The 144,179-nt window shown below is 42.8% G+C and overlaps 3 long non-coding RNA genes, 1 other non-coding gene and 1 pseudogene across 7 annotated transcripts; 2 read left to right on the top strand and 3 right to left on the bottom strand.

Annotated features, from left to right (window-relative positions):
- The first annotated feature begins 76,206 nt into the window (after positions 1 to 76,206).
- Positions 76,207 to 85,109, top strand: LOC102549552 (uncharacterized). Its single transcript, XR_015634328.1, has 3 exons — positions 76,207 to 76,284; positions 83,813 to 83,949; positions 84,823 to 85,109. It is a non-coding gene; the product is annotated as an uncharacterized LOC102549552 (long non-coding RNA).
- LOC120095956 (uncharacterized) lies at positions 82,107 to 88,209 on the bottom strand. Of its 3 annotated transcripts, XR_015634329.1 has the most exons (4): positions 86,321 to 86,497; positions 85,402 to 85,521; positions 84,617 to 84,919; positions 82,107 to 82,852 (listed from the first exon to the last, which is right to left on the bottom strand). It is a non-coding gene; the product is annotated as an uncharacterized LOC120095956 (long non-coding RNA). The 3 variants fall into 3 exon arrangements; XR_015634331.1 differs by lacking the exons at positions 85,402 to 85,521; positions 86,321 to 86,497 and adding an exon at positions 87,515 to 88,209; XR_015634330.1 differs by lacking the exons at positions 82,107 to 82,852; positions 86,321 to 86,497 and adding an exon at positions 87,515 to 87,625 and having other exon boundaries at positions 84,755 to 84,919.
- LOC148002310 (uncharacterized) lies at positions 88,119 to 90,572 on the top strand. 2 transcript variants are annotated; one of them, XR_015634326.1, is made up of 2 exons: positions 88,119 to 88,299; positions 88,883 to 90,572. It is a non-coding gene; the product is annotated as an uncharacterized LOC148002310 (long non-coding RNA). The 2 variants fall into 2 exon arrangements; XR_015634327.1 differs by having other exon boundaries at positions 88,261 to 88,445.
- A 6,212-nt stretch (positions 90,573 to 96,784) lies between these two features.
- Positions 96,785 to 96,890, bottom strand: LOC148002309 (U6 spliceosomal RNA). The gene has a single exon (XR_015635007.1). It is a non-coding gene; the product is annotated as a U6 spliceosomal RNA (small nuclear RNA).
- A 14,855-nt stretch (positions 96,891 to 111,745) lies between these two features.
- Positions 111,746 to 112,178, bottom strand: Mrpl23-ps1 (mitochondrial ribosomal protein L23, pseudogene 1; annotated as a pseudogene).
- Positions 112,179 to 144,179: the final 32,001 nt, after the last annotated feature.

The following is a 144,179-nucleotide window of genomic DNA, read 5'->3' as shown; positions in this document are numbered from 1 at the left end:
GTTGAATCTTCCTGTGCCAAACCTTTCTCTGTTTCCTGCCCCTGTCGATCTCATTGAGAGCCTCAGGAACTCCTCCCAAGGAATCTTCATCTTCCTTCTTCCTCTTCAGCTGTACCAGTGGGAAGCACAACCTCATACAGGTAGAAAAAAAAAAGCCTAGAATCTTCTCTTTACCACTTCTCTGGGTTGGGGTTGAGTGTGAGGTGTTTGGAACTTTTGCAAAACTGCAACGTTCAGATTGTCCATTGCTCCTGACTCCACTTGTGCCTCCTTCAAGGTCTAGAAAGCATAAGAGCAACTCTGCTTCCAACCCCTGGAAGCATTTCCACCGCTAGTATCTTCCGCTAACTTTACTGCAGGTCTTTAAAGACCACTGCGGCATGTGAAATGTGTCCAGACAGGCCTGGGTGTTTGAACATTTGGTCCCCAGATGGTGGTACTGTTTGGGGGGGACTGTAGAATCTACTGCTTCTGGGTCTGCTAAGATGTAAACAAGCCACACATAGATTTCTTGCTACCACACGTGGTTGTGTCATCCACCAAGTCTTTCTTTTTTTTTTTTTCTTTTTTTTTCTTTTTTTCGGAGCTGGGGACCGAACCCAGGGCCTTGCGCTTGCTAGGCAAGCGCTCTACCACTGAGCTAAATCCCCAACCCTCACCAAGTCTTTCTTGCCATGGTGGTCAATATCCCCTTAAATCGTGAGGTAGAGTAAATGCTTCCTGCTTTAAATGGATTTAGTCAAATATTTTATCAGGGCAATAAGCAATATAACTAGTGGAATTCCTGTCTCTGAGACACTGTCAGTTAAACAATGGTGTGGGGGCGGTGGGAGAGAGGTATTTCTTCCTCATGGGATACCCTTAGAACAGTGGTTCACAACCTTCCTAATGCTGCGACCCTTTGATATAGTTTCTTATGTTGGGGTGACCCCCAAACACAGAATTACCTTGTTGATACTTCATAACTGTAATTTTGCTATTGTTGTGAATCATAATGTGAATATCTGCTATGTCAGATCTCTAACTGGAACCTCTGAAAGGGTCGTGATCCACAGGTTGAGAACCACTGCTTTAGATAGTCTACCAGACATGAGAGGTGTCCCTTTGCCTATCTTGATGCTAAGACCTCCAAGCAAAAGCTCCCTGGCTGTGAGCTGGGATTCCTCTTGAGTTAGAAGGAACAGCATTTCTGCTCTGTGTCCTGGGAACCAGCTAAACTTATTATTTATTTGTTTTTGCTTGGAGAGCAGCAGGAAGTCAGCACCAGCACTCAGTACTTAATAAGTCTTAGTAATGCCTGGCTTTTTAGAACTTCTGTCTTTTCTGTTGCAGATTATGAGAACTTGAATATGGAAATGCAGAGAATAAAGGAAGAGAATCTAATTACTTTATCTCCTGTGGAAACTTGATGCCCTTGGGAAGAGAGATGCTGGTGGGGTAAAGTGGGGGTGGGTGGTCAGGTGGAAGGGCACCCTTTCAGAGGTAGGGGGAGGGGATGGGGTGAATAATGCAGGAGAGAGGACCAGGAAAGGAAGCAACTTTTGGAATGTGAATAAATAAAATGATTTAATAAAAATAAAATAAAAAACTTAATCTCTGGATATGCATAGTGCTGGTTGTGTGTATGTGTTGTGTGTATGTGCTGGTTTGGGGTGTTTTGAGTACACACAAGGATAATAAGAATGGAAAATATGCTTAGATTTTAATAATGAGATAATAATTACATATTTTGTAATCTTGCTTTTAACTATTTAAAGCAATTAAAATTATTCTATGAGGATTTCACACGAGCATACACTGAAATACACGATCACATCTAACCACCTTTGACCCCCTACAACTTCCCCTAGGTCCCCTAGTTGAAATATATACTTCTCCAGACTTCATGCTCATTATCTTTAGAAATAATAGTAAACTACGGAGTCCAATTAGTGTTTTGCATGTGTCATTTGAAACAATTTAGTTCCCTAAATAGCTCAGACCTGAGTCTCATTAAGCTAGCCGGATCCACTCCGCTCATCCCAACTATTTCTTTAATTGTATTGTATTAGCCTCCACAGTATAAGGCTTCACTGTGGCATTTTGTTTTGGTTAATGCCGCATCCTCTACCCCTAGCACACTTCCCCAGTGTCCTTTCCACTTCAGTCTCATATGAAAAATTAGAGTTCTCCGTTGGAAGTCAACTAAACCACCTGACGAATCAGTGACACTGTTATGTAAAGTTTACCACTTGAGAAAATAACTTCAGAAAACACAGATTCTACCATTGGAGCAAACAGTTCAATCATATTGCCCTGATTTTTAAAAATCGAGGTGATTGTTTATATTTCAATTTACATAGTGATATTGGTTCTCCTCCCAAGAGTTAAGGGGTTACGCATGCTCACACCAGAGGTCCCTGGCTTCAACTCCATCACATCTGCCTGGGGAGCATTGTTGAAGCAAGTGAGCCAGCCTCAGCTCTGCAGGTTGTGGGAGGGCAGCTATGGTACATGTGGGTGTGGGGATGTGGAGGCCTCCTAAGAACTGATAATTCTACCATATTCCTTCTCAGGAGAGGCTGATACTGTCTGTCTGGGGTCCACACTTAGAGAGTTATACCTTTAGGGTGCCACTTGTGAGTCTTGTGGGAAGGAAATGCTGTGTGTGAATCTTGTTGGGGGGACGAAGGGAAGTGGGGGGAGCATAGAAAGAAATCACAGGTCTCCTTCTCCTGAGTACCCGCCCTCATAGAATCATGGAATTGTTACTCCAGCTTTTAGCATCATCCCTTCTGTTTCAGATGGCAGAATCAGAAATGGTCACAAGGGCGTCTTCCATACTCGGCCTCCTCTGCATGCTTATGAATATACAGATAATCTTTCAATGGCTTTGGGGTAAGCAAGGCCCTCAAACCGATCAGCGTCACACCTCTTATGCCTTTTGTTTTTCTCTTTTTAAAACTCACTTGTTCAATCCCATATTTGCCACTATAATAGGAAAGATAGAGAGGAAAGTCTTTGAGGATGAAAATAAATCCCCGGAGAGCTGGAGAGATGGCTCAGCCTTAAAGAGCCCTGCTGCCTTTTCAGAGGCCTTGGGTTTGATTCCCAGGATGCCCCATGGCAGCTCACAACAGTTTCTATAACTCACATTTTATAGGATCCAGCACCCTTTCCTGTCTCCTGCAGGTACGTGCATACACGCAGGCAAAACACCCATACATATAAAATAAAGTATAAAAAGAAAAAATTTTAAATTGGCCTCATTTCTGGGACACAGTTTCATGTGACCCATCCATAACTCCCTGAACACACACACACACACACACACACACACACACACACAGAGAGAGAGAGAGAGAGAGAGAGGCAGAGAGAGAGAGAAGCAGAGAGAGAAAGAGAGAGGCAGAGAGAGAGAAGCAGAGAGAGAGAGGCAGAGAGAGAGAGAAGCAGAGAGAGAGAGAGGCAGAGAGAGAAGCAGAGAGAGAGAGAGAGGCAGAGAGAGAGAAGCAGAGAGAGAGAGAAGCAGAGAGAGAGAGAGAGAGAGAGAGAGAGAGAGAAGCAGAGAGAGAGAGACCCAAATAGAAAATGATCAGCATTTACCCGAAAGAAATTCTGCTGAGCAGACTAAATCCCCCAGATGTTCAAGCTGCGTCTTTCCCCCTCTGCCTTTTCAAGATATTTTTCTTGTTCTTTCTTATGTGTGTTGAATGTGAAGCCACTGGTTAACTCTAAATTGGAAATTGGCTCCTTCAAGAAGTCCGTTCCACCCTTCCTTCCACCACCTCTCTCCATTTTAAGCAACAAATGACCCCACTATTTAGAGGGAAAACCAAGGACTCAGCACAGCCCATGGGTTCCCTGCTTAGGTGGATTTCCCTTGATGCTGAGTAAAACAGGGCAGAAACACCCAATTGAGGCCATTTCTAACTCTCAATGGCTGTCCCCAACAGCACCCATCATTGTGGCCTCACAGTGGGGAAGGTCATTAGAATAATTTTTCCTCTTCATCCCAGCCATGCCACAAGGGACTGTAAGGGAACAGGAATGGAATGGGCCGGTTTAAACATGAAGGGTGTGCTTGGCGGTCAAGTCGACAAGAAGTAGACCTGTGAGGGAGCATCATCATTGTCAAGGTGATTTGAGTATGAATCACGAGGGAGACACATCCCCGGGTGTACTTGTGAGGGTGCTTCCAAAGAGACTTAATTCCAGTCTTTTGTTTCCTCACTTATATACTAAGAACAAGAGAAAGAAAATACAGTTCTGGTATAGGCTATTTCAAGAAGGCCTAGATAGGATCTTTCATTCCCGTGTTTGTCTGAGTATGCAAAGCAAATAATCGTTGGTTAACTACTGTCACTATTCCCCTGCTTATGGAATGCCCAGAGCTGATAAGAGATATTGATACACACTGATATACAATAATACCTTTCTCTTCACTTACTCTCTCCAACCCCCGCCCCATGAAGAACTCCCCCAATAACACACCCCCTCCTTAAATTCACGCATTGCTTTTGAAAACCCACTAAGTCCCGTTCATGCTAACCCTGTGTGTAAGGTTGTGGGCCCATCGGCTGGAACATGGAAAACCTACCAGAAAACATACCCTCAAATAAAGAGTGTTTCTTCCTGCCCTGGCTAACACCTACCAATACTTCCTCAGTAAATGGTGGGTCCTGGCGAGCTCCTCCCCAGTTCCTGCTGTAGTGTTGTTTAGCTTGATCCCTTAGAGCCAACCTCAGCTGCCGTGGGTACATGAGTGCAATAGCAGTGTGATATCCAGAGGACAGCTTTTCAAAGCTCTCCTCCGCATCCTCTGGTTCCATTTTGAAGAGAAATACTAGACATAATTCTTCCGTCTGAGAAACCATTACCCTAAGACTCATTTTATGCCTCGAACGATAGCGGTCGAAGTTGAGTAGAACCACACATCCCCCCCACTGCGATCCTGTTAATATTCCTCCCTGTGTTGGCTTTAATAACATATGTTTTTGTAGTCTTCATATGGCATTTACTTTTATTGTAAGCTTTAGCTTGGTGGTTTGATTTTATTTAGGTGGAATTAAAAAAAAAAGCGGCAGATAGCAAGTCACTCTTCCGCCCCGCCCCGCCCCGCCCCGCCCCGCCCCGCTCCCAATTTTCTCACTCAGTAAAATGTTAAATTGCTCCTGTACTTTGCATCCACAACAGAAACAGGCAAAATGCGACAGATGATATTTAGGTTACACTGGTATTTATGGCCCATAAAATATGCAAGTTAACTAACTGAAAAAGCGTTCCAGGTGCTTATTATATATGCGAGAACCACATAACTTCGAGGCATTTGAGACCAAGCCCTTACCCATCTATTCGCCACTTCGAGGCAGCTGCAAATGCGTTCATTCGTGATTAATTTACCCTGCCCTCTGCACTGCCTACAGCTGGAAAAGTCAAATCTAATTTTGGAGGGGAAAAAAAAAACACTTAGAAAAGAAAAGCTTAATAACATAAATATAATTTGATAATTGAAGCCTAGGATCATTATAGGGAGAGGTGGTGAAGGGTGCCCCTTCCAAGTGAATAATCCCAAGATTGGAGAATCTATTAGTTCATCCTACGCATACATTTGATATTATTAGCTGGATGTGCTGTTTTGCTGTTCAGTGAGATGCTTTAGGCAAAAGTGCCAAGGAGCCATATCTATAAAAACATATAGTAAACATCTCGGAAAAGTGATAAATTCTTTATGTCTGAGTCTCTAGCTCGAACATTCTGGAAAGTGCTTTGCAAATGACGAATTTAATGCCCTTATTTTTTTTTTTTTGAAATCTGCTAATGATCCATTACCAGGGCAATGGAATTATTTCCCTAATCTGCATAAGATAAAAATGGAGGCTTGCTGTAATTCAGTTCATATGTCAAGATGCCAGAGTCGTTGCCCAAGTTAGAAATCACAGGATGGAATAGTTGGTTTCTCATAAGAAATTAACCCAGTGCATCTTTATGAATAATTCTGGGCCTGCCACTGAAATGGAGAGGGGACAGAGAAGAATGCTTCACATCCTGCATGCTGCCAGACAGCGTCTTCCTGACAGACAGGACAGGGAAGCTGGGCTCATGAAAACTTTGGACTATGGTTGCCTAAGCAAGACCTGCCCAATGACAGCACAAGTAGACATGAGGAGGTGGGTGGAGTAAATCGCTCAAGACCCACCCCTAGATGAAAAACTGCAGTCAATTTAGGTATGAGCTATATGTTATCTAGTCTCAAGTAGTCAGTCCTACACACACACACACACACACACACACACACACACACACACACACACACATACACTACAGACTCCATTTACCATTGCATATGTGTGTGTCTGTGTGTGTGTCTATAAGTCTCTCTCTCTCTCTCTTTCTCTCTCTCTCTCTCTCTCTCTCTCTGTGTGTGTGTGTGTGTGTCTCTCTGTCTCTCTCTCTCTCTCCGTGTGTGTGTGTGTGTGTGTGTGTGTGTGTGTGTGTGTGTAAGTAAAAACAATAATAAAGAAGTTATGAGTTTGGAGAGATGTGGAGTGGACACAGAAAGAGTTAGGGGTAGGGATACAGGACTGATGTAAATACAGTAGTCATGAATTAAATTCTCAAAAAAATTTTTAAAAAAGCCACACCACTAATATCTGATGTGTGTTTAAAATTAGAATATTTCCCAAGCAAGGGTCAGAGGGTCTGTATTTCAGAGCCAGGACACTCAAGGTCTTGCACACTTCAGAGCAAATATGGATAGTTCAAGGGGCCAGGGTGGCATTCATTCACTCTTTGCTCTATTTCAAACACGCACAGACATCTGATGTCAATACAGGCTGGAGGGGGATTTGGAGATGGCTGCGGATAATCAAATATTTCATTTTTGATGGCTTTGCCTGTTTCCAAATATGCATTTCTCTCACTGTATGGACAGACCCAAACTAAAAAATTTGTTACTTTTTCGTAAGTTCAAACACGTATAGGATGAATGTTGGCCATTTTCATACGCCCCTACCGTTATTTTCTCATTCCTCTCCTCCTTTTGCAACAAGTTTCTATTTTAATGTCTTCTTTCACACGTTTTTTGTTTATTTGTTTGGTTTTCTTCTTTCTTTCTTTTTCTTTCTTCCTTTCTTTCTTTCTCTCTCTCTCTTTCTTTCTTTCTTGTGACCCACTGAGTTCAATTAGTGTTGCTTACCTGAGCATGTATTGGAGTTACTGGCAATGTTCCATGGTTACCTCACTGAAGAAAATGACAGTCCTCCCCTCTATCTCCATTAACTTCCAATAGCTCCTCAGGGAAGGGCACAACACAGTCATTGCCTTTCCCTTCCATGATGGAATGTTTATGGGCCCTGTCTCATTCAAGTCTTAGTGTCTTAATAAGGGGCTAAAGAGGCCAAAATACTTCTTCTCCACCGAGCTTGAATGCAGAGAAGACTTCAATTATGAAGAAGATGATAGCCTTCACCAGACACAGAATCTGCTTTACAGAATCTCCACCTCAGACTTCTTCCTCTAGAGGACTGTGAGAAGCAACCTTTTGTTGGTTATAAACCACTCAGCACAAGATGCATTTGTTACATATCCGAACTAAGACTCCATGGAGGGGAATGGAATGTGTAGGATATTAGAAACTTTACATGTCAGTAGAGATTTAAAAACTGAATTGAGGGCTGGTGCGATGGCTCAAGACGAAAAGGAATTTGCTGCCAATCATTACAACCTGAGTTCAATCCCCAGAACCAACATGGCGGAAAGACAGAACTTCCTTTCAAGAATTCTCCTCTGACATCTCCACACACATACACACAAAATAAATAAATACAATTTAATAAAAAAATCTTTCAAAAAATAAGTGAAAGCATTTGAGTCAAAAATAATAAGTGAAATGAAGGGAAAAGTTATTTTTATAGATTTTGATCTTGATTTTCCCCAAACTCATTAAATCCCCGAAGTTCTCATGAGGCTCAATCATATCACACAGTGATTTCTTTGATAAACCGTATTTTATTTTTATTGTTTGGAAGAAAAGTTAAGAAGAATCAATCTACATTTCTGGAAAACATGACAAAGACATTTCTAAATGCTAATTTACTTAAAATTATGTGAAAATATTGAAAATCATTATTTTTTTCACTAGTAATTTGGTTCTGGGTTCTTTTCTATCTATATGCAAATGTTGGAGTCCTTTGCCTACTTACATTTCTTTTTACAGTCTTATAATTTTGATTATTTAATAAATGTAAAATTAATGAATTTTTGTAAAGACAGCAAAGTTTCAATAGCAACTTTGGAAGCCTCTCCCTTGCATATAAATTCTGTGATTATATATACTTTCTGTTGGTGTAAAACTACTATTTGCATGCTTTTATTTAAATATGATTTATAGCTGTAATAGTCCCACATTAATAATGTTTATTGATTCTTCAAATAATGAGACTCAATGGTTTAGATTTAAACACACACCTTTCAGAACCAAACTTAAAGTATTAAAACTTCAAATTTGTCTGTAATTGTCTGCAGCCTAATTTGGCCCGAGGACTTTTCTTCAAGTCTTTTTCCCCTCTCTACTCCTGGTTTTATCTGATTATCTGCACTTTAATTGTAATTTAAGTTCCTTCTGGGAGGGCAGTATATAATTAAAATTACGACTAATTGTGTGTTGTTGTTTCACTCCTCCTTAATGAGAGATTATAAAACAATTTGGGAGGGAGAGCTCCGACCAGAAAATGGTTGCTATTTTGGGATAGATTTCTGTATTTTTAGTGTCTATAATGTTGCTCTAAGCCCAAGCACAACACATTTACAGGACTTGGGAATATGGGTTTGAACCAGAGGGAAAAGGACTATTGGCCTTGGCTTAGATTTCTCATTAGCATTCTGGCTAGTACAAGAGCTGGAAAATTGGGGGCTGTTATGCAAACATCTTGGTCCCAGCTAGTACTATGGGAATACCTGCTGATCCACAGTTGGTTGATTCGGTTGGCCTCAAGGCTTGCAGATCGTCGCCCTTCACCTCCTGATCTTTACACCTCCCACATCCTTCTCCCTCGTTTCTTTCTACAGTAGCACAGAGAAAGAACCCTACCCTAAAGACTCCATACCAACTGATGTACGTGTGAAAACTGTGTTCAGACTGAAAACACATTCAATGCTCCTCTCATAAAATATAAAAAGATATTTTATGTTTACAGGTGTTTTGTCTGCATGTAGGCATGGGCAACATGTATTTGCAGTTCCCACTGAGAACAGAAGAGGTCCATGAATCCCTGGAGTTAGATTAGTGGCAGTTTTTTTTCTTTTTTCCATAATTTATTTATTTTTATTCCCATTACATCCCAACCTCAGCCACCCCTCCCTCTTCTCCTCCCAGTCCCACCCTTACAAGTCCCTCTACACATTACTCCTCCCTTTCTCCTCAGAGAAGAGGAAGCCCCTTTCCCTTGGGTATCACCCCAATGTGGGACATCTAGTCCCAGCAGGACTAAGCACATCCTCTCCCATTGAGGCCCAACTAGGCAGTTCAGGTAGGGGAGGAGGATTCAATGGCGGGCACCAGAGTCAGAGACAGACCCTGCTCCAATTGTTAGGGGATCCCCATAAAGATTAAGCTGCATATCTGCTACAAATATGTGGGAGGTCTAGGTCCAGTCCCTGCCTGCTCTTTGGTTGGTAGTTCAGTCTCTGTGAGCCCTCACAGGTCCAGTTAGTTGACTCTAGATCTTCTTGTGGTGACATTGACTCTTCCAGGTCTATCCCCCACTCTTCCAAAAGATTACCCAAGCTCTGCCTGATGTGTGAACTGAGTCAGAGTTCTCTGCAAGAAGAGCCAGTACCCTTAACCACTGAACCTTTCTCCAGCCCAAATAAACCCTTCATTGATACCTCTCATTTATATTTAGTCTAGTCAGCTCAAGATTACTGAGAACCTAAAGAGGGAGGGAGTAAAGGAAGGAGGGAGGGAGGATGGAGAAGGGGAGAGAGGGAAGTAGAGAGATTAAGTCTATTTAGCATTGGTATTGAGTATTAGAATACAAATCTCCAGAGAACCCTGTGGGTTTTATCAAGGTCAAAATCAAGGTTGCCATCTTGTTAGGATGTCTTTTGATGTCCTTCATTTTACTTCCTTTCTTAAGATACTATAACTGTTAATGAAGATCTGAAAACTCTGAGGGCATCCACTTGAAACGGTGGGAAATTAATTTGGGGGGTGGGGGTGGGGTGGGGTGGGCTCTACTGTTCTTGTGACAGGTTTTAGGTGTTCTACATGACCCAGGACTTTGGGTGGGACACATACAAAGAAGGAATTGAAAGGAAGGTACTGGGCTGGAGACAGGCCTCACCCAGGGTTAGTGCCTGCTTACAGGCCTAATATCCCGTGTTTGACCCTCAGGGTCCATATTACTGAAGGAGAAAGCTAACTCCCACAAGTTACCTTCAAGCTCCAACATGCACTTGGTGGCGCCTGTGATACAAGCTTGTGCACACAGACAGAATGAATGAAATGAGATCCAAATTATTTTAAATAAAAAGAAATTAGTGAGAGTTTGCTGGGTGATTCCGTGCTCACTGCTCAGAAAATTGTACCTGGTAACCAAGGTGAACAGAAGTTATGGGCCTCAGCGAAGGTAGCCACTGGAGGATGAGCGTCAGATCCTCATGGATAAGAAAGGGAGAACCCTTCTGTAGGTAGAGTTGGCAAACATTTTCTGTCTCAAGGGAACATGCAACAAACAACCATGTATTATGCATACAACTCCTCAACTCCTGATGGTATTACAGGAGAAGCCATGGTCAGTGTTATAAAGTAGGAGTTCGTAGAGCACAACTGAAAGTTTATGTAAAAAGCAGATGTGTTTCTGGGTTGGTTGAATGCAAGTATAAAGATTTATTGTGAGGAGAAAGCTCGAGGAAGTGAGACTCATTGAAGTCATTCATGTCATGGTCATGGTAGACCAAAAGCATCAGGAGATTGACTATTATTGCGTTCCAATCTATGGCGCTCCTCATTACCAAACCCCATGCCACACATCCCATCTTGTAGGGTTATGTGGGTCCTGTGTCTGCTCCTTGGCTGCTTGGGTAGGCAGGGTGTGGGAGTTTTGACTGAGCTTACCCCATGCTGTCTATGGGCAGGTGTTGGTCTGTAGGGAAGCCCCAGGACACCACTCTGGGGATGGGAAAGCACAGTATGAGGTGCGAACAGCCAGAGCTGCCTCAGGGGTCCCTGGGCCTGTTGCGAGGCTGGGAGCGTCTGGTTCTCGGTCCTTCAGGCATTCAGGTGCCACTGGATGATGTGGAAGAGCTGAGAACAGAGTGGGAGCCTGCCTGCTGGATCTAGCCTGTGGCCAAGAAGGAAAAGAGGGGAACTCTTGCTGGTCCTTCGGAGAGAGTTCTTGGCTCAGCAGATGGCAGTCTTGGGCTTGGCGGCTTGGTGGCTAAGCCTTCTATGGGAGTTTAGATGGCCATCTGTAGACAAAGGCTCCCCACAGTGGATCCTGATGAAAGGTGGCAGTTCACGAGTTTAAGGCATTTATTGTCATGGCGGAAAGTGGATGAGTAAAACCATACCTTACTTCTCAGGGTAGACCTGAGATTAAATACCTTTTGCAGGGAGGAGTGACTGGGAAGGAAAGCTTATTGGCTAAGCCTCCAGGCCTTCAGGTACCTCATTAAAATGGAGATCTGTCTTGAGCCCATGTGACCATATCATGTCCTCTCCCTGTGGAGGAGCTTGGGGCGTTGGCCTTACATGACTGATGGCCACAAATCTATGGAGGGCTGCGGCTAGTGACAGGGCCCTGGTGCCTGGGAATCAGGCAAAGTGCCTACAGTCCCTCCAAGGTCTCCGGGGTTTCTAGCCTTAGCTCAACCAGGAACCAGGCTGCCTTTCATGGTCCCACATGATCTCATCCCCTCTCATCCTATCTAACCCCTCCCAGCTCACCCAATTCTATCCCAGCTCTTGAGTCACACGTCAGTCATTTCATACCAGCACATCTACATAGTTTATTCCTTCTTCCACTCAATCTCATCCGTCTCTCCACATAATCCCTCCTCTAACAGCCTACGTATTCCAGCCCTCATCCCAACCCATCTAATCCCGTTCCCACCCCATCTCACCCTGTTTCACCCTACCTCCCTCTGCTCCACTGCGTGACGTCTCAACTCTCTTTCCATCTCTCCAATATCAGTGATTGGATTGCATTTTCTTGTCAAGGACAGTAGTGACAATTTGAATGCCTAGTAACAGGTACTGTCGACGCAGTAATCAACAAGTAGGGTCAAGGCTCGGACCCTCTGATATTTATCTTGGCATGACTTCAGGGAAAATAGGCAAGCCAGATTGGAAAATAATCAGGCATTTTCAATTCTTGTAAGTATTTCAGTATTTGTGGTGGTTTGGCCTAGGGGTGGCACTATCAGGAGGTGTGGCCTTGATGGAGGAAGTGTGTCACTGTGGGGGTGGGCTTTGAGACCTTCCTTCTAGCCACCTGGAGCACAGTCTGCTCCTGGTTTCCTTTGGTTGATGATGTAGAGTTCTCAGCTCCACCAGTGCCACGCCTGCCTGAGTGCTGCCATGCTTCCTACCTTGATGATAATGGGCTGAACCTCTGAACCTTAAGCCAGCTCCAATTAAATTCTGTTCTTTATAAGAGTTGCCTTACTCCTGGTGGCTGTTCACAACAGTAAAACCCTAACTAAGACAGTATTTTATCCAGGAAGCTTTTGTGATGCAAATACAGACTGTGACTGTGTGTATTTCACACACACACACACACACACACACACACACACACACACACACACTCACACACACACACTCACACACAGAGAGAGAGAGAGAGAGAGAGAGGAAGAGAGAGAGAGAGAGAGAGAGAGAGAGAGAGAGAGAGAGAGAGATGATTCACTAATACCAGGTTAATTCATATCATCTAAAAGGACTATTCAGAAAGAATTAGAGAGAATTGGATGAAGAAAATGTCTCCAGTGGTGCTGAAGAATTGACCCCATAGAGATCCTGCGAGACTACTGAGGGGCGGGGTGCTATGCCTTAGAGGACAGATAATTGGTAGAAGTCAGTGGCTGTTGCTAGAATTACTTCCACTGGTACCTAGGAAGGGGGGGGGGTGTTGCACATGTTGCCACAGGTCTCACTCTGCTAGAAAGAGCACACAGGGCTCCCTGGAGAAATACAACTAGAAGACAGATTTGCAGGTGATAATGGATAGAGATGGATTATAGATACAGAACAGACAGACAGACAGGCAGATGATACAAAACAGATGATGGTAGATGAGAGGAAGATAAATGATAGATGGACGGTAGGTGGGTAAGTAATGAATAGATGATAACTAGATAGACAGATGGTAGATTGGGGATATATTGGTAGAGAGATGTTTTAAAAAGTTAAACACATGTTAAAAATCAAATGGGCCCTCGGATCTTGTTGAAACGCAGCCATGGACGTCTACTCAGTTGCCTCACATGCAGTGAAAGGGTTGGTGTTGAGAAGAGTGAAGACCCACCTCCTGCACCTGACAGTGAATCCCTCAAGAGGGTGATGGGCCTGTCCCTCAGGTTCATTCATTCTAACACATGACAAAGGAGGCAGTACTCAAACCATTTACCATCCAAACACTGAGGGAGTCAAGCAAATGCTCCCTTAGTATGGCCATTAAGCACTGACTATAGCTACCTAAGCCCAGGGCAGGCTGTACCAAAACTCATAAGCAAAGGCACCTTTGAGTGAACCAGCGGGAAAAGTTAAGGGTCCTGAAGTGCTTCCTCCAAACTTTTGCTATAGAGCAAGCAAATCGTTTGAGCTCCTGTGGTTGCTTGCGTTTGATTGATTGTGTGTTTTCAGTGGTAAAACAAAACAAAAAAAATCACAAATGAATTCTAAACAAGAAACATCACTGGAGTTACTAGTTCATCACAAGTATCCCAGGAGAATAGATTATCCTTGAGCCCAGAGGTTCTCCATAGGCCACCATCTTCTCTAGAAGCAGAAACTCGGTGCTGCAAACTTTGCTCTGAATGTTCTTTGTTGGGACATGGTGGATATTTTGTATGGGTGTGGCCATTACTTATCCAGTTAAGGCTGGGCTAAACCCTATTGCGATCCTAGGTCCTAATGGTGTTTTTGTCTCTTCATTGTCAAAGGATGGTTTCAGAAAGTTGAAGCCCATGGCTGGCATGGACGGAACTCTAGCATTTGATTGCTGGCCAGGGTTTCTTTTCCTTTAGTTCCTAACAGATAGGCTCCCAAGGGTCATATCAAATACAGATAGTGTCCTTGGGGAAGTATGGGCAAGCTGCACACAGTGAGGCCTGGTGTAACAGAGAGACACAATCTGGAATCACCTGTGAGGAGAGTCTTCACCGGGAGTTGTCTAAATCATATTGGCCTGTGGCATGCCATGGGGCATGGGTTGCCTTGAATGACTTCATTGATGTAGGAAGATTCAGCCGGAAAGTGGGCAGCACCATTGTCGGGGTTGAGTTCTGAACTCTAAGAATGGAGAGATAGCTGATCACCAGGCGGGCGGGCAGGCAGGCATTTCTCTGTCCCTGGACCACGGGTGTGATTGATGCTCCAGCTGCTTCAAGTTCCTGCCCCTGTAACTTCCCCACACCGATGGCCTGTAACCTGGAATCATAAGGTAAAATGAACCTTTTCTCCCCTAAACTTCTTTAGGTCAGGGTCCTTTATCGGAGAAGCAGAACTGAAACGCGCGCAGACCATTTTGTGTTGGTTTTAGGAACTCGGGTAAGCATGCTCTGAGACAGAGTTACATCTCCATCCACCCACTTGATTTTTCCAAGTCACTGCAGAATGGTAGTGGACGAAAACCGTCAAGTAGAAATATAGAAGCAGCTCACACAGAGGCCGTGCTTTCTTGAAGTGCCCATGGATACAGGAAACTATGATAGAGTTGCAGCACTCGGGGGACAGAGGGAGGAGAAGCATGAGTCAGAGGTTTACTTTATTTTTTTTTCTTTTTTCTTTTTTTCGGAGCTGGGGACCAAACCCAGGGCCTTGCGCTTGCTAGGCAAGCGCTCTACCACTGAGCTAAATCCCCAACCCCGTTTATTTTTAACCATATGCACGGATGTGGGTCTGTATGGGTGTGTGTTTAAGTGCAGTGCCTGCAGAGGCCAGGAGGGGGAGACAGAGCCCGTGAAGCTGGAATTTACAGGAGTTTGAACTGCCTGGGAACTAAACCCCGGTCCTCTCTAAAAGCAACAGTGAGTGCTCTTAACTACTGAGCCCTAAGTGACTCATCTTTTCATGTCTTGAAGTCACCCTTACCACAGAAGGCAAAATAAAGGAACCTACTGTGCTCTTGGAAGATCTACAAAATTCTGTTTTATCTCCGCATGAACCCAGACACTCATGGCCAGCCACTCTTCCAATTAGTAAGGAAAGATGCTACTCCAGTTGATTAGATTGGATGACATGTTTTACACATGCATCCATTGAAACAAACAGGCCCAAACCAGTCGTGCCTGCTCCAGGGATTATGGCGAGAGTCTCATTTTCTCTCCCGTGTCTTTGAACCTACCTGCAGCCCCACTTGAGGGTAAAGTGACACATAGTTCTGCCTCTTACCTATTTATTTTTGTTTGTTTATAATTTTACAGGAGAATTAAGTAGAAGCAGAAAGAGCAAAGAAGATTATTTTTGATGAAAGATTCATTCTCACCGAGGAGATGGCTGATTAAGTTTTATCTCCAGCGAAGCCTTGGGAAATTAATTTGGCAGGGCTCTTACCTAACATATCCCACTCATGTTAGCCAAATAAAGTTTTACAGGCTGGCCTGATCAAGATGCTGTTACAAATCGATGATTAAATATAAAGACTCTGGGCGCCTTCCTGGTAGAGATTCCCATATGAGGTCCCAGCTAGGAGCCTTCCATAGCTGGTATAGACGCTTTGGGTCACAGAGGTATGCATGCTAAATACATTATGTGTGCTAAAAACATTTGAATTGTATTAAATATTGCTAACAATGGACAATGATGTTGACTCTTTATTATTTTATACACACGTTACAGTACATTCTTGAAGATTGCACTACAGTGCACCTTGGTGGTTTCTGTCTTAGGCATTTTCACTATTTTCATTTTTTTAATACAAGATTATTGTTTTTTAGTGTGAATATGTGTGTGCATGAAGGTGTACAAACACACTTGTGCTAGAAGTCACGGCTGCCATGTATTCGTAATCGTAACACCACATCATGCCCAGAAGACAGCCTTTGGGGGTCTCCTCTTCTGGGTGTCTTCTGGCACTTGGAGGAGAGACACTGGTCCATCCATATTTGTTGCTGCCTCCCTCACGGGTGCCAGACTCAGCACCTTTTAACCTTCCGTTTATACTGAATTCTCCTTGCTCTTTACCTTTCTCAGGAGACCCCAAACCCTCAATGAATACGCTGGCACAGTACCTTGTACCTGAATAGCCATCTCTCCTCCCTCTGATCAGCAATGTGTTGAAATGCTCATGAGGAGTCTGAAATGAAGCCTGGGCTAGTCAGTCATGTTACTTACAGCACATGAGAGAAGAGAGGCATCAACGAAAATAAACAAATCCTCCTTAAGCCACACACTGAATGGGAGAAGGGGAAGAAAGGGGCCAGCATCCAGGAGGTGACAGTCAGAGGTCCTGACAGACTCTGTTTATCAGAGTCGATTTGTTGATGTCTTTTCGAGCATCTGGCTAAAAGGGAGGTGGGCTGTATTCCGCTTCAAGGGTGGAGAGGCCATCTTGGACTCTAGGCTGGCTCAGAGTCTCACCCTCCCTACACCTGAATCGTTTCTCCTAACCCAATGTGTGCTCTCTGGAAAGCTGTCACACTGTAGCATTTGTGGATGCCATCCATCCACCTTAAAGAATGGGAGGGGACTCCGAAGGGCTCCCTCAGAGGGGAAGGACACTTCCATTTTTTCCTGGTTAATGACCTCTTCAATTTCTATCATCATATTTGAAACATACATTTGAATTGCTGCATTTGTTTAATGCCCAGTTTCTCTTTCTTCTCTATCACTTCTCTCTGTTTTTGTAAGGTCCAAAGGTAGCAAATAATGAATCCAGCTCGATATTCGTGTTTGTTGTTTGAATGAAGTCATTTAATTGCTACCAAGAGGACTGCAAGGCTGTTGCCCCCAGCCTGTGAATAAGCTTTGCAAAACCCCATGGCTGATCTCTAGGGCAAGGATGTAGTCTGAAGAGATTCTGCTCTCCAAGGAGAATAATATGCCACATTCTCACTGTGGCCTCTCAGCTGCCTGTCCTGACAGCTAAACCCTTTGTAGCAGCAGAGCTGGGGAGCTGTACTTTGTGAGAATGGAGCAGACTGGAATTGGGTAGCAGGTGTAAAATTCCCCACATGATCATCTCTTGGGAGCTTCCTGCCGCTTCCCTCATTTACCCTCTTGCAGGGTCAGGCAATGCTAGGTCCCCAGAGGCTCTGAGTTACTTAAACTTCCTGATTGGGTCAAGAATTGGACTTTCTTGACCATGCCCCTCTATGGACCACTGGAATCATCGGGGTTCTACTCCACTACACCCCCAAGCCTGTTTGATGAATGGAAAGATGTGAGGGAGTCAGGTTATCAGCTTTTGGTGGTGTTATCAGCTTGACCCTCTCCAAGTCCAGCCTCAGCCACCATTTATGCTTTCCTTCCTTGTGAGTGTGTAAGCACCGTCTTTCTTTATTAGCTAATACGGCCAGCTATCACGTGAAGCACAGAACAAAGACTGTACCATTCCTCAGTGCCTTAGAGGTACAGACGATTACCTCTTATTCACAAGAGTGCACCAGAGGCTCCGAACATCATATGGGAAGTCTTACCTAAGCCCATGTTCTCATGGACTTTGACAAATTCTCTTTATCCACTCATTCATTTCTCTCCTTCCTCCTTTCTTATCTTTCCTTCCTTCCTTTCTGGCTTCAGGAAAAGAAGACACATCTGTCAAGACAACTCATTCTAGCCTTTAGTTAGAGAAGTAGCAACCTAATACAGTAGCATTGCTCAGCCCTGCAAGTTGTCCACAGCCTAATCCAATAATCCAGTACAGCTAACCAGAGAGCCTCCATCCCCATGGGAAGTAGAGCTAAACTTCCATAAGCCAGCTATGGAAACTGAGCAAGCCAGAGTAAATGGACACCTCCATGACTTGGGTTATAAATGTTGGGATGAAGATGAAGATGGGCTACTCTCTTTTTCACATGACTGGAACTTCCGTGTCCTTTGTAGAAAGGCTTCTGCAGTGAGGGGCAATGATGTAGAGAGACTAGCAGCTCACAGAGAAACAAGGGTGTGGGGAGAACAGGATTTCTCAGGAGTGCTTCAGCTTCTGGATCCTACCCCACCTGAAACCCCACACCAGTCTCTGTGCAAAAGAAAAAACACGACAAGTGTCCCGCCACTTACAGTTGAGCGAATCCTGCTTGATTAATGCAAAGGAAGTTTGTTTGACAATGATAACAGAGTCGGGTGTTTTCGGTCAACCCTTGGATGTTATTCAGCGTCCAGCATTTAATTCTCATCACTACCAAATCCAGATGATGGACCGTTATCTTCAGTTTACAGATAAGAGGAATATAGCGTAGGGTTGTGACATCTCACTGGCTGAGCTGAAAGCTGTTTCACACCCTGCACCACAGGTGACCTCTATCCTTCCTCTTTTAAGCCTCATATACCCTCCAGGTTAATATTAATATCCTGAAATTGTAGATAAGGACATTTAAGCACACAACTAGACCCCACTAGTGTTACCCAAGTGTATTTATTTATTTATTTTTTACAAATAAAAGGGTGAACCACTGTCTTTTCCTAAGTTTTTAGTTTCCCTTTATGATCCACTGCCCATACTGCATTCACACATGTGGGAGGTTGTACTTGGCTGGGGCATTGGGATACTAAACAGATCAGATACTATCCTGAGTTTCAAAGAACTCATCAACATTGTATCAAAAATGCTTTAAGTCAAATTGGTGTGATGCACAGAAGAATATTGGTGCAACATTCTTGAAAAGATGGCAAGTCTCAAAGGCATGGGTATAGACCTAGGAAGAGAAGGGTGATTGACGGGAATGTCAGGCAGCATTGTTACAGTTGGAGAGAAGAAGCCTATGGGGTCCCAGTCCACTTATCCCTACAGAGGGAGGACTGTGCAATGGATACTTTTTAACTGTTAAAAGCACCGCCTAAGGTTTTGCTGGGAAAGGAGTCTCAATGAGGGACTGTCTAGATCAGGCTGACTTGTGAGTATGTCTCTGGGGAATTGCCATGATTGCCTTAATTGACATGGGGAGATCCAGTTCACTATGGGTGGCATGATTCCCTTCTGGCTTCTGGACTGTGTAAGAGTAGACTGCTTGCTAAGCACTAAGCACAGGAACATTCATTTCTCTCTGCTCTTTGTTGAGGTTGGATCTTCTGTTAGGTATTGTAATGCTATGTATGGTTGCCAAATCCTCGTTGCCTTAGAGACTGCACATAGACCCAAATGAACTGTGAGACATTGCCCCAAAGTTATTTTTGATTGGTGAATAACAATGCCAACAGCCAATAGCCGGGCAGAAGTGACATAGGTGAATTTTAGGGTTCCTAGGTCTGGGGGATCAATAGAGAACCAAGAGGGGAAGAAGGAAAGGAGGAGAAAGGAGAAGCTACCATGAGTTAGATGAGTTCATAAAAAGACATGGCTCTGAGGACTGGCCAATTGGGGTTAAGAGCAGCCCAGATGATGCATAGTAAGCAATAACTCAATAAGTCAGGGTTGTTGATAGGAAAATAGATTCTAATAGCACAAGTGGGTAGCTATCTGCCCAGCTCTTGTGTTGTGTAAGGCTATTTGTAAATAATTAAATTTGTGTGTCTTTTATAATGGAACTAGACGATCAAAGGCAGACAGGGTAGAAACCCAGAACGTGGATTGTGGATTGGAAATTTCTACAGCAGCTCTTGCTTGCGGATTTGATGAGCTGCCTCAGGTCGCTGCTGCTCTGACACCTTGACATTGTGACTGTGGTGTGGGCAAAACAAACCCTTGCTTCCCTAAGAAGTTATTTGAGCACAACAACAGTCATGAAGCCAGTATCGGAGCTCAGCGTTCTGTCACGAGAGGTAACACTGCAGGACCTCCCCGGGATAGGAGGACCTGTATGCTTAGCATCTGTGAGAGATAACGGAACACCTCTGCACATCATAAATGTTCATCTGAAGCAAGAGCTCCAGTGATGCCTGCCTCCTTCACAGCAGTACCAGCGAGTTAAGTAACAAATGCATGCCCACTTCCTTTCCTGACCATTCCCCTCCTCATCAAGAGCCGTTATCCTAAAGATAGAGTCACATTTCTGGTGGCCGTAGAAATACTGTGACAAAAAGCAACACAAGGGGAGAAGTTTACTTGGCTTCAGTTCCGTGTTAGAGCCCATCATTTTGGGGAAGTGGAGGCGGGAACTCAAGCGGCTAGTTACGACATATTCACAGTTAAGAACAAAGAGAAGGGAGCACGCCCATGCTTCCTGTTTGCTCACGTTCAGTAGCTTGCTTCAGTCTTCCTCAGTTCAGGGCCCAGCCTAGGGAGTGACGTTGCCTACAGTAAGCTGACTCTTCCTACATCAACTAGCAATGAAGACAATCCCCACATACATACTTGTGGGTGCAGGTAGCACCTTCTAAAGGTAATCTTCAATCGAGCCTCTCTTTCCAAGTGTTTTTAGATTATGTCAAGTGGACTATTAGAACCAATTAGCACACTATTCCTTCAGTATTGACTAGGGGACCATCTACATCTGGGCACATCCTCTCTCTCTCTAATAAAAACATATATTGATGGCAACCATATAATGAGTGCCATCTCCCTTTGCTGTTATCTTTCATATTTTTATCTATATTGGATAACTATGCATCATGTCTGGGATATAAGTTAGATGTCTTATGCTGGATACTCTACATAGACTGTAGATTATATTGATTCCTCCCACCCTTATGAAAATCATTTCCTTCTGCCTCTGCTTTGTCTATTATCTCTTTTTCCAGTCGCCTCACATTTCTTATGTAACACACATTTGAAACAAATGCCACCGACAGCCTTGACATGTTATTTCAGTAGTTTTGACAGGGAGAGTGTGAGCTCCCAAGTGCTTGAGTCATTAATGTACGCGTCCCTATAACTTTGATATAATAAAACCAGAAATAATTAGTTCATGGTTAACAAAGGGCAGGAAACTCAATAACAACTTCAATAATGGCTGGGTAATTGTTCGTGCTTTCCTCAAAGCGCTTCAAAGCAATCTTTATGCAAGTGTCAAGTCACTGTTAACACATAAACATGGTACTGGGTGTTTACTTGATTGAAGCAGTGAGGCCACTTCCTCTTCTAAACAAAGGGAAAACAAGGGAATATCAAGGGCCCAGCATCAAGGCTCAGCAAAGGACAGGATATCACTGTCTTTGTCACCGGTCACCCACTCGCTCAGGTCCAGCAACCTTATGTTGACTACACAAGCCTTCAGAGCTTAAGCTTCCTGCTCCAGGATCTCAGTCACTTCAGGTTGGGAACAGCCAGATGGGTGTTCAGGAAGGGATTGTGGGAAGACGGTCGGTGAAAGCTGACTCAGCCTGAGGTTGTGCCAAGTTGAGAGAGTTAAACCTAAACAAGTATAGGTTGAGCCTGGAGGTTGTAAATGTATATGTGTGGGGGTGGGGTGGGGGGTGGGGGGGGTAGGGCATGCACACAACACACACTTGAGTGTGTGTTGAAAGAATGCAGTACAATAAACAAAACCAAAGACTTCCCTCAATAAGTAGTAAATTTCAAGTGATTCTTTTTAAAGTTTGCTTCGTACAGTGAATATGTCTGTTTTAATTTTTTTTAAGATTTATTTTATTTATATGAATACACTGTAGGTGTCTTCAGACACACCAGAAGAGGGCATTGGATCTCTTTACAGATGGTTGTGAGCCACCATGTGGTTGCTGGGAATTGAATTCAGGACCTCTGGAAGAGCAGTCAGTGTTCTTAACCACTGAGCCATCTCTCCAGCCCTATGTCTGTTTTTATAATTAGAATGTTTTAACTAAATAAAAAAAAATCTGTCCCACACCAACTGAGTCACAATTCAAAGGGGAACAGATGAGAAATGGGTTCTCAAGTCACCACCTTTGGCTCTAAAGCTCTTTGGGTGTACGAACAAACTTGGCGGGGCATTAAAAGTAATTCCAAATGGTCCTGGCTCCAGGGCTGGGCTTTCAGGAGTCCAGAACTGTCACACAACATCTGTGTCCTTTATGATTGTCATGGAGTCCCCCTCAAGTCCCAAGACCTGACTGACGCCATTATTCCCCAGCTGTATAAGACCATGGGAAAAACTGTCCGAGCAGCAATGTGTTTCACATGGATCTTCTGGGTCGGGGGGATCCGAGGCCTCTCTTGGTCCTTCTGGTTTGCCAAAAAATGATAGTGCCCATATCCATTTCAGCTCTGGCTTGGAGGGGTGGTGAGACTGTTATGTGCCGGGATGAAGGGTGGGATGAGGGAAGAATGATGTCCCAACAGATGCACACTGGAGCAGGAAGCCTGAGGCTTCGAGAATTCAAACACCGAGATGTCTGCACTTGGACATCATACACCTTCCCTAGTTCTCTGAATACAATCTTGGCCTCAGAGGAAACACAGGGAATAGTCTTGGAGGACTCTATGACAATTGAGTCATAGAGTCAAGGGACAAGGATATTACTTGACAGTTGTGGACTTCTGAAAACCCAAACCTAGAGACAGGACCATGGGGAGTCTTTTGGAATTATTTTTATTGCCCCACAATTATGTTGGTACCCCTGAAAGCAAAGAAAATCCTGGCCTCCCCTGAAGGTATGACATTGCCCTTGGGGTATCTTCAACTGCATCACGTGCGGTAGTGTCCGTTCCCATTCATAAAGAAGCATCATCGTATCAGCATCAGCTGCAGCACCCTGTGAGAGCGTCAGCCTGTTCACCCACTGTTCGCCTTCCTCTGCAGGCAGGGAAAGCCATTTGTTCTGATTTCCTTCCATTTTGTTCTTGGTCTTGCTTTTTAGCCACCCAATATTTTTTCTGGGCTGCGTGCTGTCGTGTGTTTTTATAGTACCACAAATAAAGGGTAAGAATCCATTTACTAGTATTTTTCATGGCGTTTCTTTCTCTGTTTTATGCCAATATCCACTTAGGCTAATAAATCTCTTTTAGTTATGGCATTTTATATGCTTTTTAGAGCTAATAGGCTATAATTTTATATTTCTGCTACATTCTAATACAGATTGTGATGTACTTTCATAGGTAGAATAATATATTTTTCTCTTTAAAAATTCTCTTTAATATCACTTTCAATGAATCCACTCTAAAAATCAGTCGGGTCCTTCTACAAATATCCAATATTAAATAAGAATTTTTTTTTAGGCTCTGATGCACTGTACGTAAGATTTGTTCTTACAAGAACTGGAAAGAGTGAGACAGAATCAGCACAGGTGAACATGAAAGCTTTTGCAGATCAAATGTTTTATTTAACTTTCAAATATCAGGAGGAATTTACAAGCCTGATGTTAGGCATGATAACGGAGTGAAGTTTGAAGCAAATCTTGTTCTCAGCATGACTTGTAGCATCTGAGTAAAGCTCGTTCTCATTCTAAAGGGTTATTTTAAATTATATCTATTTGCGTGTGTCTCTGTGTGGGTAGGCGCACATGAGTGCATTTCCTGTGGATGCCAGAAGGGGGCGTCAGATGCTATGAAACTGGAGTTATAGATGATTGTATGCCTCTTGATGTTGGTGTTGTGAACTGAGCCCAAGTTCTTTGAAGGAGCAGCAAGTGCTCTTCACTGCTGAACCAAATCTCCAGCCTCTGAGAGGAGAGTCTTAAAATATTTTATTTTTATTTGTGTGTGTGCTGTAGCTGTGCATGTTCCTGAAGAGGCCAGGAGAGACAGTTGGACCCTCGGGAACGGGAGTTCCAGGTAACTATAAACCACAAAACATGGATGCTGTGAATGACCTAAATGAGGGTTCTTTGCAAGGACAATAAGCCTTCTTAACAAAGGGCCCATCTCTCACACCTCACTCATATTTCATTGTTTCTTAAAAATAGTAATGCATTGCATTTGGAACTGGACAATTATGTTGAATCTAATTAGGCTTCCATTGAGTCTTTCTTACCTTTGGAAACTATTCCAAAAGTTCTGAAACAAACAAACAAACAAACAAAAACAAACCCAGCTGTGTGCCCAGTTGCCATCCCACTATGACAGAGGTTAAGTCATTGCACTTCATCTTCTTGTGTTAAAAGAAAGGTCCCATCATCCCGGGATACTTTGAGTGGGCTCCACAGTCAGGAGTGCTGGGAGGGTCACACTATATAGTCTGAACTGGATGGGAAGGTTTGCATCTCCCGATCTCATTGTATTAATTACTTTTCTGTTGCTATCTTGTTATGCTTGGTTACTCCAACCAAAAAACAAGTTAGGATTTATTTTGGCTTACAGTTATAGAGGGGGAGAGTCCATCATGGTGGGGAAAGCACAGCTATAAGGCTGCATCCAGCTAGGGATTAGCCGACAAAATCACATGATCTGGTAAGAGGCAATTAAATTCTAGTGGCTCCTCACTGCCCATCCCTGTGGGTATGGGTGCTGCCTAGGGCTCCAAGGTTTCACTGGTTCACAGACTTTCAGACATTTTTTTCTGCTTTAGTTTAGACTTCTTGCTTTCATTCAGAAACCCTGGCTATTCAAGACCCCAGACCCACACAGCTTCCCACAGACTCGTAGAGACAAGATCATTTACAATACATTTTCATCACACCATCCACTAAGTGGCTGGACATCCCTAGTCCCAGGCTCCCCTGTGAGAACCCTCTTAGCTTATGCCAGCATTGCCGGTAGGCTGATTATAATTTTCTGTCCCTCCCTTTCTTTCCTTAATCGTCTGCTTCCTCTCTCCTGCTCCTGTCAAAGAACTCATCCTAAATATATATCGTATGACATCATACAAACAGAGCTGTTGCCACTTTGATTAAGCCTTGATTGATACAGGAGTGCTCATTCTTGTATGATAAAGACAGTAGCGAGCTAAATGGTTGATGTGTAGTCTAGTGAATCATACAGAGAAGCTTGAAAAAAAAAGTCATTTCTCTTTCCACACTGTTCCAGCTATAACAGCTGGATTCAGTTTCTTGGACTCTCCAGCTTAATAATTCATCTGTCTTCATCTTGGACCACAAAGATTGAAAGTCAGCTTCTCCAGATTCATTCCTCTGTATTCAGAGAGTTACCTGCCTAGACGTTTGCCTTGCCAAAAACAGACTCTAGGCTCTAGGCTCCTCTGTCCACTCCTGATGCTTTTGCCTCAGAGCACAATAGCACATTTCTGTCTACACTGGACAGACTGGTGTCTCAACTGACAGTGTCTGGTGATAGTTCTAATGTTTGGAATATGGATCCAAGCCAATGAACATTTGTCAAATGACAAGACCAACTGAAGGAAGAGATGAGTCCTTCATTACTTTCCCCAGCAGAATGGGCCAAGCTCTCTCCTGAGATCTAATTCCAAAGATACCTTCTGCCCTTTGTGCCCCCAATGTCCTAACTGCTTAGGAGCAAAGGTGATGTGTGGCATTGATTACACTCTTCTTAAGAAAAACTTGGGCACGGTGAATACTATCCTTCAAGTTATACTAAGAACACTCACAAAATCCAAGCTCCTAGGCAACACTTGGAGATCTACCTTGCCTGCAGATCTTCTAAGAATATCAGCCTTAAATTGGCCCTAGCATTCTTTTCTGAACATGTATGCATCCCTTGCTTGGTATCAGGTCCCAGGTTAAGTCAGAAGTTATGTAAATATGTTGATCATCTTAAACCAATAAGAAACATTCTGTTGATTATTTCACAAACCAATGGCTACTGTGGCATTGTTCAAAGAAAGTTGGGACACTGTTGGAGGGAAAGGCAGGGTAGTGCTGGATAGGATGATATCAGGACTGGAATGACCTACAAACACCTACTAATAAGGAAAGTACTCCAGAGATCCCAGCCTTGTCTCTAACACTACATTTTGAATCTACATAGAGCTCAGCTATAATTAAGCTCAATCGGTTGGTGAGAATACTTCTTACTTGTGTTTTGGACGCAGGCCTTGAGATTCATACTTAAAATTCTGCAGAGATGTTCACCTGCCCTCTCCTTTGACTGGTTAACAATAAAGGGGAGAGCAGAAACAGAGCACACGTGGTGGCACTCGTTGCCATGACAACCTGTGTGACAAATGTCATCTTAATGTTACTGAGTTAGGGTGGTTCAGGCACTAGGCTTCAGGGAGGGAGTGGCTGAAGAAAACTGAAGACATGGAGATTTATTTCCCTCTCTTGAGTGGTTAGGGGGAGCATGCAGTCCATGTGCTCTGTGGGTGTCCAGTCTTTTGCTATTGAGGATGGCTGAAGGAGGAGTGTGTTTGTCCTACCAGCTCATGGTTCATGCCTTGGAGGGAGAATGTTCTGCAGGCTTGCTCTTCAGCATCCTGGCACCAAGTAGCAGTTGACAGCCACGTAACCTTCTGTCAGAACTAAGTCTTGTTATAAGTGAAACTTTCTTGGCGTCATTTGGCCAGAAAGAAAAAGAGAGGGAAGAACGGTCTTTGGATGTGCTTTGGTAGGAAGCACATCAGTGTTTCCTATGGGGTTCTGGGGAGAGATTTCTTAAGGATGACATAGAAATGAGGGTGCATGGCAAGCTGCAGTCACCACACACCTCTGCGGAAAGATTTCCAGGCTGAGTGAGGTCAGAGAACGGTGTCTAGAAGGAGATGCCCTGAGAGGTGAGAAGTTGTCAGTCAACAGTGGCTGGAAGGGAGTCCGTGGGTGGAGGGTGTCTTGTGGTCCTTCCCTTTAACCTCTGAGCTGACTTAACTAAACAGTCTTAGTACGTGAGTGTACCTATGGAGCCTCCTCGAGCTCTTGATGATTGGCCCATAGCCTCCAGGTACATGGGTATCTGTGTTATCGGTGACTTCTAGAGGCAGGTATTTTAGGATCTTGGTCTTGATGTTTAGACATCTGGCCAGGAGGGTCCATCAACTGGAACACCCCTGAGTTTGGCTCTCTCTGCCTCAGTTATCAGTGAAATGAAATTCCCTGAAGAAACAACTTCCGTGTGGAAGACTCTGCAGGCTTAAAAGAATGTGGTGATTTCAGATGGTGGAATCATGCATTTTCAACACCGAGAGATAATGTTGTCCCCTGAATAGTCATTTGACACCAAGCATTAGATCAGGCCTATCACTCAGGAAGTGTTCACTATGAAACTAACTTCTTCCCACACCACGAAAAATGACCTAAGTATTCCATCAGGGCCCATATAAAACCTACAGCACAGACTCCCACAATTCCCTGGGATCTACCAACCTGGCGGCCCCACCAATGCATTTGGTAAATGCCCCGATTTATGGCTTACTTTTGTCTCCGGGTGATACATGCTTGTGTAGCCTCTTGCATGGTGTGTTGTGTCATGCACAGCCACCTCAGTCTGATCACCAGATCCAGGCAAATAGTCGCTTTGGTGACGGGGCTGATTGGCATTGATAGTTCATTCATTCATCAAAGAAAATAGCCAAATGGCAGGAATGCTCTGCTCCCATTGGCCATGTGATGGGTGGTTTGCATTTTAGAGATGCGGAATGTGGTGTTATCTCTGAGATTCTAGACTGTATCTGTGGCCCTGTCATGCTTTCTGTCTGTATATGCTTCCAGGTCATCCTTCACCCTGTCTGAGCGTGTTAAGAAACGATCTTTGTATTCCAAGCTCAGCTACAGGGGTTGGGGATTTAGCTCAGTGGTAGAGCACTTGCCTAGCAAGCTCAAGGCCCTGGGTTCGGTCCCCAGCTCCGGAAAAAAAAAAAAAAAACCAAGCTCAGCTACACACAGACCCTTGATCTATAGCAACACCGGGCCACAGTGACTAGCCCCACCCTCTTTCCAGTGAAGCAATTGTTTCCCTTGATCTATAACCACAGTGAATAGCCCCACCCTGCTCCAGTGAAACATTGTTTCCCTTCCTTGAAGCTGCAAACTTGACTCCATCTGTAGGTAGAACCTGAGCAGTCACGAGAGGCCTCAGAACTGGGGCTCATGAAGACAATTTTTTTCCTGTCTCTCCTCCCCAGATATATTTTGTTCAACTGGATGCTGAAATGCATCTTGGGAATTACAGAAGCGAGTAGGGTGTCATTTCTCATCCAGAATGTGGCTTGCAATGGTCTCTGCACTGCTGATGGGAAAATAATTGAACTCTCTCTTTTTTTTTCTTTTTGAGTTTTAGATAGAAGAGGGCTGTGAGCTTGTCAGGACATTATAGATTCCTCTGGACATATTCTTCTTGGATTCATAAAACGTGTCTGTATTCAAATATATGTTGTTGCAGTCTGGTCCATGGACACGAGGCTGATGTTTGTAGCCTTCCAAAGTAGCTATGGGAGGGATTTATACTGTGTTTTACTGCAGTTAGTTTACATAGGGCAGTGGATTTGCCCACAAAATAAATAAACAGAGATGACATAGCCTCCTCAAATTTCATAGAAACCAGTATTTGAAGTATAAAAATATCTACATAAAAGATAAAGGAGTGAGAAACAGAACCACAAAGAGAAGAAAGCCTATTTAAGTCTGTACTCTCTGAGTATAAGTTGCTTTTCCATGTCTGGAACACTTTCAGGACTTGAAATTTTCACAGCCTCCTATTGAATATTTGGGGAGGGGAGGCTGAATATTGTGTCTCAGATCTTGTGTGCACAAGAGTGAGTGAGTGAGTATATTTGTGTGTGTGTGTTTGTGTGTGGTGTGTGTGTGCACATGAGTGAGTGTGTGTGTGTGTGTTTGTGTGTGTGGTGTGTGTGTGCACATGAGTGAGTGTGTGTGTGTGTGTGTGTGTGTGTGTGTGTGTGGTGTGTGTTTTTAGGTGTGAGGCAGAGAATGAGGGAAACAGGGTGTGACAAGATGGGCGTCTGCCAGTCACTTTTATCACTGGTAGCCATTTCACCAGCAAGTTTGCTTGGAGCAGAACCCCCCCTGGGAAGGGAGGAAAGACCCTGGTTTTCCAAACTTTGTATCCCTGTTGCTTCTGTATCATTTTATGTCTTTATCACCAGGTATAGATTTTGTGAGAGTGGGATTCATTGTAAATCGGTGTGCTCTGTGTGTGTTTGTGTGTGTGTGTGTACAAGAGTGAGTATATGTGTGTGCACATGAGTGAGTGTGTGTGTGCACATGAGTGTGTGTGTGTGTACCTGAGTGTGTGTGTGATGTGTGCACATGAGTGTGTGTGTGTGTGTGTGTGTATGTGTGTATTCTCACCCATTTGGATACATGTGGAAGCCATCAGGTTTTGTCTCCTCAATCACTTCCCTGCCTTTATTTATTTATTTCTTTGAGACGAGGTTCCCTCGGTGAACCTGAAGCTCACTCCTTTTAAAAATAATTTATTCTTTTGAGATTATAGCTTAATTACATAATTTCCTCCTTTTCTTTCCCCAAACCCTACCACATAACCCCCCTTGATCTGTTTTGGATGTGTGGCCTCTTTTTATCATTATATACACATATATATTCCTAAATTCATAGATACAACCTGCTCAGTTTGTATAATGTTTTCATTTTGCAAATGATGTATTATGTTTTCAAGGATGATCACTGGGCACTAGACAATCAATTGATATGCTCTTCCCTGGCTAAAATCACCTCAGCCACTCCTAGCTGTCCTCAGTTGCCTATTCTTTTTGTAGAGTTGAGGCCTCATGGTCTTTTCCCTGTGCACTTTGAACATGCCCTTTGGTATTGTTTCTGTTCAGTTCATGTTTGGGCAGTCACATTGGTGAGGCTTTACAGGGGTAGCTTCTGACGTTCCTAGGAGACACAATCTCACCACAACCGCTGATCCTCTGGCTTTTATAACTCTCCTGCTCCATCTTTTGCAACAGTTGCTGTAAGGGCCCGAGTATTTCCTAAATGTATCCATTGGAACTGGGTTCCAGGACTCTGCATTTTGATTGGTTGTCGTTTTCTATAGTGGTTTCTGTCTGTTGCAGAGAGACATTTCCTTGGTGAGGGGTGATGGCTATACTTTTCTGGGGGTATAAGTACGAATATTTAGAATTTTGCTGGTTTAGTAAATTAGTGGTTGTAGGTTCTCTTCCAAGGTACATAATTTCTGTAGCCTGGGTGCTTGAATAGGTTTCCGGTGGCAGAACTTCCATGACCAATGAGCCCTGGGACTCGACTTCTCTCTATTTTCCCTGGGCTGGTACTGCAGAGACAGCTGTAATGCCTGGCTTTTATATAGGTGCCCATCAACTGAATTCAAATCCCCATCCTTGTACAGCAAGAATGATACAGACTGGCCCATTCTTCAGGCTGCAGGCTTTTTTAAATTTTTTGTTTGTTTGTTTCTGGCTTGTTGAAACAAACTATGTAGCTCATGTTGGACTTGAACTCACTGTGTTACTCAGACTTGTCTTGAACACATGGTTATTCTCTTCTCTCAGCCTCCTGAGTGCTGGGCTGACAACTGCATCCATCTGTGCTTGGCTTCATGGAGACATTTCCACGCCTTATAGAAGGTAACATTTTCCATTACACACACACAGACACACACCCATAGACACACACACACACATACACACACACAAACAAACACACACTCAAACACACACACACATACTCACACAAACACACACATAAAAACATATATTATATGTTATATGTAATACATGTTATATACATTATATGTCATATCATATGTTATATGCTATATACTATATACTACATAGCATGTATCATATACTGTATATTATGCATATACATATATATGTACACTATACATTTATAATATATAAAATACATACATGTTTTCTTTAGACAGGATCTTATACTGACCTAAACCTCCACAAGTTGGCACAGCTGGACTTTCGTCATCTCTGACTCCCTAAGGCTAGGACTACATATGTGTCACTTCTCAGACATCAGTGCTACTGACAGAATTTGTGTCTTCATGTTCCCAAGGCAAACCCTTTACTCACCAGTTCTTCTCTCTGCCCCAATTTTACATTTTACATACCAGCCACCGCAGATAATTATTGTAATAATTATCCCCCATGGCATGCCTTCTCCACTTTTAGCTTTCAGAAAATCCCTGCCTAATCTTGATGGCCACACTTCCAATAAACAATGTCACTGAATATGTCCCCAAAGAAAGCCAAATGTGTGTGATACACATACTTGATACGTACTCACATGCATCCATTTGTACTTGTTTAATGCAACAGAATTTTAATTCTTCGAGCTAGCATATGCAGTTTCTCGCGTGTCTTCTTTTCCATATAAGATTCTCAACATTTCTCATGAAGCTTCATTATCTTTAAGTTATGGTTTGAGAGTGGTTTAATATTCCACACACGCCTGTTGAAATCACATTTACTTAATCATCTTTAATGATGGCTATCTAGGTTGCTTTCAGAGCTTATTGCTGTCATAAATAACAATAACCACAAACATCTTTGCACACAGATCTCCCCACGTCTTTATTATTTCATTACAATAAATTCTTAGATGATGAATTAGCAGATATATTTACGGGTGTATAATTTATATCTCATGACATTCAAGTCCCCAAGGCCCTGCTTCTGTCACCCCCACTCTCTTAAGTCTGTTGGCATCTCCATGGCCAAGAGCCCATCTATGTTTGACTTTGTTCTCTGTTGCTCCCCTGGGGGTCCAGACACACAGGTGATCGAAGCATCAGTTCAACCAAGGAATTAAAGATTAACTGACCTCCACCCACAAGCTCAACGTTGTCCCACTCACCCACTGAGATCACTTAATAAAAACTCACTTCCTATGATTCTCCAAGGAAACACCCCGTCTCTCGTCACCTGTGGGTGGTGCACCTATCTCAATGTCCGAGTTACAGCTCTGGGAGCCTTAGGGAGAGGGATGCTCACCGTGGTTGGCCTCAGATGAAAGCAGAAGAAATATAAATCAGGAGAAAAATCACAACTCCCAGCCCCGTTAAAGTGTTGGAGAATAAATACAGCCAGGGTCAGAGAGGATGAGCTGAGATTTATGTTTCTTTTCATGTTCTAGTCCCATTCTATTATAGAAACCACCCTCGGATTTTACTACTTGAATCGGTGGGAGAATCTGGGGAGGGAGGACAGGGCCAAGATTGCTGGGATATTGGTGTATATCAGAGCAGGGGAGTGGAATAAATCCCTGTCTCTCTCTGGCTGTGTGTCACCTCCTGGCGTTTGATGGGCTGTCTGTAGTTTGAAAGAGATTTTCGAATCTTTGATATCCAGATTTTTTTCCATTATATTGAAATATATCTATGACCTCCCACCATCCACTGTCTCCTGAAGGCATTACATAGTAAATCTTTATAAAAAGTAACAAAAAGTAGAAGATTAGATAGCAAAAAATGAATGTCTTTCCCTCTGTCGAATGTATATCTATGAACAGACGAATGCATATATGTATGTATTTAAATGAATCCATCATAGGATAAATACTTTAACTCGATTTACTTTGTATCTATTAAGTTATTATGGACATGTCTTGAATCTATTATGAGTGATATCTCCCCCTCCCCCATTTGATTACTTGGCTGTATTCTACTCAACAAACTCTCACTATTCTCTACAACATGCATGCAAGGCGGGGAGGAGGTGGGGGTAGGAGGAGGGTGGAGGTGTGTGGATAGGACTTTCCTCTCTACTGGATGGTAAGACTTGGAGTTTACGTTTGCTCCTGCTACAGAGTGACTTCTCTATTGGATTTTTTTTTCAACTAACTAGCAGGTAGCATGCAGGTAAACGAGCATGGCTATCAATATAAATGATTCATAAACCGTGAACTGAATTTTACAATTTTTATATTTCCCATATATCACACTATTTCATCTTTTCCAACCATTTAAATATGTTTTAAAGATTTATCTATCCATCTGTCTGTCTGCCTGTCTATCTGTCCATCTGTTCATATATCCATTTATCCACCGATCCACCCATCCATCCATCCATCCATCCATCCATCCATTCATCCACCTATCTATCTATCTATCTATCTGTCTGTCTGTCTGTCTGTCTGTCTGTCTGACTGTCTGTCCATCCATCCATCTGTCTGTCCATCCATCTATCTATAATCTATCTATCTATTTTTCTATCCATCCATCCATCCACCTATTTATTACAGAACTGTGGCTTGAGCTAAAGTCTCACTCATTCTAAGCAACCATTTTACCACTGAACTCCACCTCAAGGCCTTTCCTTCCCTTCCTCCTCTTCTTCATCACCTGAGATAGGCCCTAGCTTTGCTTTCCAGGTTGAAGTTGAAATTGCTCTGGAGCCATATAGGCCTTTGATTTTCAAGCCTTCTGCCTCAGCATCTGGAGTAGTGGGAAGCCCACTGTTGTAGTCCTCACCTACCAGCCTATGAATCCTCACAGTTTGTAATGAACGAAAAGAAGATCTTCTGAGTCAGCATATGGGTATCGTTCAGAGCGTTGGTCAAAAAAGCACCTAGGCTACTCTTCACCCTAAGCTGATTGAAATCACAGGAGTAAATAACACCTGTTGCATAGGTCATCTCTAGGGTAGAGAAAGAGCTGTTCAGAGCCAGGGGCGACTTTTAGGATGACAGGCCTTATTTGGAGGTGTGGGTTTCACTGTCTGCAAAGCATGCTTTGGAGCCTTTGTTTATTTGGTTATTGTTTTTTTCCTCTTTGGGTGCGAAGCTCTTAATTGTCATAGCCGCTAGTCTCCATGGTAACATGGCTAACTCTGGAGCAAGCAAGAGTGAGAGTAGGAATTACCCTCCTGCAGTGTTTCAGTGAGTTCTTAACTTCCACTTCCTGCCTCCCCACACTCCTGCCCAGAGTTGCCCTGTTTTAGCAAGACCTTTGCCTTAGGTTTGTTAAGTTTTCCCTGAGGTGACAATGCCAGGGGATTTGAGGACACAACCAGGGAGCATTCTTCTGTTCTTGTTCTAAAGAATTGCTTTATTTTTTTATTTTCTCTCTCTCTCTCTCTCTCTCTCTCTCTCTCTCTCTCTCTCTCTCTCTCTCTCTCTCTCTGTGTGTGTGTGTGTGTGTGTTTATATGTATACACAACCAGAGCCAGAAGAGGATTAAACTGCTTAGAGCTAAAGATATCAGTGGTTGTGAACCGGGTTAATGAGGTGCTGGGGACTGAACCTGGGTCTTGTGCAAGAACAGGCAGAGATATGAGCCACTGAGCCATCTCTGTAGCTTCATCCCTCTCCTGTCTACTGTGGACAACTGCTCAGGAGCAGCTCACTGCTGGCTTTCATCGTAAGTCTCACTCTTGGCCCCGGCACCTCCTTTCTTTGTCCTCCATGCCAGGCATGTCTTCCAGATATCGTGAGCATCTCACAAGGGTTCCTAGTTATCCTTCATTTGCGGAGTTCTGAGAGTATGTTCTGATCTCCTGATCGGTGTTTAGACTGATGGAGAAGATAAGAGAATAGTGGGTAAAGACACAGAGAACAGATACCATGTGCTTGCAATATACTCATATACAAACAAGCCATCCATTGACTATCTGATCAAGAGCTGAGCCAAATGTGCCAGTACCTGAGACTCCACTGTAGGACCTAGATGTGAAGCTTCCTTGGATAAAATGAAAATCCTTGGGGTTTTCATTTCCCATTGACTAGAGTTTCAATAAAATATCCCTGGGTGGAGAATTTGTAGTGAGCCCCATAAGATAATGCACATCACTATGCTTTGAAAAGGGGAGTGTGAAGGCCCCTGCCCCCAGGTCTATTTGATGTTCTGAGTTTAGGCCCCAAAGCCCTCATGGTAGAAAGAGAAACGACTCCTAAAAACTGTCCTCTGACCTTCATGTGTGCCCTGGCAAACACACACACACACACACACACACACACACACACACACACACACACGCAACAAAATACCACACCACACATACATACCACATACTACACCACACATACACACAAACACACACATACACACAGTCCAAATACCATACCACACATACATACCACATACTACACCACACATACACACAAACACACACATACACACACACCAAATACCACACCACACACACATACCACATACATACACATACCACATACTACACCACACACACACACACACACACACTACATACCACATGACACACACTCCAAATACCACACACACACATACATACTACATACTACACTACATACACGTACCACATACTACACCACATACACATACCACATACTACACCACACATACACACAAACACACACATACATATACCTACTACACACCACATACCACACACACACACATACACACGCACCCCACATACCATATACACACACATATACACACACCACATACCACACCACACACACTCTACATACCATAAACACGTATACACACACCACATACCACATACACCACACATGCACATACATGCCACATACTACACCCCACACATACAAAATACCATACCACATATACCACACACACATACACACTACATACCACACTGCATATACCTACCACATACTACACCACACATTCACACAAACACACACATACACACATACACACACACCAAATACCACACCACACACACATACCACATACTACACCACATACACATACCACATACTACACTACACATTCATACAAACACACACATACATATACACACTACATACCACATACCACACACACACACTCATACACACGCACCCCACATACCATATACACACACATACACACACATATACACACACCACATACCACACCACACACACTCCACATACCATACACACGTATACACACATCACATACCACATACACCACACATGCACATACATGCCACATACCACACCCCACACATACAACATACCATACCACATATACCACACACACATACACACTACATACCACACTGCATATACCTACCACATACTACACCACACATACACACAAACACACACACACATACACAGACACCACACACACCACACACACCCCCTCCCACACCACACTGGAAATTTACAGAGAAGCACCAAGTGCTGACAGCACGCCAGTATGGCCATTAGTAGCAGCGATGGCAGATTTGGTTTTCTTCTGTCCATCTGGCAGCCCTTTATGCTGCGATTGTTTCTGTTGCACCTGTACCTGCCTGTTGAAGTGGGCATTAGTGGAGCAGAGATTCCAGGGTTGGCTCTAGTGTGTCAGCTGCCTTAACTCATTCCACAATATCCATAACTTAACAGCAGCCAAGCGCCTCAGGATGAACTGAGGTTACGCTGGTGGTAACCATAATATGATCCTTCCAACCTTCAGGAATGTCTTCAAGCCCCTCCCCCTCCAGATGGGTGCGTTGCATAAAAATAAGCACCACAATTAAACTCGCCGCGGCAAATCCACAATTCTTCCTGTAAGTTATCTCCTAGCTCTGCACGAGTCTCTCCTCTGATAATACTCAGAAAAGAGAACAAAGTTTGTTTGTTTTAAATCTTGTAATTAACGTCGGTTTTGCTTACACTAATGGTTTCTCAGGGGGAAGGGAGCATGCATTATTAAATGCTGCTTAAGGAAAGAGAAATGTTTTGCATCAGTTAAAATCTCTTTGATTGAAAATGATAGAAAAGTCAACACCAAATGTCTTTGGCAGGAAAGTCATTTAATACTTCCTATAAATAATAAGCCCAGGGGAAGCAGATGTGATTCATCCAGCAGTCACAACAGATGCATGCCTCAGGGCCACTGTACTGTGAGGAGGTTCATAAATACGTTTTACTCCAGGATAGGAGAGATGGCTCCATAGTTCAGAGTGCTGGCTGCTCTGATAGAGGACCTGGGTTCAATTCCTAACACCCACGTGACAGCTCACACTAACCTATAATTCCAGTTTCTGGCCTCTACACACAGGTAAAGCACCCATACACCTGAAATAAAATTTAATAATTGAATGTTTAAATTAAAAATAATTTTACTTTAAAATTAAAAGGGGGAAACAATCATATGTTTAGTCTTTCTCTTTTGTTTCTTTGTTTCTTTCATTGCTTCTTTTGGTTGCTTCTTTCTTTCTTTGTTTCTTTATTTCTTTCTTTGTTTCATCGTTTCTTTGTTTCTTTATTTCTTTCTTTGTTTCGTCGTTTCTTTGTTTGTTTCTTTCTTTAACCAAGAAAAGATACCCTAGACAAAAGTACCTGAAACATAAAAAGGTCCTAACATATCCCCAATGGGCAGAGCTGCCCCTGTAGCCTTAATTTCTTACCAAATACATCTTTCAATCTCCCTGCTATTTTACTCACTTCTATACTATTTACTTTGACGAGCTTCCTCTCCTCCTGTAATTTACTCTGTGGACTCTGCAGCGAGGACCCTATCCTCTTGAATCTCTCCCTCCTCCCAATATTTCAGCAGTGACTGCCTCAGGGACATTGCCTTTGATCCCCCTAGTCAAAATATTTAGTCATCAAAAGACGTCTCACTCTCTATGTGAGTGTCTCTTGTATAGCTATTTCATCTGTGTTGAAATATTCCTCCCTAGAGCAAGGACAAGGGCAAGGGTAAGATTCAGAAAGTCCACAAGACTTACAAGACTACACAATTTGAGCTAGCAGATGACTTACAAGTTTAGAAGAAGCATACTGAAGCACAATGCGAACTTTGGCTTTAGAGTCTAAAAAAGGACACCAGATGTGGGTCTATCATGTATGTATGATAGAGCCATAAGGTTGATGAGTGAAGATCCCAGGCCCTGGGATGGTAACTTCACTGTGAGCATGGGCCAGGCAAAGCAACGAGGCCTCATCAGCCACAAAGTTGATGTCCCTACCACTGCCAAAGTTGTATAAGCAGTGAGTGTTTGCTAGGAAGATAATCATTTGGAGGAGAAGGTTGCAGCTTTTGAGAACTGTTACCCATGCTGAGGTAAGATGTTCAATAGCGCAGGCGCCCCGGCCTCACCCATGCTCCTGTAAGCAACCCATCACTTACGCTTCTGCAAGTGTCTCCCATAAGTTCACTGGCTCACCAACTTACACCTCAATCTGCCAGCAGTGCCTTATGCAGAACAGGAGCAGGAGATCTGTCCACGAGTCCTCAGGAAACTCACATGTATATTAAACAAGCCTCCCAGACAGAATGAATGACAGGTGGATGCAGAAACTGAAATTTCATATCTACAATGCCAGAGCCCACACAAACTTGAAGCCCAGAGGGAAGCTGTCTCTTTGATTCTGATTGGCTCTGCCTGGATCACGTGCACACACCTGACTTGAATTAGAGGTTTGAGAAAGCAAGCCTTCATTTTAAGTTAAGACACAGTCATCCGAATTGAATTGCGGTGATTTTAGCTGTGGGGCTAAAATAATACATATTACTTTCATACTCTAGAATTTCCCTCTGATTAATCATACTCACTTCACTCTACGCACAGATTCTGTGTGGTGAGTTTTCACAGTTCATACTTCTAAACAACTTGATCATCAATTTTTTTCCTTATCATATTATTTTTTTCCTTAAAGTATTGTCTGTTCAAAAATGGTTTAGCATTGAAGAAAATGGTAAAAAATGATTTTACAATAAAAGAAAACAATATTGATGTGCATGGGAAAAGGCTATCGCTGTGACGTGGTTTGAAGAGGAGTCCTTCAAAAGAGGAGTCCCAGAAATCAGAGGGATCACGTGGTCACAACACTGTTTCCTAGAGATAACTTGGTGAAGCGTTTTCAGGTGGGAGGAGGTCTTCAGGAGATGCTTGTGGTGTCTAAATGTAACAAGATAGTGATAGGCGAACCACACTTTGTCTGAGGAGTCTTTGGTGTATCCGTAGGGAAAAGACAACTTTATCAGTGTGGAAGAGTGGAGATGACTCTTAAGTCCAGAAGCTGGGGAATTTTTGCACCAGTAAAAGCTGCATAGCCCCGTGAGGTAGATGAAGATGCAAAAATGTGAGGTTGGGAAGTCCTTAATATTGAACCAAGGTAAGAAAGAAGAGGTTTGAAAATGTTAACATGGAGGAGATTATGTTTTAAGTACTTACTGCCCTGGTTTTTAACTCTGCTGCTGTGGCAAGATGCCCTGACTAAAAGACACTTAGGGGAGAAAGGGCCTATTCTAATTCACAGTTCATGGTAGCTGGGAAGAGGGCAGGAGTCTGAAGTAGTCCCTCATCATTTCCACTCACACTTAGGAATGGAGAGAAATGGAAGGGCACGCGGTGCTCAGTTCTCAACTTACTTTGTCTACTCAGAGTCAATTTAGGGCCCTGCTTACAAAATGCTATTTAAGAGGCTGTCCCACAGAAGCTGAAGCAATTTGCCATTCCAGCCATCAATAACCCATCAACTTCCTATTTTATGGCAAAAGGCCATTTTCCCCTTACTTTTGCACCTGGATGCTTGGTGACCTAAACTTCATGGAAAAGTCACATATGTCTGACGACTTCCATCTGACTAGAACCCTGTGACAGAAAAGAGATGGGATCCGGCAAAATGAGAGCTAAAATGGCCGTGGGCTACCTTTAGTCCCTGACAATTGTCCTTGACGACCAACCTCTGTAGCAGACTTTTCAAATGCATTAGCTCATCCGACCATTGGTTTCTATCAACCCCACAGGTCAGAATGTTTTCAGGCAATATCTGAAGGCTGCAGCATAGAAGTCTCTGCTGGGCTCTACCCTGCCTGCCGAATGCTTCCTTCCGAAGATGAGTTTAAAACTTGACTCGTGCCTTTCTTTCATTTCGTGATTGTGCACAATCACATGTCTGCTTTCGTGTCAGAATATGTCAGTCAGACTGAGGAATCTGTTCCCCAATGGGGGTGCTTTGTCTGGCCTCAGTGGGAGAAGATGGGCCTAACCTTGCAGAGACTTGATGTACCAGGGTGGGGGAATACTGAGGGTGGCCCTCCCTTCTCAGAGGAGAAGGGAAGAAGGGATGGGGTGGGACTCTGAGTAAGGGAGGTGGAAGGGGGCAACATTTGGGATGTAAATAAATAAGAACATGTCAGTCAGAACTACCTGAGTCTGTGCCCCTGGGCCCTTCAAGATTTTAGGTTCTGTGAGCCAAATCCCTTCTATTTGGCTCACATCAGACTCATTCTTTTCAGAGCGAACACTACACTTCATGCTGGCAAACCACAGACCTGAAGAGTTGAAGAAAGAGCAAGGGAGGTCTGTTACTTTGTTGTCCCTTGGCTCTGTCCCTCTGTAGACTCAACTCAGCTCTATGACAAGTGCTCTGAGGCTTGGGGTGGGACAAAGGTGCTCAGCCTGTGAGACATTTGACATATATGTGGTCTAAGCAGGAATGACGACAGGACACAGAGGCTTAGAGGTAAGGACACTACAGTGAAGGCGCAGCTCTCAGCTCACCAAGCCTATGGCCGTGACTTCAGCCTGTTACTTTGCACTTGGACCTCAGCTCCTACAAAGAGTAGTTTGGAGTAAATGCAGGTCAGAGTAACCTCTGCCCTTCTTCAGTGGGCTGCAGAGCCTCCTATCTGAGCATTGTAGTCACGAAAAGGACTTTGCGGAGAAGCAAATGAAGGCTGTAGTTCGCAAGCCTCATCAACACTGGTCCAATCCAGCCTCCTTTACCACCGCCTAAGTCCCCATCCATCAGTCACTGGAGTGGGTGACAGCCTCCACATATGGTTCTTCATCTGTGAAATGGGATTCGCAGCAGTATTTATCTCATGCAGTTTCACCTGTCACTGGGGCTGTCACTCTGCAAACAACCAACATGGCACTTCTCTTCCAGTTCAAAGTTTTCTGTGGGAGACTGGGAATGTTTTACATAAGAGGGCTTTGGCTACTGAGAAGTTGACCTATATTGCTTAACATTCCATTTTCTATCTGTATAAGTGTCTCTTGGCATCCATTTCCATATTTCCTGAAACCACTAACCTTGGTCTTGCCTGTTCTTTAGTATACTGTGAAATGTGCGGGACAGTTTTACATATTGCCATTAAGAAGTGCTGTGTGGTCTCAGCTAGATGTGAGGTGGGTTTGTCCATTTCAATATGACAAGGTTTCCTGAAGTCTGATGATTTTAATTCATCCTCTCTTGGAATTTGCTGCTGTGGACAAATTCTTGATTTGGTCTTTGAGGATAAGAAACCTATAAAGAGAGATGCCTAGGCTGAACTCACCCCTCTTTTGGGCTTCCTGGTGGCACAGACATAGGAGGACACCCCATGACACAGGTAGAAGAACCATTCAGTTAAGCATAGCTACACTATCTGAGCCCAGATGTGGATTAAATACAATGCCTCATTTAACCATTATGGATTCTGGTATTGGGTCTGCAGGATTAGACAGCTGATCTGATACACATAAATTGTGTGACAGTTTCCTCTAAGATTTAAACATTACATTCTTCAGGGAAACTCCTTAAGTAGGAATGTAAACAACTCAAAATAACTCCAGAAGTCCCTGAAACTGAACAGATTCACTAGGCTCCTCCTTTCCAGAATATTCAAGCTAAGAACCCCTTTCAGACAATCAAAATTAAGCTACTAAGATTTTGACAAGCTACAAATAAGACTCTGAGACAAAACCAGCTACCTGGGAGAAGTAGGATCCAGCCAAGTTGCCTGGAAGAAACTTAACCCAGAGTCACTTGGAAAGGACACTTTCCAACATGTTTTTTGAGCTGCCTGCAGGCTATGTGGTATGCTTCAGGTGAGCTTTTGTGAGCTATAAACCATGTTGGAGTGAGCTTTAGTGACACAGCTGTCATTGAGTCATTCTGTTCCTGTAAGCAACCCCAATAGAGCACACAGTGGTTCACCAAGTTGGACATTGGTGGTACCTGTACTCGGTCTGTCATTAGATCTCTATCTGGGATGAGCATGTGTGGATGTGTGTATATGTGTGTGTGTGTGTGTGTGTGTGTGTGTGTTGTGACTCAGTATAAAAAATTACAACAACACACAAAAGCACATGCACATATACATATGCAGACACACATATATACACACATATGCACACATGTACTTGCACGCATACACATATAAATACATAAATACACACATATATACAACCATATACACATATACACAAGTACACATATGCACAAACATATACACAAAAACACACATACACAAACACATACACAAATAAACATATACATAGACGCATACACACACATACACATACACACATATGCACATGTGCCTTCTGAGCTAAAATATATATATATGTATATATATATAGGAGATAAACTTTAATCTCCACTTTATGAATCTATACATTGAGTTTCATAATTTTGTAGATATGAATATAGGCATGTAAAGGAAAATTCAGCAGCTGGCTCTGCTCCCGGGAAAAAGTCTTCAGACTGCCACCGGTTCCCTTGTTTCCACTTGACATTTCATAGCTGATTCTGTGTAAAAGGTTTTCTGCATTCTATAATCCGGTCACGTGTGTGTCAGGTGGTGGTGGAGAGTTTGTCCCAGAATCCTCTGCGGGAGTGCCACTCCTCTGGTCTCACAGCCATTCTCAGACCTAGAGTTACATTTCGGCTTTGCGCATGCACCATCTGTTGTGCTTTTGACTTTTTACACATCTATCTCCATGCTTTTAGTTTTTATTTTCTCAATCCTTCCTGAACTTTTTTTGCCCCATCTCTGTCTTATTGAAAACAGCCCCCTTTTCATTTTCTTTCTTCCATTTCCTGGCTTACGCTGAGCAGGTGCTTCGTAGATGCTATATATCCATATGAATTAATTTGTTCACTCGGTTGTTAATCATTCGAAAACACATCTGCTGGGCTTAGGTCTTGAACGGGAGACCGCGGCTCATCCAGCTTGTCTGCTTAGAAGCTGTGGAGGCTGTGGTGTGGGTAGGTGTCTGTTACTAAAGGACAAGCAGGAGCCCTGGCCACAGGAAACACAACTGGATAATTCACAGCACCCGATTGTATGCTCAGACGGGGTCCCATGCCCGTCTGCCTGTGCTGAGTCTGCTCGCTGTGTCTCTCTTTTCCAGGAGGCTTTGGTGACCTTGGTGACAACTGGCTCTCAGGTGTTTGCACCGACTGCTCTGTATCCCCACACTGCCCCTGCTCCTCAACCTCTCTGTCCACTCTCACCGTCTGAGCCTCTGTCTCTACACCTTCTGAGTCCACAGCATCTGATCTGAATCTTATGAGAAGTTGTCTCTAAGTTTTGTCTTCATTCCTACAAGGGTAAACAGGGCTCATGAGTCTATTTTCTCATAATCTCAGCCTATTTGAGATTGGATTATCAAACTCAGACTCAGGGGAGAATAATTCCAATTTGTAAACAACCCAATAAAAATACCTCCTTTTTGTTATATTTTTGTTCGTTTGTTTTGCTTTGTTTCTTTCTTTGATGACATTTTCTTTCCAAAGTCAGGAAATCGTTATCTCTCCTGACAGGAAAATTGTCTCTTGAGTGCTTTTCTGAGCAGTCACTGTCTTCAACGATTGGCTTTTCCTACTCTGAAATACTAATCTTCACTATTAGCTCCCACCATCTTGTCTGAAAGCTTGTGGGCATCTGGGAGTAAGGCGTGGTCACCTATAGTGCTCTGAGGCCATTCTGAGTGTCAGCAGTAGACTGTAGGGCCTGCTTTAAATACTGGTAAATAAGAGATTTCAGGACAGAAAGGACGGTGTGGAATCAGCTGTGGAAGATACTCCACTCTGTGGGAGATACTCCTCTCTGTGGGAGATCTACCATAACTGACAGGCATCTGTGGTAGAGAGCTATGCTCTGAGAAAAACAGCCTTTGTCTTCAGCAGGTTGGCTGTGTCTGCCTGAAGCAGGTGAACCATCCAAGTTCAGCAAGAGAAGAAGATGGACAGTGTCTTTGAACCCTGACCTAAGTAACCAGCCACCACCCATAGCCATTTGTATGCAGTTTGACCCTAAGTGCATGGGTAAGGGGATTCCTAGCATGTATGGGCTGGGAAAGATGAACTGAGGGACACTCCATGTATGTGGCCATGGGAAGCTAACCTGTCATCATCTATGCTGGGAGCAGATCTTTCAGCATGGCTGCTGGATGCTTTGAGGTCACCCACATTCCTTCTTGTGACCCCCACATCCATTTTCTATACAAATGCTTGATAAACTCATTGATTCGCCTTTGGTGGAGACGTTTACATCTCCCCAGGGGAAGGGTTTTCAGAATATTGTCATGCCACAATGCTGTTTCAAAGCTAGCTGTTTTCATCTGGAACCTTCCCAGCAGCCAAGACAGGAGCACAAGACAATAAGTATAGGTCGTATTATACAACCTTTTTCTAACCTGGCTCTGGCAGGCCTTTCCCTTCTCCCCAATTCCTTCTGCCTTGCTAAAACCACTTAGATTACACTCCTAAAGATGACTCCCAAGGTCTATTCCCTTATTTGGCCACTTCCTCCTCCAGAGGTTGACTACCAAGGTCCAGCCATCAAAGTACTGAAATCCAGCAATCAAAAGCTCCCTACACTCACCTAATTAACATTCCCAGTTAAAATCAAATCCCTCATTCTAACTCAGGATTTCCCCTTTTATTTTTACAAACTGTCATTTATCTATGGGGCCTTGTCTGTTTCCTCTCTGTTTACAGCCAGTCCTTTGTCCTCTGGGACAAATCTACCTCCCCTTTTCCCCCTCTCCCTTATTCTTTTCCTGTTCTCCCTCTCCCTCTTCCTATCTTTGTTCCTTATCCCTGCCCTCTGACCTTCTGAGACAAACAGATCTCCTTTGTGTTGAGAACTGGTTTGGGAGTGTATCTTGAGCCAACTTTGAGATCCCTACATTGTAACTCAAGTGTACATTGTTAATCCTTCGATCCACCAGAAAACCAACTCTACCATTTTGAGCCAAATTTAAAGCAAGCATTTATTAAATATTAAGTACCGACCAAGAGATTGACTATGGTGATGGTCATTCCCCCAGAATTCCCCAGATGAAATGGCCTCAAGCTATGTGTTGAAGGGGCTTATAAGGTCAAATCTATTGGCCACCATATTTTCCCATGAGGCTTTGTTATTTTCCCAGGATTATAACTCCCAGCAATTGAAGAAGTTACCTGGTTCCTGGGCAGGTAGGGCTTATGGGTTGGTTTTTAGGCATTAAAACATGTGGGTTTGTACACTTCTATCTTAGTTACGGTTTTACTCCTGTGAACGGACACCATGACCAAGGCAACTTCTATAAAAACAACATTTAGCTGGGGCTGGCTTACAGTTTCAGAGATTCAGTCCGTTATCATAATAGTGGGAACAAGACAGAGTTCAGGCAGACATGGTGCATGCAGGCTGAGCTGTGAGTTCTACATTTTCATCTGAAGGCTGCTAGCAGAATACTGGCTTCCAGGCAGCTAGGATGAGGGTCTTAAAACCCACACCCAGTGACACACCTACTCTAAAAAGGCAACACCAACTCCAACAAGGCCATAGTTCTAATAATGCCACTCCCTGGGTCGAACATATACAAACCATAACGCCATCCATTATTTACAAATATATACATTGCTCCCTAAAAGTTGTTTCCAACATTCTTTGTACTTCTGCAATAAGTTAAGGTGACAATTCTCAAATTTTGGTTTCTTTAAAGATACAGAAATATTATAAGGATATGTTTTTGTTTTAATCCTAGGTGTGGGATGTGGGACTGTTTCATAGCAACTGACCATGATTTGCTTCCTGCTCTGGCAGTGCCATGGTTTAGCAGATAGTTTCAGTGATTATGTGAGGTTTGGAATTCTGGGAACTTTTCAGAGGTTATATAAATGCTAGGGCCCTGAGAAGTAGGGTGGGTGGCAGTTCGGGCAGTTGATCATTGTGATGGCTATGGCTTTAGAGTGAACAATAGAAGGGACTGCTGGGACAATTGATGCTGGTCAGCTAGAGGTAAGAAATTAGCTGTAATTAAGAAGAGACCAACATCACTGAGGTGAAATCTTCTGGGAACCATTTTCTGAGAGCACAAAGAAGCTGTGTTCCAGAGATGTCCAAAGTTGTACCTCATGCTGCAGCTGGACTTGGTAATATTGTAAGAGTCACCCAGGTGGTACTGGTTTTGAAGGCATGGAGGGGTCATGAAGAGCAGCTGAGGCTTGACACTGTGAGAGGCCATGAAAGGCCATTGGTGAAGGTGCAGCCTCAGCTGCAGTTGATGGCTCAGGACAAAAGGAGTCAAGCAAAGGAGTTGAGGCCTGGCATCATGAAGACAGCCTATCAGAGGCTATTGTGAAGCCTCATAGTAGCAGAAGACTCCAGCATATTGGAGATGTCAGTACCATAGGATGATCACCAAGAACAGCAATGGCAGAAGAATGGATCGACCTTAGCTTAGAGTGCTTCAGAGGGCAGAGCTGGAGAAATGATACGTGTGGATCTCAGACATTGAAACAAGAAACTGTAACACTGAAGATGCCTTGGAGATCCCAAGATGTTTGAGATGCCAGAGCTGTGAGCTATCTGCTGAGGAAAGCTGCTAACAGGGAGTGGAACCAGCCCAGGAGAAAGAAGTTTATTGCAGTCAACCAGGATGAAAAGGGAGTTAGAGATCTGAAGACTACTATGATATCAGACATGGAGATGTAGAGTTTGAAGTTTGCCCAGTTTCCTGTCTTGGTTTGGGGATTCAAGGTAAAGTGATTGGATGAATCTCAGAAGAGACCTTGAACTTTAGGTTTTTAACATTGTTGAGATTGCTATAGACTATGGGGATTCTGGAAGTTGGATTAAATGTATTTTGCATTATGCTATGTTTAGGTGTGGCCCCCATAACTCATATGTTTGAACAAGTCTATGGGAGCCAGGGAGTACAATGTGATGGTTTATCTATGCTTGGCCCAGGGAGTGGTCCTATTAGGAAGTGTGGCCTTGTTGAAATAGGTGTGTCACTGTGGGCGTGGACTTAAGACCCTCACCCTAGCTGCCTGGAAGTCAGTCTTTCACTAGCAGCCTTCAGACCAAGATGTAGAACTCTCAGCTCCTCCTGCACCATGCCGGCCGGGAGGCTGCTGTGTTCCCGCCTTGATGATAATGGACTGAAGCTCTGTAAGCCGGCCCCAACTAAACGTTGTCTTTTATAAGACTTGCCTTGGTCATGGTGTCTGTTCACAGCAGGAAAACCCTGACTAAGACAGTCGTTCAGGGAGTATTGCTTATGGTTTGTTAGTAGTCATGCTCAAAGAAGAAGGGAATTGGATTCAGGTCTCTCTCCCCTCCCCCATCCTTCTTTCTCTCCTATCTACTGATAGGGGGTGAAACCAGGAGGGTATTAAAGGGTGGAAAAATGAAGAACCAACAAAATAGCAAAGACGAGTTACAATAAATGGCTCTAAATCAATGGCCAGGCTGGAATGTGAGCTGATGGGAAATGTTTTCTTTCCCCTTTTTAGGAATGGAGTCTGTTCTCTTTCTTTACAAAAAGTTCGGGGAAGGGCCACAGGAGACACGTCTGGAAAACGAAACAAATTCACACTAAAGAGACCCGAGTTTGTGTATGTTTCTAATTATCTGTGCTCATATCTACCATATCTGACTGACCTCAAATACTGGATTTCTCAGGGGACTGCATTGGTGAATGGTAAACACCAACAAGGAAATACGCTCCCCAAGCTCCTTTGTGTCTTTGCAGTGTGTTTTTGGCAAGACCTCTATCCTTCTTCATGACTGTAGCTCTTATGGGTCTCCAGAAATGATACTATGCTGGATAGATTTATATCAGCTTGACACAGGCTTTGGCCATCGGAGAAGAGGAAGCCTCAGTTGAGACTATACCTCCATTAAGATCAGACTATGGGCAAGCAGGTAGAGCATTTTCTTAGTGATAGATGTGGGAGGGCTCAGCCCACTGGGGCCAAGTGTCACCCCTGGGTTTTGGTCCTATAATATGAGAAAGTCATAAGGAGCAAGCCAGTAAGCAGCACCCCTCCATGGCCTCTGCATCAGCTCTTGCTTCCAGGTTTCTGCCCCGTTTGAGTTCCTGTCCTGCCCCTTCAATGGCGGGCTGCAATGTGGAAGTGTAAACAAAATTAACCCTTTCCTTCCCACGTTGCTTTTGATCCTGCTGTTTCATCACAGCAGTGGTAACGTTGACTAAAGACAGATACTTTCCTCTTACTGACCTAATTCTTCAGGCTCAAGGATTTTGGCAGCTGTGTCCAAAGTCAGGACCCTTCCACAGGCCTGGAAAACCAAGCACTGAGTATCTCAATTCTGCCCAGCTATAGGCTTTAGTTATTAGTGAGGAATGACTTGGAAAGCAAGGTCACATAGAGTCACTTGGCTCTATGTGCAGACTCTCTCATATCTGGGGCAACCAGATCTTTGGGGCCTGCACTTAGCATTATAATACACAGTAAAAGACCAAACCTCAACACCTCCTCCTCTTGATACAGCTACTGGTAGAAAGGACAATGTCTCCTCCACTTCCTGAAGCAAGTTAATCACGGGGGACTAGGAACTGGTCAGGCAGACAGATACAAGCTTCTTCCTCAGCCTCATGACTGGAACAAAGGCCTGCCAGACTCTCTCTCACCAGCAGGGTCTGCCCTCTTGGACAATTGGTCCAGGTTTGTCAGACATGTTCAAGGCTGCACATGGTTACCTGAAGCTGTGGGTCTTTCTTTGTTTAAGTTCACTAGACAAAAATTTGGGGAAGAGTTCAGCCTAGCTCATTCAAGACTCTCAACCTCCCAGGGAAAGCATATTTTAGTTTTCCACAGGGAGAGTCCCTCTCTGCTCTGCAGGGAATCAATGACCCCTGTATCTTTGTGTCTGTACCCTTCCACTTTCAATAAACTTGGTTACCTGTTGCTGTTGCTTCCTGGTGCCTCTGGGGTTTCTCCTGCCTTTTAATTCTTTAATTGGCAGAAAAAATGAACCCAATCAAGACACCTAGATGGTAACATTTACCTACGTGTTAAAGAGCATCAGGGCTGTTAAGACACTGAGTGTTCTTCAAATGGCAGTGTGCAAATAGGACCTTTTATTTTGTTTTAATATAAAAGCTTTCTATTCATTTGATATTTTATTATAGCAACTCACAGGAATTCAGACTGAGGTTCAACGTATGATATCGATGGAAGGTTAGGGAGATGAATTCATTGAGATTTATTTAAGCTTCAAGAGGACCTGATGCCCCTTATCATCCCGAATCACATTACCTGCAGTGCCACAAATATTTCACTTAGTTCAATGGCAGGGAATTGTCAATCCTTTAGCTCTGGGTTTTAAAACCTGGGTTGTTGGAAAGCAGAGTGTTGACTTAATTTAGCACGGGAAGCATAGAGCTAGACAGAAGAAACTGAGACTGGGTACCAATAATTAGGCATTTCAGAGAATCTTGACAAGGACCTGTCAATTTTTCTGAAAAGAGTAGATAGGCCAGAAAGGTAATATGGAAGCTGAAAGAGAAAATTAACTTACATCTTTTTTATCTGCCATTCCTCCCACCACCAAGGGCCAATGTACTAGACACTTTGTTTTCTCTATTCGAATGGTGAGAAAGTTTTGGGGATCAGAGAGGTTAAGATCACCAGGGTCCCCAAGTGTCAGAGGAGTGACTCCAGCCATGATTGTCCACAGTCTCTGCTTCACTGCTTTCCCCATGAGGACAAGGATCATGGGGTCCTGTCGCCTCTCCCTACCTTGACCTCCTCCAACATAATTCCATAATGCTGTTACATGCAGTGTCAGCTCCACAAAGGCCAACATATTTCATGAGGTGCAGAATCTAGAGTACCACAGTGAAAGGCTGATTGGCCAAGTATTACCCAGTTCAGAAATGGTGTTTTACAGGCCTTCTGATCACAAGGGACAGAAAACTCTACCCAGGGTATCTTGAAGGCTATGCCAAGTACATATCTGGCTGGATCCAGTGGCTCGCATGTTTTCAGCAATAACTGTCTCTTCTCTTGGCAGTCGAGGATGGGGAAGATGAGTTTGATTATGACTCAAGTGGCAGAAGTGACTTTCCTGATTGCCTGCAGATTGATGACATGAAGGTCAAGGTGGAGGTGAGATCAACGACAACCAAGATGGCAACCGAGAAGAGAAATTTAGTCAGACTTTGGCAACTTTGTGAGTTCTTCTTTCATCCATCCTTCTCCACCCTTTTACTTCTACCCTTTCAACCCCCAAATGCCTGATAGAAGAGGAAAACTAATGGAGGGAACGGGGTTATGTTATTTTTAGACTACTTCCTACTGATTAGGGTTGTCAAGTTCTTTGGGGCAAGCTTGATCTTCACTGTTAGGGTATTCAATTTCTTCTTGTTATTGTTTCTTCTTTGTGCATGACTACTTAACAACCCATGACAAACAACAACAAAAAACCAACCAACAACCAACAGAAACTACCACATACCTCTTGGGGCATATCTGTATCTGTATCTGTATCTGTATCTGTATCTGTATCTGTATCTGTATCTGTATCTGTATCTGTATCTGTATCTGTATCTGTATCATCTGTATCTGTGTCTGTGTCTGTGTCTGTGTCTGTGTCTGTGTCTGTGTCTGTGTCTGTGTCTGTATCTATCTATCTATCTATCTATCTATCTATCTATCTATCTATCTATTTCTTAAAAGTCTCCAGAATTCCAAACATTACACAATCCCAGAAAAATCTGCTGTTGGCAAAATTGCGCCCCTGCTAGAGTGCTAGAGCACAAGGCAAATCATGGTCAGCTTCTCTGGATAATCTGAAGCAGCCTCACATCCCATACCTGGGATTAAAACGAAAGCACATTATTATAATATTTCTATGTTTGAGTAAAGGTATGACAAGGAGGGAACATGTCCATACTATACTAGAAGATGTTACCACCGGTTCCAGGAGAAATCAGACTGTAGTTCTTAAGACCAAAGACTGTTCAACTGATGTGGAGGTGGAAGTTGACCCAAGATATAAAACATGTCCCAAATAAACCATTAGAGGTATGAAAAGTTAAAAGGTAATAGAGGAGGGGGGTGTAATCAAAGTATATAATAAGCATGCATAAAAATGTCACTGTGATACTCCTTGTCTTGTAGCTGTGACAAAATCACCTGACAAAGATTATTTATGGAAAGTAGAGTTTATTGTGACTCACAGTTGGAGTGTTCAATCCACCATGGTAGGGAAGGCATCGAGGCAGCGTCATGAGGCACCAGATCACATTGCATTTGCAGTCAGGAATTGTAGATTGGTAAATGCTGGTGCTTGGCTTGCTTTCTCCTTTATATTCCATCCAGGATCCCAGCCAAGGGAATGGTGACACCAATACTGGCAGCGCCATTCCCTTCTCAGTTAACTTAACTTATAAATGTTTTGACAGATGTGAAGTGCTCAGATGTTTGTCCCATCGAGTTGACAATCAAGATTCACCATCTGAGTCGTAATGACACCCTTACTCTGAACTGTTAATAAACACTTGTGAAAGTGGAAGGATCTGGGCCATGGTGTTAGGAGAACAAGGAGAAAATTATAAACTGGGACTTGATGTTCTCCTTTCAATATTGTTAGTCAGAAGGCAGCCTGCAACATGTGCAGTTCATTCCATGGGAGATACACTTGTAGACTCTGACTTGTTTGTATAATTAAAGCATCCTTCTAGTGAATGCTAAAGCATCCAATTTAGTGGGATTACAGTATACAGTTCTCCATGGTGGCTAATCCGTCTGTCAAACATAATAGCCATTTGGGACTGAAAGTACTTAATCCCAAGTGAATAGGCTTATCAGCTTGTCTCAGAAGGACAATATAGGAGTTCTCGGTAAAGAGATCATTGTAATTATGAAGTAATTGTGCAATATCTTGTTATTAAATTTAAGCACGCATATGTATACATGCAAGTACACACACACACACACACACACACACACACACACACACACAAACACAGGAGACAGACTCAGAAGGCATTCAAAGTATTTCAGAACAGGACAGTTCTGGATTGTTGATTCCAGTGTCTTGTTCCAGAGCATGAATCAATCCTTTAAGAGAAAGCATCAGGCTTTGGACTAAACTGTGTGGATGCTACATGGACTACACAGTTTGCGTGATGCCAGGTCCTCAGAACAGTGAGACTCCTAGCTTCAGGGTTCCTTAATTTAATCGTAATGTCTGAGGCTTGCACCCCTGTGAGCTGCCAGATTTTGGATTCAGTGAAAAAAGACAACTTTAGAGTCACTTATCCCTTCCCCTATTTATTAAAGAGAACATTTCCCTCCATAGGATCATAAGGTCTGGACCATATGACCTCTGAATATACATGAAATCAAAACTCTTTTAGTCATGAATTTGGGAAATAGCTGTTGCAATTACACTGTGGTCAGAAAAATCTCACTGTTCATGAAGGGCTTTGCTTTTATGAGTTCAAGTTTAATGGTCTGGGGCTGAGTAACTATTAAAGACAGGATACAGTGGGTCATATCAAGGTGATTTGAATTTGAAAGACATTCTTCAGAGGCTGAATTGTGGATTCCAGGGTGACTCTTGAATGAACAGGAAGGAAAGAGAGGTGGGGAGTGAGACAAAGAAAGGGAGGGATGAATAGAGGAAGAGAGTGGAAGGGCAATGTGAAAAAGGAAAAAAGAGGAAGGAAGGAAGAGATATAGACATACAGGGAGACAGACAGACAGACAGACAGATAGATATTCTTTCTGGCTTGGAGAGAAGGCTCAGAGGTTAAGAGAACTGGCTGGTCTTCCAGGAGATATGGTTTTGATTCTTAGCATCCACACGGCAGCTCACAATCTGTAAATCCAGTTCCAAGGGATCCAATACCCTCTTCTGGCCTCCCCATACACAAAGTACTGCACATGTTACAACAGACATGCTTGCACACAGAAACCCAAACACATAAAATAAAAGTAAATTAGAAAAACAAACTGCTAATTCCAGTTCACCCTCACAGAGAGGATGCCTACTGTAGCTATCACATTTTTATAGAACAGTTTGTGAAAAGACAGTTTCTGACTATATTCTGAATTCATCAAAACAACAACCAAACTCAGAACCTCAGTAACTGGGCTGGAGACACAGAGCATGTGTCTCTGAATGTAAGGTCCTGGGTCCAATTCTCAGAACTGAGAGGAAATTGCTTTGAAACAATGAGAATTAATTTCATACTTGTGCTGTGATTTGTGTGCCCTTTAAGGTATAGAGATTTTATTTATTCTAATCATTTGGATGCACAAAGTAAATGAAGCCTACCATCTCAAATATTACTGTAGAAAATTAAAAAGCCACAAAGAGCCTTCAGTCTGCATGTATCATAAGACCAGAATAAATCCCATCGACCCTTCTTGATAGATCCAGAAAAGGCACTTGATAGGATCCAGAACATCTTTAATATAAAATTAGTCAATGCAGGATGCTGGTGAAATGGCTTAGCACTTAAGAACACTCACTGCTCTTCTAGAGTACTCCAGTTTGGCTCCCAGCACCCACTTCCTGTGGCTCAAAGGTAGAGCACTGTTATGGTTTAAATGGGAATGGCCTTCATAGACTCACGTGTTTAAACGCTTGTTCCAAAGTTGATGGAGCTGTTTGGGAAGGATTAGAAGGTGTGGCCTTGTGAAAGGAAGTGTGCTTTGGGAGGTTGGCATTGACGATTTTCTGACGATTTTTATATTAAAGAGCTTATGGATCCTATCAAGTGTCTCTTCTGGATCTTTCTGGAAGGATATATGAGATTTATTCTGGTTTGATGATAGATACATGCAGGAGAAGGCTCTTCAAGGCTTTTTAATTCTTCCACAGTAGTATTCATTCACTTTGGGCATCCAAAGGATTAGAATAAATAAAATCTCTATACCTTAAAAGGTCCACAAATCGCAGCACAAGTAAAGGCTCCTGCCATTGTCAATTAGCTCTCTGTTTCCTGTTTGTCGATTGGGATGTGAGCTCTCAGCTGCTACCCCAGTTCCATGCCCATACGCCCGATGCCATGTTGCCTACCATGACGCTGAAGGACTCCTACCCCTCTGGAACCATAAACTCAGTTGAATGCTTTCTTTTATAAATTACCTTGGTCATGGTATTTTATTATAGCAATAGAAAAGTAACTTCAGAGCTTGCTGTTGACCCTCCCCATTTAGAGGTGGAAGGAAGGGGAGGAAGAATCATACCAGTGCATTAAGTCACCCTCTGAGTGGCACAGAACCCTCATGGGTGCAAGGCTGGGAGGTTAGATCAGACTCACCTTCATACCAGACACCAGCACTTGAATTTACTGTTTTAAGATCCTGACTTCCCTTTGGTCTGGACTAAAGGGACCTGTGGTGGTGATTAATCACACCCAGATATTATTCTTGTATTTTTTTTTATATCCCCTTATCTGAAAAGAGGGCATTCTAGCTTTGCCAGTGTGAACTCATAGTCTTTATTGTTGGCCTTGTCAGTCCTATAAACCTCGAGGGCAACAGCTACTTACGTGTCAGATGGCCGGCTCTCATCTTGTGTACTTTGAAAGCCTGTTCCTTGATAAAATTCTACAAGTCAAAAGATCAATGCTTAGTAGTTATTTCCCATTTCTTAACTGTGAACGTTGCTTAAATATCTTCAACTGGATTGAATGACTTTTAATATGGCTTTTGTTTGCCAGGCATGGTGTCATACATATATAATCCCAGCAGGCAAGGCACTGAGGTAGGAGGATTATTATTTTGAGTGCTATCCTGGTCTACGTAGCAAGTTCCAAGCCAATTCCATTGTCTCAAAAGGCCTGTGGTTGAGATTGAATCTTGCTTTGCATGCACAAGGCTCTGAGTTAGATCCTTTAGCAAGAGAAGATGAAAAAAAAAAGGCTGTTTTATTATTATGTGACTGATCGGAGAATGAACTAAATGGATCTAGAAAACGGAAGAAATCTTATGCACGCAATCCATTCTAACTGTGGCTCATTTAAGACCCTATTACTTAAGAATAATGAACTTACACAAAAGACTTTCTAGGTTGCTATAGTGACTACAGGGGTGTGAGCTGTAGGTGAGAAGAAATCTGTGGGTTTTAATTAATTGGCACAAGGGGATGTCATGCTTCTAGGAGGGAAGTCCCTTATTTAAACAGATTTATTCACGCTTGCTCTTCAAGAGCTCATAAACCTCTTCCCTTAAAATTTCCCCAGGGTCTGAATGGAAGGACACATCATGAGACCACTGATTTGATTTGTGACTATGTGCAATTTGTAACATTATTGTGTATGTGAGTCCCCTAAGCGTCTGTGCTAGTGTGCTTGGTCCTTGATGGGGGAGCCCTACTCAGACTCAGTTCTGATTCCCCACAAGTGCGATGCACACTGGGGAGTGTCTTCAGATTTGTGTGATCAGGCAAGGGAGTCTGATGTGTACACACTAAAGTTGTTTCTTTGGATTTTATTTCATGTGTCTGTATTTTGTTGTGGGAGGTACTTCTGAAGTTCCCATGAGCTCGAAGGCTCCTGGATGTAAGATTCATGACTTCCCTGCTTGGACAAAGCTGATGTTCACTGCTATTGGTGACAGTCTTTGGGGTGGGAAGTTTTTATTTTCCTTGCTCGTGTGCGGGTTATCAGTGGTAAGGCTATCTGCCATTAGCTGGTGGAGTTTTGATTCAAACCTCTCACATATATCTAAAATAAGACCTTTTCTCTTAGGATTTTTATCATTCAACTGTGTTGAACACTATTTTTCAAGTATTGATTGACTTAGAAAGGGGGGGGATGGTGGTAATGGGGGGAGGATTGGGAGGGGAACACCCATATAGAAGGGGAGGGGGAGGGGTTAGGGGGGTGTTGGTCCAGAAACCGGGAAGGGGGATAACAATCAAAATGTAAATAAGAAATACTCAAGTTAATAAAGATGGGGGGAAAAAGAAAAAAAGAAAGGACTGAAAGAGCTTGAAGGGGCTTGAGACCCCATATGAACAACAATGCCAACCAACCAGAGCTTCCAGGGACTAAGCCACTACCCAAAGACTATACATGGACTGACCCTGGGCTCCAACCTCACAGGTAGCAATGAATAGCCTAGTAAGAGCACCAGTGGAAGGGGAAGCCCTGGGTCCTGCCAAGACTGAACCCCCAGTGAATGGGATTGTTGGCGGGAGGGTGGTAATGGGGGGAGGATGGGGAGGGGAACACACATAGAGAAGGGGAGGGGTAGGGGCTAGGGGGATGTTGGCCCAGAAACCAGGAAGGGGAATAACAATTGAAACGTAAATAAGAAATACTCAAGTTAATAAAGATGAAAAAAAGAAAGAAAGAAAGAAACAAAGAAAGTGGCTGAGGGATAGAGCAGTTTCTATCTTACGTCATTACAGAGACTGCCTCTCCTCAACAGATCTCTCAGGTTTCCCTTCAGCCCAGAGGCTACAAAGTAATGTGACTCAGGTCCCAACGGTGGGATCTAGATCCCTTGTTGATATGATAGTGCCAGCTTCTTACAGCTCAAGAGAAGATCGCCTCACACATAGCATCCAATGCTAGTTAAAGACAAGGGCTAAATCTCACGCTTCATTTCCTGAGAACCCATAGAGCAGGGCTTTGCTATTTATCCTTCTAGTGAGAGGAAAACTGAGTCAGAAAGCCCTCCCATTTCCCCCAAACAGATGTCTCCTAGGCCATGAAAAATGGTGGAGGCAAATATGTAAGCAGATAAGCAAATTAGGAGTTGTTGGTGTCAATAGCAGAGTACATAAGATAAATTAGGAAGAACAAAGAAGCAAGCGTAAGACAGATCAGCTTCCAGGAGCCAACATTCCAAGCAAGGGGTTCAGGGGAGATGACTGTAGCTGGACAGGGCAGTTCAGAGATAAAGGACAGGTAAGGGAGGATCTTCAAAGGCACGAGATGGGTTTCTCTGAGAAAGAACAGAGATGCTGCACTCTGGCAACACTGAAGGATTGTGTCAATCCAGAGCCATTTGTTTATCCATTCATCCAAGACGTGTCCATTGTATCTACTACGTTCTGATGCTTCCCAAGTGATGGAGATATAAATTTTAATATGGCCGACAAGATCCTTGACTTCATGTTGATTCTGATTTACTAGAAGAAACAGATGAATAAAGATCCTTATTTATGAAGCAATTATAAATACTTAATTATAAAGTACAATAGAAAATCTAACAGGAGGTGTCAAGTGTCCCTGGGAAACCTGAGGCAGAGGAGGGAGAGAGGTGGTGCTCCAGTGAGTGACAGGTTCCTGTAAGACCACCAGGCAGAGTTCCAGCAAGCAGGTGACTTAGGAGGGACATCCTAAAGGAAAACCAGAGATGACAGTGTGGTTCTTTATTCTTGCAAAGCAAGCATTTTACCAAGGAACCCATCTACCTGGTCCCTCCATTACCAGAATTTAACTCAAGAGGAATATTCTAAATGCTTTATTAAAAGCAGTAATGTGGCTAATAAGAGAGAGCATGCACTCCAGAATACTCTCATGTGCAAGAAAAATGTACACACGCTGTCACAGTTAAAGGGAGTAAGAAGCATAATGGAATTTAAACCCATCATTTGCAAAAAAATAATAATGATAAAGCAAAAAAAATCAATGACCTTTATAATAGAAAAAGAGAGAAAATAAATGGGACCCAAAGCTCATTCTTTGGAAGGATCAATAATGTTGATGAATGAACTATAATAGGAGAAGACTCGAATTATCAATGCCGGGGAAGAGCTAGATAACTTCACTAACAAGCCGAAGATGCTAATGTGTTGATGTGAGATGTTGTAAATGACTCTATAATCGAACTCTGGACACTTGGCAGAGGCAGATGCATCCCCTGAATGACACGAATCACAGAGCCTATCCTGAAGGAATACATCAGCTGAGTATGAATTTAAATCATGGCATCCGATGCTGTAAACAGAGGCAAATCTGGACCCAGAAACCTTAACCCTGCACACTACTGCAGATTTTCTCAGCCAGTAGGATCGCTGTGTTCAATGTGATCATCCTCATACACACAGATTAAACATAGTTCTCACCCTTCATCAAAGAAGCTTCCTCTTGGATCACAGATCGAGGCTACTATGGAGATACAATTGGCCAAAGTGCAGAGATTATGTGAAGGCTTAAGGAAAACATGACATCCGCCCACAGTCACCCTTGTACATTACAGAAGATGGGGGAAGCAAATGCCCAACAGAGCAAAATGCTCTAATATTTACCCCAAAGGTAGACCTTCCAAGAAGAGAAACTTCATTCTGGGTGCTTTAGTATAAGTGAGAAAATGGTCTACAAAGCCATATCAAAGCCAGCACTGCAGAAAATGACAATACTTTATAATTACACCAGCTTTATTTCAGGAAGCCAAGACTGGCTCAATATTCATAAATCAATGGATATGATTCACCATCTCTATAGATTAAAGAAGAAAAACACACAGCGTGTCAATTAGATGTCCTAATAGCATCTGACAAAGTCTAATATCAATTTATGACCAAATAAAACTTACAAACTAGGAATAAAACAAATTACTTTATCTTGCAAAAAAATCCACAAAAATATCATGTTTAATATGATGATAGATGGTAAAAGGCTGAAAATTTTCTCAGAATGGGGGAAAATGCCAGGGTATCCATTATTACTCCTTATTTTCAAAACGGCATTAAAATTCCTACCCAAAGTATGAATAAATAAAAGGCACATAGATTTCAAAGAAAAAGAAAGTTCTTATTTTTAGATATCAAATCAACGAACAAAGGAGAAATTTTAACAAGCTTATAATGCCCATTATCATTATAAATAAATTAAATGTTATTTCCATATGGTGGTGATGAGCCAATAGTAAAATAAATGCAAAAGGAGTACTGTGACGATAGTACCCAAAACATGAAAATACACAGGCACAGACTTATCAGGATGTGTATGGAATCCATGTATACTTATGAGAGAAATTAAAGTTCTGTACTTGTGTGGTACACGGCTCCAACAAGAAATCACCATATCTACCCAGACACATTGCAGACCCAAGTCCATTCCCACTTAAACCCCCAGAGCTCATGTAGATATCAGCATGATAATCAAAACCACCTACAGAAGGGCTAGAGAGATGGCAGTGCAGTAACACTAGATGCTCTCACAGAAGGACCTGGGTTTGATTCTCAGCACCTACAAGGTGACTCACAACCATCTCTAACTCCAGTTCCAGGAGATCTCTCTCTCTCTCTCTCTCTCTCTCTCTCTCTCTCTCTCTCTCTCTCTCTCTCACACACACACACACACACACACACACACACACACACACACACACATTCTTTCTCTCCCATTCCCTCTCTCCCTCTCCCTCTCCCTCCCCCTCTCCCTCTCTCTTTCCCTGTCCCTGTCCCTCTCCCCTTCCCTCTTCCTCTCCCCTCTCCTCTCCTTTCCTCTCCACCTGCTTACACACACACACACACACACACACACACACACACACACACACACACACACACCCTCTAGACACTAGGCTCACACTCTGAAGTGAGACTGTCATGTTATAAAGAGCACTGCTTAGAATAGCAGATCCCCATCTTCTATTCATCCCAAGACCCAGACATTACACAGAAGTTTTGACCAAAAGTCCTAATTGTTAATTTGTTTCAACTCTACTGCTTTTTTTCCTCCCTTTAAAAATTTTCCTTTGCCTTGTTTCTTTCTCTTTTGGACTCTTACTGCTGTGGGTTTTCTGTAACTATGACTAACACCACAATCAAAAGCATTTTCAAGAGAAAGGTGTTTATTTATTACACATTTATGCCACAGGATATCAACAAAGAAACTTGAGGCAGGAACTGAAGTAGGAGCAGAGGCAGGGGCCATGGAGGAAAGATGTTTGCTGGCTTGATCTCTGGATTCCGCTCTCTAATAGCTCGCTCTCTCTCTCTCCCTCTCTCTCTCTCTCTCTCTCTCTCTCTCTCTCTCTCTCTCTCTCTCTCTCTGTGTGTGTGTGTGTGTGTGTGTGTGTGTGTTGGAGGGGGTGGTGAATGTGTGTAGGTGTTTTGCCTGCATGTACTTGTGTACCAAATTCACACAGTGCCAAAAGGAGTCAGAAGAAGGTGACATTTCACATAGGACAAGAGTTGTAGACCCTTGTGAGCTGTCATGTGGACATGGAAACTTGATACCAGGACTCTGGAAGAGGAACCGGTGCTTGTAACTGCCAAGCCATCCCTTCAGCTCCTCTATACAGCCCAGACCAACTAACTACCTAGGAATGGTGCTGGACAGAGTGATTTGGGACATCCTTCATCAATCACCAGTTGAGACAATTATTCACAGGAATGCCCACAAGACTCTCTCATTCATTCCTAGGTACCTCAAAGCTGAAGGTAACTAGAACAAATACCAAATGAAGTCACCAAATGAGGCAGAGCCAAATGAGAGGTGTCCTGAACTTAAGACCTGTTCTTATGTCACATTACCTCCTCGGTGTGCTCATGTTGTCCTTTGAGTGAGCTCTTTCCTTCTCACCCTCTTCTACATTAATAACAAGAGCGATGATATGTGGCAATCAGAGGTTTAGAATGCAAGGATGCCCCACTTCTCCAACTTCAGGGAGCATCCAGTATGGGCAAGACTTGTCTAGGTTATCCCAGTAGCCCTGTCCAACACCAAAGTCCTTGGGAAGAACCAAAGATATTATAAGTAGCTCTCTTAAGAGCACAGCAAGAATTCTCTCAGGTCCCAAAGAGAACAGCTTCATGTCTTTGCATAGACAAAGGTGGGAGAGGTGAAAGGAGACACAGAGTGGGAGTGAGGGGGGCACATGAGAGCATCTGTCCTTCTCTACTGGTCCTCTGTCCATCCTGTCATGTCAAATTAGCCATCCCAGTAGGGCTGTCAGCACTCAGTATGCTATTTACTGAAGCCATGCCTTTCCTGGAAGTGGCTTCTCTACACCCCTCCCCAAAGATTCTACTCTCTAGTTTGAACAGAGAAATAGGCATCCAAGCTGTTACTATTCCACCCCAAAATCTAGCTCTTAAAGTGCACATACGCACACACACACACACAAACTCCCACACATCCTCCTGTTTCATAGATGAAAAACCTAATAGCAGAAATAACGTTCTCAGTTCATCAAAGCGCACTGGTAATGCCTAAAGGGTGAGCGCTTTCTAAATCTAAAAGACTTATAAAAGATAGAGCAGGAACAGAAAATAATTAATATTTATAGACTCAATTACATAGAAACGGAATTTCAGTGAGCATGCCAGCTGCCAAATGTTATAAGGTCCTCCCCCTCGCCCCAGCTTCTAGAATGTAACTTTAAAAAAAAAAAACCCACACATAAAAGTAATTCCAACCTAATTCGATTGTCTTCCCACACTGGGTTTGGCAGACTCTTACAGCTGGTTTCGCCTAGAAAGCAGACGGATGGACGAGCCCACAGTATGGGCGTAGCAGGATTAAATGACCACTTTCCAAAAGTCGTGCTCCATTGCTTCTCTTGCTGGGTTTTTCACAGGTCTCGCGCCAAATGGCCTCTGACAACATCCCTCTCTCTTCATCATCAGGATCTGTCAAGGCAAATGCCAGCCTCCAGCTTTCAACTCACAGCGGTGATGAGCATTTTCCCCACAATAAGCATTTTGAGAATATCTTTAAGACTTTCAGTCATGTCCAGTCTTTTACCACCTTTCCCCAAGCATGCATTTTACCTCCTTTAGGAAGATTAGAGACTGAAGCAGTTTTGAGTAATTATTTTGCGCATGAAAGCCAGCCCCGTTTCAAGATAATGAAATGAAGGCAAATTGAAGAGCAGATGCTCCTGGGCCTGACTCACCTCAGCCTGGGGTCTGTGCACTGTGCTTCTCTTTCTTCTGCCTTCTGTTGTGCCTCAGAAAACCACCAAGGTCATTGCTGTCCCCTCAAATTCCAACTTCTGAGTCTTTGGAGCATCTATTACACCACACTGCTAATTAGAAACGACACTGCCAGGATATGTGTGTATGAGAAGAGGGATACTGGTGAGGTTGTGGGCAGTTGCATAACGGGAAGGTATCACATGCTCGTAGCCCTAACATGGCATCATGCCTGCAGGTGTGTCAGGGGCAAGGCAGACAGGGGTGCATTGTGGCTTCAGCAATGATGTATGAATGCCTCTTTAATATAGCAGGGTCTTGTCTTTCTTAAGACTTTGGGTTATTAGGTCATCCTAAGGGCACACCACAGATTATCCATTGCCTGCCTTGTTTATTGTCTTGCTGGAGTTGATTCTGCTCCTTCTTGTAGTGCTGGGACAATGTGAGATTATATTTAATTCCATTTAATCTTATGTTGTTAATTGTCTCTTTGACATTCACGTGTCTCTCTTCGGAACCAAGTATTATGCCCTAGGCTTGGGAGTGTGCACCTTAGAAAAATCTTGCTTTTTTTTTTTTTTGTAAGGTTGACCTCGGGCTGTGTTGACCTTGGGCTGTGTTGAATGTGGGAATTCTAGGGAATGTGGCTTAGTGGTAGAGCATTAGACAGCAGGTAAGAAGCACCCCTGATAATAGTGGACACTACACCCCCACTGTTGGACATCATATTTCCTTCTGTCATATTTCAGTCTGGGGAAGTGGATGTGGGTAAAACACACATGATAACTGACCATATGAAAGACAGCCCAAGAATATAGAATTGTCTTTCTTGGACATATATTATATGCATTCTGCATTTCCGTGGTGTTAGATAGGAAACCTAGGGCCAGCATGTAATAGGGGAAAATGTCCTACAACTGAGCTACATTTCCGGTTCGTGGTTTCTTTCAGACACAGCCCTTCTCTGTGCTTCATGCTCACCTCAAATTATTGTGGCTGTGACAAGTTTGCTAACAAGTGGCATTTTGAAGTGTAGGGCTGAGAAGGGTTTTAAGGCACAATAGGGCTCGGAGTTTAATAACATGACCATTGGTAGGTAGTGCTAACTGTGGCTTCAGGAAAGGAGATAGCTTCCACTGCCCTCAGACACCTGCTTCTGTCTGGTGTGGTGGGCCTGAAAAGTTCTCAGAGAGAACTTTCCCTCAGGAAGGAGACCCCCAAGCCCATCAACCAGACCGAGACCACTGGATGCAATCAGCAAGAGGGTGTATTATCAGGATACACAGGCACCTGTGGGCGCTTCAGGCAACTCGGGGGAATGGCGCGCCCCGCGGAACCAGGGACAGGTTTTTTTTATAGGGTTCTGGGGAGCAGAAGCAAGCATACGGAAGCAGATGCATGGTTACAGGGACATAATTGGTGGATTCTAATGAGGCGAGGGTTCAACCCGGGGGCCAGTTCCCTGGCCGCCTTCTTGGAACATAATGGCTGACTCGGCCCTCCACCAGGGTGAGGGACCTCTCCCGGGGCTGCCCTCCACCTCCCCCCTTTGTTGTCAGGCACTCAACCACAAACATCCTGTTTGGCAGCCGCAGAGTTCCCAGTGTTCCGACCCTTCCCTGAACCAGTCATCCAAGCACAGCCTAGTAAAATGGCGTTACTGCTGCTAAGCCGGGGTCTCTCAGGTCATGCCTACCTATAAACACCCTCTCCATCCCCGTTGCAAATTGACTCTCAAAATCCCTACATCAGACATGCAGCTGCAACCGACAAAAAATTCTTACTGCTAGTAATGCCAATGCCCCAAGATCTTTTTTTTTTTTTTTTGTTTACAAAGACAAGAATTAGGTTCAGTGGTTAGTGTAGAAGATGGGCAAACATAGAGCAGAATAATGTAAGACATTCTCAAGAGTCATGGTAGGAAGTGACCAAAGCAACCATTGTTCTGATTTAAGTTAGAAATAAGGTTCTACACTGTTTCTTCAACTTTTTAAAATGCATAACTTAAAAGAGGCAGGCACATTATTGATACCATTGCTTTGAGTCTCATGGGACAGAATCATACACATACTACCCTCTGGAACATGAAGGAACATGAAGCTAATTGCAGGACCCAGAGTTCTGTGGGATTGATCAGAAAGCCTCTAAGGTTAAAGAGGCAAACAGCATGTTTGCTTACCTAACATCACCTCAGGAGCTATGTTCAGTGTGGGATCAAAATGTAGCCTCTCAGTTCTTGCCCCTGCCTTCCTGTCTGGCTTTGTTCTTGACAGAGAGTCACAGCCAGCATCTACTGCAGAATGTTCACTCTTGTCTGACTCTGCATAACTCTTTCTAATCTCAAGATGGCTGCTATTCAAGATGGCTACTCTGACCAGGTAGAACCAGTGTTACTTTTCTTGTGTCTTTGTTTTAATATCCAAGACTGACCTTTAACTCACTAAGCTGCTGAGGTCGACCTGGTACCTCTCATATTGCTGCCTCTACTTCCAAGTTCTGGGATTACATGTGTGGATCACTGTATCTTGTTTACTGCAGTGCTGTGGATCATATGTGGGTATTCATACATGCTAAGCAAGAAATTTATCCATGGTTCTATATCCACAGTCTCAAGGACCAGGTTCTTATACATGTGAAGGTCATCTGTGTTTAATCTGCACTCTGCATATGCTCATGGAGATGCCTCCTGTGAACTCCCCTCCCCCCAGTGGTTTGTTTCTAAATGTGTACCAACAAGGGGCTTATATGCTATTTAATACTGAACTTGGTTTCCAATATAAACCCCAGTCAGGGAGCACTTCTGTATTTTCTTATGAACCAAATGACCAAAGGTATTTTGCACTTAGCACTAAGAATTGCTAGGAATAATATTTATAAAATGTCCTAGGGGACTTAGGCACACCAGCTGAGCTCCCACAAATGACCAGGAATAATGGTCGTTCTCCAACCAGATTAAGTACTGCAGGCTCTCTGGATGTTCCTTCATAGGGTGGCTCAAGTGGGCAGAAGTGTTTCTAATGGCACTGGGGGAAAACAGTGACTCAGGGTTAAGTGCTCCTGACGTGCACGAACTCTAATGACGATATTCAGTCAATGTCCCTCACCAGTGTTAACAGAATACAGTTAGATCTTTTGCTGCTGTTGTTGTTGTTTTTAATACCCTTCAAAGTATAAAAACCTAAAAGAATAGATCTTGGAATAAGGGCTGGAGTGAGCTTAAGTGGTAAAGAACCTGGACAAAAATCATGAAGACACTGGGTCATGTTGACCTGCCAATATTGCCACAAAATCCATTACCTGTAATTTCTCAAAAATAAGTCAGCTAAATGAAATTGGTGGTTGTAGGTTGATATCAGGAAGCAGCACGCGTTATTCTCTCTGTCTCTGTCGTCTCTGTCTCTGTCTCTGTCTCTCTCTGTCTCTCTCTCTGTGTGTGTGTGTGTGTGTGTGTGTGTGTGTGTGTGTGTGTGTGTGCCCCTGCCTATACACAGGAATGTGAAGACACTGAAGGTTGACCTTGGGCATCATGCCTCCACCTTATTTTCTCATGGAGGATCTCCCAACGGACTGGGAACTCACAGATTCGGCTACATTGGCCAGGAAGCCCCAGGCATCCAACATGTCTCTACCTTCCCAATGCTGAGATTTCAGATGTTTATCACTATGCCTGACTTGTGAGCACTTGGGATCTGAATTTGGGTGTTCACCAAGGCATCTCCCCAGGCTGATTCTCAGCCCTCAGAATGCAGCATGACACACGTTGAAAGACGGCATCAATATCCTAGGTGTTAATGACATACTTTATAGAAACGGCTCTTTGTGATTCTGCTACTAGGTTCATTTCTACTCTGTCTAGGTCACATGTTTCTGTACTGCCATTGTTCTTTTTCTGTGTAACAGTAGACTTGGTCACTGGAACAGAGCTCATGGGGCCACATGTCTGAAATACTTATTATCTGGACCTTTACAGTGTGCTGACTGGGCTGTGGTAAATTTATCCTTTGGAGCCATGATTCAAGCTGCAGTTTCATTCACCTGAAACGCCTTGAGTTCACTTAAACTATTTGCTCTAAGACTCTGGTTCTGAGGATTTGGAAGAAATATTTATGTTTATCTTTCCTCTTCCTTCCTTTGCCTCTCTTGCTAATTCTTCTTCTCATTGCTATGACTTTTATAAAAACTCCAGTGAGTTTTCAGTGTCCATAATAGTCACATCTCAGTTCTATAAGAAGTCTGCCGCTAGCATTATCATCAACCATACAGCCTCATCTCCTTTCCAATTTCAGAGATATTCTCAGTGTGGTCTTTTCAGCATCAATTTAATATGAACTGGGACTAAAAAGGCAGTTGAACCATGCATTACATCTACTGTATTTGGAAAATCTCCCAATGTCCTATCCCTCCCATCCTCTCCTCTCCCTTCCCCTCCCCTTGTCTTCCTTTATTCTTTCCTTTCCTTCCCCTCTCTTCTCTTTGTCTCTCCCTCTTTCCCCCCTCTCTTCTGAAACAAGTTCTCATGTAGCCTAAGCTAGCCTAGAACTCTAATATGTAACCAAGGATGACCTTGAACTTATTTTCTTATCCCTACCTCCTGAATGCAAGGATTACAGGCTTGCTCCTCCAAACCAGTTTTATACCGTGCTGTGGATGGTTTTATATGGTGCAGGGCTTTTTGCATATTGGTCAATCACTGAGCTACATCTCTAGCCCTTAACATGTTTTCCAAAAGGCATATGCTCTAGCAAAGAGTTCTAGTTTGTGCCCAAAATGCCAATGTTCCTGATACAGAAAAAATCAGGAGAATCTGAAGCATGAGGCCAGCCTGGGCTACATGTGGCCAGCCTGGACTATGTGGTGAGCTCCCATGACTCAAAACCAAACAAAAAAAACTGTAAACAGCAAAACAGAAACAGAACACTATGTTGTTACATAATTACCCAGGATTTTGATCCAATCTTGTGTTCAATAAGCATTGATTGGTCAGCATGTATGTGTCTGGCCGTGGGACTGGAGCTGAATCCATGGGAGGGTTTAATCTCAGCTGTTGGCGTCTATGAGCTCATTAGGAGCCCAGGAAGCTTTTTTCGTGCACAGTAACAGAATTCTATTTTCTGGTGGAATTTCCTCTAATGAGACATGAAAGATTATCTCATAATTAAAGATTGAGCTTAAGACTCTGATAGCCTCAGGGGAAGCAACTGTGACTTCATTTATTTATTGTCAGGCAGAGAAATGCTGGATTCTCCCCAGAGCCCAGAATAAGGATAATGAGGATGAGAAAGGTTTGGCAAAACTGGAGAGAAACATGTCTGGGAATGAAGGCTTTGAATAGCTGATTTGCTCCTCATCTTGGTCTTCCCACAACCCACTCTTCTCCTGCGAGATGTTTTCCTTTGTCTGTTGAAGAAGCTTCTCTGGGATGATAATAAAACCTTGATAACTCCCCAGGGAGAGGAGCTTGGAGAAAGGGAAGATCACTCCACACAGTGAGCAGCCCGGGTGGTAAGAACACAACAGACTCAAACTGGACTAATCCCCAGAAGAGCTGAATAGCCGAACTTTAATTTTAAAACCACATAGATGTTTCCTGAGAGGGTTCCCCTGTGGGCTTCCAATATTCCCAATGGAGAATCCTTGAACCCCCTATGAAACCCAAGCAGGATCTAAGAAGAAAGAGCTTCGTTCTTCTTTGAGTGCCAGGGGTCTGTCCTGACCATCGCTAATACCCCTGGGAGCTGCCACTCAAGGAGAGAATAAAGTTCTTCCAGATAGACGTGTCTATCTGAGGAGATCTTTATATACAGGGTGCCATATGATTAGAAACAAAACTAAAAATGTCCACTTCTTAAGGGAAATGACAGTGATCAGAGTTCTTTTGCAGTGTAAATACACAGGTAAAGGCTGGAGAGATAGCTCAGCTCTTACGAGTTGCAGAAGACCTGAGTTTGGTTCTCAACAGGGACACAAGACAGCTGACAACTGCCTGAAGCTCTAGGTCCAGGGGATCTGAAGGCCTATTCTGATCTGTAAAAGCACCTACATACATGTGGGACCCTCTTTCTCTCTCTTTCCCTCCCTCCTTCCTTCCCTCCCTCTTCACCCCCCTGCCACCACACACATGCAGAAAGAGAATCACAGAGTCGCACACATATTTCTTGGAAGAAATATCTTTCCAAAGGTGGCCAGAGACACAGCTCAAAGTGCTTACTACTCTTCCACAGGATACGCACCCAGCAAATCAAACCATCAAGACTCTCCTGGCCCCTCCAGACCTCTAAGGGTACCTTCATGCATGTGACACACATTCATACAGACCCAAAATTTAAAGCAATAAAAAGAAATTGGAAAAATGGAAAGGCCTACAGACTGTCTTTGAAGTGATTGTTCTGGTTTAGTGTATGATACCCTTTCCTTGCGAGGGCAGGGAGCCATTGGCTTCATCAGTCTGTCTCCTTGATCTGGGCTTTCTGCGTTTCATTCTCTGCATCTCCAGGCATCTTCCAATTTTTGCTCATCTATTGGAAGATCTCAGTATACTCTCCTTCCTTTCTCCCGTGGGCATTGACAATACAATAATGACCGTTTTCTTACCTATGCATCCCCATTCTCTTGCTACATCTTATATCCCCTTTCACACTTCCTCTCCTAGCTCTTGTCATTGTTACTTTCTACCTTGATCAGTCTTGAGTCCTACGATACCTTAACACAATGGATGCTAAGTCACATGTGTGTATATGTTCCTGTGTCTGTGTGTGCATTCACATCCATGTGTGCGTGCATGCATGGAGAAGCCAGAGATTGATGCCTGATGTCTCCTTCAATCACTTACCTATCTTACTTAAAAATAATAAAATAAAGCCTGAAACTAAATCCAGAGCAAGTCAACTTGGGGACCCTGAATGACCATCAAGCATTAGGGTTTCTCCTGTCTCTGAACCATGGAACACTGAAGTCATAGGCATAGCCGGCCACACTCAGTTTTTGTGTGGGTGCTGGGGATCTGAACTCAGGTCTTCATGTTTGCATGGTAGGAGCTTTAACACATATCTCCCCAGAAACAAATGAAACTTCTAATAAAGTGTGTGTGTGTGTGTGTGTGTGTGTGTGTGTGTGTGTGTGTGTGTTTGTGTGTGTTCAGGTGTACATGGATTAGTATCCCAGAAGTCCAGAAGAAGACCTCAAGTTCCTTGGAGCTCAAGTTACAATAGATGTGTAGTATTGTCTGATGTGAGTGCTGGGGCCTGAAGTTGGGTCCCTGTAAGAGCAATATGTGCCTTTAACCACTCTTTAGTTTCATCATAGATAAATTATCTTTATATAAGGGCAAGGCTATTGCCAGACTTCTGTCTTCTAATGACAGATTCTGGGCTACCTGCACACTTGTGGGCCTCTTTCTATGGTTTCTTGGGCAAGGTCATTGGCCTAGCATCTGCCTGCCTCTTCTGGCCAGAGCGGTAAGTGGCCCTTAGGGTTAGTACACTGTGTCTGCTGTGACCTGGGACTTCTGCATCTTTAGCCACACTCTGCACCCCTTCACCCTTCACTAACTAATACTGCCATCCTGTCACTATTCCAAAGTGAATGCACTGGATATATGAAATCAAGATAAAGGAAACAGAGGGCACCCCATCCAGTATCGTCCACTGTGGATTTGTGCATCAGAAGGAAGACTAATGCAGTGTCATGTTTGGACGCTAGAAGAAAGGCAGTCTAGGTTGGTTTGAATTAGTTGGTAAGCAACCTTCGTTTTAGCCATCAGGACACAGGTAGCTCCCTGGATGAGCTAACAATAAGACATTGTCTGTACATGTGACTCTATCAAGCAGACTTGGGCATGTGCTGTGATGCAATCATTGTGGACCTTAATATAAAGACATTCATAGTGTTGATGCACAACCTGTTCAAACAGCTGTCAGAAAAAGAGGCTGTCTGTCTCTTTTACAGGGGAGGATAAGTGTTCCTGTGGCCACCTGAGTTCCATGGCAGCAATCTGCCACCCAGACCTGAAACGTATAGCTGATAATCTCATAGCAGACCTTGTAGAAAGCCGAGTTCTCTCAGTTGTAGAGTGAGAATGGACAGACAAGAGGAAGAGGAAGAAAACCACAGATACAGTGATGTATGAAGCAGTGCATGTTGGATGATCTTGAACTTTCTGGAATATTCCAGAAGTGCTTATTTATACCTCTCCAAATGAGACTCAGTTTTTCCCATTGTCAGACTTAATTTAACTTGCTCAATTTAGACCAATTGCCTAGAACTGTAGCGGCCTTGACTTTTGACAATTATTTTTTTTTATTTCATACAAGTTCCCTAGACATTCTTATCCCCCTCTCCTCACCTCTTCCTCACCCTTTTGTCTTTTGTTTCTCTAGACACTTTCAGGTTCTACAATCATTTGACAACCTCCATTTTTATTAATAATTAAGAGAATATCATTCTTTATACTTGGTTAGTTGGGACTGGAGAGCTGGTTCAGTGATTAAGAGCACTGTCTTCTCTTCCATAGGATCTGGGTTCAGTACTTCACACACACACACACACACACACACACACACACACACACACACACACACACACACACACATGGCAGCTCACAACCAATTCCTGTAACTCCAATCGCAGGGGATCCAACCACCTTCTTCTGGCCTCCAAGGTCACTGCATGCATATGGTGCATAGACATACATGCAGACAGAGTATACATGAAATAAAAGCAAACAAATCTTTAAAAACATAAGATATTGAAAATACATAGAAGAGGCACCATTCCCATTGAGCAATACTTGTTAGTTGATGACCTTCAGAGGTGAGTGAGCCCTGAGAAGGGGTACTGAGCTTGGATTTAGATTCCTTACTGCCAAGACCTAGAGAAGAAGTTAAAACACATGGGTGACTTTGAGCTTAGAGTAGGATTAAAGTCCCTCGGATAATTGTGATCTGGGGCAGATGTGGGTAGAGGTTCCCAGAGCACACTCTGAAAATTATTTAGACAAGAGCAACAGCCAATGTCTGTTCACAACATTGCTAAGTTTGTTGTCCTCATCCTGTCTCCACAATTCACCGTGAGTTCAAGCAGGTCATCAGGGAGAGAGGCAAGCCGCACTTAAGGACTCCAAGCTCTGTGCTCTCTTACTGAGATAGTCTTCTGTGTCTCTCTCCATGTGAAGGAAGTGATGTCACATCTTTCTCCGAGCAATCGGTCTTGCCACTTTACAGTATGCAGGAACACAGCTCGTTTAAGACACCACTGAATAAAAGAGTCTCACAGTCTCAACTGACAAGAGAAAAAGGAATCGTGATTCCAATCACTATATAACAAGACAAGTCAAAGGGGGTCTGTGGAAGCTTTACATGGTCTGGAGAAAATGCTTCATAACCAGTTCTAGGAAGGCAACCAAAGGTCACAGAATGCCAGCTTCCACCCAAGGCATCAGCCTCCAGCCTCCCAAGTTTACTGGAGTCTTGATATGCTTAGAGTGCTAAGAACAATGGAAATTTGGGTCTGACACAAGTGCTGCATGGCACTCTTCCTGGGAAGATGTGAGAAAGCATCTACTCACCTGAAACGGGGAACCAATAACAGACTAAAGTCAGGGTACCATTAAAGTCCAACTTTATGAAACAAGCTTTACTGGGGTTACTTCAAAGAGAGGAAGTAACTCATAGCAGCTGTGGTCCGGTATTATGCCTCTTCTCTCGTGGTTCTCCACCTCATCAGATTTTGTGACCACTTAGTAGCATGGTCTATGTGCCTTACAGACAGCTGCATCACCAAAGCCTATGCCAGCATGAGTGATAGCTCACAAAAACTGGAAACCTGAAGCTTACTGCACAGCCTGCAGGCAGTTCAATGGGTTGGAGAGCATCCTTTCCAGGTGCCTCAGTCAGTTTGAGCCTCTTCCTGGCAGCTCAGCTTGCCTGAGAGTGACCCTCAGCAGTTCTATTTATATACATCCGGAGAGGGACAGAGCTAATAAATTTATCAGCTTCAGGAACTTCCTGAAGTTTGTGAGGCTCTGGCACCTGGGGGGACTCTCCACAGTGATCTCTGGCCTGGCTAGGTGTATAAGTTCGAGTGACAGGGGGATGGAGGGGGAGAACTCGGGCAGGGAATGGGGACTGCTTCCACTGTCTCCTGCTGGTCCTGCACGTTTGTTCAGCCAGGCTGAGCCAGCAGGGGACTGACTAGCCAGCAAGGGGTACAGGGGAGCTTCTGGAGGTGATTCTGGGAAAGTAGATCTCTTCCCCCAAGCTGCAGTGTTATGGCTCTTATGACAGAAGCTTCAGACGATGAAATAATTTCTGCACACCTTTAATTCTAAACACGATACGTAAATACAATTTTTGGATAGGTCAGTGTCTGACGGGTACTTCCTATTGGTTTGACCTGACAGCTTGGGAAAAACTCATCTACATATTTGGGGGTGTGGTCCTACGTCTGATCTGTCTTGAGCCTACACAACCTATGGTCACATCCTCACCTGTGGAAAAGGGCCTTGGGGCATTGCCCTACGTGACTGGTCTGTCTCAAACCTCTACAGTGGTCTGTGGCGGGCGCAGCTACATGAGGCCTTGATATCCTGGGAGACTGGGAATGCATCTGCTATCTCTTTTAGGGTTTCTGGGGATTTGACCTAACTGGACCATGAATCAGGGTACCTTTCACAGCCCGCCGCCCCACAGAAAGTTGTAGTCTGTTTTCTGAGCTTAAAGAGATTAGACGGGTTGGAGAATGTCCTTTCCAGGTGCCTCAGTCAGATAGAACACTGCAGATTAGAACATTTCACTTTCCTCAGAACATCTTGATGCTTCTCCTCTCCTTTAACATCCTGTGTGTTAAGGAGCTTCAGAAGAAACTGTACAACAAGGTGTCATATCTGAATAGCGTCTTTTACATCATGGACTGCAGATTTAGATATTCAGGACTCTAACAGCAGATTCTAGTCAGGTATCTCCAGATGCATAATTTATGCTGATTCTCAATAACAGAGAAGTAGCTTATGGGCATTCAAAGGCTATTAGTGTCCCCACTGTCACTGAATAGGAGACAGAATATTTTCTGAGTAGTAACTCATGTAATTGCATTGCATACGTGTTTTCTGAATAGCTACCATGTGCTAGTAAGGGCAAAACTCTGGAAGAGAACTCAAAGCAAATCAATATCAGATAAATAAAACAAGAAAATTGGTCTATGAAATAAAACTTGGTCTATGAAGTTATCAGTGGCAGGTAGATTTAAATCACCAAGGACACACTTGGTTCTAATGTGGACCATGCGCTCACGAGGAAAGACCCTCTGCTTGATACGGGAGCTCTGGCTGCAAAGAGAGAGATGGTGTTGGAAATTCCCACGGTATTTCTAAGTTCCACACTGAACTGATTTTCAAACATCCCATACTTTTGAATTTGTATCTAAAATCTAAAGATGCTGTGCTTTTTAGCCGTGGTGAGGAGATGCTAAAATTGCACTCAGACTCCTTGGCATTAGGCAGTCTTGGGAGGCTTAAAAGCTGACCTCAGAGAGGTCGGAGGAAATACATGCATGCATCGTTGGAACTGTATCCTGTTAGTTTCAGAGAAGAATGGAGACAAAAGTCCAAATGACCACTCAAGCATTTTGAAAAAGTTGCTCTCAAGACGTGGTTCTCAACCTGTGGGTCATAACCCCTTTGTATATCAGATCGCCTGCATTTTATTTATTTACATTATGATTCATAGCAATAGCACAATTACAGTTATAAAGCAGCAACAAAATAATTTTATGTTTGGGGTCACCGCAGCATGAGAAACTCTACTGAAGGACCACAGCATTAGGAAAATGGAGAACCACTGCTCTAAAGAAAGAGCACAGAGGAGATAAAAGGCAGAGAGTGATTCTGAAGACTGTAGTTCCCGCTCAGGTATTCTTGAATTTATCAGATTTCACTTGGATAGAAGCAAGACTCCGATTTGGGGAGTTGAAGATAAGACATAATCTTTTTTGATTCCCGGTGTCTTCTCTCAGATAAGGCATATCATAGAAAAGGTACTAGGAGGGAATCCGAGAGGCAGAGACCCAGACAAAAACTGAGGATCACGACGGCACTTGGAGAAAAGGCTTAGCAGGGCTAAGCACCCTGCAGTTATGCATAGGCCATTAACTCTGGCTTCTGAGATGACCATGATTAGTTTCCAGGCTGAAAATCTTGTAGATGCTGAACCTACCCAGGACCAGTATTTAATCATGGTGCCTCTTCTTCATGAGAGTGACTTGGGGGAGATGATGTCTCTCTCAGTTCTAGCAGACGGATAATGGTTTCAATACTCACACACATGTATATATACATTCCCTTCTGATCTACCTGGACCTGTTTGGTATGGTTTCTCTTAAACTCCAGCTTCAGAGGCTGTCAAAAATGCTTGGCATGTCTATCGACCTGAGGCATGGGCTTTGATCTCTTCACCCGCTTTGCTACCTGAATCATGATGATCAGAGCTGTTCCTTCTGCTCCTCCAACAGGGCGACAGGTGAGGCACTAGCTCAGTAAAGTCTTGTTTCTATGTCTTCTCTCTAATGTTGCTAAAACTACACAAGCTGGCCTGAGGCACAATGGGCTTTCTGGAGATAAACAAGATTTCAGATTGTTTTGACAGAGGAATTTCATCAAGCAGTTTTGATTTAGCTTTGGTGGCAATGAACACCGAAAGGTTGAGGCCCACACATCTGTAGAATGTTTGGACCTCTTATTCACTGTTAAAAACCTCTTTGGGGAGTTGGAATTTTGTGCTATAGTAAAATGAATAAGCAAGCTTTAAGCTTATTCATGGCCAGGATATAATACGTATGGTCCTGATTGTGGCTGTTTGTTGGTTGATTGACCGCTGGGAAAGATGTCAAAAGGACTGTCTGTTTTCTCTTGTGTTTTATTAGTCCTGAGTTCTTGTCATCACATGCGTCCATACCAACCTTGTCTTCATCAAGGATGACAGAGGGGAGGGTGCTTTGATTGTCTTTACTAAAAATGTTTAGAAAATGGACATTGTTGGGTCCGAAGTACTTTGTTAGAAAATTATAGTCAAGATTAAATTACTACAGACATCAATGTTTTAATCAATTACTTGATCCATGGACCAATCTATTTGTCTATCCATCCATCAACTTACCAACTATGCATCCATTCATCCACTCATGTTTGTATGTATCCACCCATATGCAAATGTCTTGAAACATCTACCTATCCATGTGTGCAAGCATCCATTAATCTTCCCGGTATCCATGTGTGCAAGCATCCATCCAACATCCCTGTATCCATGTGTGCAAGCATCCATCCATCATCCCTGCATGCATGTGTGCATGCATCCCTTTATTCATGCCACTCTTTGCTGAATTTTGTGTGTTAATTCCCTCCTTAGCATTCTCTTAAAGACAAATAGTACAAAGGTCTTGAGTCTTTTTTCCCTAGGGAAATGAGTAAAGGCAGCACCCAAACAAATGATATAGTTTTGCCCTGTAATCATTATAAAAAGTATGGGTATGAAGAGGGGGAAAAGGTGGAAAAGAAGGCTTCTTATAATGAATGATAGCTTATTCAGTGAAGATGGCTACAAAGCCAGGAGAATCCTCTCTGAATGATGAGAAAAACCAAGACCCAGATAAAGAAAGTCAGCATGTCTTCACTGGTGATTTATTGTAGTGGTTTGAATGAGCACTGTCTCCCACGGGCTCGTGTGTTTGAGCACTTAGTCTCCAGCAGGTTGTGCTGTTTGGGGAGGCTATGAAGCCTCCAGGAGATGGAGTCTTGGTGGAAGTACATAACTTGGAATAAGCTTTGATGGTTTATAATATGAACCTTCTTCTAGTTCAATTTCTCTGTTTCCTGTATGTGTAGAAAAGGCTGACCTCTCAGCTTCTTGCTCCAGGCACCTGATTCTATGCTTTCCTCGGGATCATGGACTCTCTTTCTGGAACCGTAATAAATAAAAGCAAACTCTTCTCGCTAGGAGTTGCTTTTCCTTGTGGTGTTTGATCACAGCAACGCAAGGGTAACGAACGTGGAGTCCTTGCAGGTTGTGCAAATATCACCTTCCCCATTTAATGTGAGGTGAACACCAGTGGGAGAAAATGTGGCTGTGGCAAATGGAGGAAGAGGAGGAAGGCGAATGTGGTGAGATAGGCAGTGTCGAGCCCACCTCGTCCAGTAAGGAAGACGCAACACCGTCGGATCCTTGTCAACAGCCTTTATTGCAGGACACCTTCATTGCTGATACGGGGGACCCAAGCAGCAAGAGCACTCGCCTTATATAGACAGCAGGCTGAGGCTATGCTAATTGTCAGGGATTGGCGGAGCATGAATCAACTCATTAGCATGGTACTACTCCCTCATTAGCATATTACCGGCCAACTGATGCCAGGTGCAAAGCCTGCCCATGCGCAGTACCGTTGTTCACCACAGGAGGGTGCCCTACAAGGCAGGGAACAGATCTTAGAGCTTCTGGTAGGTTGTGGTCATGAACCTACACATCAACAAAAGGATCTTTTTTTGGAAAAGTCTAGTAAAGGGCAGCATCTCTGTCATCCTATTCTTCAAGACCTCATGGCCAAGTGAGATGGGACTATGTACAAAGTTCAGTGCCTATGTGATTTTTAAACCCTAGGTCAGGACCTGGATGGTGGCGGCAGGGCTCGATCTCTAGGTGAGGGCTCATACCAATGCAGAAAAGACACTTGTTCTTATGACAAAGGGAGATGTTTCTAATACCATTGGCTTTGCCTTAGACGAGAACACAGCACAGATGGGTCTCTGCCATCTTGGCTGTGACTCCAGTGGCCTTGAACCCTGGATATTCCCATTTGTGAAGAAGGTATCTGCTTAGATACTTAGCTCCTGGATCGTGGAGGTGGGGGGGGGGGGTAAAAGGACAGAGCTTCTCCTTAAGACTCTGAGCTTGGCATTTCAGAGTCAGTACCAAGAAATGCTCATGCTTTACCCACCGGAACAGCTATAGCCATGGAGAACTGTGGGATAACCCCAGGAAAATACAGAATATGGATGCAGCATATGGAATGCATATGGAAAATGCAGACTATGGAGGGTCATTTGATGGTAGCAATGAAACTGCACAGGGAGAGATAGTGTGTGCCACAGTATTTCTGTCTTGGTCTACATGACTCTGTGGTAGCCGTTATATGAACCTCAGTGTCTTGATATGGTAAATGACAATGCTGTGGTCCCTTCCCTCTCCAGGGTCACTGTTGCACACATAGACTTAACGGTGGTTTGAAAGGTGTGTCTTGTGGAAGTGAGGCAGATTCCTTTTTCCTTATAGGGGCTTGAACACAGGGCCTCATGCATGCTATTCAAGGACTTTGTCATTGAAGCATCAAGCCCCAAATGCAGGAGTGTTCTTAGTTTCATATTTTAATCAATCAATCAATTAATTAATTATATGTATATGGGTGGTTTGCCTGCATGCATGTTTATGAACCACATGTGTTTCTGTTGTCCACGGAGGCCAGAGGGCATAAGATGCCTGTAACTGGAGTGTCTAATGGTTGCGAGCCACCACATGGATGCTAGAGCGGAACCTACATTCTTTGTAAGAACAGCCAGTTCTCTTACTGCCAAGCCATCCCAAAGGCAGGATTCTTATGAGAGGTGGAAGACGAGTGACAGCAGGGATAGGTGAGGAAATGGGCCATGACCTTGGTGCTTGCAGACATGGCATCTGAAACCACAGTGTGTCCAGAGATGTGCTCCTGCTTCTACACTTGATCTTAGCCAAAAGGCCGAGAAGCGATGTGCTCCTGCTTCTAAATGAAACTGAGCAGCTTCTAACCTTCATACTCTCTGGCTCTCTGGTCTTGGACAAGAAAAGTGCAGCTCCAGTTTCAGCAACTTTATCCATGAATGTGGGTGTGAGATTAGGCCTAGAGGCTATAGAGGAGATGTTACAGATGCAAGCTTAGGGGTCAGACACATGTCGGAGGGGTGGGGCATGGGAACCCTCTTACAGTCAATTAGCTTGCACTCTCTGTCAATCATATGGGTTGGGTAACTTAAGGCCCTGGCTTCCTGTGTGTCCATGTTCCCACACTCCATTACCAGAGCTTTGTGGTGGTGGACAATTGCCATGAGGGCTTGGGAATCAGTCAGGGCATGATTAGGGATAGACTTAATTATGCTTCAGGGAGATTCCTGTTTTATTTGTCTGTTTAATTTTCAAATTTAAAGTTTAAAATTTTTATTCTATTGTGATTAAAACGGTTAAAATGTAATATGTTTTCTTAAATCACTTTCAAGAGGGCCATACAGTATTGTTGGCTGTTAAGTACCATTTTGTATCTCACATCCCTAGGGCTTCTTCTTATGCTTAACTGGACTATTGTTCCTTGGCCAGGAACATTCCTCCTTCCTCCTCCTTGACTGTTAAGGAGAATTCCAAACCCTGTTTTGACAAGTTCATGTAGTTAACACAAATGGAATCATGACTAACTTCATACATAACAGCCTTAAAGTATACCCATGTTATTGTGTATGGTGAATTTTCTGTTTTTTTGGTTTTTGTTTTCTTTTCAAGGCTGGGAATTATTCCATGTATAGGAGCTAGAGAGATTAAGAGGTTAAGAATGGGGGATAGAGAGATGACTCAGCTGCTTATGACCCTTGGCTGTTCTGGCAGAAGACCTGGGCTTACTTTTTAGAAACTACATGGTGACTGTCTTAGTCATTTTTCTATTGCTGTGATGAGGCACTATGACCAAGGAAACTTACAAAAGGAAGCATTCGATTGGGGTCTTGCTTTGAGTTTCAGAGGGTAAGTCCATGCCCATCACGGTAGGAAGCATGGCGGCAGACAGGCAATTGTGATGCTGAAGAAATGCTGGAGAAAAAGCTGAGAACTTACGTCCAAAACACAAATTGGAGGCAGAAAGAGACTGGCCTGGTATGAGCTTTTGAAACCTCCAAGTTCAAACCCAGTGATACACTTCCTCCAAGGCCACACTTGTTAATCCTTCCACCAAATAGGGACCAACATATTCCAACATGTGAGCCTATGGGGTCTATTCTCATTCAAATCACCACAATAGCTCACAACATTAGTAAATCCAGTTCCAGGGGATCCACTGTTATCTTCTGACCTCTTTGAGCAAGAGGCATGTATGTATCTGGTGCATATACATATGTACGGCAAAAAGACTCATAAACATACAATAAAACAAATAAATGTAAAAATATTTTAAAGGGGTTAACAGTGTGCTATGCTCATGAGGACCACACAATTTAATTCCCAGCATTCACATCCACTGGTTTACAACTAGTTACTCCAGTTACAAGGTATCCCACATCTCTGGCCTTTGTAGATATCTGTACACATGTTCAAATATTCATACACAGACACACAAACATATATCTAATTAAAAACAAAATAGTTCTAAATCCATATTCTATTACATGGACATATCATGTTGTCTTCATCAACTCACCCACTAGTGACATTTAGGTTGTCCTAACTTTGCTGTGGTGAATAGCCGTGACTATAGGAGTCTTGCTGTCTCTTTGAGGTCCTAATTTCAGTTGTTTTGGATAAATTCCCAGAAGGGAAGTTCCTGAATCATATCCTAGTTACATTTTTAATTTCTTTGAGTCATTTCCATACTATTTATCACAGTGACCGAATTATTTCGTTTCTTATATTCCCAGCATGTGCGAAGAACTTGGTCTCTCCATCTCTTCAGAAAACATTATTGTTCACTTGATAATTTATTCCTAAATGTATAAGTGTGTGTGCATATCATAAGTCTAATGGTCACAGGTGACATTCTCTGTGAATTTGATGTGCATTTTCCAAATATCTGACTACACTGAACATTTTTCCATATACCTTTTAGCTATTACTATGTCATCTTTGAAAACACATAAATTCATATATTTGGTTTTTTGCCAATTATTGAAAATAAATGATTACTTTTGAGTATTGCAATTAACTGGATACATATCTTCAAACTCAAGGATGTCATTAGCATCTGACACCCACAGTTTCCATACAGAAGAATTAATTTATACCCCACAGTTGTTATTGCTGGATTGGATTCTATGATTCTGTATCTTTCCTCCAGAGCATTCATCTCAGGAAGCTGGATAATCAGGTTTAACCTTTAATTAAGCAGCTGTCATTTCCTAGCTGGCTCAGTGGCAATGTGATGTTATATTAAATTTTAATTCATCCTATGTTGGGTAAGGAGGGGTCTTTGCCCTCTTTACAGACAACAAACAAACAACATTAGCAGGCAATGGCTGTGATTAAGCAGAGATTCTCTTAAGTGCAGAAGAGATTGATGTACAAGAGGGAGAGGGGTTGGGTTAAACATAAAATCATTACTCAACGTTGCATGCCTATTTTTAACAATTTCAGAATCTGGCTGCATTGTAAGAAGTTTAGAAGAAGAGAAAAAGATTGTCAGACATTGTGATGCTTTGAATATGCTTGGCCCAGGGAGTGGCACTGTTAGGAGGTGTGGCCCTGTTGGAGTAGGTGTGTCACTGTGGGTATGGGCTTAATACCCTTGTCCTAGCTTCCTGGAAGCCAATCTTCCTCTAGCAGCCTTCAGATGAAGATGTAGAATTCTCAGCTCTGCCTGAACCATGCCTGTCTAGATGCTGCCATGCTCCCACCTTGATGATAATGTGGTCTGGACCCATGAACCTGTAAGCCAGCCCCAATTAACTGTTATCCTTTATAAGACTTGTCTTAGTCATAATGTCTGTTCACAGCAGTAAAACACTAAGGTACTTTCAGTTTTTTAAAAATTTATTTTATGTTTCCTTTATTTCCTCCTTGTCTAGAGAATTAAATCACTTATAAGTCAAGATGCATGAAATTATAGCAAAGCTCACCAAAGCTGCTTTGTACTTCCCTTTCTTCTCTTCGACTTCATCTTCCTTCCCCCTCTCCCTCCTCCCCTCTCCTCTCCACTTCCTCTCTCCTCCTCCCCTTTTGTCTCTTCTCCCCCTACTGTTCCTCCTTCACTATTTCCTCATCGTCTCTCCCTCCTCCCATCTCCCTTCTCCCTCCTCTTTCCTCCTCTTTCCTCTCCTCTCCTCTTCCTCCTCCACTCCCTCTTCTTACTCTCCTATCCCCCTCCTTGTTTCCTCCTCCCTTCTCTCTCCTCCTCTCTTCCTTCCCTTTCTTCCCTTTCTCCACTCCATCTCCATCTACTCTCCTTGCTGTTTCTTCTTTGCTTTCTTATCTCCTCCCTCTTTCTCTTCCTCCCTCTTCCTCTCTCTTTTTCCCTCTTCCTTTTCTCCTGCTTTGCTCTCCCATTACCACTCCTTTCCAGTATGTTTTCCTGCTTCATGTAAAACAGTTTCCTCGTCCATGTTATGAAGGAATTTCCTCCAAAAGAAAACTTTCCATCTTGGGGAATCTCATCAAGGTACAGGATGCTCTAAAATCATTCCATCCTGCAAGACCTTGTGAAGCTGGGGAAGTGAATAACTCCGAAGCTCCAGGAGCTATTGGGGTGGACGGTCCACCCCAATACATGGGAGCAGTTAGGCCATGTGGGTTTTACCTTATAAATTGATAAGTTAAACAGACATCCCACTAAAGTGAGAATCTGTTAAGGATGTCACCAGACACCTCATGTTTCATAGGGTTAAGCCTTAGTCATGGGTTCTCCCTGTTGCTTGACAATGACTAGCAAAGAGAAACATACTATTTTCTACTTCAGTTCCTGGTACATACCACAGTGCTTTTGCCTGGGGCTTAGTAGTCAGTCGTGTATCTTATAAATGATAGAAAACTCAACTCATAGTAATTTAAAGATTTCTAATACATCTGACATTCCAAAGTCAACCAGGAAGGCTAAGCTCACTGAAGGCTCTGGTCATTGTTTGCAAAAAATTTGACTCTCTTCACTGCCCCAGCCCTGGCTCCCTCAACGTGAAGCACCCTCTCAAGAAAGCATTCACCACCAAAGCCTCTTGGCGTCATCAAGTCTGTCTCCTCAATGTTTAGAACTCCCCTTGAGAAGATCCTTCTAGATGTACTTATCCAAGAAAATTCTTACCCAAGTTCTGGGAATCAACATGGGTAATAAATGAATGACCACATGGTCATAACTGAATGGGTCACTAGAGTCACTAGGAGGAAACGGTCATGACTTGTGACTCATCAGAGTTGAGTTGTGAACTCAAGATATACCCGACAGGACAACCCAGATCAGTCCTGCTAAGAATATGTGCATAATGGTTGAAGAGTGGAAGTCACAATCTTGCTGTGATGGATTTTGCATAGCTCGGAGGGATTGATTTATATGGTTTATTAGGAATTTATTGTGGCATCTTCAGAGAAGCTTGCACAGGCTACTACTTCTCCACCTATAGCTTTGCCCAGCACAGGCCACATTCCCCTCTTTCCATCTTCCTAGTGCTTCCTGTCCACCATAATATCTGCATATTGAGGGGATTGGAATGTTGATGAGCATCAACCTGTCTTGTATTTCGTGTGTGTGTGTGTGTGTGTGTGTGTGTGTGTGTGTGTGTGTGTGTGTGCGTGTGTGTGCTGATGCATGATGATGATACGTGGAGGCCAGAAGGTGTCATTGTTTAGGAGTCTGGTTTTATGACAAGGTCTCTTATTGGAACCTGAGTTTTCCAATTAGGCCAGGCTACTAAGCCACAGGGGTCCATTTGTCTCAATTTCCTAAACACTGAGGCTATATATCTATACCACCATTTAGGTTTTTTCTTTTTTATGTGTGTGCTGCATCTTCGCGCTTGTGCAACATGGTCTTTACTAAGTAAGATATTTCTGCAGTCATTTGTATTTCTTTTGGGTTTGTTTACTGACTGGCCAAAAGGGAGCCTTGAAAAGAGCCTACAGTCAGAACAATGGCAGAAGGAAGGAAAGATTGGTAGGATTGTCACGTGTGCACAGGTGTCAGCAACTCTCCCTCCACGTTTGATTGCAGCTGTTGTCAGAAGCCGATTTGAAAATTGCTATTTACAGTTGACAAGGAGCTATTCAATGTGAGTTCAGAATCAACGCAAAACAGATCATCTGTAAAATTAGAGAATGATAGTATTTACTTCATCAAGGTACTTGTACGATTACAAGAACCTAAAAATAGCCAGCACTGAATGACATAAACCCACAATGTCTTAAGCATGGCAAGCAAGTAATTAAAAAGAGATCGTTTGAATAGGTTCTGAGCACGTGGCATTTTCTGTGTTCTAGGTAATATGAATAGCTAAGGGGTGTTGACTTCATAGTCCATTTTTGTAGTCTTAGAATGAGAGAACTGACATTTAGGAAATCTAAGGTGGGACACTGGTCATTACTTGGCTGGAGTTAGGGATCAAATTATAAAGCACTAGACATATTTCCCATTTGATAGGACCTGCTAAAAACACATGCTTGGTGGTGGATCATTTTGTTGTTCCTTTTATTAAGTTGATAGACGCTGTCTTAGGGTTTCCATTGCTGTGAACAGGTATGACCAAGGCAACTTTTATGAAGGACAACAATTAATTGGAGCTGGCTTATGGGTTCAGATGTTCAGTCCATTATCATCAAGATGGGAAGCATGGCAACATCCAGGCAGGCATGGTGCTGGACAAGGAGCTGAAGTTCTGCATCTTGATCAGAAGACAGCCAGAAAAGGACCAATGTCCTCCAGGCAGCTAGGAGGAAGGTCTCAAAGCCTACCCCTACAGTGACACCTTTCCTCCAGCAAGGCCACACCTACTCCAACAAGGCTGGATCTCCTAAAAGTGGCCCAAGCACAATCAAATCACCACACAAGCTTTGGAGTCATCTGGGAAGACAAAGACTCTGTTGAGGAATTGCCTTAATCCGATCAACCTGTTGGTCTTGTTTTCCCATTCGTAAGTCTGCTTTGAAAACCTGTCTGCTGAAGGGTTCAGCCCAAGAATATCATATACAGGACTCCATGACTAAGAGCAGAGTTTTTCCTGGGATCGGAAGGACATTGTAAGCTGTGATGTGATTTCCCTCTAGATGAGTGGACTCCTGATCCTATCTCTTGAGTAGAAGTCACTCTACAAAGCATCGGAACTGTGACAGTTAAATTGTCAACTTCACATGCCCTAAAATCACCTGGGAAGAAAGGCTCAATGAAGAATTACCTAGATCAGGTTGGTCTGTGGGCATGCCTGTAAGGTGTTGGATTAATTGCTCTAATTAATATGGGAAAACAAAGCCCACTCTAGGCATCACCAAACCCCTGGCTCAAGCTTGTACTGAATAAGATTTAGAGGTAGCTAGCTGACCATGCATTTTTCTCTACCTGCTCTTGACTGTGGATAAGATATGATTAGCTGTTTCCAGTTCCTGTCTTGACTTGATCACAGCTATGAACCATAACCTGTGAAGTAAAATGAACTTTGTCCCCTACTAACCTGGGTTTTGTCAGGGTATCTTTACCACAACTAAATGAATGAAACTAGATCACTGATAAGAGAGATTTTTAGTAGCATGTTCATACTACAGCCATTTTGGCCTTTTCTCTGACTCACTTATTTTCTTTAAACAAACTAATTCTTAAAGATAAAATTTAGCTTAATCCTAATATATATACATATATGTGTATATATATTCTTATTTTTCTTAATTTTTATGTATTTTTATTAATATATATTAAGAAACAAATGAGTCAGAGTCAATCATGGTGGTGCACACTGGTCATCAAGGTTCTTGGGATACTAAGTGAGGAGGATGTGAGTTCAAACCCAACCTGGGCTAAGTGGTAAGACCAAAGAGAACACCACAAATAAATATTGATATAAAAGGGTACCCACCTACCATAGAACAGAGACTCGAAATGTATTACCCAAATGGCAGGAGACCATTCTTTCTGTTTCTTCACTCCAGTCTTCAAAGCATATGTCTAAATACACTAATGCCAAGTTCACGATTCTCTCAAGTCCTTTCTAGCGGTCTATTATGAACCATAATATTCTGTGTTTATTTCTGTATTTTATACACGCTGCTCCATTTTTTCTTTGTAGAAAAGTCTTCATACATTAGTACTTGGAAAACAGTGATGTCTTCAGAAGTTCCCTTCTCTTTTAACTTGTCAGAAGTTCCCGTGGGCTATTCATTCATCTTAGAAAAAGAAAAAAGAAAAATTGTATGCTGAATTGCACAACTCCTCAGAGTTCGCTTACTTCTGTACAAAGGTTGGATTTAAGTTTGTCCGAATCCTAAGGACTTCAGTGAAGTCAGGGAACCCTTGAAGTTTTCTCCTCTCGCATAAAAGAAATAAAAAGAGTTAATTTCTCCTTTTAGTTTAAAATTAATGTTTTTGACTTATAAAGGAGACTGCTGCTCCTCAAGCTATAGATTTAGAACCAAAAGTATTTTATAATAAATAGTGACTAAAACGTTTATTTGAAAAATCCACAATAGAGGTTGGCATGCTCTGGATTAGGGAGACTTCCTATTTCCATCAGATATTTAATAGGTACCTGGAGTGTACTGGCTATTCCTGGTGGTCAACTTGTCTATATCTGGAATGAACTAAAACCCAGAATTAGAAGGCTCACCTGTGATGCAGATCTTGAGGCTAGGAGGTACAAGTTTCTGACCTGGATCTTGTCATGGAGATCTTGAGGCATGGCGGCTACGAATCCCAGGAGACCGCTGAGTTCAAGGTCATCTGGGACAAAGCAAGTCCCAGATCCAGGTGTGGTGGTACACACTTTAATCTGGGCCAAGGACATTGGAAGAAGGAAGATTCACTCTTCTTCACCTGCTTGCCTTGTGGGAGTGAGCAACTACTAGACCCTTGGACTTCCATTCACAGCCGACCATTGTTGGGGAGTTGGACTACAGACTGTAAGTCATCATAACAAATTCCCTTACCATATAGAGACTACCCATAAGTTCTGTGGCTCTAGAGAACCCTGACTAATACATGGAGTCTCGAGGTGATCCAGGTACCATGCTAGCCTGGAACTTTTGAGAAGATGCTGATGACCAACCGTAGTTCAGAATAGTTCTCGATCAAATCAGTCTGCAGGGAGGATGGATGCATCCAGATATAAAAGCATGGCTATCTCTAAAGAGTCTTCTTACCATCATTCCTAGAGTCATTCTTTTAGAGAAGAGACAAGAATTGTGGCCTCTTGAAGGAAGCCCATGGGTCCCCATCATTCCCTGAGGGACTACTGACAGTTAATTTCTGAAGGAACTACTGTTGTTTTCTTTCCTAAGTGGTGTAGCTACTGATTTGTGTAATGCTTTAATAAATAACATCCTAGTTGTACTTGAGCAGTTAATACTAATTAAACACAGTAGGGCACACAAAAAGATAGAAAAGTAGGAAGGAGAGTTTGAGGGAGAGAAAAAGAGGTACAGCAGGAGAGTCAAAAGTGCAAAGAGGAACAGGGTGTTAAAAGTTTAAAATGTATTATATTCATGCATAAATACATAAAAAATAATTTTTAAAATATAATAATGGCCCCTTGGAGTGGCCTCTGCATGTCTGTGACATTGTAAACTTGCCTTGCTTGTCCACTAGGCCATCCGTCTTTCCTTCAGAGTGTGACATGGGTCCTTGTGAAGCAAAGGCTTCAGTCTCATATTAGAGAGGGGCATGTGAGTGTGTGCTGGATTATGTCTCTGTGGTGGTTTGAATATGAGTCACTCCCCTGAGCTCATATATTTGATCATTTTGTCCTGTTGGTGGCACTAAAGAATTAGAATGTGTAGCCTTGTTGAAGGGGCTGTGTTACTAGGAGTTGGCTTTGTTAAAGTGGAGTGTTGCTAGGGGTTGGCTTTAAGGTTTCTAAAGCCCACAGCACTCCTGATCATCTCTTTTTGCCTCCTGATTAGGGATGAAGATGTGATTCCCCCAGTTACTGCCCCAGTGCCATGCCTGCCTGCCTGCTATCATGCTCCCCACTATGATGGGCATGGACTCTACCCCTCTGAAACTATAAACCCCAAATACCCTTTCTTTTGTAATTACAGCAATAGGATAGCATCTAAGACACTCTCCTTGTTGGTCATGATGTCCTATTACAGCAAAAGGACAGCAACTAAGGCACTCCCCATGCTGTGTTCCTCTAGGCAGCCTTCTGTAATGGTAAATTTGCTGTGTCAACTTGATGAAACCATGTGGCATCAAGATGCTCCAGTAAGTGCTGCTTCTTGGTGTTTCTATGATGGTGTTTCCAGATGGTATGGTCACTTGAATCATATACTTTGTAATGGAGACCACATTCCCCAGAGTGGGTAGAGGTCCACAAATGTTTTCTGGTCTGTACAGAATGCAAAAGTCAAAAGAGACTGAATCACAGTCTTTGGTTGTATGGTTGAGCCATGAAAAACCCTCTGCCTTCCAACTTCAACTTACACTATTTAAGCTCTTCTTTTGTCTATTCTTTAAACTTGGACTGAAATTTATACTACCAGATTCTTGGGACCTTCACGTTTATAGATGGATCCATAACTATCATGGGAATTAATTTCTATTATCTTTTTTTTTTTTCTTTTCTTTTTTTCGGAGCTGGGGACCGAACCCAGGGCCTTGCGCTTGCTAGGCAAGAGCTCTACCACTGAGCTAAATCCCCAACCCCAATTTCTATTATCTTAAATTACATACATACATACATACACACACACACACACACACACACACACACACACACACACACACACACGGAAATGGAGGCACAAAGAGGGCATGCTACTTACTCAAAGACTTGCTGTCTACAGCTGTGCTGTGTCTCAAGTGTCAACACTCTCCATCAGGGATATCTGATGGGGCACTCATGATGATGGTGTAGGCCATAAGCCCTATACTTCTAAAATAGCAGCAAGTAGCTAGTTTAATGAGGCTACTCTCAAAACACTATTCTTTCTTCAACCCTATAAAGGAGAAGGCAGGCTATTGGTTGTTTCATGTCTCTGTAAGTTTCTCCAAGGGTATGTACAGGAAGAGAGGCCATGGCTGTGACCTCACAGTGTGGTCAGAAAGTGACATATAAGGATGGAGAGTTCTAAGCATTAGATGTGAGCCATTGCGAATTAGAAATTGTATTGTTTATCAGACATCATGAGGAGAGAATGTGTTCTCTCCCTCACTCAACTTAATAACGGAACTGCATTTGTGTTCACCCTGACGATGGTGTCTGGGAACTTATCTCTGTGGTAATTCACTCTCCTGGCTTTGGGGATGGCTGAGCCTGGCAGGCATTAGAGAGATGCCAAAGAACTCATGAAAGTCCATTCACATTTTAAAGCTATCCCAGTCTCTTTGAATCATCTCCTTTCCAGACTGGACTGTGATGGATACTGTAAGGCAGGTGCTTTGTGATGGATGTCCTGTCAGAGGAGAACAACTTACCAGGAAATAAAACCTGGTGTTCCGGGCTTGAAACAACCGGGAACTTACTAATCTGGCATCACAATAAAAAGGAATTTTGCTACCATGGAGTTCTGAAAAGGCTGGATTTGGAGAGTTGGGAGAGCTATCCAAGGTGAGGTTAGAGTCCACATACTCATGACTCTGAAGCATTCTAATGTTCCAAGATGGATGTGTGTTGGCTAGTCTTATGTCAACTTGATACACGAACTAGAGTTCTCTGAAAGGAGGGAGCCTCAATTGAGAGAATATCTCTGAAAGGTCTGTCCACAAGGCATTTTCTTAATTTGTGATTGATGAGGGAGGGCCCAGGCCATTCTGGGTGTTTCCTTCCTTTGGTTGGTGATCCTGGGTTCATGAGAAAGCAGGATGAACAAGCCATGGGAAGCAAGCATGTAAGCCCTTTGTGGCCTCTGCTTCTGGGATCTTTCCCTGTTATGGTTTTCTTCAATGATGAACAGTGTTGTGGACATGTAAGCTGAGTAAATCCTCCCCAACTTGGGTTTTATTTTTGTCACAGCAATAGAAACCCTAAGGTGGGTGGTATGGTCTTTAGGTACCAATGATAAAGCACACGTGTGCTTTAGGGGGGGAGCTAAGCATGTGCTTTTCACTTTCCTAATACTTGTGTGTAGGTAGCACTAGGGAGAGTGGCGTTTGATGGAGATCGACAAGATTCATGGGTCTGCATTTTTCAGACCAACAGAAATGATCGAGCAAGCTCAGACATATTCATTTGCACCTAGAAGCAGTGGTACCTTCTAGACAGCGTATTCTCAGAAGAAGAAAAAAAGAATGCTGGGTAGAACAGAGTGGAATAAAGTAGACGCTGAAGAAAGGCTGACAAAAAAATGAAACTCCTGCAGCATTTCACTCTGGCCAAGCAGAAGAGCATCAATTTCTTCCTTCAAAGAGCATTTACTAAGAATGTGCTGTTCGGGCGACAGATGCTGTGAGAGGAACTGAATCTAAGCACATAGATGAAAGTTTATTCCCCCACACGGTCCAGGCATTTCTCTGCGTCACCACCATATCTCTTTGGTGATCACTGTTGTTAAATAACTAATGATATTTAGGGCGCATCTTCCTGTGAAACCTGTCAATTACCTTTACAGTGGGCACAAAAGAGAAGAAGATTGAAGAAAATATAGGTCTCAGGTTCTCCCCAGAAATCTTCTAGATGTAATACAAGAAGGGGAGGGAGCATAAGTGTATCTTAGTAATTAGAATTGGATGAATTTGGCAGATGTGATGCAGCCTGGCCTCTGATGATATATTGGTGGAGACAACTTGAGCCTTGAGCCACATGGTCTTTCATATTTGGCTCAGGATGAGCTGTTTGCTTGTTTCCTTCACAGAGGCACTGTGTTCTGTCAATATTGCCGTATGCCAAAAGCTGTGCTTGACATTTCTCCCTCGGTGCCACATTCTCTGACCTTCTGAATCAATCTGTGGGTCAGACCCTAACATTATTCATATTTCACAGATCAAATCAATTACTGAGCTAAGTAATGTAAAATAGTTCTGGAGGTCAGAGGTCTGAAATTCATCACTGGATTCAAATTAAGCTCTCTGTAGCCCTGTTTTGTTTGCTTGTCTTCAGAGACTGTTTGGGACTGTCCTTACTTTTGTGATGTTATCATGACTACCCACATTTCTTAGCTCAGGGCTCATTCATCTCCCTACCTCCAGATTCAACAGAATCAAGTTGACTCTCAATCATGCTTGTTTCTCTTTCTCCCACGTCCATCCACTTAGAAGAATGTCATGATTGTGTGGAGCCCATCTGAAAAGGAACAATGTCTTCCCTTCTCAACTTCTCATGAGTAGCCTTAATTTGGTCTACATGAAAATGAACATATGCACAGAGAACATGCTCATGCTTTTTCAAAGAGTGGAGATTGGGATTCGAAACCTTTGCAGGCATGTGTGCGTGTGTGCGTGCGTGCGTGCGTGTGTGCCTGTTCCTCATATTGGATGGTGAATAGGCATGCAGGAGAAGTCACGATTAAAGTGGCAAAACTGTGTGCAAATACACAAGCCCCTAGGGGTTCTTACAGGCTGATCGCTGACAACCAGTGGGGGTGTTGCCAGTTGCATCCTGGACTCACAAAGCAGACATGCACTTTGCTAAGAACAGACTCTTGCGTCATCTAATGGATCAAAATGAAGGATGGATGATTTTTGAGTCAGGAGGGTGAAAGCACCTGAATGCCCTGTAAGTGCTACCTGCCTTTTACCTCTGCAAAAGCACTGCTTTATTGGAAATGATCATTTCCTAAAACAAAGCCGGAACAGTAGGAGCTTTGGGTTTTGTACAAAGCTACCCTGAAAGTCAGTCTAGCTCATCTCCTGCTGGTGAAATAAATGCTGGAGAGCCTCCCTTCAGAATGCCATTGTGTCATTTTCTCTCAATAAAAATGGTCAGGAGTGGGCATCCTGTATACACATGAAAAACAGCACCTCGTGAAGCTTCGTAAAAAGGTCTTGTTGATGGCCGAACACCCTTCACCCGTTGCTCCTACTTAGAAGTGATATGGAACAAATGCCTCTTCATGTCTTGTGATACTTTAGAACCACTCTTCTGGTTCAGCAAACTGACCTTTGCAGATGACAGCTGAACAATCTGTACAGTGCTTCCTAGGAACAAGGGAGGAACTCATATACTTAGATTCTTGTACGTTACAAATAACATTTTCATCTTCTGCCTTGTCTGCCTGTGGGATCCTGGATCAGTCCATACAATGCTTATTGATTAACTCTGTAAATGCTATGTCATAGTCTTTAACAGCCCTGTGAGTTTGCATAAGACATTGCCTCCTCTCCCATGAGGGCTCAACGGTTGGGTGACTGACTTAGTAGATATTCCAGAGTCACTGGTCATAGTTAGGGCTTAGTTAGGGCATAGTTCAGTGCAAGTGGGCCTTGGACTAAAGGCATACTCAGTGTTGATGCAGCATTCATGTACTAAGTGTGTGGCCCAATAAAATTCTTTATCCACCGTGTTCAAGATTGAGTCAGAGGATACATTTAGAAATCCAACTTTCTTGAGAGCTCTCAGGGGTCCTGGTTAGTTAACTCTGTTGATCCTCCTTTGGGGTTCTCATCCTCTTCAGGGCCTTCAATCATTCCCTCAACTCTTTCATAAGAGTCCCTCCACCCCCATCCAATGATTGGCTGTGGGTCTCTGCATCTGTTTCAGTCAGCTGCTGGGTGGATCCTCTCAGAGGACAGTTATGCTAAGCTCCTGTCTGCAAGCATAACAGAGTATCATTAACAGTGTCAGAGACTGGTGCTTACCCATGGGATGGGTTTCAAGTCAGGTTGGTTATTGATTGGCCAATCCTTTAGTCTGTAGTTCATCTTCGTCCCTGTACTTATTTAAGACAGGACAAGTTCTGGGTAGAACGTTTTATAGGTAAGTTTGTGTCCTTCTCCCTCCACTGGGGGTCCTGCTTGGTTACAGGAGGTAACCTCTTCAGATTCTATATCCTCACTGTTAGACATTCTGGCTAAGATCAGCAACATTGATTCCTGAGAGCTTCCCCCATCCCAGATTTCTGGGACTTCCTAGAGATCTCCCCCAACCCTGACAACTGCAGGCTTCCATTCATTCTCCTGGCCCTCCGGGTCTCTCCCCACCATAGAACATACATGAACTTAGCAGATGTGCAGCTCTGTCTCCACGTAGGTTCCCCAACAACTGGACTGGAGGCTTTTCTTGAAACTATAGCCTGACTGTGGTGTGTGTTCCCTAACAGGGTTGTCTTGTCTGACCTCAGTGGGAGAGGATGCGCCTAACGTGGCAGAGACTTGATATGCCAGGGTCAGGAATATCCAAGGGGGCCCCACCATCTTAGATGAGAAGGGAGGAGGAGAGACTTTGTGATGTGGAGAGTGGGAACAGCATTTGGTAATGTAAATAAAGATATAAATATTTTAAAAAATTAAGTAAAAGCAAGCAAGCAAGAAAGACGAAGGAAAGAAGGAAAGAAAGAAAGAGTAAAAAGAAAACAATCTAACTTTCTGATCACAGTCAACCCTCACTTCTGCCAAGTGTCTTTTACTTGGTCCTTTTCATTAAAAAAAAAATCATTCTTTGGGGTCAACAATGACTCATCCAGTAAGGATGTTTGTTTGCTTCAAGCCTGAAGATAGCAAGTTGTCCTTTGGCCTCCACACAAAAGTGGCACACACACACACACACACACACACACACACACACACACACACACACACTTTTTTTTTAATTGAAAGAACTCATTTGGAAAACACAAATCCTAAAGGTCTTCTCGTGACTGATTTTCCATGTAAATCCTGAAGACCTAAGCGTGTTGCCCCAGCCCGTGAGACAATGGTTCAGTGATTCTGAGCTGTGTGAAGCTACATGGTACCATATGGCCGGCTTCAACCAGGCAAATAGTTCTTAATCCCTTTTGAGGCAATCGTTTGATGAATCAGAAGTGCCTGGATTCTTTCCTAAGACAACACGTGTTGGTGCCATTTCTGTAATCTCCAAAAGTCTGGGGGTGGGAGGGGTGTCTAAGGGAAGATAGGATCTGTGTCTGGCTAAGCTGAAGCAACAGGACCACAAACCACTCTCATCCATGTGAAAGGACTTAAAATGAGCTAAACATACAAAACAATGATTTTTTTCAACTTCTAAGTTAGATCAGTCTCTAAAAGTAGGGGAAGATTAATCAGTGCTTCTTAGATCCTAGTTTACTTCCCAGAGAACATTCTAGAGCACAGCTGAGGATGGAAAAAAAAAACTAAGCAGACTATAGCTGTTTCCAGAGTTGAGAAGCCACAGATAGAAATCTGAGGAGATCTGGGTATTGAATGTTCATGAGGCAGTGTACGGAAAAGGCATCTGTTCACAGGAAGAAAAGAGTAATTTAGGAGAGGCACACAGGATCTTCTCCCAGCCTGTAGCCGAGTGCTGAAATTACCATGTAGAACTGTAAGAATAACCCCCAAAATGAGAAAGTCTTCACATTGTACTTAGAAGTAGCTTTCTGTCCACCAACCCGAGTAGAGAAACTTCAGCTCTCATGATACCATATTGAAACTGAGAATAAGTTCATCTACAAAATGTCCTCACTGTGGAAGGGGCTTTGTGTGCACATATTGGAAAGATGGGAAATTTTATTTAATAACAATGGTTTAAAAAACAATCATGTATTATTAGGGAGGCCATTAGCCTATGGCCATTGCTTGAGTCTTTACTAACAAAACTTGAATGTGTGTGTGTGTGTGTGTGTGTGTGTGTGTGTGTGTGTGTGTGAAGGCTCAAGCAAACTTATAGTTTTTCAATTTTGTTTTTATTCTAGCCAATATATAACATTTGGACAAATTTATGGGGTTAACATGTGCTTATTGCAACAAGCACACCACATGCAATGAGGACAAAACTCAATGTAAATTTCACAACGGGGTTGTCAAGACTATCTCAGATAACAGAATCAGTGAGGAAGGCCATTGAAACAATAGTAATACATGCGCGTTTAAGAGGAGAAGATGGCAGGATTGCCATGTCCAGATATTTTATAAGATATGGTATGTGGTTTTAGAGATGAATATAGTAGCTGATGAAAATGGCACTGCTTCAGCTTCTCCACAGGATTTGTATTAGAATAAAGGATTAGTAGACTTTGATATAGCTCTCTCTTGAGAGGCTCTGCCAGAGCATGACAAATACAGAGGAGAACTCGAGCAGCCAACCATTGAATTGAGAATGGGGTCCTCATTGGAGGAGTTAGAGAAAGAATTGAAGGAGCTGTAGGGGTTTGCAATCCCATAAGAACAACAATAGCAACCAACCAGAGCTCCCAGAGGCTAAGCAGCCATCCAAAGAGTACACACGGACAGACCCAGGGCTCCAGCTGCATATGTAGCAGAGGATGGCCTTGTTGGGCACCAATGGATGGAGAAGCCGTTGGTCCTGCCAAGGCTGGATCCCCCAATATAGGGGAATGTCAGGATGAGGAGGTGGAAAGGGGTGGGTGGTTGAGGGGGACACCCTTATAGAAGGGGGAGGGGGATGAGATGGGAAACACGGAAAGGGGATAACATTTGAAATGTAAATAAAAAATATTCAATAAAAAAGATTATAGGCTTGAATGCACAGCAAAATAAGGTATTCAAAATGAAGAACAGCAAAGAAAAAAAGGCAGAAAAATAAAAGAAAATGTAGCAGAGAAGAAAATCTACAGCTTTAATCTCATTATCCAGTTCATGGTGGAAGGTTCCAGAAAGAAAGCGCTTCATTCAAGAGAATATCCAGAGGAATCTGGGTAAATACATAATACTTTTAGCACCCTTCTGGAGACGTGTCTTCAGAGTTGCACATAGATGGAGAGTAGGTTTTGTTGAGTTGGAAACCTTGCAAAGAACCATGGCTATCTCCAAGTCAAAAACAATACCCTGATATTTTTTCAGGCCTGGGGCTTCTTGTGGTAACACACTGGCTGCAGGGAGGAGAGGAAAAGGGGGATCTGGCCTGGAACAGTTTCTGTGGCATCTATCTATAGCACTTTATTTCCTAACCTTGATCAGTATGTGAGAAAGAATCTTCTCAGTCTCACCTGTCACGTGCTCACTAAACTCTGATGTTTGTAAGGCATCACACATATTATCACAGTGAAGGGACCCTCCCGCACTGTCTCAGTCCTCAGATTTGAATTTGTCCTGACTACTTCTTTTCCGTTAGCCAAGTAATAGGCCTTATGACCCGTTCAGCAAATGAGTTATGAAGAACGTTCTGGAGCTCGCTGAGATGTTTTTGGTTTTGAGTATATGAGCTTTGGGAAGAATACGTCCCTCAGTACCTTAGAACTGTGGCGGTAGCTAATAGATACTAAGCAACAAACTCAACAGCATAGGTCAGTAGCTCTGCTCCTCCTCCTTGGCAGCTAGAGATTCAACCACCATTGAAATGACGCAGTAACTATCCAAGCCAGGTTGTTTGGGATCAAGCATCTACTTCAGAGAAAACAATAGTCATCATTGTCCTTCAGCCTGGGAAAGCAACACTGCCCAAAACAGAGATTTGGGGAAAGCTGTGAAAATGTTCAAGAGCACACACGAGGCCATCATCATATTTGGGTGCGGAGCTCATTTTGATGGTGACTTTAGCATTTATTCAGATTCCTTGGATTGTCCAAAGAAAAGAAGCCCAGACATAGACTTCTGTGACCCAGACACAGACTTCTGTGACCCAGACACAGACTTCTGTGACCCAGACACAGACTGTTGTGGGAAGAAAAGAACTTTAAGAAAAACAGGGAACTATAAATACAGCAAAAGTGAAAGTTGCAAAGATGGTTGAATTATAGACAAGAAGTGACATCAGCTAACTGCTCAACCAATTAGGAGCTGCCCATGATTTTGCTGAGTCAGATACCACCAATGTGTATTCCACAGCCACTACATGAGAGAAAAACAGAGATCTCAGTAGAGAAGCATCAGACATCTTGATGATCCTTATTGACCTCGTATAAACCAAGAATAGACTTTTATGAACCTAGAATAGACTTGTGTACATAGAATAGACTTGTACAAGCCAAGAATATACACTTTTACAAACCCAGAATAGACTTGCATGAACCAATAGTAAATGCGTATCAACCAAGAAGAGGTTTATATGAACCAAGAATAGACTTGTTTGAGGTAGAAAAAAAAAACTAGAAACAAAAGAATTTTCTTTGTAAGTTTCCTCAGTCAGCCCATTCAGGGTTTAAGTTCCAAGGTTTGGAGGTGGGACAAGACAACCCAGCGTAGTGAAGCCACAATTAAGGTGCTGCTTGGGAGAAGGCACACAGCACACCCAGAACCTTCCAACCTATAGTCTCCAAACTGCAAAGAGAAGCGAGACACCCAACCAAGCTCGGTGTCGGATACTGTTTATCCATGAAGACGGACTTGACAGCTGATGCCCTCCCTTCGAGGCAAAACAGAGACCCGAATAGAGAGCAGAGTCTGCTCCTTGCTCGAAATGAGACTTTTGCCTGCCTGCTTTGTCAAAACTTCTTTTCACCATCATCGATTCTCTTTTTAGCTTAGTTTTTCTTTTTGACAGTTACATTTGCTTAAAGAAATGCAGTCGTTTCCACCTCTGATTCTCTCTCACCCCTTCCTACTCTTACCTGCTCTCTTCTTCTCAATAACTCCCCTGCTCTGTGTTCACGTCCTCTTTTTGTGTGTGACACACAGAGTTCAGTTAGAGTTGTTAACCTACACGTATGGATGGGAGGCTCTTTGCTCAATCGGGGGTGATATATCAATAGCTACTGAAGGAAACTCCACCCTCCAAAAATCCTTGGCTGCTGACAACACTTTACGGTCTACTCCCCTATCCATGTTGAAATGTTGATAGGCTTGACCACGTGCAGGACTGTACAATGCTGAAGTTTAAGACTGCAGCAACCCTGTAGTTTCCAGAAGACATCCTTCACCTCCCCATTTTTCCTTACATCATCCCTTTGCATCAGTTCTAGAATTAGCTCTTGCATCATCCCTCCCTTTCCATGATGTTCCATAATGTTCCATGATGCCTGAACACTCCATGGTGACCTAGACTGAGCACTTGGTCCAGTTATGAGAAGATAGACTGCTTTGTGAATTTGCATGCCATCCCTGCACGGGGCGATGCTAATCTCCTCTGTCTATTTCCCGATTTGGCACATTCACTGCTACCTCGAGCACCCATTTGCCTTTTATGGTAGTATTTGCATAACTATTATTTCACAGAGATTATTCAAGAGAGATCCATTGTAAAAAAAGAAAAAACTAGAGGAAGGATAAATGATAAAAAAAAAGAGAGAAAATTTCCTCAAACATTTTAAAGAGGTAAGTGATTAGCAGCTTTTCTTTTGCTTTGACTTTAGACATAGCGATTGGCCCCCAGATATTAATATTTTAAGTCAATTCATTCTTCAGCATGTATGCATAATAAGAGAGATGAAAAAACAATGACGATCTGGGGGAATGAATATCTGATTTTCCAGATAGAAGCTCACAGGAAGACATGGGAGTAGATCCATCCTGTTGTGGGAACAGAGAGAATGAGAAACTAAAGGATTTGTGTGAAATAAAGCCATTAGCTCCTGAGGATACGACACAGTCTAACAATACCTGGCTTGAAGCTGATGGCTGCTACACTCATCTTCAATTGGGAAGCTTGCTAATTTTTTTTTAAAAAGTAACAATTGTCTTTATTTATATGCACCACGTGTGTGCTTGTACCAGTGGAGATCAGAAAAGGACATTGATCTCCCAGAACCAGAGTTACAGGTTGTTGCAAGCCACCAGGTGGGTGCTGGGAATCAAACCTGGGTCCTCTGGAAGAGCAACGAGTGCTCTTAACCACTGAGTCAATTCTCCAACCCTGCCTATGCTAATATTATGATTCTTCATTTTGGATATTCAGGATTCAAAAGTACACTGTTCTTGAAAAAAATTAATTATTGCCACTAAATTAATGACAACCTCTTTTAAATAGAACACAATTGTTATAACCAGAATCAAAGAAAGAAAATAGATTAAGCTGTTTTTTTAATCCCTCAGTTGGCAGGTGAAATCTCACAATTATGAAATGCTTTGAAATCCCTCCTCAGTTGGCAGGCGGAAACTGGTAATTACGAAATGCTTTAATAAACCTTGTCAGCCTCTGTCTTCTTCTCTCAGCCAATTAGGAAAATATTTTGGTATCCACATCAATTCTGAAGTGGATTTGCTAGTGTTGCGATAAAAATATAAAACACACTGTGATGGTGTTTGTGGCTTGCTCTCTCTTATCTGTTATAGCTTTCTGATTTTTGTTAGTTGACCTCCTACTGAATAGCTTTCAGCCATGACTCTTCACAACTTTCCTTTAGTCCCATCTTGACAGGAAAGGCAAGAATTCTCTAAGGTGACTGATGGCCGTCACTCAGCGACCACATGGGTATTTGAGGACTGACTTTTCTCTCTCTTTCCCGGGGTTTCCAACTGGGAAATAAGACAATGAGTTCTGAGAATGAGTTCTGCCATGTTTCTAAGAACATGTGACTTTCCAGGCCTTGGTAAATGGAGACATCCCATCCTCCAGTTTTTATAACCCAGAAGAGGGATTGGCACAGGGCACACATACCATAGATAGCAATTCTAGAAGTTTCTCCCTATCTCATACCCGCTCCTTCTCACTTATTGAAGGATAACATTCTCCGTGTTAAAGATAACATTTTCCCTCTGGTATCAGGGGTCCCCATACCATTTGCCCTGTGTCACAATTATCAGACTGATCCTCTCCTGGTAGGCTGTGATGAGAGAAACATCTTTTTCTATCTGGACAAACACAGGCATTTTGTGGCACTCGGGGATTCCATTTTGGATGTTCTAAGTAGGCATCCCATTGCCGGCTACACTGCAGTCATGATCGAATCTCGAATGTTCTCACATGTTTAGCGATTTACTGAATCATTTAGAGAGACATCCTGACCATTGTATCTCCTAGGCAGGATTGAACTGGAATGGACCTTTCTTCCCCCAAGACATCGCACAACATGCTCTGTCTTGTGCAGTGCTGCCCCAGTATGCAATTACTCAGTAGGCAGCATCCCGAGGGATAAACACTCTGGTTAGGTGGCTTGAAGATGACTTGGATACCACCTCAGTGACTTTATTTGTTGCTTTGACTCAAAGAAGGAAGGGCTGATCTTAGCTCACTCTTTGAGGTTAGCGTCTGTCGCACTGGGGAGGGCTTGGTGATGGGAGCGTGAGGCAGGTGGTCACATGGTATTCGCAGTCAGGAAGCAGAGAGAGACGGATGCTGGTCCTCAGCTAACTGTCTCCTTTTTCATTCAGTCTGGGAATGCAGCTGATGGGATGGTGCTGCCCACATTCATGGTGTATCTTCCTACCTCAGTTACCCTAATATAGAAATCCCTTCTTAGTCACAGCCAGAGATTTGACACGCAGGTGAATTTAGATCTGACACAACAGATGAACTTATGAATTTTTCAAAAACGTGTAAGAGGATGGAAAGGGAAATTGAACTTTAACATGCAATAAATTGAAACCTACCCATTGACATTTTTTTATATTTCTATCTATTAATATAGAGACTGGGGTGTGCATTACTATTAACAAGACAAGCAACACTGAAAGCTTTTGAGGTTGTAGAGCACTGAGACTTATTGTTTTAGACACTTGTACCTTGTACGAGACTAAATTTGAAGGGCACTGATCATAACAAATATTCAGGATTTTTAAATTTTTATTCAGTTCAGTGATAAAATTTAGACCTCTCTGGATCCAAGAGTTTACTAGTGACTGATTGAGACATCTTTGTGCAGGGGTCTTGTCCACCCTGCTAAAACTTCAGTCCAAGTGTCTAGTTGTGGTTAAAGAGTATGATAGTCAAGTGCGAAAGCCTTGCCTTGGTGTGGTCGCTTTGCACCCTCCCCCTCCTCCTCTTCCTCCTCCTCCTCTTCCTCCTCCTCTTCCTCCTCCTCTTCCTCCTCCTCTTTCTCCTCTTCCTCTTCTTCCTCTTCCTCCTCCTCTTCCTCCTCCTCTTCCTCCTCTTTCTCCTCTTCCTCTTCTTCCTCTTCCTCCTTCTCCTCCTCCTCTTCCTCCTCTTTCTCCTCTTCCTCCTCTTTCTCCTCCTCCTCTTCCTCCTCTTCTTCCTCCTCCTCCTTCTCCTCTTCCTCCTCTTCCTCCTCTCCCTCCTCTTCCTCCTCTTCCTCTTCTTCCTCTTCCTCCTTCTCCTCCTCCTCCTCTTCCTCTTCTCCCTCCTCTCCTCTCTTCCTCATCAGTGAAAGTCAGAAAAGTCCAGGCTCTTGAAAGTAGATCTAAGTGTGTGCATTCAGACATTTTAGGTCTCTCTACTTCTATCCTGCCCCACTCAGTTTAAACAAATTGGAACTTTGATTGGTGTCCTTTGTAAAAAGAAGGACATGCCTCCCTACTAGCCCTTCCACATTGTGCTTCAGGACCACTGGTTTTTGGGTATTTTTTTTTGGATTATTTCTCGGTGGGATTGCTCATGACCCTTTTTTTTTTTACATTAGGCTGAGGGTTCAGTGCTGCACAGAAGTCCAGGGTTGTCCCAAACTCCCAGGAATAAGGGTTGGCAAGGTGTTAGGTGGGAGGACCAGGGATGAGAAATAAAGAAGCAATAGCAACTAAGTGGAAGCAGGAGGTCTTGCATAAGCTGATGACTTATGGTAAGCAAGTTTTTGAGGAGTATAGCATCCTATGTACTATTAACAGAGTGGAAGTAACCAAGGATAGCAGAGATCTAAAGCAGACAATGCTGGTAAAAGAGAGCACAGGATAGCTCACACCTCTGCCTTAGGACAGATAACCACAGCCCAAGGGGAAGAAAGGTCCCCAAAAGCCACATCCTTGACTCTTCCAAGGCACTGACTCCAGCCTTGCTAATTGTGTTTCTGGACAACAATGCAGAACTAAAGTCCCCCTTTGTTCTTTTATCAGGGCCTCTGAGAAAGTGTTGGGTTGGTCTGGTTCCCCCACACAGGATGGGTGTGAAAGGTACATAAGGAATTTCCAATTAGCAAGAAATCCTGGGCCTGCTACACTGCCCCTCTGAGCTGGCAGTTCTGTTGATGAAGCGGCCTTGTTAGCACTCTTGGCAGTGCTAAGGAATGGGCATTCCATCTCCCATTGCTGTGCCAACTTAACTATTATGAGAAACATCTGTTGCTGATCGTGGCACTGTTGATAGAGCCATGATTGATTCGTTTCTATTAATTCCATCCAAAGCTCATGGAATCTGGCTTTCCCAGTGGAAGAGGGAACCCGCATGAGAATGTTGCTCTTAAATTTAACAAAAACAAAAGGACAAAACGGAAAGCAAGCTGACTGGTTGGCATAGCCACAATGGTTTGTGAAATAGGAGAGCTATCTCAGTGCAAAGCGATGAACTGAATTGCAAAGTGGTAAGTCTGGCTTCAAGGAAGCAAAGCGCAACCTCACCCAGAGTTCTACAGGACAAGAAGACAGCCACAAAGTTTGGTAAGGGCTGGAGGGATGGCTCAGGGGTTAGAGACACATGCTACTCTTGTGGAGGACCTGAGTTCAGTTCCCTGCAGCCACATTGGGCTGTGCAGCCAAAAATGATTTTGAATTTCTGATCCTGCTGCCCCTCAAGTACTAGAATGAGCCACCATACCAGGCTTTGTGATTCAAGGTTGGATGTTCTAGTCTAATCAGACTGCCCTACCCTTGGGGAAAGGTCTTATTGCCCACTGGCTCTTAATAAATTATATCATCCAGGAAAATCCCTGGTCTTGTAGGATAAAACAGAACTGACTGTAGCCAGTCGTTGACTGACATTTGGGCTCCTCATCTTGGACACATTCTCTTCTAGGACATGTCATTCTACAGCGAGTCACTATTAAACTTGACATCCAATTACAGTTGCTATTGGTTACAAACACAATTTTCCAATAATTAACTGCCAAATTGCCACTAACCAATCTAGTTAAATAACACAAATTTCATCTCATTATGGATAACCATGACCTATGAAGGACAATGAGGGTATTTTCAATAAGTTTTCATGTTTTTCTCCTGTGGGGCAGGCAACAAGTTCTTCCAATAGATGAAATCCTTTGGAGTGAGAAGGAAGAAGCTGTCTGTTTATCACACCTACCTAAATTGTTAGTTCAAGTCCATTTTTTTCCTTATTAGAAATATATTAAGGGTCCCACTCTGGTTTCTGCAAAACTATGGCCGTTTTGCCAAATTTATGACTGGTAGGATAGTTTTGAACATGCAGGTGACAGGGGTGTTTTGTATGCTTGTTTTGTTTGATATTCTGACAAGTTTGGTTTGTTTTAGAGTGGGCATATATTTAATTTTTTGGGCAGACCTAAGGGTGTCATGGGTTAGACAGGAGGTTTCAGCAGGATGAGAATCTGATATGAACTAAGGTTTTAGATACATCTATGACTGATTCCCTGGTTAGTTTTATGTCAGCCTGACACAAGCTAGAGTTCTCTGAGAGGAGGGAACATCAATCAAGAAAACGCCTCCATAAGATTGTCCTTAGTAAAGCCTGTGGATCATTTTGCTGAGTAGTGGGAGAGCCTAGACTTATGGGTGGGGGACATCCCTGGGCTGGTGGTTCTGGAGTCTATAAGAAAACAGGCTGAGCAAGTCACATGGAGCAAGCCAGGAGGCAGCACCCCTCCATGGCCTCTGCATCAGCTCCTAACCCCAGGTTCTGCCCCTGCTTGAGTTCTTGCTTTGGCTCCCCTGAAGGGATTGCACCCCAAAATATATAAGCCAAATAAACCCTTTCTATTCTAAGTTGCTTTTGGTCGCAGGGTTTCACCAATAATGACTTTAAATAAGGCAGCTGGGAACCTTCTTCATATGTCAAATGTGTCTGTCATTGCCTGATAAAAATGCAGGACCTTTTGCCTTAGGTTAAGAGAAAGCATTGGTAAGATTTTTTAAAAAATTGTATCTGTGTCTGTGTGTCTGTCTGTGCTCATGAGCACAGAGACTGCAGAGGCCATAAAAAAGCAACAGAGCCCATGTAACTGATGTTGGAGGCAGCTGTGAACCACCATGTGGGCGCAGGGAACTGAACTCGGATACTTGGGAGAGCATCTGGTGCTTTTCTGAAAACTGAGCCATCCTGCAGCCCAGGAAGAGAAAATATTTTAAAAGCAAAGTACTGAGTTTGGTGTGGTGGTGGCTCACACCTTTGATTCTAGCCTCAGGAGGCCGAGTCATAGAGATCTCTATGAGAGCTAAGGCGACATAGAAAAGCCCTGGTTTAACCTACTCCCTACCCACGAAAAAAAGAAAGAAAAAATGAAAGAAGGAAGGAAGGGAGAAAGAGAAAGAGACAGAGCGAGAGAGAGAGCGAGTGAGCAAGAGCGAGCGAGCGAGCGAGCGAGAGAGAGAGAGAGAGAGAGAGAGAGGTGAACTATCCACCATTAGGAACGATGCAGAGAACCTGTCCTCTACAGTACACCCAGAAATAGTGCACACATGCACGCATTTATGCACTTATGTATTTGTTATTAATGTTGGGTTTTACCTCCACAGTCACAAAAGAATATCTATCAAACAGAATTTTCTAACTAGATTTGTCTCACTGGTCTTACCCACTTCACTCAAAATCAACATTGGAATCAATACCTAAGGGGAGCTCGGAGTGGTTAAAAAATGGGGTCGTTGACAAGGTTCCTTCAAAGACACGTTCTCAAATGATTTCCTGGAAGCCCAAGGAATAGCCTTAGTGTAAAAATATTTAAGTAATAACATTGCCTGGATTCCATAAGAAAAAGGGGGGCATGAGTCCCTCCTTCCTGCTCAGTTAGGAGCAAAATCACTTGCAAAGAATAATTATTTTAAGAAAGACGTGGAACAGGTACTCATGGGATGCCAGGCTCAGTGATTCATGCTGTTCATTGCATAAATCAGATAAGGGAGGGGTGGCATTTGATCCTCAGACTCGTGTATCAAAAACAAAACAAAACAAACAAAAAGACGACTATGTATAAGAAAGAATTTATTCTGGGGTCAGCCATGGTCTGGCAACACACACTCAAGTTACCCCAAATTCCGTGTTCTGATATAGTAACAGTTTGGTGGCATTTTTATAGGAACAGAATGAAATAAAGTCATAAACTAAGGAGCTTTTCAAATAAACTGGTGGAAGCATTTCCTAGGCAGATACAGTAGGGCATCTGATCTCTACGCCTTGGATGCTGTCTGGAAACAATGGTTTGTTAATAATTCGGAAAGGCTTTAGCAGTTAGTCATAAGATGTTCGTTCAAACACGGAGGAGAGGCACCGAGTGTCTCTTTAGGAGGCTGAAAAGAATTTGGGATAAAATGTAACTAGGCTCAAAAAATTCAGGATAAAGTGTAATTAGGCTCTGGATGGGTAACATTCTAACCTCCCCCACCCCAATCTTTAAAGTTCTAATCGGCTAGTTAGTCCTTCATAGGGAGGTGCAACTTCTGTCTGGGAGATTGTCTTCACACCCTGAATGTAGCTCATTTTAAAAAATGTCTTATTTTAATTTCATGTGTTTTATTTTACTTTATTTTATTTCATAGTAACCTACATGTATATACATGCACCGTGCATGTATGTGCTTGGTACCCACAGAGTCAGAGGAGGGCATTCGATCCCCTAGAACTGGAGTTATAGATGGTTCTGAGCTGCCATGTGGATGCTGGGAACTGAACCTGGGTCCTTAGCAAGAGCAGTAAGTACACTTAACTGCTGAGCCATCGCTCCAGGCCCTGAATGTAGGTCATTTTTTTTTTTTTTTGAGCTGAGGACCGAACCCAGGGCCTTGCACTTACTAGGCAAGGCACTCTACCACTGAGCTAAATCCCCAACCCAAGGTCATTTTTAATGATTAATATTTCCACCGAAAATGCTCACAGGTAGAGCCACACAGCACACCTAGACCATCTCCGTGAAGACTCGAGTTATTCATTTGGGGGGTCACGATTAACACACCCCAACATCTATTGAAATATTTCCATAGCCCAGCCTCCCATCTTCATCACGAAAGGATTAGAAGATCAACTTTAGGGCCAAGAAGATTTTCGTGCTTGCTGTATTGCTGTATCGCAGAGACTCCCGTTCTAAAAACCTGTTATCAGCTGCCTAGATGACATTTAACGGTCTTGCGTCTTGCGGTGGCATTTCCCTGTGAGTGTGAAAAGCGGTGGGCGGGTTATTAGCATCCGGAGAACAATAGGACAAGTGGACTGGAAATGCCAATCTCAGGGAAAGGTCAGATATCAAACCAGGCTGAGAATCTTCTCAGGACCCAGAGGAGAGGAGCATTTTGGAGCTCACACTTCCTACACTAATTAGACAGACCATTTGCCATGCATTTTCATTCAGTGGCATTAGGGTGAATGACATATTTGTTTTGCATTTTCTTAGTTTAACATAGTGAAATAAATGGCCCACAAACAAGAATATATATATATATATATATATATATATATATATATATATATCAAAAGGATTATAAATATGCAAACAATACAGTATCAGAGCATGTGTTTTAAAGAGAATTTACTGCATTTTCTTGATGGGAGTGTTGCATGGCTTTTATAGGTATTCTGATTTAAGAAACAATCAAGATTTGGTTGCCTTTGATTCTGTAGCCAAGTCTTTGATCACAATGTCAGGGGCACAGGAAAGAAGGAACCCCATAGACTCTGATTCTGGCTAGGTGATGGGTTCTTTCCCCGCACCAGCTAAAAAGTTAAAAGGCAGGGAAACAACCCTGGGTCAAATGGAGCAAAATTCATTGGCAACATCATAGGTGGCTCTGGTAGAGAAGGCAGACGTAGATCTGGGCAGCTCCAAGGGTCACTGGATTTTAATTTGGGCTCAAGGGACCCCTTTCTTTTCCTATCTTGGTCCTAATGGGTTTACATACCTTTTCTGGCATGGGGACTGGGTCTCTGTTTCTGTACCCAGCCACAGAAATGAGTTACTACTGGTCTACCTGCCCTTTCATATGAAAACAGTAGCAGATAAAATGGGGTCCCGTGCTTGAGTGCAGAAACAGTCATCCTTTTGAGTTAAGGGTAGACCTACTTCTTTTTGTGTTGAAAGAGAAGCACACTGCAGGCGAGGGGAAATGACCTACTTTTGGAGGAAATGGGAACTCACCTCCAGATTCAGACACCTCAGACAGGAAGTGACTGTGTTCCCTTGCTCACAGCCTAGGTGCTCATGGGCACAACTCCATGAAGCTGTGAGGTCATCCCTGACACTATTGTTGTGCCTCCTTGAACCATATGATTAATTCAATCACCATATCCGGTATCCACTAGAACACATAAACCCATGACACCATCAGCATCCGGGCAGGCAGCATGCTTGCTCTGCTTTACACACGTTGTTCATTCTATGTTGACAGCATTTCTGAGACCCCCGAAGGCATGATCTGGGTTCCATGCCTGGGGCCAGCAGATAAGGGAAGGGATTTAGAAAGGTTGGATGGGTTTCTAGAGAAATATACATGGCGGTCACATGGAGACTTGGTCCGTATCTCATTAATGATAACTACATCAATAAGTCTAATAAGTCTGCTTCTGTGATAGAGGCTGGGAGTCTAGGTAGCTGCATACCTGGGAAGAAAGGAATAGGAAGAGGTTAGCCTGATCTAGTGGACATCTTTGCTAAACATTGGTTCTCTGAATTTAGTTTTTATATGTCTTAATTAAGTTCCATTATCAATACTACATTTCATGCTGTAGGAATGGAGCTCTTGATACCAACTCCATGCTATTGTCATGCTTCTTGATTAACCCATGACAGTGAAGTTTTAGCTTCCAGCTGTAATAAAACACACAAGGATTCAGCTCTTAGAGTTTAGGAGAACAAAATTCCTCCTACCCACATGAAAGTAGCAGGCTTTAAATGGACGGAGGAAGCAAGAAAAGAGTGGGGAGGGAGGATAAAAATAATTGCGCCAGGCATGACTGTGCATGCTTACAACCCCAGCACCCGGGAGGCTAAGGCAGGAGGGCCGCTGTGAGTTTCAGGTGAGCCTTCTCCCAGTGCACATACTGAGGTACTTTCTGGAAAACAAAATAATGCAAATGAAATACAATAAAATAAAACCCTTTAACTTACTGTTTTGTTGCCTGGGATTACCCAATGCCCATGGTTCTCCAAGACCTGGGTGCTCTGAACCCCTCCCTACAATCTATATCAAATCCATACCATACATCAGTCTCTTCCTGAAATGGCATAAAGCACAGGAAGAAGACTCCCACATGCTCACAGGGCACACCATAGCTTCTAAAAATCACATTTCTTGAGTGGATTATATTCCACATGGCAATAACCTGCCTGCTCAATCTCCAGGTCTTCACAAGCTACCCCACCTTATGATTAATGATTGTAGAAAACACTGGTAATATTCACATTCTGTGTGTGCCTTCAACCCAGCAGGGAAATCTGAAAGAGCTTGTGTGGTTTCACTCACCCAGCGAGCGAGAGAACTCTCGCACATCCTAATTTAAAGTAGTTATTGCATATCTTGCCTCCTTTCAATTTTTTTTTGCCCTCATTGTCACAGTCATCCTCCTGTTGTAGAGAACAATGCATCCTCCACAAAATAAAAAGGTTGTAATTTGCAAGATTTATATTTAATAATCCAGGCAGTGCACGGGTTTGACAATACTGAAATCGCTGTGTCGAATGTCTTGCACCCCCTTCCTCTCTATCGTCATCCTTCTCCTTTCCCATTCTTGTTCATGTATGCCTTCATGTTGAGTGGGAAGATGGAGGAGAAACAAAGAAGGAAAGCAGCAGTCAGCTCACTCCTGCCTACCACAAACCAGCCTGTTTTAATTTTTCTATCTAGTTCTGCGAACTTCTGATTCCAACACATCTGCCTCGCCTCTCCCATACAGCTTTCATTTTCCTAGCTAAAAATCACACTTTATGATAATAATAAACGGGAAATTGGGCTTCTGTTTTCTCTGTTTGTTTTTACTTTAAATTATGTGGGTATGGGGCTCGTGCATGGGAGTACAGTGCCTTCAGAGGCTAAGGGAGAGTCCAAGAACCCCTGGAATTGGAGTTATAACTGCTTCTGAAATGTTGCCTGGAATGGGTACTAGAAACCCAATTGGGGTCCACACATTCTTAATGGCTGAGTTAAGCCTCTTTGGACACTAATTTTACAGTTGCCAAGGATTTTGGTCAGGGTTCGATAGAGGAACCTAATAGATAAAAATAAATATATATTAAAGGGAACTCTATCAGAGGTTTACAGGATATGAGCTGGATAACCTAACACTAGCTCTTGATCCTAGAGATACTAAGAACTCAGTAGTCAATCTCTCTAGGAGGCTGGATGGTTTGGAAGTCCCAGTTTGGCTCTGGCAACCTGGAGATTTTCTGGGGAAGCCATTGGTCTTTAGCTCCATTGGGAGGTTGAAAAAGCTGGGCCCCATTGTCAGCAGACAGAACGGTGGGAGCAATTTCGACAGAGTTGATGAAGTTAGAAACGTGGTATGTAAATTCACCATCAAGATACAAAGGCAAAGCTTTTGCCCTCAGGCCTCTTCAAAAATATATCTGTCATTTATTGTATGAACGTGTGTATTCCTGGATGTATGTATGTGCACCATGTGCATGCAGTACCCATGAAGGCCAGCAGAGAGCATTAGATCCCCTCAAACTGGAGTTACGGGCAGTTGTGAGTCACTATGTCAGTGCTGGGACTTGAATCCTGGTCCTCTGCAAGGGAAACAAATCATCTTACCTCCTGAGCAATCTCTCTAGCTCCCTTCAAACCTCTTTTAATCCAGCCGCCCCTGGAGGCACCACCCACATTCTCAGTGACTCTTCTCATTCAGCCTCTGATGAAAATCTCTCTCAGATTTCAGATCCAGTCAAGTTGAAGTCTGAGATCAACCATCACAAAGATGGCTGTTGTCTTTCTCCCTGATGACAAAGAGTGGGAAAAGCTGGCAAAATCCCTAAGAGGCAGATGCTAGTGCCTGGGGTTGAGATTAGAGAGCAATCTTCTGCAGAACACAGAGACAGATGCGAGCATTTGGGCATCTGCACGCCTGACACGGGGCAAGTTTGTGCCTCGTGTGATTCTTAAAGTCTCAGAAAAAAAGAGCGGCTATTCGTGCTCACTTCTGCACATTTTTTTTTGAAGCAAGAAATGACACAGAAAATTGAAGACATTTTATAATTTCCACTGAGGCAAACGGGGCTCTTTTCTGCTCATTAGCTACTCTATGCATGCAATTCCACGGTATCTTTCTGAATGTCAACTTTGATATTTTACTCAACCAAGCATAAGAGCTTGCTCTAAACCACTCACTTAGTAAAAATAACAGTTCTGGATGTATAACTGCCCTGCAAGGTACGATTTGGGATAGTTTCCATCTGCCACAAACTCTGAGTGTCTAATGCCTCTCTCTACTCTTGAGAATCCGTTTCTGCAAACGAGTCCAACCAGATTGGTCTCGCCTTGGAAAACATACTCCAAGAGGCACCAACTGTGAACACCTCCCTTCTCAATGCATTTGCTCTGGTCCCAGGAGGCTGTGGGGGACGTTGGGGAAGATCTTGGAGCATGGAGGCTGAGACTGCTGTCGGCTATTCCTATCAACCTGTGGTTTTATGTTTGAACTTGTTTCTCCAACAAACTGCCTTAGAAGTGAAGCTAAGTTTACGAATTACTTTACCTCTTCGTGATAACTCTGAACATGAACTCTTTTTAATTTTTGTATTTAGTTAGTTTTGTTTATAGGTATGTTGCCTTCATGTGTGTCTATGCATGTTAGGAGTGTGTAGTGAATCCTGGAACTGGAGTTACACATGGTTGTGAGCTGCCAGGTTGGTGCTGGGAACCAAAACCAGGTACTCAGGAAGAGCAGCCAGTGCTCCTAACCGCTGAACCTTCTCTTTGGCTCTGTGTCTGAACTCTTGCTTGGTTGTCCCGATTCCATTCCAAGAGTGAGTATTGCAGGGTATCTTTGTGTCCTGAGTGAGTGACCACAATTTAAACTGTGAATATCTATCTCTAAGGAAGTTTGTCTCTCACATGCGTCTTACCGTAGCCACAAATGCAGCTGTGAAATCCTGTCTCTTAGACGAGACACGGCTGATGCATACATCCAAACTATGAAAAATTAAAGACTAAATAAAATACGTGTATGTATTGTAATATAAACTATATGAAATGGATGGGTCTAACCCATTTGCAGATCCTCTCATATATCAGCGTCAACATGTTGGACACTCCGATACGGAATTTCACAGAACATTACATGAAGCAGTTGACAGATTAAAGCTAAGAAAACTCACGTTGTCTATTTCATCAGCAGGGCTTTATCCATATGCTCTCGAAGCTTATTTAGAACTCAGATTAATTTATTAAAATATAAACATATAATTAAATTGTCACGCTGTCAGCCTGCCTTCTAAATATTTACATTTATACCCGTGGATTTGTGTTGCTTGCAAGCTTGGTCCGGGAAGCGTTTGTTTCACAGTAGGTAGTGGTTTAATGCAGGCACTCACAGCTGACTGCAGTGCTCATTGTAAGTAACTGTGAGTGGCCAGCTATGGATGGAGCCTGTGTATTGGCCTTTCCCTATCCCAGGCTCAAGGAATATTACACAAGAGTGGGCGGAAAGAGTGTAGGAGCCTGAGGAACAGGAAGAGGACAGTGTTGTGTTGTTTTTTGGATATAAGGTGGCTGACACACACATTAACTATATGGAAAAACTTTAAAGACTAAACAAAATGTATATGTACATGTAGTTAACATAATTTATATAAAATTATATAAAATACATGAGACATATATACATATATCTATATAAATTCATCACTCTCAGAAATAAAAGTTGACTTAAGCTGTTTTGAGGGTCACTCTGCAATGCGTCCCCCTGAAACAACAGAGCTACAACACAGTGTCTGCAGGCCTGTGTGGTAGAGAACGTGTCTGTGTGAGTCGTGACCATAAGCTCTGGCTGTCCTGTGTGTACCACTTTCAGATGATGTTTTCTAGAACAATCCGTCATATCCCATGTTCCCTCATTAAATAGCCTCAGACAGCCAGCTTCCCAGGTCTTTCGCCTGAATTTATATATTTTCCCCTTCCCAATCTGTCACTTTTCATTTTTGTCACCGTGTTTTCTCCTAACAAGCTGCGTGCATGCAAATTTGAATTTCCTTAACAGCCTTTGCCTACAATAACGATATTTTCTGTGCTATAAATTTCACAACAGAAGGACATCGTTTCTCTTATTTGATGCATACGTGGCCCAACCTAGCCACACCACCATCTCACCCAGTCCCCGTTGAGGGAACTTAACCAATTCTACTCGGTTTTGAATTTCATAAGAATAGATAGCTCTGGGAATCCAAATGGCTGAAATATACCTACTGTTTGTAGCTTCAGTGCAGAGATCTCAGGGGTCTATTATGGCTCCTAAGAGGCTTTTGGACAACTCTCCTTATGGCTGCTGTGTGTTGGCAGGTGGGCTTTCTTGCCATCATTCTAGGTATTCTACCACTACCTCCTCTCTCTCTCTCTCTCTCTCTCTCTCTCTCTCTCTCTCTCTCTCTCTCTCTCAATATCTCTCACAGTCTCTCTCTCAATATGTCACTCTCAATATCTCGAACAATCTCTCTCAATATGTCTCTCTCAATACGTCTCTCTCAATCTCTCCCTCAATATCTCTTTCTCTCTCTCAACCTCTCTCAATATCTCACTCTCAATCTCTTTCTCAATATCTCTACCTCTCTTCATCTCTCTCAATCTCTCAATCTCTCTCACAGTCTCTCTCTCAATATGTCACTCTCAATATCTCTAACAATCTCTCTCAATATGTCTCTCTCAATATCTCTCTCTTTCTCTCTCTCTCTCTCTCTCTCTGTCTCTCTCTCTCTCTCTCTCTCCCTCCCTCCCTCCCTCCCTCCCTCCCTCTCTCCACAAAGAATTTTTATTTAGGCTTGTCAGAACCACCGTGGTGCTCACCAGGGTCTGTGGCCCAGATCTCACTGTCCTAGGTCATAGGCCAAACCAGGAAGGGATACCAGGACAGTGTGGGTCACTGTTTTGCCTCTGCTGGGTAGCTCCTCTTCCAGAGGGTCTGGAGAACTGAGCTCCTTCTCTGGAAAAAGATCTGGGAAAATGAAGGTCTGTCCGTGGGCCAGCTGCTCGCAGGTCACTTTGTAGTCTGGTTTCTTATAATTCCCTCCTCCTGTTGGAGCCATGGTGCATCCATGGCCACACAGTAGCCACAGGAACATTGCAAATCTGCTCAAGGTAATTTCGAAGATCCACCCTGGTCACCTCCATGGGGATCCGGAATTTGCACAGGATCTTCAGGCTGTGCAGTCCCAGGCCGCGCCAGCTGAATGAAGAAGTTAGTTTGAAATACATCGAGCTGGGGGGGGGGGTCACCCAACTGGTAGAGGGGGTACAACACATTCCGCACCATGGCAACCACATCTCCTTACTCTGATCTCTTTGCCTACCTCTGGGGAATTATTTTCCTTCTCAGCCTCTGTGGTCCTGGAGCAATCCTCAGTGGATAATCTCTTCCAACTCCTTATTCAGGGATTCATGTGAACTTTGCTGTGTAAACAGTTTTGAGGAGAATACCTTCAAGAATCATGGTCATTCACTACCTTTGCATATTTTTTTCTATTACCCTTGACTTTAATTACCTCACCCTTCTTCAAATCCCCCGAGAGTCAACTGACTTGTGCACAGCTGTTCGCACCCACTCAAGTCCCTTCACATCAGCAAAGTCACTTGTTATCTTCTGGTAATTTACTGGCCCAGATGTTACTTCCTGATCCAAAGTTCTTGCCAGTTAATTCAGGGTCTGGTGTGCATGTGCGTCTGTCTACCAGATGAATCTTTTCTTCTAAGGCACAAAGCAACCACCTCCCATTATTGGATGGAAGTTAAAAGCTTGTTTTGTATGGACCCTGTCTATTTTATTTGAGCAATTATATTTCACGTTACTGAAATATAGATGCAACCACAATGATGTCCCATGATGTAAATGCCCATCATTAAAAGCTATCAGTCATCTTACCCAAAGCAGGACTCGGATTCAGGGCATTACATTACCAACAAAGATGTGTACATTAGAACGAGAATATTTATGGAATAACCAACCATACTCTTGACTGGATTTGAGGCCTGATACAAGGGAAGGAATTTATGCCTGTTGCTGCAAACATGTTCAAAGATCACAGCAAGGGAGAGCATAGGCTCCATGGGAGGACCAGCGATTTACTAAATGAACATGCTAAACTGCTTTCTAAATGTTTATGCTTCTAGCTATAGATTTGTGTTGTTCCCGACCTTGGTCAGAGAAGCTCTTACTGTAGTGGATAATAGACCGTGCACAGTGTTGAAAATAAATGGCTATGCGTGCTCATGCATATCAAATCCAATGTCCATGAAGATCAAGCCGTCTTGGCATATCAAATTTCAGTAGGACTAGGTGTATCTTCTCCTATTCAAGACAGACCAGTCAGGGGAAAGGCTCCAAAGGTAAGCAGGCAGGCAGGTAGGCAGGCAGGCAACAGAATCAGAGACAGCCTCTGTTCCACTTGTTAGGGGACAATAGTGATGACCAAGCTGCACACCAGCTACACACGTGTAGAGGACCCGGGTCTGTCACATTCTTGGTTGTTTCAGTCTCTTTGAGCCCCATGGGCCAAGGTTAGTTGATTCTGTAGGGTTGTTTTTTTGTTTTTGTTTTTTGTTTTTGTTTTTTTGTTTTTGTTTTTTTTGTTTTTTGTTTTTGTTTTGTTTTTGTTTTTGTTTTGTTTTTTGTTTTTTGGGTTTTTTTTTTTTTTTTTGGTATTCTTGACCTCTCCTTCAATCCTTCCTCCCCTCTTCCACAATATGCCCCAAGCTCTCTCTGCCTAATGTTTGGCTGTGGGTCTCTGCATCTGTTTCCATCCGCTGCTGGCTGAAGCTTTTCAGAGGACAGTTACACTAGGCTCCTGTCTGCAAGTGTAGGAGAATATCATTAATAGTGTCAGGGGTGGGCTCGCTCTCTCATGGGATGGGTCTCCCTTTCACTGAGGAGAAAGGGAGGGGGATGGGAGAGGAACTGGAAAGAGAAGACTGAAGGGAAGCTGCAATTAGGATGTAGTTGGGTGGGGGCCTGGAGATGGCTTGAATTTCACTTGGTATGTGCTGATCTTGCTACTGTGGCAATAAGCTCTGTGTGTGTGTGTGTGTGTGTGTGTGTGTGTGTGTGTGTGTGTGTGTGTATGTACAGTACTTTCTCTTCCACCTGAGGCAGACAATATAGAGCAATTAAACACATTCTCAGGTGCTTATTTAGCTCATTTTCTACACTTCTATCAATCTGTGCTACCTAGAAGCAGCTTTGCCTAGAAAGTCTCTGTACCCATTCAATAAACGGTTACTCTTTTCTTAAATACAAAGGTTTAACCCATGGAAACAAGCAAGCACACACCACAGTTCTGTCTTGCTTTGGAATATTTTCCTTCTTTCTGCAAGGCTTTTTTTTTTTTAAATCTTTCCCTACATCATAATGTTTAGTGCTGTTTCCAAAGGGAGATGGGAAAACTTGTGTTCTAATCTGGAAGCTAACCTATTGGCATCTAAGTGTCCATACGCATCTGTTAGCAGTGTGTGCGCATATGTGTGTGTGTGTGTATGTGTGTGTTTGTATGTGTGTGTTTGTATGTGTGTGTATGTGTGTATGTGTGTCTGTATGTGTATGCGTGTGTATGTGTGTCTGTGTGTATGTGTGTTTATATGTGTCTGTGTGTATGTGTATATGTATGTGTGTGTATGTGTGTATATGTGTGTATGTGTGTCTGTATGTATATGCGTGTGTATGTGTATGTGTGTGTTTATATGTGTCTGTGTGTCTGTGTGTATGTGTATATGTATGTGTGTGTATGTGTGTACGTGTGTATGTGTGTATATGTGTGTATGTGTGTGTATATGTCTGTGTGTATGAGTGTATATATGTGTATGTATGTGTGTCTATGTGTGTATATGTGTGTATGTAATGTGTATTTGTATATGTGTGTATGTGTGTGTATGAGTGTCTGTGTGTATGTGTATTTGTGTGTATGTGTGTGTATATGTGTGTATGTGTGTGTATGAGTGTCTGTGTGTATGTGTATTTGTGTGTATGTGTGTGTATATATATGTGTGTGTGTGTGTGTGTGTGTGTGTGTGTGTGTGTGTGTGTGAGGGAGGGCACATGCATTACCCACGGAGGACAGAATGGGGTGTCCTATAACCTGGAGTTGGAGTTACAGATGGTTATAAGCCATTATGTGTGCACTGAGAATTGAATCTGAGTCCTCTTGAACAGAAGTCAAGTGCTCTTAACCTCTAAAACATCTCTCCAGTCCACAACAGAACAAAATATAATTTTGTCATAGTTTAGGATATTTTAAATTCTTATGTGATCTTTATAGAACAATTAAAAACCTAACATGTTCCCAATTGGATTTGGTATTATTTTATCACTTTGAGGGTTGAAAGGAGCCATTCAGTATTTTCATGCAGATATCGCATGCAAAGCAAAAGTAAAAGCTTTTTGGTTTGTGCTTTTACAAGTTAGAGGGGGGAAGGCATTTGTGCTTACTCTAAATAAATTGTCATTTTGTGTTTACATTAGGGACAGGGACAACAGGCAATACAATGCTTGGGACTTTGCCAAGCTGATGCCACTAGATTTCTGTTAGAGGGGAACCAAAGCCGTGAAAGAAATTACACAATGTCCAATTTCCCACATTCCAATCTGTCATTCAAGGTGTAGCTGCCAACATGGAACCGAGTTACCATATCATATGCAGAATCATATACTCGCATTAAAAATGAACAATGAATCTGCACATTTGGCTGGGGTCGTGGCTTTGCTTGAATGTGTCTGAATGAACATCGATGAAACAAAAGCTATGCAGAAGAAAGCCCAAAGGTCTCATTGTATATGGTTGTTTGGCAGAAAAGTACAGATGGCCTTGGTGCACAGTGGAGTGCTCAGCTCTAAGTGGGACACCCTTGTCACCTCCTGGAGTATGGAGAAACCTTCATAGTGCCACAAAATGACAAAGAGCTGAAGAGACCGACAGCGTCGAAGATGCGTGAGAATGGGCTCACACTCCAAAGCACACCTGAGCTGCTATAATTTCTGTTGCTGTCATAAAACACTGAACAAAAAACACTTAGGAAGAAAATGCTTGAGGTTTTTGTTTGTTTGGCTGGGTTTTTGTTTTTTTGGGGGGGGTTTGTTTATTTGGGTTTTTTTTTGTTGTTGTTGTTGTTTTTGTTTTGAGCTTATAGTTTGTAGTCCACCCCTTAGGGAAGTCAAGACAGGAACCGAAGCAAAGCCGTGAAGGAGTGATGAGAACTGGCTTGTCTCTTATGAGTTGCTCAACTGCTTTCTTCTACACCCGAGGACCACCTGCCTAGCGGTGGCACCACCCACAATGGGCTGGACCCTCCCAAGTCAATCATCTACCAAGAAGATGCACCATAGACATTCCCACAGGACAAGCTGAAGGAGGCATTTTCTCAGCTGAGGGTCCTAGCTTTGGCCAAGCTGATAAAAAACAAACCACTAACTAGCACAACCCCCAATATTCAATATTCACTGGGATAAAGGTTTTACTGCGAAAGCTCCAATTGATGCCCAAAGCCCACAGGGTTGAAGGAGAGCATTGACCCCCACAAGCTGTCTTATGACCTCCATAGGTGTGTGTTGATGTATATGTGAACGCACACACAATAAGTAAATAAATAGCAAATAAATAAACAGGTGTGGTAAAGTCTTAAAAAAGAGAGAGGGGTATGCTGGTTTTGCCAGTAATCTCAAATTTTGACACTTACCTAAAAAGAGGTCTTTTTATCGTTTTTTTCAACTGTAGCATATTTGGATCAGTCTGGATGTTTTTCATACATTTCAATGAGAGCAACACGTTATCACAAAATGCATGCAGAAGCATATCTGAGGGTCCAGCTGTTTTGTATAAAGCTAGGCGTTGATATTAGCTGCCAGAAAATAAATAAATATTCGCTTCTCTTGCAATGAAGTCTGGTTTGGAAAATCCGGTGATTTTCATAGGATACATATGGTCACCCGTAATGAATGTAAATAGCTATTTTAAATGATTTTAATATCTGATATAAAATATCTACGTGTAAGACTGAAAAGGAAAACCCTCTCTAGAGGCATCAATCATTTTTAAATTTGTGAAATGATCTGCTACAAAGAGAGGCTTGGAAACAGTACATCAAAATATCAAAGACAAAGTTTTATCCAGGGCTTTTGGTAGTGCACCAAACACATAGGATGATTTCAATAATCCATTGTTGAATGAAGTAGACATTGTCTCCCATGCGAAGAAGTCATACAAACACAGAAATATCTACATCTCTCTCCCTACCCCCCTCTTCCCCTCACCCCTCTCAGTGCCTATTATTCAAGTGCTGATCACTGTATTGAACACACCTCTAAGTATATAAGACCCCAAACTTGATCGAAGTTCATTTCCATATTTCCTAATACCATACGTGATTGATCCTGATTGCACATAACCTCCAGCTGTACCTTCCCACATTTCAGCTCTGTGATCGTGAGCTTCTAACTTCCCCACAGCTGGGCTTGCCTTCATCAAAACCAGAAGGGGATGTGCAGGAACCAAAGGGAAAGCTTTTGTGTTCTTTTTGTCTCAATATAGCATATATCACTCCTGCTCACCCCAGGCTGGAATGACCCAACGTCACGGTCTCATCAAATCATAACCAGACCCTGGAGGCCATGCATCACAGGTGGCTCGATATCTGGGGAGAGTGGAGTTTCTTAGTGGACAGCTCAGTTTTTCTACCACGGTGTTTAAATAAATCCAGAAATTTGGACTCAGATTTTGAAGCCCTCACTGTTTGCTGCTATAAGGTTTAATGTGATGGACTGCAGTCAGGATTCTTTTCTTTGTTAATTCGAAAGGTGCATATGTTCCTGGATCTATAGAACTGTTGTCAACATGACTAAGTGTGTTGGTTAGATAACTCTCAGGTAAATGATTTACACATAGAACAATGGGGAGACTGTTCATTAGAACATTTTTTTCTTTTGTTAGATATTTTTATTTACATTTCAAATGTTATTCCCTTTCCAAGTTTCCCCTCCAGAAACCTGCTATCTCCCCCTGCTTCTATGAGGGTGTTCCCCCACCCACCCACTCTCTCCTACCTCTCCACCCTGATGTTTCCCTACACTGGGGCATCAAGTCTTGACAGGACCAAGGGCCTCTCCTTCCATTGATGCCTGATATGGTCATCCTCTGTTACGTATATGGCTGGAGCCATAGGTCCATCCCTGTGTATTCTTGGGATGGTGGTTTAATCCCTGGGAGCTCTGGGAGGTCTGGTTGGTTGATATTGTTTTTCTTCTTATGGGGTTGCAAACCTCTTTAGCTCTTTAGTCTATTCTCTAACTCCTCAACTGGAGACACTGTTCTCAGTTCAATGGTTGGCTACAAGCATCTGCCTCTGTATTTGTCAGGCTCTGCCAGAGCCTCTCAAGAGACAGCTATATCGGGTTCCTGTCAGCATGCACTTCTCAGCTTTGGCAATATTGTCTAGGTTTGGTAGCTGTATGTAGGAAGCATCCTCAGGTGTGGCAGTCTCTGGATGACCTTTCCTTCAGTCTTTGCTCCACACTTTGTCTCCATATTTCCTCCTTTGAGTATTTTTGTTCCCCCTTCTAAGAAGGACTGAAGCATCCACACTTTGGTCTTCCTTCTTCTTTTACTTCATGTGGTCTCTGAATTGTATCTTGAAACATTTTAACACCATGTTTTTTTATACTTTCAAAACACTCAGGTTGACTGTAGTGCCTGACAGATACATATATTTTTAAATGTTTTATGAGACAGGCTCTCAAACTTGGTATATAGCTGAGGGTGGTCTTGAACACATGATTCTCTACAAATTCATCTCCTCAGCGCCGGGATTATAGGTTCCCATCATCACACTTTGCCTAAAGTTTTAATGCTCACATGTGAATTCATTAAACTCAGTTCTTGATTGACCCAGAAATAAAAGAGCTCTTTCTAATTTAAGCAAAAGGTAATGTATCAGGTGGCCATTAGGAACTCCAAGAATAGACAAGAAATTGAAGATAGTGACCCAGACGTAGGCAGGAAGGCAGTAAGCAGGAACCACAACTATAATATCCCACCAAGAGCGATCTGGGGGAAAGAATTGTGTGTGTGTGTGTTTGGGGTGTGGGGTGTGTGTGTGTGTGTGTGTGTGTGTGTGTGTGTGTGTGTTGTTTTTGATAGAGTGAAATACATTTTTAGTGTATTTGTCTGTATGCTCAAAAACACTGCTAGAATAATGAAGGGTTTGGAACACTTTTCAAACGTTGGCGTATAGGTACTGTAGCAAGCTTGCACACTGGTTCCATTTACCCATCAGTGTAACACAACCTGATTTATTTTTGTTTCTCTGCTAAGTCACTGATTGCCAATGTTCATCATTACACATATTTGTACATTTCGAGGGACTTAAGTGTAGCAGTGATTTTTTTTTATCAGTACTATTGACTCACAAACAATTGTTCTGTTTTCTTCATCAAGGACTAGATTGAAGCCAAAGAGACTTAGTCAATTGTTAGAAGGAGCTGAAGCCTCTGTGCCATTTTTATTAGTGATACATTTGAACTTATGAAATGCCTAAGAGTCTGTGTTAAACACATTATATTTATCAGTATTCTCATTTCCAATATTAATATTATCTGTTACAAATCAGACACTAGAAAGAGAGAGGGCAGAGAGGGCAGAGATAGATAGATAGATAGATAGATAGATAGATAGATAGATAGATAGATACATACATACATACATACATACATACATACATACATACATAGATATAGATAGATAGATAGACAGAATAAACATTGTCGGTAAATCAACCAGGTGAGTTTTCTTCTCTCCCCCGTCTGAATCCATTTAGTTGAAAGACTAGCCTAGAAGAGTGAATGATTCAGTTCCATTGGTTTGATCTCATAATAAAGGGAACAATGGTGTCCTAGTTTGCTTTCCATGGCTGTAATAAAATATTGACCAAAGAGAGAGTTTATTTGACTTGAATTTCAGCTCACAACATATCATTGAGGGGAGTCAGGGTAGGAACTCAAGCAGGAGCTTGAAGCATGAAGCTCTAGATGAGAAAAGGTCAAGTTTCCATTGTGGATTGAGTTGTGGGATGGAGGAAGCCTCCACACAGGTGTCAGGAGCACAGAACAACAAAGACTGAGCTATCAGCCCTAAAGGCTAGAGTCACACTGTCCAAAGCTGTGGCCCAACCTTGAGGATGCCTCCAGTGCTTGTCACATACTGTGGGGCAAATTAAGCCTTATCTGCATGCTCTGATGGCTGTGACATCCAAAAGCACCCATCAGGCACATGCCCATGAGCACAGCTCAGGGTCTCAGACCACGTCAGATCTTCCCTATACTTACTCCATTGGAATATTTAGGATCCATTACAAATATATCAATAATCTCACAAGTTAGGTCCCCTTTGACTAAAGAGAGATGGGTCCCTCCTGAGGTTAAGATCTGCCTTTTCGAAATAAATGTATAAAATATTGACATTGTAGTCTTCGTTGGTAAGCATTTAATTCTGTTTAAAACGAATGACTTCAAACACAGACTATTGAATTGTGGGATGGCTTTTATGTTCGTTGAGATGAGATTACTCCTGGAGTCCAAAGAATTAATTGAGCAGAGTAGTCAATTGTTTCTGATCACAAAAAGTATTATAAAGGATGGTTGCTGTTTGATTCCTTTGCATGCGAATTGGTTTTTGATTTTCTCTGCAGCCTCAATGACTAAATCGTGGCATTCCTTAAAACGTAATACTCCAACCGTCAGCATTCTGGGTTGTAAAGAGGAATATTGATTTTAATGTCAATTTTTTTCCCAAAGAAAGCAGTGTAGCATTTTCTGAAGCTTAAATAAATATGCTCCTTTCAGTCAATAAGAAAGACAAATAAATACTTTCATTTTAAGATACATTTATACAGCACTGAGGAAGCTCAACCCTTCCTTCATGAATGTCACATCCTTCGAGTTCAAAGAACTCTGAGTGTTGCTCATAGCACTGAAAGACTTCTTGAACACTCCATCACATTAAAAGGACTGAGAGGCAAATATCCTATGTATGTAGATGTCATACTCTCTAATAAACAATTCACACAGTTTCTACCGTCCTACAAGGACACTGAATGTAACTTTAATTTAAAAGATATATTTTGTAACTTTGCACACAAATTCTATATATTTATTTATTTTTTTTGGTTCTTTTTTTCAGAGCTGGGGACCGAACCCAGGGCCTTGCGCTTCCTAGGTAAGCGCTCTACCACTGAGCTAAATCCCCAGCCCCAAATTCTATATATTTAGATCAGATCCATCCCCTACTTTCCCCATCCTGATCCTCCCTTGCTCCTCCCTAACACATCCTCCTCCAAGCTTCATTTGTTCTTTTGTTTAGTCCAATTAGCACTGCCCATATGTACATGGGTGTAAGGTCACCACTGGAGCATGGGCAACCTACTAGGAACCAACCACTGAAGAAAGCTGAATCTCCCACCATTCCCCAACAGCCATCACCTGCCAATATTGCTCCTCAGATGGGGGTGGGGCTTGTGTGGAACCAAGCCCAGCTGCCCTGGGTTCAGGAGTGCAATGATCCTGCATTGCCCAGAGGACACTGTTTCACTGCTGTCCTCATTGACCTCTGGCAACCTCTCATGATTTCCATCTTTCCACCCCCTCTTCCTCAATGTTCCCTATGCCTTGGAGGGGAGAAAGAATTGATACAGACATCCATTTAGGGCTGAAGACTCTACATTCACATATTCTCTGAACTTTGGCCAGCTGTGAGTCTCTGTTTTAAACCATCATGCACTATATAATGAAGTTTGTCTGGTGAGGGGTGGAAGATGCACTAATCGATGGGTATAAAAACAGTTATGTAGGAGGTAGTTTGATATTATGTCCCTTTTAGCAGAATAATACTAGTGAACTCTCAAGGCCTATGACCTGTACAAAGCATTTTTGAGCTAAGGTGTGCACCATCGAAAGTCACAAAATTCACTCTAAAACCTAGTGCTGCTTTCAGATTGAGAGTAAGTTTTCACACTCACATTTCTGTAGCATTCTTTTGTTCTGTCCTTGGCTTTGTCACATCTGCTGGATATCTTTGCTTAAAAGTACTCAGTACTGGTCCTGGCATTTGGGGTAGAACTGAATCAAGTTAGCAATCTTAGCATCTATAATTACGGGAATTAAACTTGTTTTGTACCCACGAAGAATTTGTCATTAAAAACAACCAACTGCCTGTCACAATTTCTGCCTGCATTAATTGTGAATTATGGGCCGTTTACAATACTGCAACAAAAAAAAAAGTAGCTCCTGGGCCTGTTTCCAAAGTTTGAATCAATTTATGGCACATTTGATATTGACCAATTATTTATAAAGTCTATTAAATCCAACAGTTCTGCTGGTAGAAATAGATTTATTAGAACAACTAATGTAAAATGTAATGAAAAAGATTAAGTCTCCTTATGAAATATTAATATCCCTTAAATCTGGTCATTCTAAGTCTATAATTGCGGTTTTTCATCTGTGGGTGTTTCTAATGAAAACTGCAGGTGGAGGTTTAAGCTCTCCTGACCAGGAATGTCTAAACTGCAAAAGGAAAAGAGCTTTGGAAAATGATAGATATCAAATTCAGGGTAGCAGCTCCCCTGTGAGAAATACAGTTGGGATCGAAGGTTGCATGAGCTTAAACTCTACTTATAATGTATGAGTTTGTGGTGAACCCACTCCTGAAGGCGATGTTGAGTGTCAGGATCTTTCTGCTTTTTAGCTTATTCCCAGATGAGAATGTGAGAGAGAATAGGATGAGAGCAATAATGTTCATCTTCCTACTCGAGTTGAAAATAAAGACTGCTAAAGGAAGCTATGGGCACATCAAAAGGAAAGGGAGGATGGGTTCAAGCTTAGACATTAAATGAGGTTTCCCTTGGACATGGACTTGGGCAGTTCAGCCACGCTAGGAGGGATTATATGGATGCTCCTTTCTCATTATTCATCAAGCAGAGACACCCACCACTAGAGACAGACACAGGAGAGGACTCGCCTGCAGTTAGATTCTTTGGAATCTTCGGGAAGTACTGTTGGTGGTGAGAGGTGGGGAGATGGCTCCAGTGACACTGGCTATTCTTGCAGAGAACCAGGACTCAATTTAGAGCACCTGCGTGGTGGCTCACAACCAGCTCTAAGTTCTGAGTTCCAGAGCACACATGGTTCTCTTCTGGCCTATATGGGTACTACATGTATGTGATGCATAGATATACACACAGGCAAAACACCCGTGCACATAAAATAAAAATAATCGTTGTTTAAAAGTTTAAAGAAAGAAAATACTGTCAGGGGGGGGAGAAGATGATTAGGGGAAAGGAACATGTAATGCATTAATAATACCTCTTAAAACTGGCTGGCAATGGGTGGACACCCTAGGTGACTCACATTCTTCCTAAGATAAATGATTTGATTACTCCTACCGCTGTTCCTAACACATCATTATTAGTCATCATGTTTCAGATCTAGCATTGAACCACTGCTGTTCTGCTCCTCTGTGGTCACTGGTACCACCCCATGTCATTTCCTCTCATTTCCTATAAGTTGGAACTCTCGCCTGGACTCTCTGTTCCCAGCTCTTCCTGGGATGTTCTGTTTTCACAAACGATCCTCCCAAATGCAGGTTCTTTTGGCTTACTCATTTTCCTCCCACCTTGCATCACGCAGACTCTCAGATTCATTTCCTAGACTTCATTACTGGCGTCACGTCAGATGAAATGAGAAGAGAGCAGGGTTAATATTCTTCCCTTGGAGGAAGTCCGAGAAGGAATTTGGGGTAGTGGAGAACCTTCCAAGGTGTCACTCAAGTCTGTTGCTGGGGAAACAGCTGCTAATGAAATTCCGTGCCCTGAACCACAGCAATATTCTCCTTCATAGCAAAACACCAATATAAATAAACTTTTATTTGATGGGAGGGGGCTGGAGATATGGCTCAGTGGTTAAGAGCACTGGCTCATATATATATATATGTATATATATATGTTCCTTCATTATATATGTATATATATTCCTTCATTATATATATGTATATATACATATATATATACATATATATATTCCTTCATTTTTTAATATGAAAATTATATTTTCCTCCAATGGCATTTCTTTTTCTGGCCCCAAAGTCTGAAATATTTTCTAAAAGTACTTTTCAAAGTGCCATCATCTAGCACTGTTTCTGATGGACAAATAAGGTTAAAATTATGAAATAAGAATCCTAAAACTTAAAGAAAAAATCAGTCTTATAATCATTTCATCATATTTTATTGCTTGGTAGTTCATTAACAACAACCAAAGAGACAGAACAAATCTGCTGTAACCATATGCTTGGTTTGTTTTGTGAGAACAAGAAACAGGGTGGAAACTGAACACATGTCCTTTTGTGAGACTGAATATTGTATAATTCACCTAATGCCACAGAAAGAAATGCTGACCCTCACACACAATTGTTGAATGGAATTAATGTCTTGCATTAATGATTTCAAAGGAATGGTTAACATATTTATTTTGAGACAAGTTAACTTAGACACAAATGTGATTGAAATGTGTAGGCTGTGTAGACATGGGTCTTGTCTAAGATGTCTGTCATATCTTAAGACATATTGTACCCCAGCCAGAGTTGACACAGATATTTGGCAACACATGACCTCATAGTATGGTAATTGCATTGATTTTGTGTGTTAAATGATGAGGCTTTAACAAATCATGTGGGCTTTTACTATCAAAAACAAACATGAGTTAGAAGAATAGAATGCTTGCAAGGTATTTTCTACAGTTATAACGTCAACAATTTGTATCAGTTATCTCTCTATGTTGGATTGTTTACATAAGTAGATATTTGCACCTAGGATTATATTAATATATCATATTCTCTCTCTCTCTTTCTCTCTCTCTCTCTCCTCTCATGTTATTTCATGTTATTTTGTATCTATGCATTATAGAGACTCCAGCCAATCACGCCCACATAGAAATTCTCCAGGTACCATGTCTAGAATCCTTATGGGAAACCAAATTTTGGGTTTTGCCACCAACTACCTAGGAGTTCTGCCTTTATAATTTCAACATTCTGGGCCTAAATCTCAGATGTGTATGACTACTGCCTGCTACATCTGTTGATAACAAGGCCTTACTGAGTTGAGAGTCTGGAAACATTAAGCATTAATATGAGGATGAGAGGGCACTTAAGAAAACGAAACTTACTCCATGAGTCTTCCACGTTTTCACCCTGGAAAGCATTTCCTGATTTCCATCTCTAAGGAGAGGAAATTTTGAGATTTTTGAGGAAGCAGAGACACGTGGCCATCATAACAGCCATGGTCCAGTCAATCTCAGCCGCCTTCCTTTGCTACCAGTCTGGAAACATATATGGTCTCTGAAACATTCTCAGCACAGGGCTCTGGAAAGCTTCTACTAATTAGTCTACTAGAATGGATTATAACAGCAAAAATGTTTGTGTAGAGAGGGAAGCTGGGCAGGAGAATGGTCCTGAGTTTGATACCATATTCTGCTGGTCCACGGTGTGGGTCACAGCTCTAAATGAAGAATTACAGTGACTATCCCCAAAGGGCACTTTGGAGGGTTAAATGAACCTGTTAGTCAGAAGGTTACAGCTTAATAAGCAGACACCTCATTAGCTTTTTGCCAACTTGACACTAACTAGAGTCACCTGGAAAGCCGGAACTTCAATTGATGAATTGGCCCCATCAGATTGGCCTATAGGGCATTTTGTTGATTGATGGTTGATGTGGGAGGGCCCAACAGTATCACCATGGGCACTGTCATTCCTAGGCAGGTGGTCCTGTGCGGTGTAAGAAAACAGGCTAAGGAAACTATGGGGAGCAAGCCAGTAAAGCCTCATTCCTCCATGGTCTCTGCTTCAGTTCCTTCCTGCAGATCCCTGCTTTGAGTTCTGGCTCTACATTCCTGTGATGGTGAATTGAGACACACACATAAGCCAAATCATCCCTTTCTTTCCCAACATACGTTTGGTCAGTGACTTACCACAGCAACAGAGAACCTAACCTTGGTATTCCTGCACACTAAACGCCACCAGAGTGGAGAGGTTGTATCTCACAGCTTGCTCCCCACCTTCCCACTGTAAAACAAGACACTCAATGCATTATTTATTTACAAGATTGAATTTATTTCCTCACAGAGCATCCATCCAGTCTAATGTGGAGATTGTCCTTGGTCCAGTTCCCAGAGGTTCAGGCTATTTGTGATTTGTTACCCATACACCCCTTGGGCATTGCCATTATTCACAGGGCTCAAAAATATCGAATCACTAGGGAAGATACAGACAGTGGGTATGGAATAACGGACGGAGGAATTTTCCTTCCAATTAAATCCAGGTCTTAGAAGAAACAAGAATTATATTTTCCCATCTCATTAACCACATCTAAGTCTGCTGGAGTTTCCAAGATATCGTTTTGTAAAGGAAGCCTGGTAAAAATTAGATATTCACAGGGTGAGGTAAGATGAGATTTGGGGATCTTTTACTCCTTGATACAAGTATGATGGGCTAAAACCTATGATATTGCCAGTATGATCACTATGTGAATGGTTCCTTTTCAATGCTACCAGGTAGTAGGTTATAACTAAAACACGTTATAGTATCATCGATCTGTGGTTTCTCAGAATGGATGTATCTTACTAAAACAAATCATACAGCATAGGGTTTGTTCTGAGGCTGTGGGGAAATCTATGGAGTAGAGCGCTGCTCTCTTCTATGACCTCATCAGCACTGCTCTAATCTATGACTTCATTAGCACTTCTCTAATCTATGACTTCATCAACACTGTTCTAATCCATGACCTCATCAGCACTGCTCTAATCTATGACTTCATCAACATTATTCTAATGTCTGATCCAGTAGAGTTTACAGAGGAATCGTGCTCAGAGGCACGTCTCCAAATTGTTTTTCAAAAGACCTCAAAACATTTAGGAACCAGTTAGCCTATTATAGTCATTCAAGAATTATTTTTTACCATTTGCCAATTCGTTATGCTGTTAATATGGTTACTGCCACGCTTAATTCTGTTATTGAAAGAATTAGAGGCTGGAGATGGCTCAGCGGTTAAGAGCACTGCTCTAGCAGAAGACCTGGGTTCAATCCCCAGGACCTACATGACAGCTCACGATCAACTGAAACTCCAGCTCATGTGGATCCAGTGCTTTCTTCCGGCCTTCTCAGGCACTGTCTGCATCTAGTACATATACAGACAAGCAGACACACACACACACATAAACCTAAATAAAAATAAACGATCTTTTAAAATTAAATTAGAGAGCCTACTTATTAAGCAAGCAGCTGAAAACAGCTCAGCCAACAGTCTGGAATTTACACAATAAATACTCAGAAACACACTAAGCACCTGCCCTGCTGGTTGGTTCTTTTTAAAATTTGTTATTTACTCCTCTCTCATATAATCCCTCCTAGTCTCAGCTTCCCCTCCCTCCATGCCTCCCTGTTCTTCCCCACCTCCCCTCTCCCTCAGATCCACTCCACTCTCCCATTGTCTCCCTGGATAAAAGAGCAGGCCTCCCATGGGTACCAACTGAACACAGCATAAGCAGACATAATTAAGACCAGGCACAACCCTCACATCAAGGCTGGGTGAAGCAACCCAGAAGGAGGAAAAGGGATCCTAAAAGCAGGCAAGAAGAGTCAAAGACACCCCTTCTCCCACTAGGAGCTCCCCCCAAACACCATGCTAACAACCATAACGTATGTAGAGAACCCAGTGCAGACCCATGCAGGTTCCATGATTTCCACTCCAGTCTCCGTGAGTGCCCAGGAACCCAGGCTTTGCCCTCCCATACCTTCAACCCATATAGCTACCACAGTTCTCCCTCCCGCTCATATATGGGGGGGTCAGAGGCTCACAGGAAATGTTACATAATAAGAGAAGCAAAAGTGTTAGAGGTTAGCAGCTGAGGTGCTTGTGGCTGCAATGGCCCTCCTGTATGATGCATATACCTTTGGAAACGTTGACGGCTAACGTAAAGTCTAATCTGTTCTCTCAGTTAACGTTGGCTATTTCTTTAAATTGGGGAAAGCATCATGGGGATTTAGTGGCGATTTCGAAGACAATGAGGATGGGAACAAAGCACTTTTAAAAGGGAAATGCTTCAGACCTCTATAAACAGGAAATGGCATTGTCTATCTAGCAGAAGCTGCCACTGTTCCTGCCAGAAGCCACATGCTAGCTTTTAGATAAGTGGTTGTGTGAGGCTGTGTGTTGCTTCAAGGAAAAGCAAAACAAGAAGCAGTATGTGTGTGTGTGTGTGTGTGTGTGTGTGTGTGTGTGTGTGTGTGTAAATCATAATATCCCAGTTTGTTATCCCTGAAACACAATTCACAAATATGAGTAGATAATGTGCAGTGCAGCTAACATTTCCCGAAAATGACCAACTGAAGTAAAGTAGGAGTGTGCTAGTTCATGGATGCCATTAAACATTTCAACTCTGGCATCTGGTAACATGTACTGTTAAGACCTCTTCATAATCTGGCAACCATACTCCTGGGTGCCCACCCCCCTCATAAATACTCAGTGAAAGTTTTGAGGAGTCTTCTGCCTGCCCAGGTTCATCATTCACAACCATCAAGATTTGGGAGAAACTCAGATGGCTGCCACCGTAAGACATGATTAGAGGAAATGAGGTGTGGGGTGGGTGACTGATAAACAGATGATAGATGAATAGATAGGTAAGTATGTAGGTAGGTAAACTGGTAGATATTAGATTGGTGACAGATATATACACACCTAGATACAAAAATAGACAGTGTGGTGGTTATTTTTGTTGTTGATTTGACAGGGGGTAGGCTCATGTAGGGAGAATGAACTTAAATTGAGAAATGTCTTCATCAGATTGACCAGAGTCAGTCTGTGGGCGCCTTTTCTTTGATTATTGGTGAATGTAAGACACAAACTAATGTCAACTGTGCCGGCCCTGGGCTGGCGATCCTGGATGGTATAAGAAGGCAAGGCTGAGAAAGTCATGAGGAACAAGCCAGCAAGTAGTCTTCTATGGCCTCTGCTTCGGTTCCTGCCTGTCGGTTCCTGCCCTGACTTCCCTCAGCGATGACCTGTGATATGGACGCGTAGCCCAAATAAATTCTTTCCTCCCCGGGTTGCTTTTGGTCATAGTGTTTCACCATTGCAATAGAAACCCCCTGAACAGCAGGTTTATCTGTGAACATGGGCTGGCCTCACTCATCGGTCAGTAAAGTACTCCATAATTTTCAGTTTTATTAAATAATCATACGTTGAAAACATGGAATCAATATATAGATCAACAGTCTTGAAGTTATGCCTCTTAAAACATACACGGGGTTGACACAGTTATTCTTGTTCATAGCCAGTGTGTTCCCAGTGTCCTTTAGGTGAGCAATTCTTCTCACAGTGAAACAAATGCTAAGGACTGGGCTCTGATTATAGCTCAGTAGTACAGTAATTAGCTAAGGTATACAAGGCCTTGTGTTTGATTCCCAGTACCAAAAATAAATAAATAAATAAATAAATAAATAAATAAATAAATAAATAAATAAAACAAAACCCAGAATTGTCTTGGGAAGCCTTACTGCCACTGACATGTTTTTAAACACAGGGTTGAAGCGCTCAGAGCAACAGTTTACGGGGACAAGATTTCCTTTTGCTTCTTTGCTGCCAAATCTTTTACATGTGGAGCAGCCTGGGAAAGGCAAATGTTTGTGATTGATTAACCTGCCTTCTTGGTTAATAATCTCTAATACGTTAGACTCCCACCTCCATGCAAGCATTGCTGTACCATTAATAAAACTCGCTGAGATGCTGAGATGCTAGATGCAAGGTTTGCACAAGTTCTAGGCTGCATTGCTCGCACGGACAGACAAGGGCAGGTTGAGAAAAAGCCGCCCCTGAGAAATCTGCACGGCTGCCTTCTGCCCGCATACACATGACGAACCCTGAGCAACTCACACGGGTTCAATGACGTGAGTAACAAGATGCCCATTGCAGCCAAATCCCAGGTTTCTGCTGTAGCCCAGATGGTGCCAGATATCTGAGAGCCCCTCCTGCTAAGGCAGAGCCACTGCACGCGGTCACCGTTACTGTGATCTAATGTCACTGCTAGTAAGGATTTCCTTCCATACAGAATTCCCTCCTTGTCTGCCTCCTTCCCAGCCCTCTCATCCCCAAACAACTTCACTATGTCATTAGTGATGGCCAGGGACAGAAAACAGAGGCTTTTGTCTAACATATGCTGCCATGCAGCCATGTTGACAGTTTACATGTCGACCCTAGGAAAGAGTTGTGCTATGGGTAAGGGTGTTCCTCAGAATTTCCAAAAAAATACACGAAATCCACTTATGTGTGTTTACTAAGTGTGTGTGTGTGTGTGTGTGTGTGTGTGTGTATCCCACATATATATACACTATTATAAACAAGTATATAATGTTATATATTTATAGTATGAATACATGTATATATTTACATGTATGTGTGTTTATATATAATTAAAAGCCAAAGTGATGGGAGGGAGATAAAGTGTAAGGAATGGGAAATAATTAGAATAGATTGCGTGCATCTATAAAACTGCCAAATGTTGAAATTAATCAACAAAAGTGACTATTTTAAAATGCACGTAAAATTTTTCAGTATGAGACAAAGTGCTACACATTTGAAGGAGATGCATGAATAACAGCTACAGGATCACTGGTAAAGCTATTCCTTGACCTGTTATGTGAGTCTAATAAAAATTTAAAGACCATTTCTTGTAAAGATAGTTAGATATGCCCACATTACTACAAAGAGGGGGGAAGAGACTAAGGACAAATGATGGAGAAGCAGATTATATATATATATATATATATATATATATATATATATATATATATACTTTATATATAATATAGATATGTGTGTATATTATATGTTGCATGTTACATGATGCATGCTTATGCTATATGCTCCATGTTATATGATATATAGATATATAAAAGATATATGTATTAGATATATAGATATACAGATATATAGATAATATCTAGTTAGATATATAGATGATATATAAATATATAGATGACATAGAGATATAGAGATATAGACATAGATAGATAGATAGATAGATAGATAGATAGATAGATAGATATGAAATTTGAAATCTGACTGAAGACCAGAACAGATAAAATAAACAGAAAGGTAACTTTCCACATCCTAAGCCAACATGGAAATGCAAATTAAAACAAAGAATCCCTTAGAATGGCCCAAATCCAGGACACTTGTGCCATCAAACATGAAAAAGAAGTTGCAGCAGGGCTCCTATTTGTTCCTCTTGGGCTATTAAGTGATACAGCCAATTAAAAGAATAGTTTGATCATAAATATGGTCTTGCTATATGATCAAGCAGCCTTGCCATCTGGTATTTTCTCAAAGGAGCTGATAGTCTTCCATGTACAAAACAAACAAACAAACAAAAAAACAAAAAAAAAACAAAAACAAAAAACCCAAAACAACAACAACAACAACAAAAGACCCACTTTGCATCTGAATACTCTGGTTAACTTCATTTAAAGTTGACCATAATTAGCACTAATCAGAAGACCACCAGGGAATGACAGCATAAATAAATAGGGCTATTATCCCTATGCTTGAATACTAATGCTGCAAAGAAATGAGCTATCAAGCCCTAGATGGCATTTGGAAGAACCTTAGATGCTTGACTATGACAGGGAAGGGAGCACCTGGAAAGGTTACTTAGTGTGTGATTTTTATGAATGATATTCCACAGAATGAATGTGAGAAAAGACACAAGAAGGTGGCGGGTTGTTAGGAGTCTGGAGCTTAGTGGAGAATGTGCAAGTACAACAAGAGATGTTCAGGGCACTCAATCTCCTCTGCTTGACACAATGTAGGTGGGCACATGCCATTGTAAATCTGCAGACACTTATGAAACATGTAACTCCAGGAATCAGCTCCACTGTACACTTTGGGTGGTAGGTAGAATTCATTAATCTAAGGAAGAGGAAGCATCCTCTGGTGTGATGTATCAATAAGGTGGATGACTTGCTAGATCTTTTCTCTTTTTGACACCTCTGATACCTGTGAGTTAGAAGCTTTTATGGGAACTATCCGGACCTTCTCGGTTTTTCTGTGATCCTCAAGTTATTCTGAAAACTGTTTTAGTCTCTTAAAAGTAAATTATTGGTGGGGAGGAGAAAGAGAGATGGCTCATTAACTAAGAACACTAACTCCTCTTCTGAGGGACCTGAGTTTGATCCCCAGAACCCATATGGTAGCTCACGGCCATCCGGAATTCCAATTCCAGGGCAGCCAATGCTCTCTTCTGGCCTCTGTGTGCACTATACATACATGAAGCAGACAGATAGGCATGAAAGCAAAATACTCATACATAAAATAAAATGAATAGATGAAATATTTAAACATTTAAACTTATTTTTTTTTTTAGGATTTAGAGATACCGTACCTTGCAAGGAAGAGGACTTGAGTTTAATCCCCAGTGCCCACGCTAAAACAAACAACCCAGTCATGGTGTTGTGCAGGGACCAGCACCTGAGAAATAATACCTGGAGTTGTTTTCTGGCTTTGACATGTATAGACATACATGTGTGCACACATGCATGTGCACACACAGGCACACACAAATGAACATAAGTGCATACTCACATGAGTACACACATACAGAGGTATACACACATGAACATATTTGCACATTTATGTGTACATACATGTACAAGCACACACACAGATGAACATCTGTGCACATTGATATCCATACACATACACACTTACACAGGTACACACACACATGAACATATATGTACATATAAACAGAGGTATATACACATGAACATATGTGCACACTCATGTGTACACATGTACATAAGTAGACACATATGAAGGTATGTGTACACTCATATCCACACACATATACACATACACATGAACACACATGTACACATGCATGCACATATATACACACTCCCACATACACATATACAGTTACACACATAAACATATGTACATTCACATAGTCACACACATACATAGGTATTTACATGAACATATAGGCACACTCACATATGCACACACATACAGAGGTATACTCACATGAACATATGTACACATTCATGTCTACAGTCACATAAACACACAGGTACACACACATGAACACATGTACACACTCCCATGTGCACACACATGAACATATGTGCACACTCACATGTACATATACACACACAGGTACAGACGTGCACAGGCATTCTCACCATTATTTGCGAATAAACTCAAATTTGCATCAGCTTCTTGCTGTAGCTCCCCACCCCCAACCGCTCTTTCCTGAGCTGAAAATTTCCAAATTTCATTTACTTCAGGAAAGACTTTAGCTGTAAAGATAACTCAGGGCCTGACAGACAAAAATTGTACAAGATCGAATTACAGAGTCAAAGCGTCTATCTTCATAAGGACCTCAGACTCCATTTGGCTGCAACTTTTTTTCTGAGTAAAATGAGATGTTCTTTGTTCTTTAAAGTCCAGCAGGCAATGCTTGCACTTCTTACTCAAACTTTCCAAATTAGTACAGAAAAGATGATAGACACTGGAAAAAAAAAGTCATAAAAATCTGATCTGTCAGCAGTTTTGTTAAAAAGCCACCATTAAGGGAAAAAATGTAAATTACAAAAATGAGGTCACCATTTAATTGATACAAATTGCAGCCACCTGCTTATCCCGTCTCCCGGAGAAAGAATTTTACGGGTGCAATACGGTAATTTCCTTTTAGAAAAGGAAATGTTACAATTCAAATCCATTGCTTAGGCCTTGATTCAAGTCTGCAGGACGCACAGTCCACCCACCCAGCAGACATCTGTGCCTGACTCGGGAGTCAACAGAATACGGAAAGTTCATTTTAAATGACTTCACAGCCCTGCGATTTGGAGGGTCTGAAAATCCGTGAGATTGACTGATTATAGCTTTTCTAAAGACGGGCCCGTCTGAAGGTCTTAGAGTGGCTGTGAAAAGCTGTGTAATTACCTGGCAGATAAAGGCGCTTGCCATGCAATCTGACAACCTAAGTTTGATGCCTAGAGTCCGCATGATGGAAGGAGAGAGCCAACCTCCACCAGTTGTCACCCGACCTCCATATGTGTGCTGTAGGACAAGCTTCCCACTCCAAATACAGTTTTTAAAAATGGACTTCAGTACTTTTTTTAGTGGGGCTGGAGAGATAGATGGCTGAGCAGCTAAGAACATTGGCTGCCTTTCCAGAGGACCTGGGTTTTAGCTCACAACCATATGGAACTTCAGTTCCAGGGGATCCAACCCCCTTTTCTAGCCTCTGCACATGGTACACAGACATACATGTAGAGAAAACACTATGTTTTTAAAACCTGAACCAATTGCTAAGGCTTGAAAGGAGGCAACTCTTAAGTTGCAGAACCTCTCACTGCCTCTGGATAAGGACAGTTGGCGCACATCAATAAAAGGTTTTCTGTGGACCTGCTATGTCACTCATGAAAAAGATGGATTATGGGAATGAAAATGGACAAAGCCTTACAGGAGGAGCTGCTGCCAATGCTTAGGAAAGGTTTGAGGTCTTGGTTCCATTTAGCTCCGAGTCAGGGAAAATTGTTTCTGTACGTCAGAGACACCATTCATCCTGGGAAAGAAAGGCAGAGAGTTCTGTTACTCCAGGAGAAACACCTCCTATTACCCCTCCCCAATTGAGTTAATTTTAATGGAGTCAGGATGTTTGCAGTTGGTGTCTACATCCGGGTGTAGTCCTGCTGCAAAAGTTGCACCTATGAAGGAGGGATGAAAAACCTCTCCTCTAAGCCACAGATTCTAGATGCAGAAAATCCATGATCTGGCTCCCCAGAGCCACGAATATAAAGACTGAACCGGAACCATATGGAGTGCCCAACGTGTTCTGCCTAAGCACACACATGCTACCACCCCTAACAGCTCATCAAACTTTTAAGTATCAAACCACCAGCAAAGCCCAAGCTGGGTCACAAAGGCTGAGGACCTCCTTGGGATGCTATAAGCATTTGACACCTCTGAGGAATGATGCGGCGGCTTATAGAAGGTAACCATGGCAACAGCACAACCCAGACTCAGTTCAGCTTCTCACAAGAGTGCTCCCCCTGTGGTCACACCCAAGAGAAAAACTCTGCTTGTATCCAGCCTCAAGTCCTTACCTCCTCCTCCTCCTCTTCCTCCTCCTCCTCCGCCTCCTCTTCCTCCTCCTCCTCTGCCTTTCTTCTTCTTCTTCTTCTTCTTCTTCTTCTTCTTCTTCTTCTTCTTCTTCTTCTTCTTCTTCTTCTTCTTCTTCTTCTTCTTCTTCTTCCTCCTCCTCCTCCTCCTCCTCCTCCTCCTCCTCTTCCTCTTCCTCTTCCTCTTCCTCTCCCACCCTCCTCCTCTACCTCCTCTCCTCCTCTTCCTCTTCCTCCTACCTCCTCTTCCTCTCCCACCCTCCTCCTCTACCTCCTCTCCTCCTCTTCCTCTTCCTCCTACCTCCTCTTCCTCTCCCTCCTCCTCTTCTCATATTTATTGGGCAGATTCAGGAACAAAGTAGAAAACATTAATTTAAAAAGTGAAGAGGAGGCAGGTTGGTCTAGAAGCAAACAGCCAGCAGGAGCGACTTGGAAATGTATGCACTGACCATAAGTTTCAACAGTGTCTCTGGTGAACATTCTTTCTCATCTCAGTCAGGCAGTTTTCAGTGACCTCATTTGTTCCTTGTCTTTCTTACCCCAGCCCCTGTTCTCCCCCTTGTCCCCCACCTCATCCTCATCCCCTAACCCCCCATCATCCCCCCACCCCAGGCAGCTGCACACAGACGGACAGGGATATTACCTCTTTTCCTCACTCTGTCTTGAGTGTTACCAGGCACAGTTGTGGCTGTTTTCTTTTCCAGTCCAAGAGTGAGTAGGCAAAGTTAACCCCACGCAGGAGAGCGGGAACGATTTTGTTCACAAGTCTTCATGTTAAGCATCCTTAACTTTCCCTCTCCTTCACTTTATAGTTTCTCTGCGTTCACCTTCTCGATTCTTCAGTCCTCCTTTCTGGTTCTATTTAACACATGGAATTAAACAGCAACCACGAGAACAGCCAAGAACCCTAGGTCTGACGTCTCTCATTTATTGTTTTGCAATGGAAAATACCCCCTGGTTCTCAAGGAAAAGCTGAACCACACCCCAGATCCTTTGACCCTAGAAATGTCCATTAAAGAAAGACTTTCACCCTCTTACTCTTTTTTTTTATCAGTTTTTAACTGCTATTCTCTTCTTCTTCTTCTTCTTCTTCTTCTTCTTCTTCTTCTTCTTCTTCTTCTTCTTCTTTTTCTTCTTCTTCTTCTTCCATAATTTATCATAATAGAGAGTGAAAATAAAACATTAAACTATTCATCATTTGATATCTAAATGAGGTATGCTGAATGTTCTTAATGATAAAATTAAATTAGTCACATCTATTATATTTCTGTAGGGATGTAACTCAAATTTAATTTAATTTCTACTTGGGAAGCTTATGAGTCTCCCTTCACATCTACAAGATGGAGAGAGACTTTTCTACAGTTCATCATCTCTTACTCTGGCAAAAAAAGATTTCATTTACAATTAACCGCCAACCAAATGAGTTATCGATAAGAATTTTGTGTGATCTCTGTTTGGATTGAGTCGGGGTTTCATGAACAAACCTTGTCTTGTCTGAAAAGACCTCAGTAACGTTAGCATCGAGCATCGACCAGGAGCCCACCAAATGTCTCATTAGCATTAGATCGGTATAATTTAGCTTCATTGCCACACACGATCTGAAATCGTGCCATTTTCCTGACATGGCTTTTGTCCGCAAAATTTGTCACCATGCAACATGCAAATTGAATCCACCAAAAACCCTAGCCATTGGCTACCATCAGACAGTTATTGCTGAAAAACAAAACCTTATTTTAAAGATGACTTTAACGTCACACAGGAATGATAGCCATGTGATTGTTACAGAGAAATGGCTCTAGGATTGAAATGATTCAGAGAGTCTTCAGTTATAGTTTACTTTGTCTCACTTCCAACCCTCTTGAGCTGATGTTTGCATTGTCTTTGGGGTAATGTTGAACACACCAGAGAGTTGAACAAGAGGATATAAGATGCTTGAGTGTTTAACCATCTGAAACGTAGGAAAGAAACAGTGAGGAGGCTCTGGGTATTGAATCAGCAGAGTCAAATTTAGATTTGGGCTAAGTAATCAATCACAGTTTTACACTAGCCAGGAGGGGACTTGAGCAAAGTTCCTTCCACATGGTGGCGTGAGAGCGCCAACCCCTGCCCATCCATTGTCCTCTGGCCGTCACACATGTATGGCATGTGTGTCGCCCAGACGAAATAAACTTCAATAAATGTTATGAAAATGTAAAGAAACCTTCAGACTGATTCCCAAATTAACTGCAACAATTTATATTCCGACCAAGGGCGGGAGCACAGGAGTAAGAAGTGAGCAGCTCTTAACCTAGGGGACTCTCCTGACCACGACGCCACCATGCCAGCATCTCTATCTTAGACATCTAACCCCTAGAGCTACACAAAACAAGCTTCTGAAATTTTGTGATTTGTTTTTTTTTTTTTAAATAATTGCCTAAGCGAGTTGAGACCCTGGTCTAACAAGCCAACACAGAACGAATTAGTCGTCTGAATGGTAGATGGATATGAAAAACACTGGGCACATGAATGCACCAAGATATGTCATCAGAACTTTAAAACTGGTACATGTCTGTTAACATTTTGATGTGGAAGGTCCCCTGCAGACTAACGTGCCTGAGTACTTGGTCCTGAGATGGCAGTGTTTCTTGAGAGGTTGTGGGACCTTCAGGAGGTGGAGCCCAAATGGAGAAGGAAGGTCATTGGGGGATGGGGAGTAGAGCTTGAGGAATCTATCTTCTTCCTTCTTCCTGGACAGTTGAGATGTGAGCAGCTTCTGCACACATAAATACCAGGGAGCTCCCTGCTAAGATGATTTTTATTTTGCCCTGAAGGACCATCTCCCACCAAGTCTTGAGCCAATATAAATCTCTCTTCCCTAAAGTTTGTTATCGGTCGGTATTTAGTGAAGGCGATGAGAAAAGTAACTACTGTAGTATCACATCTGGCTTTCTGAAATCTCAACTGAGAACATCTGTTTATTTTATTCCACATTCCTCCTTGAATATGACTATTAATCAGGCTTAACAAGCATCCATGGAGGTTCACAGCCTGACAGGACCATACTTGACTACGGATGATACTCTAGGGCACGGGAGGGAGGCTGGATGGAGATAGGTAGATGATAGATTGATAAGATAGATCTATACATAGATACATAACAGATGCATAGATATACAGATATATAGATGCATATAGGTAGATGATAGATAGACAGACAGACAGATAGAGAAAATAAATCAGGGGACAACCTGTTGACAGAATGGATCTGCTCAAAAGCTTTATAAACTCCTTAGTAGGCCTCTTTTCTTATTTAATGTGTGTGTGTGTGTGTGTGTGAGAGAGAGAGAGAGAGAGAGAGAGAGAGAGAGAGAGAGAGAGAGAGAGAGAGAGAGTCAGAGGACAATTCAGGACTTGGGGGAGTCAGATCTGTAGTTCTACTACATGAACCTGAGGCTTAAACTCAGACCACTGGGCTCATTGGGCTCAATGGCAGATGCCTTTACCTGCTGAGCCATCTGTCTGGCACCTCCTTAGAGCTCTTGATCAAATCAGGAGGCAGGCGATGGTCTCTGCAAACAGTTGGTCTAGGTCTGTCTGTGATTGATCCTTGCACTTTGCTCCACCCTGGGTGTTGGTACCGCAGTAACTCTAAGGAGCAGCTTATTCTAGGCAGGGCTCACACACCCTTCTTCTGAACAACTGGAGTCACTTATCTCTGTTGTTAATACCACAAACTCCCTACCTAACCAAGTGTGAAAGAGAAAATCATTATGGTGCCTCCTGATTGTTGTCAGATACTATTTTATTTAACAGCAACACATTTCCATGAATGATTTAATACAAGGAGACATTTAAAATATGCATGTGTTTAGAAATCCAATTATTCAGATGAAAAACTCTAACTTATCATGACTTCATTTTCTCCTTGACTACGTGCTTTGCATTTGTGGGTCCCCAAAGGCAATTTTTGTATCAGACACGGAGAGAATGCTTTTCTTTAAAAAAAATTCAGATATGTTAAAAATGTCATTCTGAGGAAATGTGGGTAATTTGTTTAAGCCCCGGTGAAAGATTTAACCAAGACTTGACATCAAATTTGGCTTACATTTATTTTGACAATGTGGTTAACTTCTCTGTTTAGAATACATCAACATTTTTACTGAAAATTCGCAGTATGACAGGCACTGTGGGACATGGCAGTGTAAGCTCAGGTGAGAATCCAGCTTTTGTTCAGTTTGTGCCCCAGTGGGAAACACAGCCAGAGAAAGACATGTCATCAAGGGGAGAAGGTTCCTCTAGGGTAGATTTTACTAGAAAGTTCTGGTGAGGCATGATAATATCAAGTGGGCTGAGCAGAGGGAGCAGAGGGGTCTTTGGGCAGAACAGTAGATGCAACTGACATGGTCAGAACCACAACCAATATTTCTAACTGCCCCAGCGCACAGCCCCCTTGCAGCTTCGTAGCCCCAACCTTCAAGATGCCCCCTGTATAACATCCTTCCACCAGTACTACGTCCAAGGATAATTCCCATCCTCTTGTCCCTTGAACCACAGTTGATGTCATGACACGGCTCGATGGGGCTGTGACTTGACATCCACCCAGTTAAAGCTGGTCAGCACAATAATGGATGGATCCATTGAGAGGTAGATATACAGATTTGCAAGGTTTGGAGGTCTCTGCAACCAGACCACCAAGGCCAGCAGGGGAATGATTCACAGGAGATGAGAAGGCAGTTTCATTTCAACAGGACTCAGTAACTGGTGCTGGAGTGTCTGATCTCTAGTAGTTTATTTTAGACATATTTAAGTACAATACAATTTGGGGGAAAATAATCCCTGGTGATAATAAACTCAGTCCCATGCACACAACAAAGATAAGACATGACAACATTAGACTCTTTGCAAAGTACAAGTGGCATCTTCCATAAAGGTAGGTTCTATAGATTAACTGATAAAAGGAGATTAACTTATAAAAAGGGCCCAAGATAAATAAGCTTATGATAAGGGTATGGGGACGGATAGCACTGTAGATGACCGAGACTAACAAGCTCAAGATAGGTGTCTGGGGAAGGGTCTAGTGTGATCTGGACACAGCCAACACTTAGGTCACCGGGTTATTAAGCAGGCCCATTCTGAGCCTTCTGTCCCTTGAAGTGACAACTCTGTGTGTTTAACCTCCCTGGTTTTCTGTGAAAACGAAGACCTACTCCTATAGCAATGTGTGTGTGTGCATACGAATATCTATATGTGTGTATATATGTGTATATATGCATATGTCTATATATGTGTGTGTGTGGGTATAGGCATATATGTGTATATGTAAATGTATATACATATATACATTTATACACAAAAACATACATATACATATACATACATACACACACATACACATACACATGCACAAACACATGCACATATATGCTTATGGAGACAAATGATAAAAAATCTGGGACAACCATTTCAAAACAGAACTTCTTCCTCAGTGAACTCTAAGCTTGCATTTCTGAATCTCACTTCTGAAGATCATCCATGATCCCTTTTTTTATTTTCCTCAGGGTCCTGAGTGTAGCATAAGATGATCCTTGGCTAGATTAATGAGGTTGAGAACTGCAGCATCCCCAGTATATATACCTCATATGGCCCTCCCAGATGGAGAGGTCATGTGAGGAAGACCACAGCAATGAAGTTGGCGTGTTAAGGTGGTATTTCTGAGTCTGTCTTCATTCTTCTGTCTTACATAAACTAGAAAATGCAAAAAAAAAAAAAAAAAGACAGAAAAAGCATGAGCAAGATGGCTTTGCTACAGATGACCCACTGACCCACTCTCGTGATGGTGAATCCAGTTCCTTGTGCTTGTGCATATGGCAAGCACTATAGCGATTGACCGGTCTTCCCAGGTTAGCTAGAGTTCTTTGAATATAAGTCTATTACCAGTTATTGCCATAAAGATACCACTATGGATAGAGGTGTTGGTGCCCATCATATAGACAAGCAGGCATATACAAATATATGCTCTCAGAGACAGGATCTCATCACTCCTACAATCTCACATCCCATGTAGAAGCCTCCTCACACCCACTGGCCTTCAGAAAAATGCTTTTTGAATTCAAAGTAGAATGGAGAGCTGTGTACGCATTCATGGGTATGAACTCGCCTCAAGGAAGAGAAAATACCCATGTTCTTCCTTCCTGACCCGTGGCCTCCCAACCCTGTAGACTTATTTGCGATTGATGAATATTTATGAAAACTGCCACTTGAATTAAAATATAAATGTTCCAAGCTAAATTAATTGAGTGCGGGGGAAAAAAAGAGAAGGCTCATCTCCCTTCCAGAAGGTAATAAATGAGGGGCAGAGGTTGCCTTTGTTCAGGGCACAGAAAATAATTCACATTACAGATGAGGGGATACAACTTGAAAGGATTTTAAAACCATCGCCCGGCTGAAGATGCATTTGTCAGCCTGATTTCCTACCCCACATCGTGAGAGAGCAAGACTAGGCTGAAGTTTGCCATCCATCTGAAAGCCAAAGGGCCACACACCGTGTGGTCCAGGGAACGAACTGCTGTGAAATCCAGGGGGGATGGGAAATTCTGTCCCTTGACTCTCAGCGTCTCTCTCTGCAGGAGGGGCTGCAGTCTCAGCAGGCTAAGCCACTGTAAGTGACTTCTGAAGTGAGGTGATGCTTTTAGTGAAGTGGATGGAAAACGTCCACGTTGGCGTGTACAGAGGAGGCAAGGTGAGTCTCAAACGAGATAGAAGTCGTTCTGTTTACCCCTGGTGGCACGGAGTCTATTTTTAAAACCGAGTAACACAGGCTGGGAACTAGCTTGGTTGGAAAGATTTTTACTTTGTGCAGGGACCTGAATTTGGTCCCTAGAAGCCACATAAAGAAAGCCAGACACGGTAGCACATTCTTGCTATCCTGGCTCTAACAGGCAGTGACAGGTGGACAGTTGGGGGCTCACTGGCCAAGCAAATCTAACCTACTTGGTCAGTTCCAGGCTAATGAGAGACCCTGTCTGAAAAAACAAAGTAGACAGCACCTGAGGTTGACCTCTGACCTCCACATGCACACAGGGGTATGTGCACACACACAAAAAAATGGAAAACATCATTGTAAAGGTCAACTGGATCAAAACGATCAACAGGGCTGGAAAGATGGCCCAGTGGTTAATAACGCTGGCTGTCCTTACAGGTGACCTTGGTTTGATTCTCAGCCCCTAAATGGTGGCTCATAACTCTCTGTAAAAAACCAGGTCTAGGGGATCTGACACCCTTTTCTGGTTTCTAGGAGCAACCCCATGCATGCTTGTCCACACACAGACACACGAATTAAAAATAACTTTATAGAGGATACTTAATCCTTGAATATACTAACATGCGAATCTCACCACTGCCCCTGGACAAGGAACCCACACTTCAGACAGCTGTTGGTAGCAACTGGGCTTGACCTGTAAGCCCAGAACTTCATAAGACTTGAACAATTGGGTATTTTAGTCCAGTTCATGCAAATATTTATGAGCAGTATATGGTCATATACATTAACCCCCTGTGGGTTGGAGCCAAAAGAGAACTTGTACATTTTATTTCCAAGGAATGAAGAGAATCTCAGCATCTCGCCATCTCTATCCTTATCTTTCCCTACCCTTACCCATTGCCTTCCCCTGCCCCTATGTCTATGGATTCATGTGCTTTACAGCAGAAACATGGAACCACAGATCAGGGGCTCATGCATAGAGCAGTTTCCAGCCTACCCCCACCCACCCCAATTCACCTAATGGCTGATTACTGGCAACACGTGCACACTCTAGGGAAAGTTTCAACGGGAGATGGGCAGAGTAGCCAACTATCCTCAGCACTGAGGGCAGGGGCTCAGTGCCTTGTTCATTGGCCCGACACGTATTTTGGAAATGTCTGACTCCTTATTAAAGAACAGATCCATGCCTTGTAAACTACTCTTGGAGAACATGTGCCACAGACAGGGACGGTAATTTTACACCTGCTTTGTGACCCGCAGACCCAGAAGATATCTGTAGAGGCTCTGGCAGTTTGCGAATGTTGCTGACGTCTGCAGAGCCAAAGGCTCACGCAGCTGATTTCCCAACAAGCATTCCTCCACGGGCCTCAAGGCAGCGCACCTTCGCCGTGCCTGCTCTAATTATCACCTCCTAATGATGTGTTTAGTGTCTTCCTACCGAGTAGACACCAGATCTATTCCCAAAGATGAGTTAGTCTCTACAATAAAAGAGTGTTTCCTTTTATTCCAAGTGGAAGCAGGTTTTATTAGACGAGTTACAGAAAAGTAAAGAATTAAGGAAAACTGGGGAACTCCTAAAAGTGTGAGAGGGTTCCGGGTGAGAAGAGTACCCATTGGAGGACCTTCGACAGGATCTTACCAGGTAGCTGAGATAGCCTGATGTTTTCCAGTACGGAGTTTGTCTCTGTGACAAAACAGACCAACCAAAATCAACGTGGGAAGGAAAGGGTTAATTTCAGCTTACTGCTCACAGCCCCCTCCCCCCTCTGAGCCACGGAGGAATGCTGCTTACTGGCTTGCTCCTTAAGGCTTGCTCAGCTGTGCTTTCTAATAGAATCCAGCACCAGAGGGATGGCACCGCCCACAGTAGGCGGGGCCCTAGCACTTCAATCACAAATCAAGAAAATGCCCTACAAATTTGTCCACGGGCCAATCTGTTGGAGATTATTTTTCGGTTGAAATTCCACTTCCCAAATGACCACGGTTTATATGTCAAATTGACAAAGAAAAACTAGTCAATGCATCTAGGTTGCCCTTGAACTTGGGTTCATGCTGTGAGTACAAGTCTGCACGACTGCCATGCTGGATGGAAAGAGGCTTATCCCTCTGTTTTATCGCTGTATCTAGACACAGAATAGACAACGGCTTCACAAATTTCATGCTTTTCTCACTCTGTAAGAGAGATGACAGGGCTGGATTGATGCTGGCTCCTGACTGCGGTAAGCATGCCCTGAATAGCTGCCTTCTGCTATGCTTCAGGAGCATGTGGGAGCATGATAGAATCAAGGTCCTTTACACATGCCCACCCAGTTCATGATAA

This window comes from Rattus norvegicus, chromosome 12 (assembly GCF_021556685.1).
Source record: "Rattus norvegicus strain SHRSP/BbbUtx chromosome 12, alternate assembly SHRSP_T2T, whole genome shotgun sequence".
Taxonomy (NCBI): Eukaryota; Metazoa; Chordata; class Mammalia; order Rodentia; family Muridae; genus Rattus; species Rattus norvegicus.
Note: the sequence above shows the minus strand (reverse complement) of the source record. Positions and strands in the feature narration are given on the sequence as shown.